Here is a 132,500-nt window from a genome sequence, read left to right as displayed (position 1 = left end):
TCTGTCTCTCTCTCTGTCTCTCTCTCTGTCTCTCTGTCTGTCTGTCTGTCTGTCTCTCTCTCTCTCTCTCTCCGCCTTGTCTTCAAGTGTGCAAGCGTCAGTATACAAAGAGGCCAAAATATGGAACAAACTCTATGACATCTTTCTTACTTCCAGCCCTCGAGAAAAAGGACAGAATTAAAATTATACAGAGGGAAATTCAAACCAGTTCATACCGCTAACATTGTGGTATCACATACATACATACATACATACATACATACATATATAGAGAAATAGACAGACAGACAGACAGACAGACTGTGATGTATGTATGTATGTATGTATGTATATAGAGAACAGTATCGTAAAGACAAATGATTCATATTGGAGAGACAGACAGACAGACAGACAGAAATGTATGTATGTATGTAGTGAACAGTATTGATAAATGATTCATATAAGAGAGACAGACAGACAGACAGTGACAGAGATGTATGTATGTATATATGTATGTATGTATGTATGTATGTATGCTTGTATGTATGCATGTAGAGAACAGTAAAGATAAATGACTCATATAGGAGAGAGGCAGACAGACAGACAGACAGAGACAGAGAGAGAGAAAGAAAGAGAAACTGACAGACAAACAGACATAAGGATGGACAGAGAAAGGGACACCGACAGACAGATATGAACAGGCGAGAGAGGGACAGATAAGGAAAGACATACAAGAAACAACAGAACAAGCGCATCAGGTAAAAAAAACAAACTGATCGCCGCTGTTTCTCCCCAACTACCTCTCGAGTCTGAAGGAAAAAAAAACTAATGAACACACACACACACACACACACACACACACACACACACACACACACACACACCACACACACACACACACACACACCACACACACACACACACACACACACACACAGAGTGAGAGAGAGAGGGAGAGAGAGACTCCCTATAGTCCTTATAGATTTACACACACACACACACACACACACACACACACACACACACAGAGAGAGAGAGAGAGAGAGAGAGAGAGAGAGAGAGAGAGAGAGAGAGAGAGAGAGGTGACCTTCCAATAACACTTCCAGTGAACAGACGTTAAACTGAAGATCTCTCTCAGAGAGAGAGAGAGAGAGAGTCCCGTTAGTCCTCATAGATTTGCGGCACTCCTTGTCGAACGTAACCAAAGGAATTTTCATACAGAAAAATACTATTTTCGGACACAAAAGGGTCATTTTGACGACAGCTAGAAAAGTCATCGTTTCTGGAACAGGAACAGGATCCCAAATCATGAGCGGAGACTGGACTTAACAAGTCGTACGACAGAGGAGAACGTAAACAGTTGAACAAGGTTGGAGAGAAAGGAAATGCTACCGACCTTTGAACGCTGTACATTCCGGAGAGCACAGAAGCCAGAATCTTCGTACTGCAATGTTGGTCTCCGTTACCAGTAGCTCCTTGCAAGTCCAACACAGTTGAAGAACTGCAGTATCCTGTCGGGCAATGTTGATCTGGATGGAAAATGGCAATGTACAATCTGAGATGATCGAAAATGGTACCATTCAATCGCGTACAGTTGATGGGAAATGGCACGATACAGTCACACAGAGTTGATCTTGTTATGAAACAGTTTCATGCGGTCATCCCGAGTCAACTTTGTTCCTGTTGTTGTTATGTTTTTAGATATATACGTTATGGAGTCATCTGCAGTTGTTCACACGAGAAAAATAGGATCCTTTGTTTAAAAAATAAAAAAAAAAAAAACAACAACTATGGAGTAATCCACAGTTGATCCTGGTGAAGAATAGGACCATTTTGTTAAATAAAAAAAAAAGGGGGGGGGGGAGTAAAAGTCATCTACCGTTTCGAGTGAAGAACATGAACTTTGTTTTGTTTTGTTTTTTGATGTCACGGAGTCATCTACAGTTGATCCTGATTTAAAAAAAAAAAAAAGAAAAAAAAAGGATCGTCTGTTTTAAAAGCATGTTACAGAGTCATATACAACTGATCTTAATGAAGAATGGGACCATTTGTTAATGTAAAAGGCCGTTGGGTTATCTACTGCTGATGCTTACAAAGGATGGGACCATTGATCCACAACCTTCGGGGGTTTCTTTACAAAGACAGGCACCAGTCTTCCAAGGGCTGCAGATGTGTCTTCACGAAGAGTGGTACCAGTCGTTCAGACCTCTCTGGCTCTGGCATTTCTTTACAAAGTTGACCAAATTCTTCATCTTCGTTGTTGTTGTGTTTCCTGTGAAGAAATTTGTCAGTTGCACCGGTTCCTCTGACGACTGAAAAATTTCGACATCTTTTGGGTTTTGTCCATCACTGAAACCACGTGCATAATCTTCCTGTCTATCAGCCGTGTGCTCACTAAGTTTTGCTCCGAGCGCGTTAGTCGAGAGTGGTCTATTCTATCCCAGGAATCAGTGACAAAACTGAGCTGGGACTGAAGAGGTTCCAGGGCGTCCTGCAGTTTCTGTAGTTCTGCTTGGAAGTCGGGGGGCGTGTTGTCCAGCAGTCTTTCGTGGAAGAAAATGGCTGTGTTGGCGGTGGCGGAGAAGGCCTGGAGAGTGCGCAGTGCAGCGTAGTGACGTCTGGTGCGCGCGTCTGAGTAGCCTCCGAACCGTGCAGCCAGGTAGCGTTCAACCTCTTCATCAGCCTCGTCGTCATCACTGTCTGGCATGGACTCGTCACAGAAGAGGTCAATTTCTCGGTGTCGGATTTCATCGACATGTTGTTGTTGTTGTTGTTCTGGTTGTTGTTGCTGTTCTGGTTGTCTTTGTCGCTGTTGTTGTTGTTGCTGCTGCTGCGGTTGTGGTCTTCCTTCTTCTTCTTTATCATTTCTTCTTTCTCTTCCTCCTTTTCCTCCTCTTCCTTCTCCTTCTCCATCATCACCACCCGTACTATCATCCTCATCAACATCACATTCATCTTCGCGATCCTCCCCCTCTGCTTGTCCAGAGTCTTGTTGCCTTGAAGTTCCTCCTTCGGTTTCTTCAGCCACAGTCTTCAAGTCTTCCTCCAAGTTCGCTTCTTGTGATAACTGTAGTGATGACGGTGCTGATGCTGCTGACTGTTCTTCCGAGGTTCTCCGTCTTTTGACGTCACGCTCCGGGTCCATGTTTGGGACAAGGACAGATAAGACTGGTCAGTGGTGGGCAGTGAATATGAATGAATGAATGCCAGTTATCCTGGTTCTCGCTGACGATTGGCAAGACCGGTCTACATCTTTCAGGTTTTCTTGATCATTGAAGGCACGTGCAGCATTTTTTTCCGGGCTGTCAGCTCACTCGTTTCTGTTGTGAGCGTGTTAATAAAGCGAGCCTGGCCTGGGTGTCTTGTCAGTGACATACACAACAGACACGTGTGCGGGGTGAACAAGAAGATTCCCAAAACAAACTGGGCGTGCGTGACCCCTGGGCAGCGGGCGAGGCCCCTCGTGTGGCCTGTGGTCACATCAGCACGAGCTCACCGGTCATTCGGCTTTCAAGTTTGACTTTTTCTTCTTCTTTTTTTTCGCTCAGCGGCTGTTTTTCAGTTGCCCCCTGTCCACACCGGCCCGGGTTTACCTTAATTGTATAGCCGGTAAAATATCTCTCTCTTGTACCAATGAGCGCATTTGTGTGTGTGTGTGTGTGTGTGTGTGTGTGTGTGTGTGTGTGTGTGTGTGTGTGTGTGTGTGTGTGTGTGTGTGTGTGTGTGTGTGTGTTCGTGTGTGTGTTTTTTTTTTTCTTTCTTTCTTTCTTTCTGTCTGTCTTTGTAAAGTCTTTTCTTAGAGCTTCCATTCGCATTTTTCGACGGTTTATAGAATTTTTTTGCGTCATGTCGGCGTGATTATTATGTTATGGAACAGTTCAGCTTGTAAACAAATGATTCCTTTGTATCATACCCCTGCTTTATGGGCCTTTCCTGATGAAAATATATCCACCAGGACTTGAATATGGAGTCGTGCATATCGGCAGAGCTCAGTTTGCTGTTGTGGATGGGAAATTATATCAAGCTCTTGAAACCACGAGTCAATGTGTGTGTGTGTGTGCGTGCGTGCGTGCGTGCGTGAGTGCGCGACTGAATGAAACAGGAAACGAATGCCGATGCAAGCCCAAAGGCAGCTCTCCATCGGCTCTACTTAGGTAGGCAGCCTGCTATGCAAATGACTCCGTGTTTGTAAAGCTCTTTGAGCTTAGTCTCTGAGCGAGGGTAGGCACTATATATAAGTGTCCATTTCATCACCATCATGTGTGTGTGTGAGTGAGAGAAAGGGATAGCGGGGTGGGGTGGGGGAGGGGTTTCTGGGTGGGGGGAGGGACAGAGAAAAACCAATGTGCGAGTAGTACAGACAAAAACAAAGAGACGGATATGAACAACGGCAGAGAAATAGAGACGGACCGTAAAGACACAAGAAGACAGACATGGCGCACTTGTTTACGACTAAGTATATATGTAAAGATATATATATATATTAATCGAGAGATGGCCATATATGGATATGTGTGTGTGTGTGTGTGTGTGTGTGTGTGTGTGTGTGTGTGTGTGTGTGTGTGTGTGTGTGTGTGCGCGCGCGCGCGCACATAGGCCAACAGTTTATAATTTGCCAATGTATAATTTCTGCCCGGACAATTTTAACGTATTGCAAAATCTACCTGGGACAGACCTGTCATGGTAGCACTTTTGCGGGTGCTTGATGAAACAAGGGAAATCATTCTGTGTCAATGCAAAAAGTGAAACTGACCACTTCAACCCCGGACGAAGCAAAACAAGCCAAACCCACGTCAGCAGATTTTGTCTTAAATTTTGGCCCAACAGACGTGTAAAACACTACAGTTTCCAGGCTGGAGGTAGCTTAATCCAGGCAGATGCCAAGACGAACACTTAGAAAGTAAGGTTTGCAATTGTGATATTTTATTTTGCCTCATTTCCTTGTCGCACTCAGAACTGATTCAATGCAGGTTGTTTTGAAAATAATCTCAAACTTCATGGGAGAACATTTTTTACGTGTGTCTTCGAACAAGAAAAACCTCATACCTGACAGTATGGAAATACGCACTACAATAGATTTTAATAGTTTTTTTCATTTTTATTATTATTTCTATAAAGATGTATGCACCCACTTTTAAAACATTCAATCTTTATCATGGATCGCTGATTTTTTCATCTTTTCATGTATGGGTTTCAAGCATGTTTAGTTCCATGTGAAGTAGACTGAGTAGTGTTGATTTCAGTAATTGCAAACAATAGCAATGGAGAACAAAACTGGAAGCTGAACTGTGAAACTTGTCACATCAGTTAGATCCACTCATTCAGGGAAGTGGGGTGTCGGGGGAGATTGATGGGTTGACAAGATTGATGAATTTTCACAGAATTGATTTTTGAAATAAAGTACTTTTAATTTCAACAAATTAAGTTTTATTTGGAAGTGATGCAGCTGTAAAGAAATAGTATTGCACAAGATAGCAGTTGTGATTTTTATCCAGTGATGTGATACGAACACAAAGCTCCTTGAAAATTTGACACGGTTCAGTGCAGATGACTATTTTGCAGTTAGTTTATGGCTATTAGGCTGGCATGACATGGTTAAACATTAGTGAATTCAGTAATACTAATGACAAACACATGGACAGTATGTGTGACAGAAGCAAGCGCTGGCGGCGATGTATATGCTACACAGTCATCCTTATCTATGGCATCATTCCTGCCATGGCTCTCATCTTCCCTGCTCTGGTCGCCTACGTCACCTTCTCTTACTCATGTAAGTTACAGAGATTGTGAAGTACTTTCATGATATTGTACTCCTGTTAGTTTCTTTGTACTTATTTGTGTTTTATACAAAAGCCCAACATATTGTTTGAAATCCTGACACTTCATCACAAGACAGCACCATCACCATCCACACTCTTCACTTTGGTTCTGTGTGTACAGGTCTGTTTTATTTCAAACTAATACATTTTTCTGGTTTTGTGTTGTAATGTTACTGTTGTTGTTGATCAGAAATAATATGAAATACAAATCAGGTTAACTGTAAATTTTCCTTGTGTCTCCTTGTTTATCTGCCAGGGGATTTGCAAAGACTCCAGAAACAAGGCTTAATCTAAATGAGAGATCATTTCCTGTAATCTGGAATTAGTGAAAATAGAGGAGAACATGAAAACATTTTCTGTCACACACACACACACACACACACACACACACACACACACACACACACTCACTCACTCACTCACTCACTCACTCACTCACTCACTCACTCACTCACTCACACACACACACACACACACACACACAAACACTATAACACAAATAACAGGCATGCTAATTAGTATTTGAAATATTGCTGTGGTGCTATCATCGAGATCCAGACAATAATTTTTAAAATTTGGTCATTTTTATTATGTGTTATTGCCCACTTGTGGGACTCACAAGACTGTCAGTCACATGAGGCCAGTACCAAAGTGTTTTCACTTGTGCAGAAAAAGTGTCAAAGAAACCGAAACAGTTAAACTAAAGTGGACAAAAAAGAAAATCAAACTGGAATGTTCACAGACAGAAGAGTCGATTTGTGGAAATACCAACATGCACATTTATGTGGTTGAAAACATCTATTGTATAACTGAAAATTGGGATACTACTGCTGGAGGTTATTTAGGGGTTTAGGCGGGTCTGCACAGCAGATAATCACCACTACCCTCTCCTCCCTTTTAGATCAGGCACCAGAGACATTTGCAGGGCTTCACATACAGGTCACATAAGTTAGCTGGCTTGTATGAGTGTCAGGGCTTCTTCAGTGTGTGTGTGTGTGTGTGTGTTGCATGTCATTGCCATGCCACATGTGTGACATAATCATTATGATAATGATGTATCCATGTGTGTGTCAGTGCCGTTCCACTTTGGCAACCTGAGGGACCCGTCCTCGGCAGGGTTGAGGGCAGCGAGACATGTGGACCTGACCACTCCTACAGGAGATACCCTGGGACTGTGGTGAGTTCCCCCTCACTTCAGGGCTGGGGTGGTAAGGGTGTGTGTGTGTGCGTGTGTGACTGACACAGAAAATGAATGATGAGCGACGGGCGCAATAGCTGAGTAGTTAAAGCGTTAGACTTTATCTGAGGGTCCGGGGTTCGAATCTCAGTGACGGCACCTGGTGGGTAAAGGGTGGAAATTTTTCCAATCTCCCAGGTCAACGTATGTGCAGACCTGCTAGGGCCTGAACCCCCTTCGTGTGTATACGTAAGCAGAAGATCAAATACGTATGTTAAGTATCTTGTAATCCATGTCAGCGTTCGGTGGGTTATGGAAACACAAGAACATACCCAGCACGCACACCCCCCGAAAGCAGAGTATGGTTGCCCACATGGCAGGGTGAAAACGGTTATACATGTAAAAGCCCACTCGTGTACATATGAGTGAACGTGGGAGTTGCAGCCCACGAACGCAGAAGAAGAAGAAGAATGATGGGCATAGACAGGTAGCTGTTACCCGGCTCTTATGCAAATGGTTCTGTTGTTTGTAAAGTGCTAGTGCTTGGTCTCTGACTGACGACGGGTGCTCTGTCAGTCAATCGATCATGGATGCAGCAGTGGAGATGCAGCGTCAGAGCTGCTCTCCTCAGGGCACTACTGGTGGAGCGGTGGCCTAGTGGTAATGCACCCTGATTAGGGAGTGTCCATGGGTTCGATTCCTATATATGGACAAGGAATTTTTACCCCCCCTCCATCCCCCTTCACTAGATCTTGAGTGGTAGTCTGGGTAAAAGTCTTTCAGATGAGACAATAAGCTACTACTACTGCAACTGCTACTACTAAGTTTATTTATATAGCACATAATCAGATGACTTGCTCTAAGTGCTTTACTATTGAAATTGTTATAATTTGATACACACACACACACACGCACGCACACAAAGACACACAAATACACAGACACACACACACACACATTGACACACACACAGACACAGACACACACACTCATACACACACACATACCTACATATATGTATATATATATATATATATATATATATCGAGAGAGACAGACAGACAGACATGCGGATGGATGTTGTGGGTAAGAATGCAGGGCTATGAAGTAAAGAACGGAAAAATTTAACACTGCAACTCACAGTAGAGCAATAGTAAACCCAGACAGAAACCACCACCTGTTACACTCAGGAATGCATGCAGCAACACTGAACCTAGACAATTTATACAGTCATAAAACATTCCTAGATCAGATGCCACAAGACACCCTGGGGCAATTGTTGCGCCAGAGAAAAGGAAAAAATGAACAAAAGCTATCAGTTTAATATGTATGTATGTATGTGTATGTATATGTATCATCCATCAAAACATGCGATTGCAATTGCGCCTTAATTTTAGCGCGATTAAAATTTAAAATTAAAAAACTTAGCTATATGGAGAGCACAGGAACAGGAGTCATGATGCCTGCCGTCAAAAGAGGGCACTAGCCAGGCGGACAAAGTGGAGGCTACCTACTTCCGGGAAGTTATCGGCCGTAGTACTTTCGTTTTCTCCGCATAGGGGGATAGTAGTTTGCACAGGACAGGAGTCTGCACTAGTTGGGTCACGGTATGTTATTTAAACGTAATTTTAGATAGGAAATTTCATGTTGGTCCAACTAAAGAAGCAAGCATGACGAATTATGACAAGACATTGCATCAAAACTGAGGTTTCTTTTCTTTTCTTTTCTTGTTGATCTGTGAAATCACAACGCATCTCAGTTTGAAGAGAACTAAATCCGACTGAAACTGAGATGTCTCGCCCTATGAGTTTTGTCTTAACAACACTGGCTGGTATTGGTGAGCAGCATGTTTTGACAATGTCATCCCAATTCACCTATCCCTTATGACTTCTACCAATTCACCTTCCACCTATTCCGTATCACTAGAATTTGGTGGTCCTGATATGCATATTCCCAGTTCACCTGTATACTCAAAAAGATTTCAGTTGCTCTTAGCTGAATGTTTCAAATAGTAAATTGTAATAACCCATGTATGTATATATATATATCTATATATCTATATATATATATATATATATATATATATATAAATCCATTTTGAAAGTGTCCACTGTTTCTGGTTTATACATACATGCTGGTTTCACATCCTCAGCATTTAATTTAGACAAGAAACATTGATTTTTTTTTTTTTTTTCATGTTTAGGATTGTGAGAGTCTGTTCTAGAATTACTGGGAAGAAAAAAAAACACCTAACCAACTAAACAGTTTCCGCGATTAGAATTTTTTTTTTTATAATCGGGTTGTATTATATCCTAGCTCGACCATATTATTTCATTGCAGTTTGATCTGCAGCCCTATGATTGACATTTTAGAATGCCTTCTTTCAACACAAACAGGCTTAAATTATCATTTTCCAATGTACCCACTGGTGTTTGCTAGTTAGATGATATTTCAATTTGTGACTGGTTTTAGACTGATTTACCTTTTTAAAAAAAATGTGTTTATTGTATTGTTTTCTTTTACATTGGTATGGAGGTATCAGTTGCCAATTGTCAGATTGATCCAGGTTTGAGACTACGGATGTGAGGGTAGGGGATGATGGATGGGGGGTGTGGAGAAGGGGAGATGCACATATTAAGAGTCATAAAAAAATTACTTGCTAACTTTTTTATACTACACATACTTTACCGTGACCCTCTAGTGCAGATCTCCGGCAGGGAGTCTTATTCCTGTCCTGTGCAAACAACTACCCCGCCTATGCGGAAAAAACGAAAGTAGCTACGTCTGATAACCTCCTGGAAATAGGTTACCTCCCCTCTTAACCTTTTTTAAAGCGAATTATCTCAATGTATTTGTGTGATTTCAATTAATCACATTGTTCACTGTACTCTTTGTGCTTGCAGCTCTAAGGTGTGATAATTAGGAGCTTTTGGACTTGACCATGTATGGATTGTGTGTGTGTGTGTGTGTGTGTGTGTGTGTGTGTGTGTGTGTGTGTGTGTGTGTGTGTGCTTGTTGTTGGTGTTTCTTCGAGAGAGAGAGGGGCTGACCAGTTGAAACAGGGAAAAGCAGGTAGGTGTAACAGGACAAAGAGTCAAACTCTCAAGAGATCATAGGTGCAGCAGGAATAGGTGAATCAGACCCGCTCCTCTTCGATAATTGCAGTGTTCCAGTGTTCAATATTCAAACACATTTTTTTTGCATCTTTATCTTCAATGTTTTGTCTCTACCACTGTGATCCCTGTCAGATGCTTCAGCTTCAAGCTTTTGACAAACACCATCAGTTTCTGCAAGCAGCTGAATGAATGAAACAAAGACTGCAGAAACATCTGACCCGTTGTTGCTAAAGAAATTGATGATATATACTCATCTCTCTAAAAAAAAAAAAGATACATTTCAAATTTTTTCTTATTCACCATTAAATAACCCCCGAAAACGGAGTATAGCTGCATACTTGGCAGGGTAAAAATGGTCATACATGTAAAAGCCCACTTGTGTACATACGAGTGGACGTGGGAGTTGCAGCCCACGAACGAAGAAGAAGAAGAAGAAGATCATTAAACTAAAATCACTTCTTTCAGGCACATTTTGCCAGAGTCTGCTGTTGAGGAGGAGGGTCCAGTGCCGGATACAGAGTTTGAAGTACGCTTGGCGTCAGGGACCCCAGTGTTCATCTACGCTCATGGCAGCGGGGGAACCAGGTGAGGAAGTTTTGTCTGCTGCTTGTGAATTGGAGTGTCTGGTTGTGAGAGACCGCAGCTGCCTGTCAGGTGTTGGGACTGTCTGTTTTTTTCTCTGCTAACACCCGTACCCCCTCCTTTCTTCATTAACAGTAGTGGCAGATGGTTTTCCTCTCCGGGTAAAATCTTTTTGAAGTTTTTCCGGTAAAATCTTTCCAAGGTCTGTCCATGTAAAATCTTTTCAAGATCTGTCCTGGTAAAATCTTTTCAAGGTCTGTCCTGGTAAAATCTTTGCAAAGTCTTGGTCTTGATAAAATCTTTACAGAATCTGTCCTGATAAAATCTTTACAAAGTCTGTACCAGTAAAAAATCTTTCGAAGTCTTTCCTGGTAAAATCTTTTCAAAGTCCATCTCGGTAAAAAAAAGATTTTAAAAAACTTTACAAAGTCTGCCCAGGTGAAATGTTTTCAAAGTCTATTTTGGATAAATCTTTGTCCTGGATTTTTTTTTGTTTTTGTTTCAAAGTCTTTCCTGGTAAAATCTTTTCAAAGTCTCTCATGCTAAAATGTTTTCAGCATATCCTGGTAAAATGTTTTCAGAGTTTGTTCTGTGATAACCTTTCAAAGTCTGTCCTTTTAAGATTAAAGCCTGTCCAGGTAAAACCATTTGAAAGCCTGCCCAGACAAAGTAAGCATAGGTTGTTTTTAAAAACAACACCAACAGTTTATTAATCACTATTTCATTTTTAAAGTTATGCGTGTGTGTCTGTCTGCAGAGCCCAGTTCACCAGAGTGCGCCTCTACACAGCATTGAGGGGACAGGGGTGGCATGTCATCACCTTTGACTACAGAGGTAAATAACTGTTGTTTGTTGTCACTGGGCGTAAAGAGACGTGTGATGCTGATGATGTTCAAATTTCTTATTTTTAAGATACGTATATCATAGCATTGTACACCTTTTTGGATAAATGCACTGGCTTCCTGTTTGGGAGAGAATTAAGTACAAAATCTGATGTTTCTGCAATCATCATTATGATGAAATGATAATAGTGCAAATAATAATAATCCAAATAATAATAATAATATCATTTATTTTCAGTCTAATATCATCATCTTAGATGAACAGACTATAAATATATAAACAAACGAACATAATTTTTCTGATTGCGTTAAATTTCTGTAATTGCACCTCAGTATATTTCTTACCTTTTGGGCAGATATGTCCCTTCAAGGTCTCTCCGCATTTTTGGGGGCAGGGGATACATGGTGGAAGACTTGTGGTCTTTTGGCTGTCAGGCTTGGAGTTGGCTGTTTTTGTTTTCGATCTGACACAGTCCTTCACACACAAAACAAATCAAAAAATATTCTTTTTCAGAGTCTATACATAATCAAGTCGCTCCATTCCATACGTATGTTCTATGGCTTCACATTTGTTTCTTTCACACATGTTTGTGAGTGTCTGTGTATGTGTTCTGGTGTGGTTTTTTTTGCCTGACTAAAATGTTATTTTAAAGTTTTTTTGAAAGGTTTGTAAGCATTGTATGAATGCGCTATTATTATGTTATTGTGATGTGTACTTCAAAGACGAACATGCATACACACCAATTTTATATAATTGTATTTATAGCTCTTCAGGGTTTATTGAAACTGTGAAAGCACTACTGCTGTTAATGTTATATCATCTGTGCTTGTACAGGGGTGAGAGCATGCAAATTTTAGGCAAGGCAAGGCAAGATGTATTCACTGGGGGTATTGAAGCATTACACATGTCTCTTTCACACACATCACACAAGCAAAAGGTTGATGTAAAAAAAAAAAAAAAAAACAGACAAAAAACGCTTAATCAAGCAAACAAGCAAATGCACAATAAGGAGTCATTTTCCCTGGTGTCCTATATTCTTTGTTATTTCATAGAAACCTTGAAAATGAATTATAACCATGCTTCCTAGATACATGTATACACCTTTTAACTTTTAGTTAGGTTTTTGTTATGTCTGATGGAATGCAAGGGGGTATATATTTGTTGGTCTTGCAGATGATTGTGCTTTTATAGAATCATTAAATGTGGGTTTTTTTATGAATTATATATTTTCTTTATACACTTCTGTTTCATTGTAAGATGTTTATTCAGTTATGAACTGGATTGGTAAAGCGCTTAGAGCTCGCTTCAGCTTGTGCCATAGTGCTGTATGAAAACAAATCATTATTGTTAGTAGTAGTGGTAGTAGTATCATTAGCATGATTGATGCAGGAAGTGATGGTCGTTGCAGGGTTTGCAGACTCCTCCGGGGAGATGAGTGAGGCCAGGATGGTGGAGGACACAGTCACCGTGTTCCGCTGGGTGAAGCAGCGCGCCGGGGCCTCCCCCGTCTTCCTGTGGGGACACTCCCTGGGCACAGGGTGGGTGTAAAGTGGCACTTTATGGGCACAGGGTGGGTGTGAAGGGGCACAGGGTGGGTGTGAATGGGCACAGGGTGGATGTGAAGGGGCACAGGGTGGGTGTGAAGGGGCACTCTATGGGCACAGGGTGGGTGAGAATTGGGCACTCTATGGGCACAGGGTGGGTGAGAATTGGGCACTCTATGGGCACAGTGTCGGTGAGAATTGGGCACTCTATGGGCACAGGGTGGGTGTAAAGTGGCACTCTATGGGCACAGGGTGGGTGTGAAGGGGCACAGGGTGGGTGTGAATGGGCACAGGGTGGATGTGAAGGGGCACAGGGTGGGTGCGAAGGGGCACTCTATGGGCACAGGGTGGGTGAGAATTGGGCACTCTATGGGCACAGGGTGGGTGTGAAGGGGCACTCAGTGGGCACAGGGTGGGTGTGAATGGGGCACTCTATGGGCACAGGGTGGGTGAGAATTGGGCACTCAGTGGGCACAGGGTGGGTGTGAATGGGGCACTCTATGGGCACAGGGTGGGTGTGAAGGGACAGGGTTGGTGTGAAGGGGCACTCTATGGGCACAGGGTGGGTGTGAAGGGGCACTCAGTGGGCACAGGGTGGGTGTGAATGGGGCACTCTATGGGCACAGGGTGGGTGTGAAGGGGGCACAGGGTGGGTGTGCCCGTGAAGGGGGCACAGGGTGGGTGTGGGTGAAGGGGCACAGGGTGGGTGTGAAGGGGCACTCTATGGGCACAGGGTGGGTGTGAAGGGGCACTCAGTGGGCACAGGGTGGGTGTAAATGGGGCACTCTATGGGCACAGGGTGGGTGTGAAGGGGGCACATGGTGGGTGTGCCCGTGAAGGGGGCACAGAGTGGGTGTGGGTGAAGGGGCACAGGGTGGGTGTGAAGGGGCACTATGGGCACAGGGTGGATGTGAATTGGGCACTCTATGGGCACAGGTTGGATGTGAATTGGGTACTGTGTGCACAGTGTGGGTGTGAATGGGGCACTGTGTGCACAGAGTTGGTGTGAGTGGGCACTCAGTGGGCACAGGGTGGGTGTGAAGGGGCACTCTTTGGGCACAGGGTGGGTGTGAAGGGGCACTCAGTGGGCACAGGGTGGGTGTGAAGGGGCACTCAGTGGGCACAGGGTGGGTGTGAAGGGGCACTCAGTGGGCACAGGGTGGGTGTGAAGGGGCACTCAGTGGGCACAGGGTGGGTGTGAAGGGGCACTCTAAGGGCACAGGGTGGGTGTGAAGGGGCACTCTATGGGCACAGGGTGGGTGTGAAGGGGCACTCTATGGGCACAGGGTGGGTGTCAATGGGCACAGCATGGGTGTGAAGGGGCACTTTATAGGCACAGGGTGGGTGTGAGTGGGCACTCTATGGACACAGTGTGGGTGTGAAGGGGCACAGGGTGGGTGTGAAGGGGCACTCTATGGGCACAAGGTGGGTGTGAATGGGCACTCTTTGAACACAAGGTGGGTGTGAAGGGGCACAGGGTGGGTGTGAAGGGGCACAGGGTGGGTTGAAATGGTGTGAAGGATTTCGTTGTGGTTATTGTCGTGAGGTTGGCTGTAGTGAGGATTGTTTTGGTGAAGTTTTTGGTGAGAATGGTTGCAGTGAAGAGTATTGTAGTGAGGATTGTTTTGGTGAGGTTTGTTACAATTGTTTTTGGTGAGGATTGTAGTGAGGATTGTTTTTGTGAGGATTGTGGTGAAGATTGTTGCGGTGTGTGTGTGTGCAGGGTGGCGACACATGTAGCCAGGGTCCTGTCTTCTAACAGTGAGTGGACATGGAGATTTGTGGGAAAGAAAATCAGTTGGCATTCTACGGACCTGATCTCAAAGTGGATCATGTTCGTGGGGGACAGTGAAGAAGAAAAACGATCTGTGTTAGGGAGGGTGTGCAGGCCCATTAATGTCAGATTTTCGTCAGGGTTCCCGGTCTTTTTTTATAGCGTGAACTGCGTAGGCATGCGCTAAAAGGCTAAAATTTCGCTGTTGAAATTGCTGTTGTGATGAAAGGATTTTGAACATTTTCGGTGACTCTTTTGCAAATTTACAAGATATATTTGTTTTTATAATTACACCCATTATTTGCTTTAGTCTTCTGTGTTTCCTTTGAGCGTGTTTCTTGTCATGTATCTGACATTACGTATTTGAACTGTTCCATTTATAAAATCTCTGCCGAAAAGTTGTCCAAGCAACAGCAGTGCACACCCAGAGATTGGTGTTGGGCTGCGCAGATCGTCATATGACCTGCTTCTCGCTCTTTGAGCGCCGAAAATTCCACGACAAAAGCGGGCTGCACGCCCTTCCTATTTTACGGATCTGACCCGATCTGAAAGTGGATCATGTTCATAAGGGACAGGGGAAAAGATGGGTCTCTGTACATTACAGGTGTGACCTGAAATCAGTTACCTGCAAGGGGACAGCGGGGGAAATGAGTGCAGCACATTTTACAAGTCTGATTTTGAATGTGCTGTGTTCAAGGGGACAGTCTGAAAGAATAGTGTTGTGTGTTGTGTTCTCCTTGAAGTTTCTCCTTTACTGATGCTGAAAAATTGTGCTGATCATCTTCCTTCGTGTGTTTATACACCGTGCATGTATGTGTGACAGTGTGTGTGTGAGTGTGCATTTGATTTGTTTTATATAGGGTGTGTGTGTGTTTGTGTGTGTGTGTGTGTGTTTGCATGTGTGTGTGTGCGTGTGTGTGTATGTGTGTGTGTGTGTGCATGTTTGTGTGTGTGTGTGTGTGTGTGTGTGTGTACACAGATGAAGCACCTGATGGCATTGTTTTAGAAGCTGCATTCAACAATATTCATGATCTGGTTGAAGCTGTTCCACTTTCGATGGTGAGTTTAATGGAACAGTGTGAGTGTGTGCATGTGTGTGTGTGTGTGTGTGTGTGTGTGAAAAGAACAGAATAAAACAAAATGCATTTTATTCGTCACAAAACCTTAAGGTATGACACAAGACATACATACAATGTGTGTGTGCGTTTGTGTGCAGTGTGTTTGTGTGTAGTGTGTTTGTGTGTGTGTGTGTGCATAGCGTGTGTGAATGTTGTGGTTGGAACAATATTAAATGATAAAAAAAAAAGTAATATGGAACATGATTGTACCAAACATATTCTTCAGAGTATACTACCACAGCATGTCTTCAGTGCAAACCAACAGAAAAAACAACAACAAACCAGCGATATTAAATTATAGATTCTCCCCCCTCACCTGTTGGTCATCTGTGCGTTGTACTGTGTGGGGAGGGTGTGTTTGTGTCTGAGTGCGTGTCTGTATGTGTGTATGTGTGTGTGTGCCTATGAGTATGAGACGGTGTGGGGGGTGTAATATGTGTATAAATGGTGGATGTATGTAGAAAAAATATGTGCGTGTGTGCGTGTGTGTGTGTGTGTGCATGCGCATGTGTTGAGTGTGTGTTTGTGAATCTGTTGAGTCATGTACTTATTGTCTGCATTATCATAGCTATTTATGGAGCACAGACAGCTGTAAACCATGTTGAAGGTTTAAAATGATTCATTACCATCTTTTAGCTGGCACTGTGCATGCCACATTTAAATTGAATTCATGTAACAGTAGTCTTGCTGTGTAAGGGAGGTCTTGGAGATTTGAAATTGTGAAAAAAGAGATGATAAAGGGGTTCTCTCATGAAATTTTCTGATCATGTTTTGCTGTTCTGTTTGTGTGTGTAGCGCTTTGGGGTTTTTTTGTTTGTTTTTTGTAATATGTATATAGAAATGAAATGTTCTTTTGAAATTGCAGCGTTACTATATTCTAACCTCTGTGGAAAAAGCTTGGGAGATCAGATGTAGTATTTATTGTTCCAGACTTTTCCACTGACCGTGCATCTGTTGATTTGATTGACTTATTCCAGATTTCTCTCCCTGTCTCCGTCTTTTTTTCTTTTCTTTTTTTTTTCAGCCATACCGTCCTTTTCCCTTCCTGATGCGCATTTTCCAAGACGCCTTGAAGCACGAGTCTGTCTTTTTCACATCTGACCAGCAGTAAGTGTGTGGACTGTATCATGGGTAGAAGGGTCTGTTTTTTTGTGTGTGTTTTTTTTTTAGCTAAACAATAGTAACTCTAATAATGTGTTTGACACATAAATGTCAATATTATAAGGGGTTTTTTGTTTTGTTTTGTTTTTATGAATCCGTCAGTGAGTACAGATGGAATCAAAACTGTAGTTCTTGCTATTTCGTTCCTCGTTAACATCAGAGTACCAGTTGTTGTCCCGTTCATCATTTATCAGATGGATTCCCCCATCTCCTCGACAAAGGTGGCAGTACGTTGCAGGTCCTTCAGTCCTCCGTAGAGCTTCCGGGCCGCTGGGATTGGGTCGGGCCAGGTTTTTTCTCGGAGCGCTTGGTGGAGCGGGCAGGACTGCAGCAGATGTTCTGTTGTCTGGCTGCCTGTTCTGCAGGGGCACTGCTCTGTGTCACCGATATGGAGTTTCGTGTATAGGTGGTGTTTCAGGCAGTTGTGGCCTGTCCTGAGCCTGAAAATGGCTACCTGCTCTCGACGAGTCAGCCGGTAGTATGGGTCTGCTCTGTTGTGGCATGGATGCTGCTGCTTCCACTTGTTCTGCAGCTTGGCCTTAATGATGGTCCTGGATTCAGAGTAGTAGAGTACCAGTGACTGAAGCAGTATGAATGATACAAGTGTTACTGCTTAGTTTTCATTCATCACAGTTGTTCTAGTTGACAACCAGCAAAGGTAAAACATTGATATTCTGATCAACACAAGGTGTGAAGGCAGTCAGATCTGCAAAAGATTTTGTTGCATTCATACACCTTGATTTGATGTTCAGCACTGTTGTTACAGCTTGATTCTGGTGTGTTACACCAGGTTGTTACAGTCTGCCATAGATCAGTGTTACAACTCATTTATGTATGGTACACATCATATACCACACCTTGATTCTGGTGTATTATGCCAGGCAGTTACAGTTTGTCAGATGTCAGTGTTATAACTCGTTTATGTATGGTACACATCATATACATTACTTTATTCACATTTTATTCATACTGATTATGATTTGAGGCTAGAGCTTGACTAATACATATTGTGGTTATGGCTCAGCTCATGTAGGTAACTATGACAAACTGGATCTTGAATGTAATGCATCATTGATACTTTGATCATGCAATGATGCACATCATTTATTTGCATTATAAGTCATGATATCTTGATTCATGGTTATAGACCATGGTTGTCACAGTGCAATTCATGTGCTTGTAAATACTGCTACAGTGTAATTCACATGCTTGTACATACTGTTACAGTGTGATTCATGTGCTGTACATACTGTTACAGTGTGATACATGTGCTGTACATACTGTTACATTGTGATACATGTGCTGTACATACTGTTACAGTGTGCTTCATATGCTGTACATACTGTTACAGTGTGATACATGTGCTGTACATACTGTTACAGTGTGATACATGTGCTGTACATACTGTTACAGTGTGATACATGTGCTGTACATACTGTTACAATGTCATTCATGTGCTGTACATACTGTTACAGTGTGGTTCATGTGCTGTACATACTGTTACAGTGTGGTTCATGTGCTGTACATACTGTTACAGTGTGGTTCATGTGCTTTATGTACTGGTACAGTGTGATTCATGGCTGTACATACTGTTACAATGTGATTCATGTGTTGTACATACTGTTACAGTGTGATTCATGTGCTGTACATACTGTTACAGTGTGATTCATGTGTTGTACATACTGTTACAGTGTGATTCATGTGCTCTAAATACCGTTACAGTGTGATTCATGTGCTGTGCATACTGTTACAGTGTGGTTCATGTGATGTACATACTGTTACAGTGTGGTTCATGTGCTGTACACACTGTTACAGTGTGGTTCATGTGCTGTACATACTGTTACAGTGTGGTTCATGTGATGTACCTACCGTTACAGTGTGGTTCATGTGCTGTACACACTGTTACAGTGTGGTTCATGTGCTGTACATACTGTTACAGTGTGATTCATGTGCTGTATATACTGTTACGGTGTGGTTCATGTGATGTACATACCGTTACAGTGTGATTCATGTGATGTACATACTGTTGCAGTGTCATTCATGTGCTATATGCACTGTTACAGTGTGGTTCATGTGATGTACCTACCGTTACAGTGTGATTCATGCGCTGTATATACTGTTACGGTGTGGTTCATGTGCTGTACATACTGTTACAGCCTGGTTCATGTGACGTGTCCCACATTACTGCTGCATGCAGAGGATGACAGAACTGTTCCCATAGACCTGAGCCGCAAGGTAGGTAGACACATCTAATTTGAAAGTGTTTATGCAGTTGTAATCTGGCTGACACATCCATTTTAGAGTGCGTGTGCAGTCATATTCCGGTTGACACATCCATTTCGGAGTGTGTGTGTAGTCATATTCTGGTTGACACATCAATTTCGGAGTGCGTGTGTAGTCATATTCTGGTTGACACATCCATTTCGGAGTGTGTGAGAGGTCATATTCCGGTTGACACATCCATTTTGGAGTGTGTGTGTAGTCATATTCCAGTTGACACATCAATTTAAGAGTGTGTGAGAAGTCATATTCTGGTTGACACATCCATTTTGAAGTGCGTGTGCAGTTGTATTCTGGTTGACACATCCATTTTGGAGTGTGTGGGCAGTTATATTCCGGTTGACACATCCTTTTCGAAGTGTCTGTGCAGTTCTAAATCGGTTGACAATCCATTTCGGAGTGTGTGTGCAGTCATATTATTTGCTCTTAGTGTACTCACTTTGGTGACAGTAGATCAACTTCCCTTGCTAGTATTGCTTCCGTTTCAGAACCTGAACATGTTTTTTGCATACAATTTGGTCAAATTTCTATGTAAAAAATGTTTTGAAAGTAACCCTGGTCTCGACTTTTCTGCAGATCAAAGCAGGGGTATAAATGCTTTGCCTGGAAAGAAACTCACCAGAGACCCTTTGAAATGTAAAGGACAATGAAACGCTGTGTTTGGGGTGAAAATATGACAATTTTGTATTTGAAGTGTGAAATGGATCGTTGTGTATGTCAGTGTGGTTTGGTATGTTGATGTGTGTGTGTACAGTGTGGTGTGGTGTGTTGGCGTATGTGTGTGGTGTGGTGTGGTGTGGTGGGTGTGTATGGTGTGATGTGATGTGTGTGCAGTGTGGTGTGATGTGTGTGTGGTGTGATTATTTGGGTGCATGTGTCTGTGGTTAGATGTGGCATTGTTGGTGTGTGTGTGTGTGATGTTTGTGTGTGTGGTGTGGTTTGATGTGTTTGTGGTTTGTTGTGTATGTAGTGTTGTGTGTGTGTGTGGGCGGGGGGGGGGGGGTAGTGTATGTGGGTGCATGCGTGTGTGGTGTATGTGTGATGTGTGTGTGGGGTGATGTGGCATGGGTTATGAGTGTATGTGTGGTGTGTATGTTGTGTGGGTGCATGTGTGTGGTATGTATATGTGATGTGTGTATGGTGATGTGGCATGGTGTTTATGTTTAGTGTGGTGTGCTGTGTGTGGGGGATGTTGAATGTGGGTGCATATATGTGATATATATGTGATGTGTGTATGGTGATGTGGCATGTGTGTGTATGTGTGGCGTGTGTTTAGTGTGATGTGAGGGGGTGTGATGAATGTGGGTGCATGTGGGTGGTATGTACATGTGATGTGTGTGTGTATGGTGATGTGGCATGATGTGTGTGTATGTGTGGCATGTTTGTTTAGTGTGGTGTGATGTGTGTGGAGGGTGGTGAATGTGGGTGCATGTGTGTAGTATGTATATGTGATGTGTGTGTATGGTGATGTGGCATGGTGTGTGTATGTGTGTTTAGTGTGGTGTGATGTGCATGGGGGTGATATATGTGGGTGCATGTGTGTGGTGTGTATTATACCACGTGTGTGTGTGTGTGTGGTGAGACATGGCATGGTTGGTGTGTGTGTGTGTATGTGCGTGCGATGCATGCTGACAAGACAGCTGACGGTGTGTATTGGGATGGTCAGCTGTTCCAGTCAGTGGTGTCGGCCCTTCGGAAGGACCAGCCCAGGGTGACGATGCATGTGTTCCCTGCAGACAAGGGCTACGGCCACAACAGCATCAGTCAGGCCCCTGACCTGGGTTCTGTTGTCAGGTAAGGGACACCTTCACATCACTGTGTGTGTGTGAGAGAGAGAGAGAGAGAGATGTGTGTGAGACAAAGGGGCTTTTCTGTGTGTGTGTGCATGTTCGAGAGAAAAAGGGAAACTTCTCTCTGTGTGTGTGTGAGAGAGAGAGAGAAAAAGGGGCACTTATGTGTGTGTGTGAGAGAGAGAGAGAGAGAAAAAGGGGCACTTATGTGTGTGTGTGAGAGAGAGAGAGAGAGAGAGAGAAAGGGGCACTTCTTTGTGTTTGTGTGTGTGTGTGAGAGAGAGAGAGAGAGAGAGAGAAATTTTAGCACTTATATTGTCTGCAAGACAGAGCAAACAGTTTCACTTTGTTCACAGGGGAGATTGAAGAACATTGTTGACTCACCTGTGTAAACAAAGTGAGTCTATGTTTTAACCCGGTGTTCGGTTGTCTGTGTGTGTGTGTGTGTGTGTCCTTGTGTCTGTGTGTCCGTGGTAAACTTTAACATTGACATTTTCTCTGCAAATACTTTGTCAGTTGACACCAAATTTGGCATAAAAATAGGAAAAATTCAGTTCTTTCCAGTCATCTTGTTTAAAACAATATTGCACCTCTGGGATGGGCACAAAAAAATTAAAAAAAAGAAGCCTAATTATATGCAAACTGCATTTACTGTTATATTTATATTTTTTGTATTCTCTAAACTTGGCACTTTGACCTCTTATTCTGACACAACAACAAGAGGAGTCATTATTATCATGTTTTGTTCAAACAGGAACTTCTTTTGCTAAGCATGGAATTTGTATTTATTTTGCAAACGTTTTGGTGCCGGTAGTAGAAAAGGGAAATTACTCTGTAATTAATGCTAGGGGACTTAATTTATCACAAGTGAGTCTTGAAGGCCTTGCCTCTCTTGTTCTGCACTGCTCTGGGATCTGTGCAATACTCTCTCCCTTTTGCTCGCTCTCTGGGTTTTGTTGTTTTTTTGTTTTTTTTGTCGTTGTTGTTGTTGTTTTGTTGTTGTTGTTTTTTGTCATTTTTAATGACTGTCAAAAACCTCTGTCATGCATTATGTTTGGCTTGTTTTCAGGCAGTTTGTGCAAGATTCATCCCAGAAAACGGAAGCAAGTTGATGGATCAGACCATGAAGAAGGCAGCATCATGTAGTAAACTGTGTGACAAGAGAGAAGAGAGAGAGATAGAGAGAGAGCATGGTGATGGGATGTGTGACACAATCAGCCGCCTGTTCCTTCATGTGTTTGTGTGAGTCACTGTCACTGGTCCTGTAACCTTGTCTGGTCGTGGAGGCACAGCACCGCTGAATGCATCACCAGCATTCTCAGTTTCTGGCGGTCGTGGGATAGGGCCCCCTGTGTTCTGGCAAAGCTCCTCTTTCTGTTCACTCAATGATGTTGTGATGTTGTCTGCCCACTTCTTTTGCCGTCTGCCTTGTTTCCTTTTCCCCTCGAGGGTCACGGAGTGCCTGTCACAGATCTTGTCATGTGGCCATGCCATCTCGTTTTCTTTCTCAGTGCAGGTACATTTTTAAGCGATTCCTTGTGTTAGCTTGTACGAGTGCATTTGATAGATGTGTGAATGTTTTGTGAGCATGTGCAGTTGAAGTTTCTTTGAATCGACAATTTGAAATTTGCTGCTATTCAGTCTGTTTAACATTCCAACTCTGAGTGAGTTTAAAAAAAGGAGGGGGGGGGGATGGGGGGGGGGGGCTCAGAACATGTACATTGACCATCATTCCTATTCATGTGTTATAGGCAGTCTTGTGTGTGTGTATGTGTGTGTGTGTGTGTAGTACATGAAATATGTGATGCGAGAGTACAGTGCTGTGAGCTGCTTGCACATTTTATAATGATGATTCATTATAATTAAGTTGATGATCATTATTGTGTGTATATGCAAACTGGAGGTGAGGAGATGTGAATGGCATGCATGTCTGGCCATATCATCTCTCATGGAGGCAGGGATTGATGAGTATCTCTGTCTGTATGTTGGAATAATAGTAGTATTGTATTTGTTATCCTTTGACCCTTTGGGAAGATTTTTTTCATGTTTTTAGCTATTGTATCGGCAGTGTGCAACATGCCACTGTGTTAGATGAATTTGTGTATGTGTGTGTGTTGCTATGTACAGCATGCACTTGGTGCTCTGAAAAAGAACCCATGACAACAGATGTGTTGCCCTCTTGCAAAATTCTGTAGAAGAAACCCACCCTGATAGGTAAACTAATGACGGGCGCAGTAGCCGAATGGTTAAAGCGTTGGACTTTCAGTCTGGTGGTCCCGGGTTCGAATCACGGTGACGGCGCCTGGTGGGTAAAGGGTGGAGATTTTTACGATCTCCCAGGTCAACATATGTGCAGACCTGCTAGTGCCTGAACCCCCTTCCTGTGTATACGCAAGCAGAAAATCAAATACGCACGTTAAAGATCCTGTAATCCATGTCAGCGTTCAGTGGGTTATGGAAACAAGAACATACCCAGCATGCACACCCCTGAAAGTGGAGTATGGCTGCCTACATGGCGGGGTAAAAGCGGTCATACACGTAAAAGGCCACTCTGCGTATATACGAGTGAACGTGGAAGTTGCAGCCCACGAACGCAGAAGAAGAAGAAGAAGAGGTAAACTAATACATATGCAAGCACTCAAGGACAGACTTAGCATGCTGGATTGTGCTGCCAGTCAGGCATCTGCCTAACAGATGTGGTGAAGTGTATATAGATTTGTTTGAATGTGAGGACGCCTTCTTGAGAAACCGAAACTGTACTTCCGTGTAAGAAAGAACAGTGTTGATGGTGTGCATCTGTTCTTGTCTGGTGCCTCCTGCCATGTCCACGACTTGTCATCATCACCGCCATCATCGCACAACGGCTGCTGTGACAACACAACAGTCAGAATCATTCTGAATGACTGTCTGTCACACGACAACTGGCAGCTTTCTGAATCACATGGTTCTCAGGTCTGCCCTGCCAGTTCCGCAGCACACACAGCCCTGAAGTGAAGACAGTGATGGCAGCCAGTGAATTGTGATTACATGATGATAAAACAAAATATCATTTAAGATGTTTCTTATTCTTTGAGAAGAATTTGTTGACTCACTTGAATGCTTGCAAATGTAACAGAAATACACTTTTTTGTGCAGTGTGGATTTGAAAAATATCTGTCTAATCTGTATATATATATATATGTGTGTGTGTGTGTGTGTGTGTGTGTGTTTATTTATACAGCAGGTGAACTTCACTGTTTACAAAAATCTAGAATTCTGAAAACTGTATCTCTTCAGATTATGAGCTACAAGCAAAGACATGACCAAAGACAACCTGTTTGAAAGTCTGTTGATTCTCAACTGTCTTTTAACTCTTCATTGATAGAAAATAATCTGTTATTTCAGTGTACTCAGGCATGTAAAAGCATTTAATTCTTTTGTCATGTCCAGGAATACCTGATTTTTTTTTGTTTTTTTTTTGTCTACCTGTCTTTGATAACATATTTTATACACACCAAGGTGGTTTTTAAGCAGGGTGTGATGACAGTGTCCTGTTTATTCTTTTATTTATTCATTGCACAGGATTTTACCTCCGCCATCCACTGTGCATGATTATTTTGTTTAATGTTCAGGTCTGTTTGAGCTTTGTCACTATCAGATATTTGCTGGGATCTCGCTCCTCTACAAGTCTATAATTAGCTCTGTGTGTGTAATGAGCAGGTGGATATGTGTGTGTGTGGGTGACCTTTTTTTTTTTTTTCTTTTTTTTTAATCTGAGGTGTGGGTAATGAAGTGGTTTTGTTTATGTGTATTGCCAGTGTTCCTTTAGTTTTTACCTCAACCTCATCATTTGTAATGTTTTTATGCAATGGTCTCCATGCTTGTACAGAAGCAAACGCACGTTCGTGTAGGATGTTGCAAGGTGCCACTGGAAAATACCCCAAACACAGATCAACACAATTCACGCATCACCAAACAATCAACCACTTGTGTCAGCAATTTCTTGTCAAATTCATAATTACATATATCAGAGTGGACATTGTATCTTCATGCCCATCCATGGGATCTCTGTTTTTGTAACAATAAACAGATTTATCAGTAAAATGCTGCTTTATTTTCTTTCATTTTTGAAATTTCTTTTGTTCCATTCTGGTTTGTGCATGTGATTGCACAAGTGTTGGAGTGAGTGTGTGTGTGTGTGTGTGTTCAGATGTATCACTGCATGCCGTTTGATTCTTGTTTCAAACTGTATTCATCCAAGGAGTCAAGGAGAATCACTATCATCATCAAGGATTTGAAGGGGCTGAGACAGTCTGTGGGTGTATACATAGCTGATCAGGCTGCTCAGTGCATGGAATGTGTGGCGACCACTAGGGCAGAGGAAGAATAGGGCACCCTCTTGAGGGGTGGTTTTTCAAACTACCTGACAGGTAACAACATAGATATTTGCAACACACTTTGCTGGACAACACGACACCCACCTCTGTTTAACATAACACCGGCATCGCTGCACAACATTAGACACTGACACACTGACCACTTCACAACACAGCATGGTTCTCTGCAACACACACACACACATGCTGAGATACAGAGATGAAAACCACACATTCACACAGATACACTCATTCACAGACACACGCGCACACATTCACACACACACACACATACTGTGAAACAACGCAACATACATCACCACTCAACAACAGAACAGTGTGCTAGAAGTCTCAAGCTGACTGTTGATGCCAGGTGAGGAGGAAGCGACGGCAGGTGGGGACCCAGGTGAGCAGCAGCTCCACGCTCTCCGTCCACTTGTTCTTCTCAGGTGAGGTCAGCGTTCGCAGGTTCTCACACTGCTGCAGCATCGCCTTCAGGAACCTGGGCACCCACAAGGAAAGACTGTATTGTATTGTGTGATTGTGTCGTGTCTTTTTTTTTTTTTTTTTTTTTTTTTTTTTTACATTATAGTTATTATTTATTTATTTATTTGTGTAAGCTTATCTATCATTGATTCACCTTTTCTTTTTTCTTTTTTTTTTCTTTTTTTTTTCTTTTTTTTTTTCCTCAAGGCCTGACTAAGCGCGTTGGGTTACGCTGCTGGTCAGGCATCTGCTTGGCAGATGTGGTGTAGCGTGTATGGATTTGTCCGAACGCGGTGACGCCTCCTTGAGCTACTGAAACTAAAACTGAAACTGACCATGACGATCAGAACAGCAGAGGACGGGCGCAATAGCCAAGCGGTTAAAGTGTTGGACTTTCAGTCTGAGGGTCCTGGGTTTGTATCTTGGTAACGGCACTCGATGGGTAAAGGGTGAGGATTTTTCCGATCTCCCAGGTCAACGTATGTGCAGACCTGATAGCGCCTGAACCCCCTTCGTGTGTATATGCAAGCAGAAGATCAAATACGCACATTAAAGATCCTGTAATCCATGTCAGCGTTCGGTGGGTTATGGAAACAAGAACATACCCAGCATGCATGCCCAAAAAAACGGAGTATGGCTGCCTACATGCCGGGGTAAAAATGGTCATACATGTAAAAGCCCACTCCCGTACAAGATGTGAACGTGGGAGTTGCAGCCCACAAACGAAGAAGAGAAGAAGAAAAGCAGAGGGTGCAACTGCTGTCCCGACTATAGTGGTGTGTGACTATGACCAGAACCGCAGAGGGTGCAACTGCTGTCCCGACTATAGTGGTGTGTGACTATGACCAGAACAGCAGAGGAGGCAACTGCTGTCCCGACTATAGTGGTGTGTGACTATGACCAGAACCGCAGAGGGTGCAACTGCTGTCCTGACTATAGTGGTGTGTGACTATGACCATCACAACAGCAGAGGAGGCAACTGCTGTCCTGACTATAGTGGTGTGTGACTATGACCATCAGAACAGCAGAGGAGGCAACTGCTGTCCCGACTATAGTGGTGTGTGACTATGACCATCAGAACAGCAGAGGAGGCAACTGCTGTCCCGACTATAGTGGTGTGTGACTATGACCACCACAACAGCAGAGGAGGCAACTGCTGTCCTGATTAAGTTATGTTTTACCATGACCATGAGAACAGCAGAGGAAAACAACAACAAAAAAACACAGCAGAGGAGGCAACTGCTGTCCCAACTATCTGGACTGGTGGGGGCATGGGGGGAGGGGGGGGGGAATTCTGGCGAGTGTGGGATTTGATCCTGCATGCTGAGATTCTCTCACTTCCATGGTGAAGGTGTTACCACTTGGCCACCACTCCACTCCACCCCACTGTGTGTGTGTGCTTGTGTGTGTGTGAGTGTGCTTGTGTATGTATGTGCTTGTGCTTGTGTGTGTGTGTGTGTGTGTGTGTGTGTGTGCATGTGTTGTTTGTTGTATGTGTGTGTGTGTGTGTGTATATTGTGTGTTTGTGCATGTGTGTGTTCATGTGGGTTCCTTTTTTGCATGCATGTGTTGTGTGTTCATTTATTTGACTTCACTGATTGCTTCAAAATGAAGCTCTCTTCAGCACAGCATCACTCACAAACTCACTTCTGCAGCAGCCTGCACTGGGGCGCTGTGAGAGAGGAGAAGTCAGGCAGACACTGCAGGCACCAGCTGATGGCGGCACACACAGCGCTCACCAGAATCCGTAGGCAGGGGGTGCTGAACAAAGCCACACACACCTCAGGTCAACACAGCCACACACACACCTCAGGTCAACACAGCCACACACACACCTCAGGTCAACACAACCACACACACACCTCAGGTCAACACAGCCACATGCAGGATCTTCAGTTTTTTTGTCTCATCTTAATGACTGGTATCCAGACCACCACATTCACACACAAACAACCTCAGGTCAACACAGCCACACACACACCTCAGGTCAACACAGCCACACACACACCTCAGGTCAACACAGCCAAACACCTCAGGTCAACACAGCCACACACACACTTCAGGTCAACACAGCCACACACACACCTCAGGTCAACACAGCCACACACCTCAGGTCAACACAGCCACACACACACCTCAGGTCAACACGGCCACACACCTCAGGTCAACACAGCCACACACACACCTCAGGTCAACACAGCCACACACCTCAGGTCAACACAGCCACACACACACACCTCAGGTCAACACAGCCACACACACACCTCAGGTCAACACAGCCACACACCTCAGGTCAACACAGCCACACACACACCTCAGGTCAACACAACACAGCAACACACCTCAGGTCAACACAGCCACACACACACACACCTCAGGTCAACACAGCCACACACACACCTCAGGTCAACACAGCCACACACCTCAGGTCAACACAGCCACACACACACCTCAGGTCAACACGGCCACACACCTCAGGTCAACACAGCCACACACCTCAGGTCAACACGGCCACACACCTCAGGTCAACACAGCCACACACACACCTCAGGTCAACACGGCCACACACACCTCAGGTCAACACGGCCACACACACCTCAGGTCAACACAGCCACACACCTCAGGTCAACACGGCCACACACCTCAGGTCAACACAGTCACACACCTCAGGTCAACACGGCCACACACACCTCAGGTCAACACGGCCACACACACCTCAGGTCAACACGGCCACACACACCTCAGGTCAACACAGCCACACACCTCAGGTCAACACGGCCACACACCTCAGGTCAACACAACACAGCCACACACCTCAGGTCAACACGGCCACACACACCTCAGGTCAACACGGCCACACACCTCAGGTCAACACAGCCACACACCTCGGGTCAACACAGCCACACACACACCTCAGGTCAACACAGCCACACACGTCGGATCAACACAGCCACACACACCTCAGGTCAACAAGCCACACACCTTAGGTCAACACAGCCACACACATACCTCAGGTCAACACAGTCACGCACATCTCACATCAACACAGCCACACACACACCTCAGGTCAACACAGCCACACACCTCAGGTCAACACAGCCACACACACACCTCAGGTCAACACAGCCACACACACACCTCAGGTCAACACAGCCACACATACACCTCAGGTCAACACAGCCACACACACACACCTGAGGTCAACACAGCCACACACCTCGGGTCAACACAGCCACACACACACCTCAGGTCAACACAGCCACACACCTCAGGTCAACACAGCCACACACACACCTCAGGTCAACACAGCTACACCTCAGGTCAACACAGCCACACACCTCAGGTCAACACAGCCACACACACACCTCAGGACAACACAGCCACACACCTCAGGTCAACACAGCCACACACACACACCTCAGGTCAACACAGCCACACACCTCAGGTCAACACAGCCACACACACACCTCGGGTCAACACAGCCACACACACACCTCGGGTCAACACAGCCACACACCTCAGGTCAACACAGCCACACACACACCTCAGGTCAACACAGCCACACACCTCAGGTCAACACAGCCACACACACACCTCAGGTCAACACAGCCACACACACACCTCAGGTCAACACAACCACATGTAGGATCTTCAGGTTTTTTTTGGTCTCATCTTAATTACTGGTATCCAGACCACCTCATTCACACACACAACAACTGTGTAGTGTGTAATGTTAAAACAATGACAGACACACACAGAGCAAATGTGGAAATGCATGCTCTCTCTCTCTCTCTGTCTCTCTCTCTCTCTTACACATGCACATACACACACATGCATCTACGTGCACACACACACACACACACACAACACACATGCACACAAACCACACACACACACACACACACACACACACACACACACACACAAACCCACACACACAATCAAAAACGACCTCAACAAAAGACACCCCACCACAGCAGGAGTTTCCTGAGGTTGTCCCTCTGTCGAGAGCGGAGTTGTTTGGCCGTCAGCTGCTGGTGCCTTAGCTGCACCGTGCTTTGCACCTGCCGCACCACGGTGCTGACCTCCTCCGTCACCCGCACGAGCAGCCCCACACACTCACTCTCCCTCATCACCCCCACCCTCTCTGTCCCCGCTTCATGCTGGGAGGAAGAAAAAAAAAAAGTGTACCATTTTCGTGAAAAAAAAAAAAAAAAAAAAAAAAATCGAACATATCAAACCTTGGTCTCATTCAATTCACACATGTGTGTGCCGCAAGATCCAAATGGCCCTTGTTAAAACAATCCTAAAAACAATGGAGAAAGTTAATTAAAAAAAAAATAATAATAAAAAAACCAAGAAAAAAAAACCAACCACTGTTGGTTTGTAAAATACGACTTACTTTTGATAAAAGGTGTCCAAACACTTATTTTACATCCAACCATTTCAATAAACCTTCTCCATTTTGTGGGCCCCTCCTATCAAAAGTAAGTCGTATTTTACAACCAATTTTTTTTTGTTTTTTGTTGTTGTTGTTTGTTTTTTTAACTTTCTCCATTTGTAACTTTACATCATCTTTCATTTTATCATCATAGCAATACTCCAACGATTTTTACATCATCTTTCATTTTATCATCATAGCAATACTCCAAGGATTTTTACACATCTTTCATTTCAACGATTTTTACACATCTTTCATTTTATCATCATAGCAATACTCCAAGGATTTTTACATCATCTTTCATTTTATCATCATAGCAATACTCCAAGGATTTTTACATCATCTTTCATTTTATCATCATAGCAATACTCCAAGGATTATTACACATCATTCATTTTATCATCATAGCAATACTCAAGGATTTTTACACATCTTTCATTTTATCATCAGTGCAATACTCCAAGGATTTTTACACATCTTTCATTTTATCATCATAGCAATACTCCAAGGATTTTTACATCATCTTTCATTTTATCATCGTAGCAATACTCCAAGGACTTTTACACATTTTTCATTTTATCATCGTAGCAATACTCCAAGGATTTTTATATCATCTTTCATTTTATCATCATAGCAATACTCCAACGATTTTTACACATTTTTCATTTTATCATCGTAGCAATACTCCAAGGATTTTTACATCATCTTTCATTTTATCATCATAGCAATACTCCAAGGATTTTTACATCATCTTTCATTTTATCATCATAGCAATACTCCAACGATTTTTACATCATCTTTCATTTTATCATCATAGCAATACTCCAACGATTTTTACACATCTTTCATTTTATCATCATAGCAATACTCCAACGATTTTTACATCATCTTTCATTTTATCATCATAGCAATACTCCAAGGATTTTTACATCATCTTTCATTTTATCATCATAGCAATACTCCAAGGATTATTACACATCATTCATTTTATCATCATAGCAATACTCAAGGATTTTTACACATCTTTCATTTTATCATCAGTGCAATACTCCAAGGATTTTTACACATCTTTCATTTTATCATCATAGCAATACTCCAAGGATTTTTACATCATCTTTCATTTTATCATCGTAGCAATACTCCAACGATTTTTACACATTTTTCATTTTATCATCGTAGCAATACTCCAAGGATTTTTATATCATCTTTCATTTTATCATCATAGCAATACTCCAACGATTTTTACACATTTTTCATTTTATCATCGTAGCAATACTCCAAGGATTTTTACATCATCTTTCATTTTATCATCATAGCAATACTCCAAGGATTTTTACATCATCTTTCATTTTATCATCATAGCAATACTCCAAGGATTTTTACATCATCTTTCATTTTATCATCATAGCAATACTCCAAGGATTTTTACATCATCTTTCATTTTATCATCATAGCAATACTCCAAGGATTTTTACATCATCTTTCATTTTATCATAATAGCAATACTCCAAGGATTTTTACACATCTTTCATTTTATCATCATAGCAATACTCCAAGGATTTTTACACATCTTTCATTTTATCATCATAGCAATACTCCAAGGATTTTTACATCATCTTTCATTTTATCATCATAGCAATACTCCAAGGATTTTTACATCATCTTTCATTTTATCATCATAGCAATACTCCAAGGATTTTTACATCATCTTTCATTTTATCATAATAGCAATACTCCAAGGATTTTTACACATCTTTCATTTTATCATCATAGCAATACTCCAAGGATTTTTACACATCTTTCATTTTATCATCATAGCAATACTCCAAGGATTTTTACATCATCTTTCATTTTATCACCATAGCAATACTCAAGGATTTTTACACATCTTTCATTTTATCATCATTGCAATACTCCAAGGATTTTTACACATCTTTCATTTTATCATCATAGCAATACTCCAAGGATTTTTACATCATCTTTCATTTTATCATCATAGCAATACCCCAAGGATTTTTTTTACACATTTTTCATTTTATCATCGTAGCAATACTCCAAGGATTTTTACACATTTTTCATTTTATCATCGTAGCAATACTCCAAGGATTTTTACACATCTTTCATTTTATCATCATAGCAATACTCCAAGGATTTTTACATCATCTTTCATTTTATCATCATAGCAATACTCCAAGGATTTTTACATCATCTTTCATTTTATCATCATAGCAATACTCCAAGGATTTTTACATCATCTTTCATTTTATCATCATAGCAATACTCCAAGGATTTTTACACATCTTTCATTTTATCATCATAGCAATACTCCAAGGATTTTTACATCATCTTTCATTTTATCATCATAGCAATACTCCAAGGATTTTTACATCACCTTTCATTTTATCATCATAGCAATACTCCAAGGAACTGTTGAAGGACTGAGACGGAGGGGACGTCTAAGACAGAAAAAAAAAATCGATAGACTGACAACATTGCAGAGTGGACAGGAAAACCATTTGCACAGACCCAGGCCCATGCAGACTTTGACACACAACCGACAGTATCAGTATCAGTATTAGTAGCTCAAGGAGGCGTCACTGCGTTCGGTTCAAATCCATATACGCTACACCACATCTGCCAAGCAGATGCCTGACCAGCAGGGTAACCCAACGCGCTTAGTCAGGCCTTGAGAAAAAAAATTTTTTTAATAATAAATAAATAAATAATTTTTTTTTTTAAATATAATAATAATAAATAATAACAACAATAATATTAAAATGAATAAATAAATAGAAATAAAAATAAAATAAAATACATAAAGTAAAAATAAAAAAAAACAAAAAATTGTTGGGAGGAGGGCGACGAGGTGAAAAACAGCAGGTGGACACACACACACAGAGACATAAACACACTCACACGCACACACACACACACACACACACACACACACACACACACACACACACACACACACACACACACACATACACACACAAACACACACACACACGCGCGCGCGCGCACTCACCTGCCACCTATACAGAGTGGGGATGTGCAGATGGCATGCCTTCCTCACTACGTCCATATGCAGTTCCAGACTGCAGCGTCCACCATGAGGGGCAGGGGAATGGGGGGTGGGTGGGTGGGGGAGGAGTGTACATAATGATATCAATAACAAAGTGTAACAATGACAAAGGTACATAATGATAACAATGACAATGTACACTGACAAAGGTACATAATGATAACAATGACAAAGGTACATAATGATAACAAAAGTACATAATGACAACAATGAGAAAGGTATATAATGATAACAAAGGTACATAATGATAACAATGACAAAGGTACATATTAATAACATAATCATAACAATAAGAAAAGAACATACTGATAACAAAGGTACACGATGATAACAAGAACATAGGTACTTTATGATAACAAAGACACATAACGATAGGAATAACAAAGAAATATAATAACAAAGGTACACGATAACAGCAATAACAAAGGTACATACTAATAACAATAACAAAGGTAAATGATAATAACAATAACAAAGGAAAATGATAATAACAATAAAAAGGTACATGATAATAACAATAACAAAGGTACATGATAATTACAATAACAAAGGCATTCACACAGCGATTAATAAAAAAACAAAGCAAAGGCAAAGCACTTTCGCACCCCAACTTTCGCACGCACGCATCGACTCTGAAACAAAGAGACCCGAAAGACAACGCTTATGAATGCAGTCGTGCAGACAAAGAACTACAGAAACTGTGTGCGGCAGAAAGATGGAAGGGTATGGAGGATCAAAGCTTTGTCTGACCAGGCGTCCTGATAATCTCACCTTTTCTGCAGCAAACAGAACGAGCGGTTCGGACGCTCAGTGCAGGAAGGCTGATGACACAGTGTATGAGTTTTCGCATACGCACCTCTCTCTCTCTCTCTCTCTCTCGTAAGTGTTATAATACCCCTTCCCATGCCCACCCCCAGTCCCCTGGTTTTGAATTGTGGTCCATGGCCAAAGTTCATTAAAACAATTTCGTTCGTTCGTTCGTTCTCTCTCTCTCTCGTGTGTGTGTTGTGTTGTGTTGTGTTGTGTGTGTGTGTGTGTGTGTGTGTGTGTACACATGTGTGAACAAGCATGTGTGTGAGCATGCCTGTGAGTCTGTTCATGAACCTGAGTGGGCTGTGTGAATCCCAGACTCACTTATGGACACACACACACACACACACACACACACACACAAATAAAACGGCACAGGCTGAAAGAAGCAGCACGGTTTAAGGCTTATGTACAGCATGAATAACTAGAAAAACCATCAAGAAACCATTTCCCATTCATATCATCATCAGACATCAAGACCGCTGGTAGCTGGGGCTGTAAACCCCCTCCATCACCCCTCCCCCCTACCCCCCACCCCACCCGCCGCCCCTTCCCCCCACCTCCACGCCCACTCCCCCCCCCCCACCCCAAAAAAAAACAACACCTCAAGCACGCATTAGTGGAAGTGACATTTGTTTTTGGTTTTTTTTTTATCCCACACTCATGCATACTGGTTCCATTAAAAAAAAAAAACAACAACACACACAACACACATACACACAAAACAACAACTACTAAATAAGCCAAGCGCTGTGTACCCGTGATGGTCAGGCTGGTTGTTGGGGTTCGGTTCTCCTTGCTGCCGCTGCAGTGAGTTCACCGTCTCCTGGGTTCTGGTCAGCAGAGCGTTGTCCTCGCTCTGCCTCCCTCCGTCCTGCCCCCTGCACACACACACACACACACACACGCGCACACACACGCACACATGCGCGCACACGCACACATGCGCGCACACATGCACACACACACAAACACACACACTCACTCACTCACACACACACACACACACACACACACACACACAAACACACGCACACACACACACACACACACACACACACACACACACACACACACGCACAAACACACACACGTTATCATTATTAACTCCTGGCAACACTAAAATAAGTAAAGGCAAGATAAGTGTTATCATCATTTCCTGCCAAACTCCGACAGTGGTTTTTACTCCCCCCCCCTCCACTAGACCTTGAGCGGTGGTTTTGGTGCTGGTCCATAATTAATCAAGATAAGAAGATAGACAGAGAGGTCCCATGGTACAGCATGCACAAGTGCAGTGTTGTTCTTGCCAGCAAACTTCTACAGGAAAATCCACTTTGATAGTAAAGCAAACACACTTGCTGAGAAAAAAACAACAACAAAAAAACAGGAAGAAGGGGGGAATGCCACTATTCTGTGGCAATGCTCTCTCCCTGGAAAGAGCAGCCCTAATTTCACACAATACTACAATACAATACAATACAAGGCAATACCAGGCAAGGCAAGACAATACAATACAGTACAATACAATCCAAGGCAAGGCAAGACAAGGCAATACAATACAGTACAATACAATACAAGGCAATACCAGGCAAGGCAAGGCAAGACAATACAAGGCAAGACAATACAATACAGTACAATACAATCCAAGGCAAGGCAAGACAAGGCAATACAATACAGTACAATACAATACAAGGCAATACCAGGCAAGGCAAGGCAATACAATACAGTACAATACAATACATGGCAAAACCAGGCAAGGCAAGACAATGCAATAGAGTATAATACAATACAATACAATACAAGGCAACACCAGGCAAGGCAAGACAATACAATACAGTACAGTACAATACAATACAAGGCTAGACAATACAATACAGTACAATACAATACAATACAAGGCTAGACAATACAATACAGTACAGTACAATACCATACAATACATGGCAATACCAGGCAAGGCAAGACAATACAATACAGTACAGTACAATACAATACAGTACAGTACAATACAATACAAGCTAGACAATACAATACAGTACAATACAAGGCAATACCAGGCAATACCAGGCAAGGCAAGACAATACAATACAGTACAATACAATCCAAGGCAAGGCAAGACAAGGCAATACAATACAGTACAATACAATACAAGGCAATACCAGGCAAGGCAAGACAATGCAATAGAGTATAATACAATACAATACAATACAAGGCAACACCAGGCAAGGCAAGACAATACAAGACAATTCAATACAAGGCAATACAAGGAAAAAGACGATATAAGACAATGCAAGACAATACAGTACAAGTACAAAGACAAAGGCAAAGAGCAGAGCACTCACTCCAGTGTCTGGTGCATCTGAGTCAATGGAAGTGCGGCCAGGTTTTCTAGGTGCTGCAGTAACTCTGCAAACTGCAAGGAAACCACAAGACCAGAGGACATCGTCAGGAAACACCAACAGACAAAGGAGACAGGCTGTCCGTCTCCGTACAGCATCTTCTTCTTCTTCTTCTTCTGCGTTCGTGGGCTGCAACTCCCACGTTCACTCGTATGCACACGAGTGGGCTTTTACGTGTATGACCGTTTTTACCCCCGCCATGTAGGCAGCCATACTCCGTTTTTGGGGGTGTGCATGCTGGGTATGTTCTTGTTTCCATAACCCACCGAACGCTAACATGGATTACAGGATCTTTAACGTGCGTATTTGATCTTCTGCTTGCATATACACACGAAGGGGGTTCAGGCACTAGCAGGTCTGCACATATGTTGACCTGGGAGATCGTAAAAATCTCCACCCTTCACCCACCAGACGCCGTCACCGTGATTCGAACCCGGGACCCTCAGATTGACAGTCCAACGCTTTAACCACTCGGCTATTGCGCCCGTCTCCGTACAGCATCAAATGTCAAGACAACACCATCCAAACACACTTGAAGTGCACACACATGCATGTTCAGTTCATAAACATTCAGTTCAGCGCCAGTGGAGACACACAGGCTCTTATGTAAAGATGGAGAACTGATGCCTTCAAAACAAAATGTGCCAGGAATATTGCATGCCAATGTGGACAGAAAATAACAAAATTAACATATTCTTCCTTGCAGTAAGATAAAAGAGCCCATTCCTATACTTTCCAACAACTCAGTGACAGTAATGTTCAACCAAATTTTTGGTTAGTTTATCTAAATGTCCAATAGCAGATTAGCTGTAAGTATTCTGACATTTGACTCTTTATCTGGTTTTATTAGTCAGTTGATTTTATGGTTAATTAATTCAATTCCTTAGTTTGTTTCCATCCGACGGGCGCAATAGCCGAGTGGTTAAAGCGTTGGACTTTCAATCGGAGACACCTGGTGGGTAATGGGTGGAGATTTTTTTCTGATCTCACATTTGTGCAGACCTGCTTGTGCCTGAACCCCCTTCATGTGTATACGCAAGCAGAAGAACAAATATGCACGTTAAAGATCCTGTAATCCATGTCAGCTTTCGGTGGGTCATGGAAACAAGAACATACCCAGCAAGCACCCTCCCAAAAATGGAGTATGGCTGCCTACATGGCGGGGGAAAAACGGTCATACATGTAAAAGCCCACTCGTGTACATTTGAGTGAACGTGGGAGTTGCAGCCCACGAACAAAGAAGTAGTTTCCATCCCCCAAATTTCCTTGATTACTATAAATTTCTAGTTCTTGTCACATTTGTAACTGTATACAGTTTGTTCATGTTCCCATACGCATACATACATACACTTTCTTTCTTTTTTTTTTTTTTTTTTTTTTTTTGTCTTTCTGTCTATAATCACTTCAGTGAACAGATGCCAAATCGATGACCAACCAATACATGCACATGTACACATGCACAATGAGATTTTCTCACAGAAATATGCATTCACAAAGTCATCTCAACACACACACACACACACACATATATATATATGTGTGTGTGTGTGTGTGTGTGTGTGTGTGTGTGTGTGTGCGTGTATCATATGTAACACCGAAAAAAGACACACCTGTGTGTCATGGTTTACTGTGTGTGTGCTAACAGTCAAATAAATACGCATACACTACAGACACAGATCTGTTTCTTTCAGTTCTATTCTAATTTATTCAAAGTTAACCCTCTCCACACGAACGGCGAAAGAGAAGACGTTAACAGCGTTTCACCCCAGTTACCACCATCAAAATATTGCAAGCGGAAGGCTCTCATACTGAAGACGTGAATGTTGACAAAGAATACCACAATTCTGACGACGGAAGCTAAAGGTTGGGTCATTCAGACACCCACTGGACATCCGAGGTGTCTGTGTAAGAGGAGAAGAGAGGACTGGCCGTACTGAGTGAGTTAAAGATTGAAGCATTCAAGGAGGGAGTAAGGAGTCTGGAAGAGGTGCTAACTGTGGTAAAAGGGTTGCCCAGACTGCCTAGTGGCAGGACGGTAGTGACTATTAAAAAAAATTTAAAAAAAAGAGTCTCATCCTTATGGGGTTAGTTTGCGTCTGGTGGCCTTGGTGGAATGGTGAGTTCTGGAACTATATAGGCATATGAAAAGATTACTTTTTTTTCATACTGGCATAATTCTTCTTATTATTATTACCTAGTCATTACAGAGTACACATCAAGTATTATTTGCTTGAAATATCATTGTCTCTCTCTCTCTCTCTCTCTCTCTCTCTCTCTCTCTCTCTCTCTCTCTCACTCACTCACTCACTCTCACACTCTCACACTCTCAGTGGTAAAGAAAATGTTGGAAACGTTGGGAAAGAATGAAGGTGGTCAAGAGAAAAGGTCAGGGGCACCTTATGCTGAAGGACGGCCACTGGATGAAACATTGATCTGTAGGACTGCACCCTGTGCTCCATCATCTGCAACACACACACACACACACACACACACACACACACAGAAAGATACACGCAGATACTTGTTTTTCATATGTCAATATCCATCTGATTTTATATTAATTATCATGTAATTATTTTCTACTGTCCCTCCTTCCGTCTCCATTACTTTCTTTTTTTCCATTCCTTTATTTATTTATTTATTCATTCATTTGTTCATCGATTATATTTATTAATTCATTGCTGTTGAGTGGATGTAGCATTTTGTGGTGTGCAACTATATACTGTATATATACTATACAGGTTCATATTCTGTGTACAACTGAAGGTGTTTCTGCTACTGAACGGAGTGTGTGTTTTGCTTTGGGAGTGCCCTAGCTTGCAGAGGGTGCAGAAGGGTATAGATACACAATACAATTATGTGTAGCCACAGTTTATGTACCTTCATGTCAGTCTGTGCAAGAATGTTCTTGATATGTTGCGCTCTGATTATTCTTGTTACTTTTTTTTTTTAATTGATTTTCTTTTTTGAGATGCTGTGGCAGAGTTGGGTTAGGTGTCGGACTTTTTTTTCTTTTTTTTTTTTGCTGCCCCATCATCTGCACCATTTCAGTGGCATTACTCCCACGCCGCTCATTTTGATTCCCCCATACACGGCCGCACCCGGGTTCGTCTGTCACAGTTCCTCCGTCGGCAGTCCGCAGGGAACCATCGATGTTAGGTCGCCAGGAGGCCACACACCAAAGGAGACCCTGCACTGCTGCTGAGTCACTTCGGTGGTGTTCAGTGGTGCCTGTTCTGACTCAACGTACTTAGAACACCACCTACTAAGCCCCCTACTAACGACAATAATAGCTTAGCCACAGAGCCAGACTGAGTGAGCGTCCCTCCAGGCGTCAGACTTTTGATCCAATGTTCACCAGTGATCAGATTTGGCAGCCCGGTTTCGGCATGGTGTTGTGACCTTGGGAAAGGCACTGCACTCCGATTTTCCTCACTCATATTCTTATTCTTGTTGCTTATAGTCCAGCCGAACGCACAGTGCCATATCTGAACAGTCAAACATTACAAATGCGCAACCACGTCAACACAAAAGTGTCACATCTATAAAAAAAAACTAAAAAAAAAACACTACGACAAACCCACAAAACACAGTTCATGACACAGTATCCCAACCATTTAGCTCCTTACGGCAAATAAGACCAGACCATGCTGAGGACGCTAGCCATTCCACTTAATTTATCATCCCCAGATCACAAAAAATCGTAAAAAATGAAAAAAAAGCAATACTTTAAAGCCAAACAAAAAATACATAAAAAAGGCCATATAGGCAAAAAACACTGCAGAATGGGCAGTTAGTGCCCATCCCAGTGTTTATATCTCACTTCCTAATCGCCAGAGCAAACCAGCACAGATAGTACATCACAGACTGCGGAAAAGAGAAAAAAAAACCGATCTTCTGCTTGCGTACACGCACGAAGGAGGTTCAGGCACTAGCAGGTCTGCACATATGTTGACCTGGGAGATCGGAAAAAATCTCCACCCTTTACCCACCAGGCGCCGTTACCGAGATTTGAACCTGGGACCCTCAGATTGAAAAAGTCCAATGCTTTTAACCACTCGGCTATTGTACCCGTCTGGAACCTTTAGCAAGTTTTCAACCTTGTGCTGTGACTCACCGTGCACTGGGTGCAGTCCAGCAGGGCAGAGAGAGGAGACAAACGACGAGCCAGAAAGACGGCGACGTGCAGGAAGGGCGTGACAACGCTGTCGTCCACAGCATGGAACTCCACCTCCCCGTGACTCAGGTGGTCTCGAACCCTGGGCCCCTCCGGGTAGAACAGCACGTCGTGAAGTAAGTCCTGAAAAATACTTGTTTGTTTGTTTGTTTTTTTGTTGATGTCGTTTTCTTCTGATTACTTTCCCCTGCTATTGTTAATGTTTGTCAATCGCTATCGTTAATCGGGTTTTTTTTTCTTGTTCTTTGTAATATTTGAATTATAAAAAAAAAGTGAAAAAGAAAAGAAAAGAATATGTTGGAACCAAAAACAAACAAAAAAACCATAAAACACTTGTCACCCCAGTCATGGAATTTCCTGATAGAAAGGATATAAAGGATTTTTTTTTTCTTCTTAAAGATGTATTGTGACGGATAACAAATCAGTTTAAATGACCTTGCCATCATCTGCTGATGAAATACATCTATTTCCCAAACTAAATAACATTTTTACGATACTTTTTTTTTTTTCTTCTTTTTTTGATACTTGGCTGACTGGTCAGTTCCCTTTCCCAAACTTACATGGTACACATGTACCACCAGTTCCCCTTCCCAAACTTACATGGTACACATGTACCACCAGTTCCCCTTCCCAAACTTACATGGTACACATGTACCACCAGTTCCCCTTCCCAAACTTACATGGTAAACATGCACCACCAGCTCCCTTTCCCAAACTTACATGGTACACATGCACCACCAGTTCCCTTTCCCGAACTTACATGGTACACATGCACCACCATTTCCCTTTCCCAAACTTACATGGTACACATGCACCACCAGTTCCCTTTCCCAAACTTACATGGTACACATGCACCACCAGTTCCCTTTCCCAAACTTACATGGTACACATGCACCACCAGTTCCCCTTCCCAAACTTACATGGTAAACATGCACCACCAGCTCCCTTTCCAAAACTTACATGGTACACATGCACCACCAGTTCCCCTTCCCAAACTTACATGGTACACATGCACCACCAGTTCCCTTTCCCAAACTTACATGGTACACATGCACCACCAGTTCCCTTTCCCAAACTTACATGGTACACATGCACCACCAGTTCCCTTTCCCAAACTTACATGGTACACATGCACCACCAGTTCCCCTTCCCAAACTTACATGGTACACATGCACCACCAGTTCCCTTTCCCAATCTTACAAAGTACACATGTACCACCAGTTCCCTTTCCCAAACTTACATGGTACACATGCACCACCAGTTCCCTTTCCCAAACTTACATGGTACACATGTACCACCAGTTCCCTTTCCCAAACTTACATGGTACACATGCACCACCAGTTCCCTTTCCCAAACTTACATGGTACACATGCACCACCAGTTCCCCTTCCCAAACTTACATGGTACACATGCACCACCAGTTCCCTTTCCCAAACTTACATGGTACACATGCACCACCAGTTCCCTTTCCCAAACTTACATGGTACACATGTACCACCAGTTCCCTTTCCCAAACTTACATGGTACACATGCACCACCAGTTCCCTTTCCCAAACTTACATGGTACACATGGACCACCAGTTCCCTTTCCCAAACTTACATGGTACACATGCACCACCAGTTCCCTTTCCCAAACTTACATGGTACACATGTACCACCAGTTCCTTTCCCAAACTTACATGGTACACATGTACCACCAGTTCCCTTTCCCAAACTTACATGGTAAACATGCACCCCCAGTTCCCCTTCCCAAATTACATGGTACACATGTACCACCAGTTCCTTTCCAAACTACATGGTTCAATGCACAACAGTTCCCTTTCAGCTTATGGACTGCCCACGTTCGGCTCCAAATGGAATGGTACACATCAATTTTGTCCAAACCTTCATGTCAGTCTGTGCAAAATGTTCCTTGATATTGCCTTGATTATCTTGTACTTTAATTTGTTTCTTTTTGAGATCTGTGGCATGGTTCAGTGTCACTTTTTCCTTCCCCTTTTTCTTGTACTCATGCCCCATCCCTCCCATATTCATGGTTACTCCCACCGTATACCTCCCAAACGCCCACGGTTCTCTGTCACAGTTCCTCTTCCCAAACGTTATGGTGCCAAGCACACACCAAGGACCCTTCCACTCATGAGTACTTCTTGTTCAGTTGCCTGTTCCTGATCAACTACTAGAACACCACCTACAGTTCCCCTCAACACAATAATAGCTACACAGACCAACTGAGTCTCCCTCCAGTCAGACTTATGACCAATGTCACCATACCAGTTTCACCTTTCCAATGTTGCCCTTGGTAACACTGACACCGATTTCCTCACTCATACTTACACTTGGTTAACCACTGAACCACAGTCCCTTCCCAAACATTACAAATGCGTCAACCACGTCAACCAGTTCCTATCCAAACAAATAAAACAACCAACAAACACAGCCCCCAAACACATTACATGTACACAGTACCAACCAGTTCTCCTTCCCAAATAACGGGACCATCTAGACCTAGCCATCCACTATTACAGTTCCCCGTCCAAAAATGTAAAAATGGTAAACAACTTAGCCAAACACTAAAAGCCATATTCATTTCCAAAACTGACAATGGTCATTATGCCCACCAGGTTCCCTTCTCCCAAAACTCACAGAGTTACTCACATGCACAAGAAAGTCTCTCTTGCTCCCAAGGAGGTTACATGGTACACAGTCGCACAAGTTGACCTGTCCAAAAATCTCCACTTACACATGCACCATTGACGGTCCCTCTTTACCCAATGCTTTACATGGCATTGTACCCGTTAACCTTGCAACAACTTGCTGTGACCCCCTCCCACGTCAGTCCAGCACCAGAAGAGTACATGACACCATGAAACAGTCACGTGCCAAACGTGACAATGTGTCACAGCATGACTCCAGTTCCCGTTGATTTACATGGTCCAATGGCCCCCCAGATTCCCGTTCGTGAATAATCTGACATATGGTTACATTGTGACCGTTTTCCTTCATTACTTTCCTGTATTGTTAATGTTGCAATCCATCGTTACGTGTTTCCAATTTTAATTAATGTAAAAGAACAAGTTATTTCCAAAACTAACAGACTAACACTTGTCACCACTCATGGTTCCTTTGCAAAACTTAAGGATTTTTTTTTTCTTCTAAAGATTATTTTACTCAAAATGTATGGTACAATAGTTAAATGTACCCTTCCAACTTCATGGATGAAATACATCTAGTTCCCTATCCAACAACTTTCTGGTTTCAACTTGCACTGCAGTTCCCTTTCCCAACTTACATGGTACACATGCACCACCAGTTCCCCTTCCCAAACTTACATGGTACACATGACCACCAGTTCCCTTTCCCAAATCTTCAATGTACACATGTACCACCAGTTCCCCTTCCCAAACTTACATGGTACACATGACCACCAGTTCCCTTCCCAAACTTACATGGTACACATGCACCACCAGTTCCCTTTCCCAAACTTACATGGTACACATGCACCACCAGTTCCCTTTCCCAACTTACATGGTACACATGCACCACCAGTTTCCCTTCCCAAACTTACATGGTACACATGCACCACCAGTTCCCTTTCCCAAACTTACATGGTACACATGCACCACCAGTTCCCTTTCCCAAACTTACGTGGTACACATGCACCACCAGTTCCCTTTCCCAAACTTACATGGTACACATGCACCACCAGTTCCCTTTCCCAAACTTACATGGTACACATGCACCACCAGTTCCCCTTCCCAAACTTACATGGTACACATGTACCACCAGTTCCCCTTCCCAAACTTACATGGTACACATGCACCACCAGTTCCCTTTCCCAAACTTACATGGTACATATGTACCACCAGTTCCCTTTCCCAAACTTACATGGTACACATGCACCACCAGTTCCCTTTCCCAATCTTACAAAGTACACATGTACCACCAGTTCCCTTTCCCAAACTTACATGGTACACATGCACCACCAGTTCCCTTTCCCAAACTTACATGGTACACATGTACCACCAGTTCCCTTTCCCAAACTTACATGGTACACATGTACCACCAGTTCCCCTTCCCAAACTTACATGGTACACATGCACCACCAGTTCCCCTTCCCAAACTTACATGGTACACATGCACCACCAGTTCCCTTTCCCAAACTTACATGGTACACATGCACCACCAGTTCCCCTTCCCAAACTTACATGGTACACATGCACCACCAGTTCCCCTTCCCAAACTTACATGGTACACATGCACCACCAGTTCCCTTTCCCAAACTTACATGGTACACATGCACCACCAGTTCCCTTTCCCAAACTTACATGGTACACATGCACCACCTGTTCCCTTTCCCAAACTTACATGGTACACATGCACCACCAGTTCCCTTTCCCAAACTTACATGGTACATATGTACCACCAGTTCCCCTTCCCAAACTTACATGGAACACATGCACCACCAGTTCCCTTTCCCAAACTTACATGGTACACATGTACCACCAGTTCCCCTTCCCAAACTTACATGGTACACATGTACCACCAGTTCCCTTTCCCAAACTTACATGGTACACATGCACCACCAGTTCCCTTTCCCAAACTTACATGGTACACATGCACCACCAGTTCCCTTTCCCAAACTTACATGGTACACATGCACCACCAGTTCCCTTTCCCAAACTTACATGGTACACATGCACCACCAGTTCCCTTTCCCAAACTTACATGGTACACATGCACCACCAGTTCCCCTTCCCAAACTTACATGGTACACATGCACCACCAGTTCCCCTTCCCAAACTTACATGGTACACATGCACCACCAGTTCCCTTTCCCAAACTTACATGGTACACATGCACCACCTGTGGGGGGTGGAACCAAAGCAGAAAGTTACCACAGATGTAAACTCCAGCCCTCACCAGTCAGATCAGTGAGAACAAACAAATCCTTACAGCTCAGTCTAATATTGTGCAACCATGTGCACCTTCACATTTCAGCAGATGGTATGTTCATGTAAATTTTATCTGTTGTCTGTCAACATTATTTACTACTACTACTACAACTACTACTACTACTGCTGCTACTATTACTGCTACTACTGCTGCTTCCGCTACAGCTAGTGCTGCTGCTGCTACTACTACTACTTCTACTACAACTACTAAATAACGATAACAGTAATATGTATAAGAATAATCATAAGAATGCCAGGAATAAGAAAACTGTGTATTCATGTGTTCTTCCTCCTGAACACAGAACACTTACAATCAACACCATCAACAAGGGAAAAACAGTCACAAACATCAGTAACAAAGGGAACCACAATCACAGCGACTTACACGCAAGGCAATATGGAATGCATCAATCACTCAGTTGTATCACCAAACATCCTTCATGCAGGCCATGTCCAGCAGTGACCATGGCGCTAAAAGCTGAAAACCATCAACAGTGGGAACGTGTCCGCTGAGGAAGCCAGAGAATCTGAGCGTACAGGATCAAATCCCATGCTCTCCAGTATTTTCACCCCCTCCACTTGCGTTTTCTAATGATGGAGTCTCCCGTCGGTCCGACGGATGAGTAGGCAGGCAGGCTTATCTGTCGGTGTGTGTCCTCATATGTGAGAAGAGGCCGATTCTGGATCCGCAGCATTTCCCACAGGTGTTGCAAAGGAAAACGTCTCCAGAAGTTGAACCCTGCTTCCTTCACTCACGCTTCTCCTTAATGGCCAGCGTTCTCTTGTTTTAAAACGTTTTTATGCCACTAAATCACAGCATCCTCCAGCGAGAGTGGTCAAGGGCATCAGTTTCCCAGGAAGCGATGTCTATGTCACAGGCTTTGAGGTTTGTCTTCAAGGTGTCCTTGAAGCGCTTGCAGGGTCTTCTCAGTTCACGGTGGCCTTCCTTCAGCTGGCCATACAAAAGCATCTTCAGGATCCTGCTGTCTGTCATGCGGACAATGTGTCCTGTCCAGCGTAGCTGGCACTGGATCAGCAGGCTTTCGATGCTGGGCAGGCCGCTCCTCTCTAGGACCTGGAGGTTGGAGACCCTGTCTTGCCACTTTATGCCAAGGATCTTACGTAGGCATCTCTGGTGAAACTGCTCAAGTTGTTGAATGTGACGGCAATACGTCGTCCATGTTTCACAGCAGTACAAAGTGGTCAGCCAGTATTTTCTCCCCCTCCACCTGCATTTTCTTTTCTTCCAGCATCGGGAGACTCCATCATCACTTGCGTTTTCAAAGTGTGCATACAGACAAGCAGATTTCCGAATAGTATGACTTTTGCTTTTGCAACTATTACTTTAAGAAAACTCAGCATCAACAAAAGGACATGCCCTGGCAAAATTCTGGTCGAAAATGCGACTCTGGTAGTGAAAACAAAACGACGCTGGCACAAAGAAAAAAAAAAATCAATTATGGGCGTTCCTTGCACTGTGAAGAGCGCCTGTGCATCAAACGACTCTGTTATGAGACAAACAAAGAATGCAGTGTCTGCTACTCAATGCGGACAAGAGATTATCATACGCGTTTCTAATAATGCACGGTGGGTGCAAATTATGAATTGGTATAGGTGACCTTGCATTTTTCATATTTCTTTCGGCTCGAGCACCCAGTTGTCGGGTGGATAAAGCGTATCACCCTGCTTGTTATGTTTTAGTTGTGTGTTTTGTGTTAGTGTGATTTGTTTGCGGGTTGTTGTGGATTTGTCTCTGTGTTGTGTTGGTTTATGTTGTTAGGTTTTCTGATGTGTCTTGTCCAACAGGACCGTACCTGGTATTATAAATGGTTTGTTGTCGTTCCCCTTTAGAATGAGTGATGTATGGATTGTTTTTGGATGGATTAATCATGCTTGGTATCTTGCTCTAGGCAATGTTAAGGAATATCACTGTAGTGTCATGGCAATTGTAAATATCTTTAAAAGAAATAACTTCTTTCATTCAAAAAAAAAAAAAACAAACATGACCTCATTAGAAGGGTAATTTCAACCAGAGACTGAAACAAAGGCCAACAACTGTGAAGCAATCCGACCATTTTGTCATTTTGTTAATATATGAGTTGTGGTTCTAACTGTATTTTTTAGTTCGAGTTTGGCTAGTATTTACTTAATTATTATCTCAGTGTTTAAAATATACTGACTGATTATTAGTATTTAGGATTTGTGTGTTTTTGTTTTTTGGGTTTGTGTGTTTTGTGGCGGTTTTTGTTGTTGTTTTTTCTGGTGCAAGGGGCGTGGTTACGCTGGGTATGATATAGGTTGGCAGTGTGGCATTAGATATATGGATTGATTTACTTATATTATTTATTTAATTTTAGTGTAAGTAAAGAGATAGTGAGAGTATGTGAAGAGAAGATCTTCAAAAAGATGAAGTAATTAAACCCAAAAAAACATAACAAAATTATATTAAATTGTATATAAGTATATTAACAGTAAACTTACAAACAATTGTTTTTATTATAATATTTATTAATATTATCTATTTCGTAATTTAATTCAATTATATATTATTACATAATTATTAAATTATATCACTATACTTTATTACTTTTTAGTTATTTATATATTTTATATTATTATTACACCCGACACACCATATGGGTTATGTTAATCTTTATTTACATATATTATTTCATACCATATACAACAAAAAAGAAGAGAGAGAGAGGGGGGAGAAAAAAAGAGGAGAACTTATTCAGATTCGTCAGCAGTGTGAGGACAGCGCAATATAACATGACAAACCCCCAAATATCTAATGTATAAGTGTACAAACAAGTACAATAATAAGCTTAACAAATTACAGTAATCACCACAGATGTGATACATATGATCAATAACACCACACTGTAAACAATGACATAACACCCTTTAGCTATCACAGGACATACATCCATAGCTGTAACATTAAACATCAATACCCACACTATACACAATAATTTATATTACAAATGTATATATCAAGATTTACACCCATACTTAACACAAGACAAAAATAAAAAAAGTGTAACAAAACAGTAGTAAACCACTCAGCTGTCACAGACAGGTATACCCTAGTGGCAACACGATACACATGAAACCCCTGGCTGTCACAAGCAGGTAAAAAACAAGCAGCTCTGTAACACAAGACAGGTAACACCCATAGCTGTAACACAAGACAGGTAACACCCATAGCTGTAACACAAGACAGGTAACACCCATAACTGTAACACAAGACAGGTAACACCCACAACTGTAATGCACAACAGGTAACACCCATAGCTGTAACACAAGACAGATAACACCAACAGCTGTAACACAAGACATGTAACACCCATTGCTGTAACACAGGACATGTAATACCCACAGCTGTAACACAAGACATGTAACACCCATTCAGTACAGCACAATACAATACAGCACAACACAACACAATACAAAACAATACAATAAAATTCAATACAATACAACACAGCACAATACAATACAATACAGCACAATTTAAGACAAAACAACACAATACAATACAGCACAATACAATGTAATATAGCACAATGCAATACAGTACAGTACAATACAATACAACACAATACAATACAGCACAACACAATAAAATACAACACAATACAATACAACACAATACAACACAATACAATGCAATACAACACAATACAATACAGCACAACACAATACAACACAATACAATACAACACAGTACAATACAACACAGCAAAATACAATACAGCACAATACAATGCAGCACAATACAATACAATACAGCACAATACAACACAACACAACACAATACAATATACTAAAGCACAATACAATACAATAAAATGCAGCACAATACAATACAGCATACAGCACAAAACCATACAATACAGCACAATACAACACAACACAATACAATATACAACACAGCACAATACAACACAACACAATACAGCACAATACAACACAGCACAACACAATACAACACAGCACAATACAACACAACACAATACAGCACAATACAACACAACACAACACAATACAACACAACACAATACAGTGCAGAGTGCTTCCTACCCACCTGCCCTGTGCATACAGGCAAAGCACCAGGTCCCACAATACAATACAATACAATACAATACAATACAATACAATACAGCACAATACGGCACAATACAACACAACACACAACACTACACAGTGCACAGCGCTTCCTACCCACCTGCCCTGTGCATACAGGCGCAGCGCCAGGTCCCACTGTTGCTGTGTGTGGGGCTGGGTGATCCCGCTCTCCCTCAGCAACCGCTTCACACACTGATGATCGTCGGTCCCCTCCTCACCACAGTCTGTCAAACCAAAGGGAGGAAGGTGGCGGGATGGTTCAGACACTCATCTCTGTATCTGTATCTGTAGAATGCGTTGCTATAGCCACTTATGACATAAACGCAATGGTGGGGGGGTGGGAGTGCGCAGCCTAGCATTACTGGCGTCCTGAGAGCCGTGCTTTGAAGCTCTCGACAGATGTTGCTGTCACCGTTGCCTCGTCCAGGTGGCTCCAGTCACGAACAGTGCCAATAAAGAAGGAGTTTCTGAACTGCGTTTCTCAAGGCCTGACTAAGCGCGTTGGGTTACGCTGCTGGTCAGGCATCTGCTTGGCAGATGTGATGTGGCGTATATGGATTTGTCCGAACGCAGTGACGCCTCCTTGAGCTACTGAAACTGAAACTCAGTCTGAGATCTGCCTACTACAAAGGATCTTGAATTGTTCCTGATGTGATTGGAGACGGCACTTGTTGCGTCGTATTCTTTAAAGTCGCGAGGTTTGATGCTACGTCCTTCTTTGTGTGGAGTCAGGAAACCAGTAGGCGGTATGGCCGGTACTAACCCCTCAACCACCTTGTACAGGAAAGTTAGGCGTAGATCACTTCTACGTTTCTGGAGTGTTGGCAGCTGCAGGGTAGATAACATACTGGTGATGGCACCGGGGGTTCTTGTGGTTCTCGGCAGTTCAGTGTCTACGAGGGTCTGGGTTCCACTCGCTTCCCTGTCTCGCCCTTTCTCCCAGGTTTGACTGGAAGATAAGTCTGAGTGTCCAGTCATTCATAAGAGACGATGAACTGTGTAGTCCCTTGTGCAGCACACGCTTAACTCACTCAGTACGGCCAGTCCTCTCTTCTCCTCTACACAGACCCCTCGGATGTCCAGTGGGTGTCTGAATGACCCAACCTTTAGCTTCCGTCGTCAGAATTGTGGTATTCTTTGTCAACATTCACCTCTTCAGTATAAGAGCCTTCCTCTTGCACTACTTTGATGATGGTAACTCGGGTGAAACGCTGTTAACGTCGTCTGTTTTGCCGTTCGTATGGAAAGAGTTAATGCACTGAAAATGAACCCATGGCAACATGAGTGTTGTCCTCTGGCAAAATTCTGTAGCTGAAAAGAACTTCACTCTGACAGGTACATGAATATATATATATCTACTCAAGGTCTGGTAAACATGTTGGTTTATGCTGCTGGTCAGGCATCAGCCCAGCAGAGGAGGTGTAGCCAATATGGATTTGTCTGAACGCAGTAACACCTTGAAAAAAACATGAAACTGAAACTGTCAAAACCAATCGCCAACTTTTGGGGGTCAGGGGTCATTTCAGTGCATTCTGGGATATGAAGTGGCTCTTCCACAATTTCTAGGCTCTTTGGAGTCATGTGATATGTGTGGGATTTATTGTTCTAATTACGGTTTTATCTTGTGAGCATTTTCGAAATGACACAGCAAGGCAGTTTTTTCCTTGCACTTTCCACCAATTCTCTCTTTGTTTCTCTCTCTCTCTCTGTCTAGCGTGTTGGGTTATTCTGCTGACGGGAGCAACAGCCGAATGGTTAAAGCGTTGGACTTTCAATCTGAGGGTCCCGGGTTTGAATCTCGGTGACAGCGCCTGGTGGGTAAAGTGTGGAGATTTTTCCGATCTCCCAGGTCAACATATGTGCAGACCTGCTAGTGCCTGAACCCCCTTCGTGTGTATACGCAAGCAAAAGATCAAATACGCACGTTAAAGATCCTGTAATCCATGTCAGTGTTCGGTGGGTTATGGAAACAAGTACATACCCAGCATGCACACCCCCGAAAGCGGAGTATGGCTGCCTACATGGCGGGGTAAGAACGGTCATACCCGTAAAAGCCCACTCGTGTATATACGAGTGAACGTGGGAGTTGCAGCACAAACAAACAAAGAAGAAGAAGAAGAAGGGTTATTCTGCTGGTCAGGCATCTGCTTGGCAGATGTGGTGTAGCATATATGGATTTGTCCAAACCGCAGTGATGCCTCCTTGAGCTACTGATACTGATACTGATACTGATACTCTCTGTCTAACATTCATTCAATCTCCTTCTCTCAGACATCTTTCAGTTTAAATTTGCTATTTCACAGCATGTCACTTTGCACTGTGTTGGTTTCAGTTGTTCTCTCACTGTCCTTGACAATATGTCAGGACTTTTTCACAGTTATGAGAAGTATATCATTATCATGGGCAAGGAATGGGTGTAAATACAACTCATCATTGTGTATCTAAAGTACCAGAGAAGTGTGACCTGTTTTGTCTTGTCCTTCATGACTTTTTTTTTATGGTGGGTGCAGGACGCTTTTTTGTCGTTGTTTGTTTTTGTTTTGTTGTGTTTTTTTTTTACTTTTTTTCAGGTGGATGGGTATGTGGGGATTCAGGGATGTATGAGCAAAGGGAGGTCACTGTCACAAAACTCCTATTTATTGAATGAATGAATGATATGGATACATATATAGTGCCTATCCTCGGTCGGAGACCAAACTCTAAGCGCTTCACAAACATGGGGTCATTTGCACAACAGTCTGCCTTCCAGGTGTGCCAAAACCAGGTATCAAAAACTAATAAGGAAACTCAGACGAGAATCCAGTTTTCTTATCATTCAGCCACTGAACCCGTCACCTGTGATGTCATGTTGATGTTTTTGACTTTTTGCATTCATTATCAGTTGTTTCGCTTGTCAGTTTAATGACTTCTCTTTTACGAAGTCCTTTAAGTAATTTCCTGTAACTGTATTTAGAGGTGGTTTTTTTGTTTGTTTGTTTTTTTGTTTGTTTTGTTTTTCTTCCAAATTTCACCCACATTTTTACCCTCATTTGCCCAGTTTCCCCCAACCCTCCATTCATCCACATCTCCCACCCCTTCTAACCGATAATACTCAGATGTATTCATAAATACTTTAACAAAATGTCTTCAATCACCGATATGTGTGACGGGACATTAAACAAAAAAAAAATTCCTTCCTTCCTTCCGTCACCTGTGAACTAAAGCTGCATCCCTTACTTCATTCAGTACCGACCTGTCATTTGCAATGCTGCCCTCAGTCTCCCCTTCACGGCAGGCGTCCACACGAAGAAGGGTCTCTGGGGGATATCACAGAGTCCTTTCCCCGTCAGGACGTCCCCGATGCTGGCTGCCAGAATCACCAGAAAACAGCAGTACCTGGCAGGATGAGGAAGAAGAGGAAGAAAACGATGCAGGTATCAAGAGGAGTGGTGGCCCACTGGTCATGCTTCCGCCTAGGAAGCGAGAGAATCTGAGCACATGGTTTCCAAGCCCACACTCACTGGTATTTTCTCCCCCTCCAAGGGACCTTGAGTGGTGTGGTCTGGGCGCTAGGCATTAGGATGAAGATGCTAAACCAAGGTCCCGTGTGCAGCAAACACTTAACACAGGAAAGAACCCGTGGCAACAAATACCGGGTATACTTGCAGGGAGAAAAAAAAAAAAAGGGTGGCACTGCACTGTAGCAACACACCCTACTTGGAAAGAGCAGTCAGCATTTCACAGAGAGAAATAAGTTGTGACAAAATGTAATATAATACAATGCAATACAATACAAAAGAAACTGTTTCCTATAATAAGTTCTGCAATAAACATTCAATCACGTTACTTTTCTTTCTAATTCTGTCAGGACTTCTACTGCTTGGGCAGTCCTGTTTGAATTCTTTATGTCCTTTTCTGCCTTGAAAAAAAAATGTTTGTGATCTGGAATGATTTGTTTACTTTGCTGTGTATCATCTGTAATCAGTGTTAGATGTTCCCACACAAACACGAACACTCACCTGTGTGTCAACTCTGTGCACACCAACATAAACACACACCTGTGTGTCAGAACTTCCCACACCAACATAAACACACACCTGTGTGTTAAATCTGTCCACACAAACATAAACACTCACCTGTGTGTCAACTCTGTGCACACCAACATAAACACACACCTGTGTGTCAGAACTTCCCACACAAACATAAACACTCACCTGTGTGTCAACTCTGTGCACACCAACATAAACACACACCTGTGTGTCAGAACTGCCCACACAAACATAAACACACACATGTGTGTTAAATCTGTCCACACAAACATAAACACTCACCTGTGTGTCAACTCTGTGCACACCAACATAAACACACGCCTGTATGTCAGAACTGCCCACACAAACATAAACACACACGTGTGTTAAATCTGTCCACGCAAACATGAACACACACCTGTGTGTCAACTCTGTGCACACCAACATAAACACACACCTGTATGTCAGAACTGCCCACACAAACATAAACACACACATGTGTGTTCAATCTGTCCACGCAAACATAAACACTCACCTGTGTGTCAACTCTGTGCACACCAACCTAAACACACGCCTGTATGTCAGAACTGCCCACACAAACATAAACACACACTGTGTGTTAATCTGTCCACGCAAACATAAACACTCACCTGTGTGTCAACTCTGTCCACACAAACATAAACACACACCTGTGTGTCAGAACTGCCCACACAAACATAAACACACACCTGTGTGTTAAATCTGTCCACACAAACATAAACACACACCTGTGTGTTAATCTGTGCCACCAAACATAAACACTCACCTGTGTGTCAACTTGTCACACCAACATAAACACACGTGTTGTCAAACTGCCCACACAAACATAACACACATGTGTGTAATATCTGTCCACGCAAACATAAACACTCACCTGTGTGTCAACTCTGTGCACACCAACATAAACACACACCTGTGTGTCAGAACTTCCCACACAAACATAAACACACACCTGTGTTAAATCTGTCCACGCAAACATAAACACTCACCTTATGTCAATCTGTGCACACCAACATAAACACACCCTGTGTGTCAGAACTGCCAACACAAACATAAACACACACCTGTGTGTTAAATCTGTCCACACAAACATAAACACTCACCTGTGTGTCAACTCTGTGCACACCAACATAAACACACACCTGTGTGTCAGAACTTTCCACACAAACATAAACACACACGTGTGTTAAATCTGTCCACGCAAACATGAACACTGGATGCATACCTGTGATTTTTCCACATGAACATAAACACACGCCTGTATGTCAGAACTGCCCACACAAACATAAACACACACCTGTGTGTTAGATCTGCCCACACAAATCTGTCAACACAGACACAAACACAAACCTTATGTTAGATCTGTCCACACAAACATGAACACCTGGGCACACACTGGACAAACACAAACACAAACCTTACTTTAGATCTGTCCACACAAACAGGAACACCTGGGCACACACACTGGACAAACATAAACACAAACCTTACGTTAGATCTGTCCACACAAACAGGAACACCTGGGCACACACACTGGACAAACATAAACACAAACCTTACGTTAGATCTGTCCACACAAACATGAACACCTGGGCAACACACCTGCGTGGTAGTTCCTTATCACCCAGAAACCCATGCCACGCCACATTTCTCAAGTTCAAGGATGTTGGAGGCCCAATGACTGCTCTCAGTATCTGGATCTGGCAAGTGAAAAGATGGTCTGTTAAATCGTGTGACTGCAAAATCAATTTTCAGTAAAAAAACAACAACAAAAAACACACACACAAAAATTAAGAAAAAAATAAATAATAACCCAAGCCTGTTTTCTAAAACCAGTTCATCAGGATAAGCCATGTACTTCCAACCATCCTAACTTGAAAAATATGTTAAAAAAAAAAAGTCTAAAAGCAAATCAAAGCATTTTGCCTGCTATCTATGTCTTTCTCTTGTGCATGGGGAAGGAGACACACTGAGCCCCACCCCAGACCCCATTCCCCCAGCCCCTACAGATTTATTTGGTTTTGCCCTCTCCTATCAGACCTCAGTATATTTCTAAGCCATTTTCTTTGAATGTCCCATTTCATCTTCATTCCTTTTTTTTTTTTTTTTTTTTTTTTTTTTTTTTTTTTTTTTATAAACAGAAGAAAAAAAACATCTTTTTTTTTGTCTTCATAGGTGACATATATCTTTTTTCCTCCCTTTTTTTCTTCATTTTTTTTCTCTTTCATATTTCACCGACGCTTTACGCAATGAACACTGCAGATCAGCACATGGTCATAGCGATACCCATGATTTTTAATACATAGTTTTAGCGATACCCATGAACATCAGTTTCAGTTATACCAAGTCTGAATCTAGTCAGGATAAATCGTAAATGCCGGTCAAAGTTTAAATATATATTTCTTCACTAAATGTGTTGAACTGTGAACTATGTACTTGTCAAATCTGTCACTTAATACGACTTTCCCTTTTTTCTTTTTTCTTTTTTTTTTCTCGTTTTTTCACCTTTACTTCTTGGTTTGCACTGGCTGAACAGACTGTGGGACGACAGCTGTCAGATAGAGTGGAGGTCCACTGGTTATGTGTCCGCCTAGGAAGCAAGAGAATCTGAGTGTGCGGGATCGGATCCCATGCTCGCCAGAAATTTGTCCCCCTCAGCTAGACCTTTGGTAGTGGTCTGGATGCTTGTCATTCAGATGGGCAAATAAACCTAGGTCCGGTGTCAAGCATGCACTTAGCGTACGTACATAAAAGAACCCACAGCTTTCTTTCTTTTCTTTCTTTCTTTTGTGTTCGACAGCTACGCAGTCAGGGTCAAAGTCCGAGGGATGCCACAAACTCGGACATCCGGTGAAGATCAGCTGCCGTCCCCCAGAGCTTGGTGTTGAGGTCAGCACCCCCAGGCCAGGACTGCTGCTGCATCTTCTCATACAGGGGACAGTCTTGGAGAATATGGGATGGGGTCTGGTCAGCCTGGCCGCAATCACATAGGGATGTGGCTGCCACTCCAATCCTCTTCAGGTGTGCTCGGAGGCCGCAGTGTCCTGTGCAAAGGCGGTAGATAGTAGTCTGGTGTCTCCTCTCCAGTGTCCTGATGGGATCCTGGTGTGCCTGGTAGCCTCCGTTCAGGGTGACCCAGCCTCTTCGGAATCTGCTGCGGAGGAGAGTTTTTTTGCTTCCTCATACGTGGCAGGAATGGTTGGCTGCGTGAGCTGGCTTCCTTCCTTAGCTTTTTTTCACCTTTACTTCTTGGTTTGCACTGGCTGAACAGACTGTGGGACGACAGCTGTCAGATGGAGTGGGAGTCCACTGGTAACATGTCCACCTAGGAAGCAAGAGAATCTGAGCGTGCGGGATCGGATCCCATGCTCGCCAGAAATTTGTCCCCCTCAGCTAGACCTTTGGTAGTGGTCTGGATGCTAGTCTTTCAATAAACCTATGTCCAGTGTCAAGCATGCACTTTGCGTACGTACATAAAAGAACCCACAGCAACAAGAGGTAAAATTCTGTGGAAAAGTCCACTCTGATTGTAAAACAAATACACATGCAGACATTAAAAAAAAATAAAGAAAGAAAGAAATATGTTGTGATGAATGCATGTATGTGTGTGTGTGTGTGTGTGTGTGTGTGTGTGTGTGTGTGTGTGTATGTGTGTGTGTGTGTGTGTGTGTGTGTGTGTGTGTGTGTGTGTGTGTACATGTATATTTATGTGTGTGTGTGTGTGTGTGTGACACAGAGAGAGAGAGAGAGAGAGTGTGTGTGTGTGTGTGAGAGAGAGAGAGAGAGAGCGAGAGCGAGAGGGAGAGAGAGAGTATCTATGCATGCAAGTGCAAACATGAGTTGCACTCAGAGCACATCTACATGAGACAGAAAAATAAGCGAATAGACACAGTGGTTTAACAATTACTGCGGAGATTCCCAGAGTGCTGGTCAGTTCTTCAGTGACCAGCAGGTCTTTCAGCATGGAGGGACACTGGCTGCCCGCCACCAGATACACCTGCACACACACAGGAGATATGCCTGCATACAAGGGAGAGAATCCAGCACTCTATCTGACCACCTCACCTGTCAGTCAAGATGAATGACTATTTAATACACTATATTAATACCCTGTTTAATACCCCATCTCGCCAGCTCCGTTCTTCCTCTGATACTCGACTTCTCAGGATACCTCACGTCAGAAGTAAGACCTATGGACACAAATCGTTTTCTTTTCAATCGCCAAAGACATGGAACAACCTCGGTCATTCTGATTCCCTCGCATCTTATAAATCTCGTCTCAAAACTCACCTTTTCCCTCAGCAGTAAGTTCAATTGTGGCAGGTCCACTTCCTTTGCGTTAGCTGTGCTTGACTATGTGTGTATACATATGTATGTGTTACATAACTACATGCATGTATATGAATGTGTATTGTGTGTGCATGTGCGTGTGTTTATGTTAATTTGTGCCTGCCTATGTGTGCGTATGTGTTAGGGTAGCTGTTAGATACACATGTATGTTAAAATGTATGTATGCAGCGTGTGTGTGTGTGTGTGTGAGTGTGAGTGTGTGTGTAGTCACATTTTGGTGTGTGTATGTAACATAGATATGATGTTTTATGTTAACAAAAGCGTTTTTGTAAAGCACCTAGAGCAGATTTCTGGATAGTGTGCTATATAAGTATCCATTATTATTATTATATTTCACAGAGTGTGACCACTTTCCCTATACTCCATGGAAAATGACAATTGTTTCACTTTATTTCATGGGGTGTGACTATTTTCGTTCTATTTCATGATGTATTCATGACCATTTTCACTTCATTTCACAGAGTATGACCACTTTCACTGTACTCCATGAGAGAATGACAATTTTCACTTTATTTCTTGGGGGTTTTTTTTTTTTTTTTTTTTTTTTTTGATTGATGTGGATACTTATATAGTGCCTATCCTCGGTTAGAGACCAAGCTCTAAGTGCTTTACATACACGGGGACATTTGCACCACAGGCTGCCTACCTGGGTAGAGCCGACTGATGGATGCCACTGGGCGCTCATCATTCGTTTCCTGTGTCATTCAATCAGATTTCAGACACACACACATACACACTCAGACAGACATGTAACATTTTACGTGTATGACCGGTTTTCTTTGTTTATTTACCCCGCCATGTAGGCAGCCATACTCCGTTTTCAGGGGTGTGCATGCTCGGTATATTCTTGTTTCCATAACCCACTGAACACTGACATGGATTACAGGATCTTTAACATGCGTATTTGATCTTCTGCGTGCGCATACACGCAAACGGGGTTCAGGCACTAGCAGGTCTGCACATATGTTGACCTGGGAGATCGGAAAAATCTCCACCCTTTACCCACCAAGTGCACCGAGATTCGAACCCAGGACCCTCAGATTGAAAGTCCAGCACTTTAACCATTCAGCTATTGCACCCATCACTATGTGTGTGACTATTTTCATTCTATTTCATGATGTATGACCATTTTCACTTCACTTCACTCATAGAGAACAACCATTTTCACACACACGCACACCTGCTCCAGCACTCCAACACAAGGTGGGAATGACAGGACAGGTTGTCACACACAGCACAATGATCATGACATGACAGGACATGTGGTCACACACAGCACAATGATCATGACATGACAGGACATGTGGTCACACACAACAAAATGATCATGACATGACAGGACATGTGGTCACACACAACACAGTGATCATGACATGACAGGACATGTGGTCACACACAGCACAGTGATCATGACATGACAGGACATGTGGTCACACACAACAGTGATCATGACATGACAGGACATGTGGTCACACACAACACAGTGATCATGACATGACAGGACATGTGGTCACACAGCACAGTGATCATGACATGACAGGACATGTGGTCACACACAACACAATGATCATGACATGACAGGGCATGTGGTCACACACGACAAAATGATCATGACATGACAGAACATGTGGTCACACACAGCAAAATGATCATGACAAGGCAGGACATGTGGTCACACACAACAAAATGATCATGACAGGACAGGACATGTGGTCACACACAACAGTGATCATGACATGACAGAACATGTGGTCACACACAACACAGTGATCATGACATGACAGGACATGTGGTCACACACAACAGTGATCATGACATGACAGGACATGTGGTCACACACAACACAGTGATCATGACATGACAGGACATGTGGTCACACACAACAAAATGATCATGACAGGACAGGACATGTGGTCACACACAACAGTGATCATGACATGACAGAACATGTGGTCACACACAACACAGTGATCATGACATGACAGGACATGTGGTCACACACAACAGTGATCATGACATGACAGAACATATGGTCACACACAGCACAGTGATCATGACATGACAAGACATGTGGTCACACACAACACAGTGATCATGACATGACAGGACATGTGGTCACACAGTACAGTGATCATGACATGACAGGACATGTGGTCACACAGTACAGTGATCATGACAGGACAGGACATGTGGTCACACACAACACAGTGATCATGACATGACAGGACATGTGGTCACACACAGCAAAATGATCATGACAAGGCAGGACATGTGGTCACACACAATACAGTGATCATGACAAGGCAGGACATGTGGTCACACAGTATAGTGATCATGACATGACAGGACATGTGGTCATACACAACACAGTGATCATGACATGACAGGACATGTTGTCACACACAGCACAGTGATCATGACATGACAGGACATGTTGTCACACACAGCACAGTGATCATGACATGACAGGACATGTGGTCACACACAACAGTGATCATGACATGACAGGACATGTGGTCACACACAACACAGTGATCATGACATGGCAGGACATGTGGTCACACACAACACAGTGATCATGACATGACAGGACATGTGGTCACACACAACACAGTGATCATGACATGACAGGACATGTGGTCACACACAACACAGTGATCATGACAAGGCAGGACATGTGGTCACACACAACAGTGATCATGACATGACAGGACATGTTGTCACACACAGCACAGTGATCATGACATGACAGGACATGTTGTCACACACAACAGTGATCATGACAAGGCAAGACATGTGGTCACACACAACACAGTAATCATGACATGACAGGACATGTGGTCACACACAACACAGTGATCATGAAAAGGCAGGACAGGATTTAAAAAAAATAATGATCATGACAGAACAGGACATGTGGTCACACACAACAGTGATCATGACATGACAGGACATATGTGGTTACACACAATAAAAATAATAACGACATGACAGGACATGTGGTCACACACAACACAGTGATCATGACAGGACAGGACATGTTGTCACACACAGCACAGTGATCATGACATGACAGGACATGTTGTCACACACAATTTTAAAAAAATAATGATCATGACAGAACAGGACATGTGGTCACACACAACAGTGATCATGACATGACAGGACATATGTGGTTACACACAATAAAAATAATAACGACATGACAGGACATGTGGTCACACACTACACAGTGATCATGACAAGGCAGGACATGTGGTCACACAACACAGTGATCATGACATGACAGGACATGCGGTCACACACAACACAGTGATCATGACATGACAGGACATGCGGTCACACACAACACAGTGATCATGACATGACAGGACATGTGGTCACACACAACACAGTGATCATGACAGGACAGGACATGTGGTCACACACAATTTTAAAAAAATAATGATCATGACAGAACAGGACAGGACATGTGGTCACACACAACACAGTGATCATGACATGAGAGGACATATGTGGTTACACACAATAAAAATAATAACGACATGACAGGACATGTGGTCACACACAATAAAAATAATGATCAGGACAGTCTCACATTTCCCAGAGCTCTCTCCAGCACTGCCGTGACAAGCAACAAAACCAGGATGTTTCTGGCGTTATCCTCCTGCTGTTCCCTGAGCAATGTCAGACAGTCATGGAATATCTGCAGACATTAAGAATTTAACACACACAGAGAGAACAGATCACGCATTATACACCATTTTCTTCGATAGGAAAAACAAACAAAACTGCACGCTGGAAAGAATACCAAAAAAAAAATGGGTGGCGCTGTCAGTGTAGCGACGCACTCTCCCTGGGGAGAGCAGCCCAGATTTCACACAGAGAAATCTGTTGTGATAAAAAGAAATACAAATACAAATACAAATACCATTCCTCTTAAGTCAAAATACAGCAGTCAATGAACATCACATCACGGAAATTCTGCAAGCATTCCTCCCCCCACCCCTGTTCCCCCACCCCCACCCTCCCAACCTCCACCCTTTTTTTCCATTTTTTAGAAGCAGATATAGTGTTGTTTATATGGAGAAATCCAGAAATTTTGATGCCTCCTTAAAATTGAAACAGTGTGTGATCATTCTGGTAAATGTGCACACGATAAACAAGAAACAAAACATTTTCATTTTGAAAACATTATGTTTATGACAAAAAAACAACAACAAAACAACAACAAAAATCAGTGGGATTCATCAGTGGGATTCATATTCAATTCAATTCAGTTTAAAATACTTTATTGTCTGCTTCAACCAAAACAGAAAATTCTCTTTCAGCTCACTTAAAATAAAATACCCGTCAGCAAAAATCAAAGAGGAAAAACAAACAACTGATCACCATGCACACATCAATTATTATGTAAAAAGAAAAACATGTGGGTAAGATACTATTACATTATGCATATGATTTAGAGTGAAACAACTGTGTGTGTGTTGTGTGTGTGTGTGTCCATGCATGTGCATGCATCGTTATGTGTGTGTGCACGTGTGCGCTCGTGTGTGTGCCTGCGTGTGTGAGAGTATTAGTTCCCACACTGCACAAACATGAAAAACATGCAGAAAAATATCGGTGAAGTGAGCACATTTATCAGTAATCAGTCCAGAACACACTCTAAAAACACAGCAGTGAGAGCGCTTGATAAAAAGTTGATTTGGACTTCATAACTTAGGTATAGGTATAGGTATAGAATAGGGACGAAGTAGGCCTCGCGGCCTTTTTGATGTCCCTTCTTTTTCGTCAACATTGAGTAGTGTCTGCATTGCATGCGGTAATTTTCCTACGAGTAATTTAATCATCATATTCATACTTTTTTATCTTTACATTTATATCAGCGTCCAGAAGATTCTTGAATTGGTTAAGAGTTGGTGCTGTTTTGGTTAGTTCTCTTAGTGGGTTCCACCATTTTATAACGCGGTTAGTAAAAGTGTATGTTTTGGCATTTAATCGAGTATGTTTTGGGTATATATCTTTGCTAGAGCTTCGTGTTTTTTCAACAGTGTTAAATTCAAAGAAATCTTCCACTCTTAGATCATCTAAATTGTATATGATTTTGTATACTTGGATCATATCTCCCCTATATCGTCTATATTTCAGTGATGGAAGGTCCAGTTGCCTCAGCCTTTCTCCATAATCCATGTCTTTTAGTTCACTTAATAATTTTGTAGCTCTTCTTTGCACCCTTTCTATTGCTGCTAGCAATCCTTTCAAAGTCAATTCTGATCAGGTTTAAAGAAAATGAGACAGTACGGCAGATGACTTCATATCCAACCTTCTGTGACTGTGTCCACTGTAGTCGTGGCATCAGTGTTGCCTCAATCTGTTCAAAGCTCAGCGCTCTGAGACAACTCTGACACTGAGCGAATACTGGTGCCAACACTTGGACAGCTTCCTGGAAGTACTCAGCAGTGTTGTCTGAATCTGGGCACAGAAACACATTGATGTTTGCATCAGTTCACATGTCAGTCAGACAGCACAATTATGAATCTTTATACAAATGAAAGTTCAGTGCAACATGATATATGATATTAGTGCATTCTGATACAGTCAACACAACGATGATCCCTTTGGCAGGTTCTATATTTTTTCATGTTTAGGACACATCATTCTCCCTGTCCCTTCCCTCCCAGCCTTTGGGTTCATACACATCTGTCAACAAATGTATGGTACAGTGGGATTTGATATTTCTGTTTCATAAAAATAATGGTCATGCAAAAGCCGGATTCCATCATTCTTATTAATGTACACTGCTTATTTGATTGGGAGCACGAGACAGTGACAGACAGTAATATAGGGGTATCACGCTTGCACACTTTCATATTTGTCCCATTTGAATCTCACCCACTGGGAATAACGAAGCAATACGATCCATATCTAATCCACCATGCGACAACACGAAAGGTCCATTCTGCCTGCTGTCGACAGTTTCGCTTTCTCTTTCTTCAGTCAGAACTACATTTCCATGTTCGTCGCTCTCACATCCCACGGAACAAATCAAATGTTTTACTGCTGGCGACAGAGCCGTGGCGGGCGATGGAAGGTTCATTGTGCACAAACTTTATTTCTAAACTTATTATTATCTAATATTATTCAAGTTAGTCGAAGAGCAGTTGAATATGAACAAGAAATGGTGCAAGCCTTGTTTTTGTTAGAAACGAGTAATTTCCCTTGAAAACTGACCGGCGCGATCACTCCAATGACCCATGCTCAGATTTGCCCCCGGGTAATTTTATTAATTTATTATTCATTTATTTTATTCGTCCTCGTGCGTGATGTTTTCTTGTTCATCTTTGATACACTCTCCAGATCGACTGGCCACGTTATGCCAGATATGTGATGTCAAAGTATTCCAAAAGTCCATTTACATAGAGCACTGAATACTGATTGACATCAGATCACGTGAAACTGCATCAACATATCTTGCAACTCTTCAGTGTGGATGTCTGTCCTCTCGATCATTGTTTTATCATATGCAAGTGGGAAAAGTCCCGAAATTATAACTCTGTATATAACTGGCCACTGATTTCAAAACTGTCTTGTTGAGATTCCGGGCCATTCAAAGTTTTGATACCAAATCAAACATGCATGTTTACACAGTATCCAGTGGAATTACTCTGATAAGAATCCTTGCCAGCGATCAGATTGAAGTAAAACACAGGTGGGAAGGAGATTTACTGATCTCATTGTCAAATGATTCAACAACAATCCATGATCGTATACAGACTGCCTATGAATTTCAGTGTCCCCATTCTCAGACACACCCTTCCACCCCTACAGAGAACGGATCATCGCCCCTTCCGCCCTTGTCTTCCATCTCCTGGCCCCACCCAATCCCAAACATTCCCACCCACATCCCCAAATCCACTCAGATATGTGTGTATGTGCGCACAAGCATGACTGCATGAAGCTTTACTGAATATACTGAAACAGGAAATGAATGATGAGCACCTACAGGAAGCTGTCAGTCAGTTCTACCCAAGTACACAACCTGTGTTGCAAATGACTCTGTAAAGCGTTTAAAACTTGATCTCTGATCAAAGATATAGGCGCCATAGAAGTATCCATATCATTCAACATGCAACATAGCCACACTTTACCTACCTGACAGGGAAAGGACTCTGTGCGTGTGCATTTTACTTATAAATACGATTTATTTGATGGATGATCTAATATGCTGGATGTTTTTATTTGTTTACATTGTTATGCATTACCTTAATTGTCTTAAGGTGTGTGCGTGCGTGTGCTTGCATGTGTGCGCGTTGTACACTACCTAGTCTTTACATGTGTGGGTGGGGGCGAGGGTGAGAGTTAATATTTATATTTTATTTGCTGGATGTTTTCTATCCGTATACATTGTTGTGCAATACTTTATTGTCTTAATGTGTGCGCATGTGTGGGGGTGGGGGGTTGTTTTAGTCAGCTACTGAGAGTTTATATCTGACTTGTTTTAGTGTATTGTATGGTACATATGTTCATTTTTATGTTGGTGTCCACAACAAGCCTGTGATTGCACACGTTAATTTCCATGTGGATTAATAAAGTGTTTTTGAATATGAATTGAATTGAATTGACCCCATCTGATGGCCAGTATCTGAACCGCCTATCCTATTTGCTTTCGTTGTTTGAAATGCGCTATCATCTTCAATATTGACCTCTTCAATGTGAGAACCTCCTGATGGTAATACGTTAATGAGTGTCAACAGCGGTCAATCACTGTCATCATCGCTGCTAAGCGGAAGGGACAGTGGAGTGATGGCCCAGTGGATAACACACTCACCAAGGAAGTGAGAAGACTTCATGTCCGCAGTTTTGAGCCTTTACATAATCCAGATTTTTGTACCCCCTCCAGTCGACCTTGAGTGATGGTCTGAATACAAGTCTTTTTGATGTGGTGTGCCGATGTCCCATTTGTAGCATGTGAAGCACTGGCCTGTTGGTAATGCATCTGACCAGAAAGTGAGTGGCTACAGGTTCGATTCCCCCACAGACCAGGATTTTTACTCCCCACTTTGCTAGCTTTCGAGTGAGATGATAAAACTACGCTCATGTGAGCAGCGTGCGCTTATCACAAATAAAAGTACCAAAAGCAACAAAGAAGTTGTCCCTTGCAAAATTCTGTTACAAAATCCACTCTAATATCACAAGTACACTTGCAGATTAAAAAAACAAACAAAAAAAAAAAAAAAAAACCACCCCAAAATGAGTGGCACTGCACTGTGGCAATACGCTCTCCCTGGTGAGAGCAGCGTGGAAATCACATAGATAAATCTGTTGTGACAAAAAGTGATAAAAATTCACAGTTTTGAACCATACACGAACATGTTTTCACACACACACACATAGAATAAAGCAAGCACTTTCATGTCTTTAATTCAACTCATTCTCAAACCGTACTGCATTGCACATACACGTCTTTCTCAAACTCCAGTGTAGTTCACATTGTGTGAGACAAATTCCCTCCAACACAGCATCATCATCATCACTCATCTTTTAAGTCAAGAAAAAAAATGTCAACAGCACACAGTCATACTGAATTTGAGCAATCCCTCATTTTTCAAACAGAAAACTAACAGCAGCGTTCATTAGCAGTAGTGGTGTGAGTAAAAATTACCACCTCCATATAGAAAAACCAAAAATGTATACCATGAACACAATTGCACAGTGTTCCATCCAGAACTGCATATTGATAGCATAACATGACAACCTTTATTTCATCAGCTTCATACAACATGACAACCTTTGTTTCATCTACTACACACAACATGCCAACATTATCACCAGTTACACACAACATACCACCATTTTAAATCACCAGATTCACACAACATACCACCTTTTTATATCATCAGCTACACACACAACATGCCAAAATTCTAGGTCATCAGCTACACACAACATCATGAACATACCAACAGACGGTGAAAACTGCAGCTGAACACAGTATCAAAAAAAGAAGGTAAAATGAAAAGAAAAAGAGAACACCACACACACAAACAATATAAACCAGTAAAATGAAAATATCAAACATGCTCCAAGATGTTACACAAAACTTTGCATCCAGACAGCTCCATAATAACTGAGAGAAAAAAAAAAATCATGCATCAACCACTCAGTAAAATGAAAACAAGCTCCAAGATGTTACATGGAGCTTTGCATCAAGACAGCTGATGAATATGTATAGTAACATTCGACTATTTGGGACAGAGCACACAAAACACCTCTGTTAGAGAGTGACTATTCAGTTCTCAAACACTAAAACTGGATTAGAACCTTTCAACTGTTTGTACTTGAAGCCTACATTTCACTGTTTGTTCATCTACTGATTTATGCATTTGCTTAAATCAGTTCATCCTCATGGCTTGGAAAATAAAGTGAAGTGTTAATAAAATAAAAGTATAGGGTGATACCGATGTAAAAAAAAATTGAAAAGAAAAAGAGGAGGAAGGTGGCAGAATGGTTGAGACGCTCATCTGCCAATACAGAGTCTGTGAGGGTGTGGGTTTGAATCCTGTTCTCACCCTTTCTCACAAGTTTTGATTTGAAAATCAAACGGAGCGTCTAGTCGTTCGGAAGAGACAATAAATCAAGGTCTTGCGTGCTGCACACACTTGGTGGACTGAAAAAGAACCCATGGCAAGAGAGAGTGTTGTCCTCTGGCAAAGTTCTGTGGAAGAAATCCACTCCGATAAGTACACAAACATACATGCATGCATTCAAGGCCTGACTAAGCGCATTGGGTTATGCTGCTTGTCAGGCATCTGTTTATCAGATGTGGTGTAGCGTATATGGTTTTGTTCGAGCACAGTGATGCCTCCTTGTGAAACTGAAACTGAAAAGAAACTGAAAAAGAAAAAAGAAAAGCCAGCAGTCAACAAGTATTTCCATTCTCCAGCCCCCGTTGTCACAACCCCCAGACCCAAGACCTAAACTCCACTCTGAGCAGCAGGACGATGACTGTCACGTATGACCACCACAACAAAAGTTCACGTCAGGGGGGAAAAAATGGAATCCCTCTGACCCTGAAGCACACCTGGAGTAGAGTGATGGCGTAGAGGTAACGTGTCCACCTAGGAAGCGAGAGAATCTGAGCACGCTAGTCATTCGGATGAGACGATAAACTGTGGTCCCGTGTGCAGCAAGCACTTAGCGCATGTAAAAGAACTCAGCAACAAAAGGGCTGTTCCTGGCAAGATTCTGTAGAAAAAAAATCCACTTCGATAGAAAAACAAATAAAACTGCACGCAGGAAAAAATACAAAAAAATGCGTGGCACTGTAGTGTAGCGATGCGCTCTCCCTGGGGAGAGCAGCCCGAATTTCACACAGAGAAATCTGTTGTGACAAAGAGAAAAACAATACAATACAATACAATACAATACCTGGGATACCATTCAGAGACTGGCCCAAAACAGCCACAGAGTGGTGGTTCTTCACTGAGGCTCTACACGCCAGAGGGCATAATGGGCAAAGTGATTACCAAGACCCTCTGCATGCTTTGACTGTTCTTCTGCTGCCTCTGTTCAGAATCATTATGATGCTTTTGAGGTGCACAAAACTGCAGCCTCTCACAGGCGTCTGAGGCGCAGGCTGAAGGAACATCTGCGAATGACAGGTGACACAGAATGCACAGCACAAGCCAAGCACTTATCAGTTTTTCAAAATTATTTTCTGCGCCCCCCAAACCCTCCCCCAACCTCCCTCTTAAAACATGACTGAACATGATTTTTCAAAACAACTACGCGATAACAAATCCTTCCATTGCACCACTGAGTATCATGTCGGAAGATTTTTCTTCTCTGGTTAAAGCCCAACTCACTACATATGTACAAGACTGCATCATCAAAAATATCTTTTTTATAAAGTGAACATACAATGTTGAACACCTGCACACTGGAGTACACTACCATCCTTCAATATTGGCACATAAAAAGGTCTGAACACTTGCATGTTTGAGTGAACTCCTACCAATCAATATATGCATACTCACAAAATGTTCAAAATGAAAATGTGACACTTACTCTTCTCACAGTCAAACCTTCCTCAATTTTTTGTTCTTCGTCGTTTTGATTGGTTACTGTACTTATCTTCATTACTAATATACAACTCTGCAGTATGTTTCAGTTTTGAATATCCAAACACAAAATACCTCATTTCTGGAAAAAAAACAAAAACACAAAACTGCACTGGCTACCATTCAATACAGTATAGTACATCAGTACAATATATATATATATGATAGTCAGTCGTGTCCGACTTTGACCATCAGGACAGCAGAGGAGGCAACTGCTGTTCTGACTATTTGGGCTAGAATTTGATTATAGTGGAAAGTGTCTTGTCCAAGTTACATCCCCACTCTCTTGGCCAAGAGGGTTTTAGGACAGTCGGCGCTGGGATGGTTCCCAAAGGCCAACTAGCCCACAAGGCTGCAGCACTGAGAGCTAGTACTATACAGCACAATGGTAGCTGTTCTTTGTCAGATTAATCCATGTCATTAAACTGGTGCTACCTGCCAAAGATAAAATCATTCCATTCGGAATAATTCCAGCATCAACAGAGGCCAGTACTATCCTTTTCAAATGTTAAAGTGGAACAGTTTCCAGCTTTATTAATACAAAAAATACCCACATAAAAAGATTCTATGTTAGCCAATAACTAAGTAAAAGAAAAAAAGAAAAAAAAACTCAAATAAGTGCCTGGTAGATGCACAGTTTGATAATAAAAAACTTCATCCACTAAATTTTAATTACCAAGGAACCCCGACATACTTCCGGCAATACACACACACACACACACACACACACACACCTGTGATGTCATACTTTAGTCCGTTCAAACCCAATACTGTCCTGGTCTAGACTTCCTGTATGCATGCACACATGAACATGTGCTATGCACACGCACACACACACAGACACATGAGTCATCAGCACAAGAGATTGTCAAATAGCTTTTAAATATTAACAAAGACAAAAAACCATGGACGACTTCATATATTCCGGACACTTTGCAAACTCATTTGCATAGATACCCAGAAAAAGTGAACATCAAAAGGTGGAAAAATACCCTGACAAACCACACATCATTATTATCATTGATTATGTAGCTCCTGCCTTCAGAGGCCAAACTCTGAACGCTTTACAAGCACACAGTCATTCGCACAACAGCCTGCCTACCTGGGCAGAGCCAATTGACTGCTGCATTTTGGCGCTCATCATTCATTTCCTGTGTTATTCAGTCAGGCTTCAATTGTGCCCACACGTCCAATACATTGTGCTCCGTAAAATAAGTCCCCCAGGAATAAAAAAAAAAACCAACTGATTTTATACTGGACTGCACAATATTGCAAGACTGGTGACACAAGGAGAAAATCCAGTCTGTGCTTAACATGTCTCTGTACAGCTTAGGGGGGGGTGGGAGGGTGCGGGGGGGCACGGGGGGGAGGGGGGGGGGGGGGGGGGGAGAGGGGGAGGGGTTCAAAGTTTCCGTCATGGAACTTAAGTCAGGCATGGAATCATACCCAATGACTGTGGAGAAGGAAGTTAGGAGGGGTGGGTGATACAAAGCAGGTGAACGGAATGTATCTTCAATGATGCACTTATTTACAATGCATCCAATATCTACCACGCCCATACCCTTTCCACACTTTTCACTTTTTAAACCACCATGTACCATTGAGCAAACCACCAACAGCACTGCTGTCTGAAACATCAGATTATCATCTTTCTCATTTTGTGCACTTTTTTCTCTTTTTTTTTGGCCTACAGCAATACTAAGTAAAAACAAAAGAGAAAAAAGAAACAAAATACCAATAGACAAATGAAAGAAAAAGAGATGGGGGTAGTGACTCACCAGAAAAAAAACAACACAAAAACAAACAAAAGCAAAGGAGAAAATGTACCAGAGCCAAAAGATGCCAAACAGACTGTGTCAACAATGCAGGGGATTTTTTGTTGTTGTTGTTGTTTGCTCTGGGATTCAAAATAAACTATTAGGTACAAAGAAAAAAAAACAACTTTTTTTGCAGCTATACAAAGGTGAAGGGAAAGTATATGTGTGTGTGCATGCGTATGTGTGTGTGTGTGTGGGTGGATGGGGGGGCGGTTTGTGGGTGTGCATGTAAGTGTCTGTGTGCATCCAAGTGTCTGTGTGCGTGCCCGTGCATACAAGTGTGCAGGCATAAGTGCGCGTGTGTAGCTGTATTCTTTCAGTAAATGGACAGCTATTGTTCATTTTTCTTTGACTGGTTTTTTTTAACGGTGTGCATGATCATTATCATGCTTGTGTTTGTTACGAGCCTGTGAGTGCACCAGCGAATATCCATGTGGATTAATAAATAAAGCGGTTTTGATTGGTTTGATTTGATTGAATGAGGAAGGTGAGCGGCGTGGACGTGGAGCAAAGCACACGTCAGGAGGAGGCTCCGTCCTGCTCGCTCTGGTCCGTGACCAGGTACTCCCGGTTCTCGTAGGTCCAGAAGTCGTTCAGGTCAATCAGAATGCACACCACAGTGTCCCCCTTGCCACTGCAACACGCCATCACCACCACTCATCAAGCTATGCGTGACAAACCACAAACCGCCATTCCTTCCCAGGCTTTATATTTCAGCATATAAAACAAACAAAAAAAGGTTTCTTACTTGTTTTCCAACAGACACCCCACCCCCTAAATAAAAACCAAAAAAAACATCCACACCCAAACATACCTATCTCCTTCATGAAAAAATTAGATTTTTTACAGAACATACGCTTCATTCTTTTCAATTATCAACAGAAAATGTGACCAAACATGACTGATTATCAGATGTTACTGTAGGGAAATATGACACAAGATATGATGTGTAGAGGTTTCAGGCAATGCCAAATGAACACCAAGGTACTGTGCTATGACAACCAGCAATATACCTATCGACAGAAGGTACAGACAGTGTTGCAAAGCAAGCTGCTCTGTGATGGAATCTCTCACCAGTACACACTAACACCAACATCCGACAACATGCACTAGACTCCAACAGCAGCTTCAGTTTCTCGAAGAGGCGTCACTGTGTTCAGACAAATCCATATAAACTACACCACATTTGCTTGGCAGATACCTGACCACCAGCACAATCCAAAGCACTCAGGCCTTGACAGTATGAACATTTGTGTACCTGTCAGAGTGGATTTCCTTCTGCAGAATTTGCCAGAGGACAACACTTGCCTTGTCATGGGTTCTTTTCCAGTGAAACCAAGTGTGTGCTGAACATGGGACCTCAATTCATAGCCTCATCCGAATGACTGCATGCTCACTGATTTTCCAGTCAAACTTGGGAGAAAGGGAGAGACTGGTATTCAAACCCTGACCTCACAGACACTCTACTGGCAGATATGCGCCTCAACCATTCATCCATCTTCCTTCGACATGACGGATGTGAGAGGACCATCTTACCACTTGATCAGATCCTGCAGGGTCAGCTTGAGAGGGTCAGCTGGCTTGACCATGTCAAAGATTTCGTCCTTCACGTCCTCAATGGGGATGGGGTCCTGGCCATGAAGCTTCATCTGTCCCTGTATCGCCTGCACACACAGCAGCCACACTGTCACTGACCACACTACCAACAACAGTCCAGCCACAATGTCACTGACCACAGCCACCAACAACAGTCCAGCCACACTGTCACTGACCACAGCCACCAACAACAGTCCAGCCACACTGTCACTGACCACAGCCACCAGCAACAGTCCAGCCACACTGTCACTGACCACAGCCACCAACACCAGTCCAGCCACACTGTCACTGACCACAGCCACCAACAACAGTCCAGCCACACTGTCACTGACCACAGCCACCAACAACAGTCCAGCCACACTGTCACTGACCACAGCCACCAGCAACAGTCCAGCCACACTGACCACAGCCACCAGCAACAGTCCAGCCACACGGTCACTGACCACAGCCACCAGCAACAGTCCAGCCACACTGTCACTGACCACAGCCACCAACAACAGTCCAGCCACACGGTCACTGACCACAGCCACCAACAACAGTCCAGCCACACTGTCACTGACCACAGCCACCAACAACAGTCCAGCCACACGGTCACTGACCACAGCCACCAACAACAGTCCAGCCACACTGTCACTGACCACAGCCACCAACAGCAGTTCAGCCACACACACTGTCAATGACCACAGCCACCAGTAACAGTCCAGCCACACTGTCACTGACCACAGCCACCAACACCAGTCCAGCCACACTGTCACTGACCACAGCCACCAACAACAGTCCAGCCACACTGTCAATGACCACAGCCACCAGCAACAGTCCAGCCACACTGTCACTGACCACAGCCACCAACAACAGTGCAGCCACACTGTCACACTGACCACAGCCACCAACAACAGTCCAGCCACACTGTCACTGACCACAGCCACCAGCAACAGTCCAGCCACACTGTCACTGACCACAGCCACCAACAACAGTCCAGCCACACTGTCACTGACCACAGCCACCAACAACAGTCCAGAGTCCAGAAATTTTCATTCCAAAAATTCCCAATGGGGGCACATGGGGAAAAAAAAAAGAAGCAAACAATACATGAGGACAATGCATGTGGCAATGTTACACAGTACATGACAGACTTGTAATCACGTGAATGAAATCAGTGATCCTGTAGTCTAAGGCTACAGGTATTACTGAACTGATTTTCATCCTAATATGTTAACTGTTGCTATAATTAAGTATAATTAAGTATCAACAAGATGGTTTTTTTAGTAATCAACATTTTTTTTCTTTTACATGTAGACAAATATGCAACAACAAAAACAACCACAATTTCACACCATATACCATTGTAATAAACTAAAGACATTAATAATAATAAGTAAAATGGGATAAAGTAGGTATGGCATAAGTCAATGGATGAGTTTTGTTAGAGTCAGCAACGACAGTTTACCCCTGAATCAATCACATCAATCATCAGATAATGATATTTATCAAAAAAACAAAAACAAAACACACACACACACACAAAAAACATTATCACATCAAAGATCCCATGGGAAGAAGTGGTTATAAAGAGGACATTTGACAATAATACAAGTATTAACTACTGGGGAAAAGAAAACATTGGCTTATAAAAGTTCCACTGCACATCCAATCTGGATACTTCATTTTTCACATACGCATTATGCCGTTCAATTTTATACCTTGCATAAAGCTGTTTTAGAAAGGCATGCAGACCTGGTGTGCATTTTTCAATTTTGCATTTGTAGACATATAGTTCTGGCAAACATTATAATGAAATCAAATATATTATCTGTTTTTAAATGCTGTGCAACGCCGAACAGTACTGAACTGCAACAGATCTTAATGTTATGGGCATTTATCAACAAGATGCTGATTGCAAAGTTCTAATCTTCCCCTTTTCTTCACACGCTTACACACACGCGCGTGCAAACACCCACCAACAAGCACACACGCATCGCAAACATGCACACACACACATACACACACACTACATGTCCAATATCACAAAAGTGAAAAGATGCTGAACTGAAGAAAACACACACACTCATACAGACGCTGGCACAGCCTTGTGCGCAGTCAGGGTTTCCTTACCCTGAAGAAATAGTTGAGAGCATAGACATTGAGGTATCCCCTGTGCTGAACGTCCAAGATACGGAACAAGTAACGCAGGGCCTGGGGTTCTTTCCGGTTTTCCATCGCCAGCACGAAGTCCAGGTAGGTTTTGTAGTCCTAAACATAATCATAAAAAAAAAAACTTAATGGAAAAAAAAAAAAATTGCACCTTGGCACAAGGCATTTCACGAGGTAAATTATAAATTACATTTTTTTTTAAAAATGTAAAATATGGTAATGAACTGTAGCATTTTATAAACATAAGACCACACACTGCCTGACAAATCCTGTCTGACAGAAATGAAACCGCGCCAAACATACACAGCATCTCAACAACATGTTGGTGAAAGTAATCAATATTCTGTTATCTTTCTCTCTCTCTTTTTCACACACACACACACACATATATATATATATATAGTGGAGTGATGGCCTAGAGGTAACGCGTCCGCCTAGGAAGCGAGAGAATCTGAGTGCGCTGGTTCGAATCACGGCTCGGCCGCCGATATTTTCTCCCCCTCCACTAGACCTTGAGTGGTGGTCTGGACGCTAGTCATTCGGATGAGACGATAAACCGAGGCCCCGTGTGCAGCATGCACTTAGCGCACGTAAAAGAACCCACGGCAACAAAAGGGTTGTTCCTGGCAAAATTCTGTAGACTGAAAAATCCACTTCGATAGGAAAAACAAATAAAATATGCACGCAGGAAAAAATACAAAAAAATGGGTGGCGCTGTAGTGTAGCGACGCGCTCTCCCTGGGGAGAGCAGCCCGAATTTCACACAGAGAAATCTGTTGTGATAAAAAGAAATACAAATACAAATACAAAATACAAATATATATATATACACACACACATACCTGCCAGCTCCAAACTAAACTTGAGAGAAGCATTTTCATTACCTGAGAACAGCAAAATTGCTGCTCCAAAATAATCAAGATTTAAGAACACATTGTTATGACTGGCAATCAAAACATAGTGGGGAAAAGTAAGAACTAAATCGATGCATAGATGCAAATGACCGTTAGGCCAAGTGGGAGTGGAAAGGGGGGGTGGGGGGAGGGATTGCTTATAAATTTCTATTTTTGCAAGAAAATCATGAGTACAGTACAGTACACCAGTCAACCCAAGTTATATGTAAAACTTTGTGTCACATACAAGTTTTTGACAAATCATAAGTAAATCAAACTGTGTGCAAGACTGTCAAACGTCTCCACCAAATGCGGCCGACATCAACCAGCAGGGAAGTGACAGGCCTTGTGGTAACTCATCTGCCTCGGAAGCGAGAGAATCTGGATCAAATCCCACAGTCGTTAGTATTTACTCCTCCTCCACTAGGCCTTGACCGGTGACAAACTCATCCACAGATCTATGTCTGGAGAATAACTGCTTAACTACGTGCTGAAAGTGTCTCACCATCTCTCCTTCGTATGTCAAACACTCTTGAAAGACTCGGTCCAGGAAGACGTCAGTGAGGGTCCCAGTGCCATACCTGCACACAGCCAACAGTACAGTTGTACATTCACACAGTCTACCTTTCTTACAGGTGCTAATAGTTAACTGACACTTACACACAGTACCCCCACCTGTCCTGTCCAAACCCACACACACCTGTCTAAACCCACTCAGAGCACCCTACCTATCTGCCCACAGACGACACCCACCTGTCTAAACCAACTGATCACTATCTAAACCCATCCAGAGCACACCTGTTTACACCCAACCAGAGCACCACACCTGTCTAAATGCCCACACAAGACCCCCACCTGTCCAAACCCACCCTCAGCACCCCCTACCTGTCAAAACACACCCAGAGCACCCCCATCTGTCTGTGTATACCCACCAAGAGCACCTCACTTATCTGTGTGCCTACATAAGACATGCCTACATGTCCAAAACCACACACACCTGTGGAAAGGAACCCACAGCACCCCCACCTGTCCACACACACACACACACAGCATCCCTACCTGTCCACACACACACACAGAGCATCCCTACCTGTCCACACACACACACAGAGCATCCCTACCTGTCCACACACACACACAGAGCATCCCTACCTGTCCACACACCCACACACACACAGCATCTTACCTGTCCACACACACACACACAGCATCCCTACCTGTCCACACACACACACACACAGCATCCCTACCTGTCCACACACACACACACAGCATCCCTGTCTACACCCTACACCTGCCCAACTCCCCCCTCGTCCACCCCGCCCCCCCTTAAACCCTCCCCAACCCAACACACACACACACACACACTGCCATCCCCCTACCTGGCCAGCTCCTGTTTGCTCAGCATGCCGTTCCGGTCCTTGTCCAGGTTGAGGTACTGGCCGTACACACGCAGGGCGGAGGGCGCCGAGAACCAGTTGGACTCCTGCAGCTCCTTGGACAGCTCCTCGTCTCGCAGCTTCACACCCACACAATAGTGAACAACAACCTTCAGACTTTAATCGTATCAATTACTTCTTCTTCTTCTTCTTCGTTCGTGGGCATGCAACTCCCACGTTCACTCGTATGTACACGAGTGGGCTTTTACATGTATGACCGTTTTTACCTCGCCATGTAGGCAGCCATACTCCGTTTTCGGGGGTGTGCATGCTGGGTATGTTCTTGTTTCCTTATCCCACCGAACGCTGACATGGATTACAGGATCTTAACGTGCGTATTTGATCTTCTGCTTGCATATACACACGAAGGGGGTTCAGGCACTAGCAGGTCTGCACATATGTTGACCTGGGAGATCGTAAAAATCTCCACCCTTCACCCACCAGGCGCTGTCACCGTGATTCGAACCCGAGACCCTCAGACTGACAGTCCAATGCTTTAACCACTCGGCTATTGCGCCCGTCATCATATCAATTCAATTCAGTTCACTTCAAAATACTTTTGAATCGTCTGCTTCAACCAAAACAGAAAATTCTCTTTCGGCTCACTTGAAATGCCTGTCAGCGAATATCAAAGAGAAAAACAATTAACTGACACACCCTTCACTGGAAAGGACAGCTTGAGTAACTGGCACAGGACCAGGATAGTTGGAAAGGACAGCTTGAGTAACTGGTACAGGACCAGGATAGCTGGAAAGGACAGCTTGAGTCACTGGCACAGGACCAGGATAGCTGGAAAGGACAGCTTGAGTAACTGGCACAGGACCAGGATAGCTGGAAAGGACAGCTTGAGTAACTGGCACAGGACCAGGATAGCTGGAAAGGACAGCTTGAGTCACTGGCACAGGACCCTTGAGAAAACTGAGTACAGCTGGTGGGTTTAAAACGATCAAACATATCCTCAAAGAACAAGGTCAGGAACGTTTCCTTCTCACCTCACCTCTGTCTGTTAACCTGCCTGGGACATTGGCTGCCAACAAGCACTCCCCCCTGCTATCCTGGTCCTGCGCCAGTCACTCAAGCTGTCCTTTCCAGCTATCCTGGTCCTGTGCCAGTCACTCAAGCTGTCCTTTCCAGCTATCCTGGTCCTGTGCCAGTCACTCAAGCTGCCCTTTCCAGCTATCCTGGTCCTGCGCCAGTCACTCAAGCTGTCCTTTCCAGCTATCCCGGTCGTGTGCCAGTTACTCAAACTGTCCTTTCCACCTATCCTGGTCCTGTGCCAGTTACTCAAGCTGTTCTTTCCAGCTATCCCGGTCGTGTACCAGTTACTCTAGCTGTCCTTTCCAGCTATCCCGGTCCAGTGCCAGTCACTCAAGCTGTCCTTTCCAGCTATCCCGGTCCAGTGCCAGTCACTCAAGCTGTCCTTTCCAGCTATCCTGGTCCTGCGCCAGTTACTCAAGCTGTCCTTTCCAGCTATCCTGGTCCTGCGCCAGTTACTCAAGCTGTCCTTTCCAGCTATCCTGGTCCTGTGCCAGTCACTCAAGCTGTCCTTTCTAGCTATCCTGGTCCTGCGCCAGTCACTCAAGCTGTCCTTTCCAGCTATCCCGGTCCTGCGCCAGTTACTCAAGCTGTCCTTTCCAGCTATCCCGGTCCAGTGCCAGTCACTCAAGCTGTCCTTTCCAGCTATCCCGGTCCAGTGCCAGTCACTCAAGCTGTCCTTTCCAGCTATCCTGGTCCTGCGCCAGTCACTCAAGCTGTCCTCAGCTATCTCGGTCCAGTGCCAGTCACTCAAGCTGTCCTTTCCAGCTATCCCGGTCCAGTGCCAGTCACTCAAGCTGTCCTTTCCAGCTATCCTGGTCCTGTGCCAGTCACTCAAGCTGTCCTTTCCAGCTATCCCGGTCCCGTGTCAGTCACTCAAGCTGTTCTTTCCAGCTATCCCGGTCGTGTACCAGTTACTCAAGCTGTCCTTTCCAGCTATCCCGGTCCTGTGCCAGTCACTCAAGCTGTCCTTTCCAGCTATCCCGGTCCTGTGCCAGTCACTCAAGCTGTCCTTTCCAGCTATCCTGGTCATGTGCCAGTCACTCAAGCTGTCCTTTCTAGCTATCCTGGTCCTGTGCCAGTCACTCAAGCTGTCCTTTCCAGCTATCCTGGTCCTGTGCCAGTCACTCAAGCTGCCCCCAGGTGGGGCCTGGCCTGGGGTATTTGCATCTCTCCACCCCCACCCCCCCAAACCCCCCCCACCTCCCCATTCTTGTGTACAATGCTATCACACCGAGTTACTGTCTGAATAGAACACTAACTGCTTTAAATTCTCTGAAGTTTTGAAAAAGGAAACACGCTCCCCCCAAAAAAGCGAACAAAAAAACACACCCTGACAATTACACCGAACAATACATGCACACATAAACCTGTTGTCTTGCCACATACCTTCACCTGTCTATTAACCAAACACAGCTTTACTATCCTACCATCACCTGCCATATAACTAAACACACCTGTACTATTCTACAATCACCTGCCTTTTGATCAAACACACCTTTACTGTCCAACTATCACCTGCCTTTTAACCAAACATGCCTTTATCATCCTTTGTTCACCTGTTTTCATGTGTGTACACATGAAGAGCAAACACGAACATCAAGTGTCAGGTGAGTTATGGAAACAATATACCCAGCATGCATACCCCTGAAAACTGAATATAGCTGCCTAAATGGCAGGGTAAAAACGATCACACTCAAAAAAAGCCGACTCACAGATACAAAGTGAATGAAGGAGTTGCATCCTACAGATGGGGGGGTAAGGGAGGGGGGAAACAACAACAAAAACACACATTCACACATACTACAGCTCACAACACCACAGTGCACAGTCACTCTGTGTAGGCTATATGGGGCACACAGACTGCAGACCCCAGAATGCTGCACTACACTGCACTGTGTGCAAGCTGTAAGGAACACAGACTTCAGTGTTGCACTACACTGCACTGTGTGCAAGCTGTAAGGAACACAGACTTCAGTGTTGCACTACGCTGCACTGTGTGCAAGCTGTAAGGAACACAGACTTCAGTGTGTTGCACTACACTGCACTGTGTGCAAGCTGTAAGGAACACAGACTTCAGACCCAAGTGTGCTGCACTACACTGCACTGTGTGCAAGCTGTAAGGAACACAGACTTCAGTGCTGCACTACACTGCACTGTGTGCAAGCTGTAAGGAACATAGACTTCAGTGTTGCACTACACTGCACTGTGTGCAAGCTGTAAGGAACACAGACTTCAGTGTTGCACTACGCTGCACTGTGTGCAAGCTGTAAGGAACACAGACTTCAGACCCAAGTGTTGCACTACACTGCACTGTGTGCAAGCTGTAAGGAACACAGACTTCAGACCCAAGTGTGTTGCACTACACTGCACTGTGTGCAAGCTGTAAGGAACACAGACTTCAGTGTTGCACTACACTGCACTGTGTGCAAGCTGTAAGGAACACAGACTTCAGTGTTGCACTACGCTGCACTGTGTGCAAGCTGTAAGGAACACAGACTTCAGACCCAAGTGTGTTGCACTACACTGCACTGTGTGCAAGCTGTAAGGAACACAGACTTCAGTGTGTTGCACTACACTGCACTGTGTGCAAGCTGTAAGGAACACAGACTTCAGTGTGCTGCACTACACTGCACTGTGTGCAAGCTGTAAGGAACACAGACTTCAGACCCAAGTGTGCTGCACTACACTGCACTGTGTGCAAGCTGTAAGGAACACAGACTTCAGACTCCAGTGTGTTGCACTACACTGCACTGTGTGCAAGCTGTAAGGAACACAGACTTCAGACCCAAGTGTGTTGCACTACGCTGCACTGTGTGCAAGCTGTAAGGAACACAGACTTCAGACCCAAGTGTGTTGCACTACACTGCACTGTGTGCAAGCTGTAAGGAACACAGACTTCAGACCCAAGTGTGTTGCACTACACTGCACTGTGTGCAAGCTGTAAAGAACACAGACTTCAGACCCAAGTGTGCTGCACTACACAGCACTGTGTGCAATCTGTTAGGAACACAGACTTCAGACCCAGGTGTGTTGCACTACACTGCACTGTGTGCAAGCTGTAAGGAACACAGACTTCAGACCCAAGTGTTCTGCACTACACTGCACTGTATGCAAGCTGTAAGGAACACAGACTTCAGACTCCAGTGTGTTGCACTACACTGCACTGTGTGCAAGCTGTAAGGAACACAGACTTCAGACTCCAGTGTGTTGCCCTACACTGCACTATGTGCAAGCTGTAAGGAACACAGACTTCAGACCCAAGTGTGTTGCACTACGCTGCACTGTGTGCAAGCTGTAAGGAACACAGACTTCAGACTCCAGTGTGTTGCACTACACTGCACTGTGTGCAAGCTGTAAGGAACACAGACTTCAGACCCAAGTGTGTTGCACTACACTGCACTGTGTGCAAGCTGTAAGGAACACAGACTTCAGACCCAAGTGTACTGCAGTGACTGCATGCTGTGCAGGATGCATTGTAATTTGTATTGTTTCGTATTGCATTGTACTGTATTACTCTTCTGTCGCAACATATTTCTCTGTGTGAAATCTGGGCTGCTCTCCTCAGGGAGAGCGCGCCACTTCAGTGCACTGAAATTCTGGCTGTGCGTGTATTTGTTTTCCTAACAAAGTGGATTTTTCTACAGAATTTTTTTTTTTTTTTGGTCAGGTACAACTCTTTTGCTGCCGTGGGTTTTTTTAAGTGTGCTAAATTCAAGCTACAATCAGGACCTCAGTTTATCATCTCATCCAAATGACTAGCACCCAGACCACAGCTGAAGGTCCAATTCTGGCAAGTGTGGGATTCGATCCCGTGCACTCCGCCTCTTCCGCTTCCTCGGCGGACGACGTATCACCAGGCCACCACCACTCCACTGTGCAGGGTGAATGGAGCACGCAGACTCCAGACCCCAGTACGCTGCAGTGACTGCAGGGGGACCCACCTCCAGCAGGTCGTCCAGGAAGCTGCAGGCCAGGATGTCCAGGATCTTGATGCGCCCCGTGCGCAGGGGGTCCAGGAAGAAGAAGAACTTGCGCACAGCCGTGCAAACGTAGAAGGAGTAGAAGGTGTTCTCCAGGCCGACCAGCTGGGGCAGGGTGGGGATCAGCTCCAGGATGTAGTTCTCCAGGTCCTGCAACACCCGCAACGTAATCGCACACCTCAAGACATGAACGCAGTGAGGGGAAGTGAATATATACAGTCTTTCTCTTTGATGGGTGTGGTGGCCGAATGGTTTAGAACAACTGATTCTCACTCGAGTTCCTCTTTATGTTTGATCCCAAGTTTTGGCTCACTTCGTGGGTTAAGTAAGGGTGGAGATTTTTTCCGATCTTCCAGGTCAACATAATTATGCGCAGGCCTGCTAGTCCCTGAACCCCCTTATGCGTTTGTTTATACAAAAACAGAAGATCAAATATGCATTTTAAAGATCCTGTAATCCATGTCATTAGTATTTGGCTGGATGAAGCAAAAGAATCAGTCCCCTGTTCAACACCATGCACAAGATTCCCCCTCATAACGGAAACAAAGGACACAGCTCGTTTTGTAAGGCTCTGTAAGATTCCCCCTCATAACGGAAACAAAGGACACAACTCATTTCGCAAGGCTCTGGAAGATTCCCCCTTATAACGGAAACAAAGGACACAACTCATTTTGCAAGGCTCTGTAAGATTCCCCCTCATAACGGAAACAAAGGACACAACTCATTTTGCAAGGCTCTGTAAGATTCCCCCTTACAATGGAAACAAAGGACACGGCTCATTTCACAATGCTAAGATTCCCCCTCATAACGGAAACAAAGAACACATCTCATTTCTCTAGGCTCTGGAAGATTCCCCCTCATAACGGAAACAAAGAACACATCTCATTTCGCTAGGCTCTGTAAGATTCCCCCTCATAACGGAAACAAAGGCCACAGCTAATTTCGCAAGGCTCTGTAAGATTCCCCCTCATAACGGAAACAAAGGACACAGCTCATTTCGCAAGGTCCTGTAAGATTCCCCCTCATAACGGAAACAAAGAACACACCCCATTTTGCAAGGCTCTGGAAGATTCCCCCTCATAACGGAAACAAAGAACACATCTCATTTCGCTAGGCTCTGTAAGATTCCCCCTTATAATGGAAACAAAGGACACAGCTCATTTCTCTAGGCTCTGGAAGATTCCCCCTTATAACGGAAACAAAGGACACACCTCATTTTACAAGGCTCTGTAAGATTCCCCATCATAACGGAAACAAAGGACACAGCTCATTTCACAAGGCTCTGTAAAATTCCCCCTCATAACGGAAACAAAGGACGCAGCTCATTTCGCAAGGCTCTGTAAAATTCCCCCTCATAACGGAAACAAAGGACACGGCTCATTTTGCAAGGCTCTCTCCTGCTGTAAGATTCCCCATCATAACGGAAACAAAGGACACATCTCATTTCACAAGGCTCTGTAAGATTCCCCCTCATAACGGAAACAAAGGACGCAGCTCATTTCGCAAGGCTCTCTCCTGTCGCAGCCTGACTCACCGATTCCTTCAGGAAGCCCTGGCCAGCCACATCGTACAGGGACAGTCCAATCCGGGTCTGGTGCAGCCACACCTTGCGCATCACATAGTTGAAGAACTGCATGATGGCCACACGCCCAAACGGGTCATTCTGCACCAGCTTGCTGAACACTGTCGCCTGGAAGAAGGGCCTGACGACAGAAAAGAAACATACACATAAATATGTCATTTACTGTCATAATTAAGCTATAAGTTTTCAACCGTGAATACAGGCAAAAGGTATATTCAAAACTGTACACTTGAACTGCAATGGTATAACAGTATGTCAAGCAAAACACAAACTTATGGATGGGACCTTTAATTTCAGTTCAGTTACTAAGAGTTTTACGTGTGCATATGCATACACATAAATGCACACGCACACACACACACACACACTCACACACACATACCACACAAAACACACATTAAGCACATACAAAGAACCTACAACAAGAAACCCTGATGAAATTTTGAGAGGTAAAAAATAAAGTGAAAGTAAAACAAAAACACTTGCTGACAGGAAAAGAAAAGGTCATGCTATTCTGTGCCCACAGGCTCTCCCTGAGTGAAACAGATCAAATTTCACACAGAGAAACCTGGTGTGATGAAGAAATAATGCAAAAACAAGACAATGCAATGCAATACAGTACTGCAAACAGGGACAGGTCTTTTCACAGAAAGTGGGGGAACACCCCAGACATGCTGTCTGTCCAAAAGGCAACCACTCTTCACTGGCTCCACAGGAATGATATTCAGCATCAACATATACCGCATTTAAAATGAGAATCACTTGTAGTAATTCATGTGCTTTTGTAAGAACTAGACTACACAAACCTGTTTTTACCTACTTGACTTTCAAATACTGACCCTTTTTCATTACATTTACATTTGTAAACTTATTGTTTAAAAATCGACAAATGTTTGTAACTGTTCAGTGTTTAGTTAAGAGCCGAGCTGGTTGCTTTCTTAGATTTCCTTTCTGGTGCTGTCTTAGGCAATTTCTTCTATTTTATTCAAAGCACTATTTTTTTGAAGAAAGCACACACACACACACACACATACTGATAAACAACAATAATAATGGACATTTATAAAGCGCGTTTCTCCAGAAATACTGCTCAAAGCTCTTTACATTTGATTTCGTTCCCCACTACCCCATCAATACTCCACCCCCACCCGCACACACACGGAAGCATGTGCCAGAAAACACTCATGCAACTGAACATTGGAAACCACCTACCCACCCATGACGCCCTCCAGAAATCACATCCCTGCAACACGCACTCAGGCATGCACACAGGCACGCACACACACACACACACTAACGCACGGACACTCGCCAGCACTCCGCCACACACACACGGCACACAGCCACCCCACAACAAAAACATGCACCCAAAACCAGATCACACCAAGACAAAATATAAAATAAAATAAATAAATTTAGAAAAAAGACAAACAAAAACACATACACACACACACACTCTTCCCTCAACTCTGTGAAGAGTCACTTGGGGTGCCACACAGAACTGTTTATCAGATTCCTCCAGGTCTGTTGGCTGTATGTCAAAGCCTGGGTTTCTGCAATTTTTTTCTTCCCCATGATGCAGCGTGTCTTGGGCAAGTCAAATCTGGCAGAGCCCATCCCTCTCCAGGTAAGATTTTCTTGTTGGGTTTACTGCCCAGGTTGCACTGGGTTACATGGTTACCAGGAGCAGAGGATAACCTCTGACCTCACACACGTGCACACACACACAAACACACATAAACACACACACACAACATGCATTATTTATACAGAAACTTCACAGTCCTCTTCTAATTCTAAACGGAATGTGTTGAGTTGAGAACACGTCCAGCATCAGTACGATAATAATATCTTTTGAAAGTAAAAGTGATTTTAACATCTTGCTTTCAAACATCTCAAAGTGCTTACAACAACAAGTCAGTAAGATATAAACCACAAAAGAACACGCACACAAACACACACATATCGAAGAAATACATGTTGATCCACAGAGTACAGAACAAGGAACAGAACGCAGTCCATGTGGATGCGTGAATACATGGATGCATGAATGCCGAGAAAAGTGTGGATGTCTGGAGAGTTAGAGTGTGTGAGTGAGGAAATGAATAAGAGAGTGGGGGTGAAAAGAACAGAACAGAGCAGAACCGAACAGTATCAAACATGCCTCTGATTATTACAAAGTGTACAGGGGTGACAATGAATATTGGGGGAGGTAGTATGTAGAAGGTACAAACTAAAATTGGAAATCATATATATATATATATATATATATATATATATATATATATATAAAACACAAATACAGTATGATTTTAGACACATAAGCATAATTATACATTTATGTATATAAGTGCTTGTTCATTCACTCACACACATGCACAGACACACGCACACACACACACACACACACACACATGCACACACACACACACACACACACGCACGTACACACACACACATACACACACACAGAAAACTCACGTGTACTTTTCCCCTGCCTCCTCGGCAACCAGCAGGAAGTCCTTGTAGCTGATCATCTGTTCGTCCCCGTGCAGTGGTGGGGTGTGGTGCTTGTCCAGCAAGAACCACAGATTCTGCCATGTTCCAACACCTTTAGGTTATCACACTTGATTTTCCTTCAGTCTCAGCTTCACATGGCAAAAGGAGACATGATGGCACATGGAACCATCAACTACCACACACACACATCTGTGTGCCCTTGACAGACCACACACCCATATCACACAAACACATTGGATCATGAAGATGAACCTATCACAGAATAACTAATTCCACAAATTTACCCAAAACTTGAAAAAGCAGAAAGATACAGAAAAAGAAGGCAGGAGTATGGCTTATCATGCGTTTCAAAAAGTTCAGTTTTAGCATTTTGGTTCTGAACAGTAATGCCCTTTGTGATAAAAATAAATATGAAAGTTCTGCAAAATAAGATTTAATGTGACAGAAATAACAGTCCTGCTCTGAGTGCTGCCCTGCTTCTGGCACTCCTCTGGCGCCATGACCAGGATCAAAGTAAACAACTGTGGTTCAGGTGCATGCCCTCGATGAAGATGAGCTGGTATCAAAATGAATCATTTTGACTCAAGTACACATGTAGTGCTCAACCCTCTGTGGTGCCTGGCACCCAGTCAGTTCACCGGCAGTCACATGGAGAAAGGACTACTCAGACTGCTGATCATGGCCACGCCCTCTTGTGACATGCAGCAGAGAACAGCGACCACTGAGTGAGGTTCACACAGTCAACAATGAAGAAAACCACGTACAAGTGATGTTTGCTCATGTTAAACATGCTTTGAACACAGCTTGTTGGTTCTGGATCCACAGCAAGATGTTTTATCGCTTATCTGATCCAGTCCAGGAGGCCTGCTGGCAACTGCATGGCTGACAAACTAGACACAGTGCAAGTTCTTATCATGAACAGAAGTCCTAAATTTGATTCAAACTCTATAGTAAAAGTATCTGAAACTTGCAGTTATCCATACAGATAATAAAAATGCATCATTTACCTGTAATTCATCATTGTCAAGAAGTTCACGGCTTCGTCTCTGAAGAAACACAGCCCTGCACAAACAGAGTTAACAAAAAATAATATGTTTACCTACACAACACACTTATCAAAAGAAACAATGAACAATGGTTTTCAAATGAAATATCCTGCGCCTCAAATGTTCCTTTCTACTGGTTTTAGTTATCACCATCATCAGACTTTACAGATGAACTGAATAAGTTGGACCTTTTTCATCACCAAAAGTGAACATTATTTTTGAATACAAAGACTTCACATCACATCAGGAAGATCATACAACTTGGAGAACAAAACTGGGACTTTGTTGAAGATTATTCAATCTGATAGATACAGTAAAGAAACCAAATAAAGTATACCTGGACTCTTCCCTCAACTTCAGAAGCAAAGGATCGTTCTCTGTTGGCAGCTGAAAAACAAATGTCCATTTTATCAAAATTATCTACTCATAATCATATATATATATATATATATGGAAGTCAACAGTGTTTGTAAATGGATCAAAATCCATCATAAACTTCAGACATATAATCACATTAAATGCCAGCCTCATGTGATCATGACAGCTATAATAAAATCACTTGTAAAGAAACTCACACACTATATTTTTTTTTTTTAATACAAAAACAGATGTTAATATAAAAATAATCATATAAAGATCTGTACACAGCAGACACAAGAACACACTGAGGGTCACACTGACACACTCATATGACACATAATGCAAGAATGAGCATGTTTACACACATCATCATGCATGATACAGTACAGTTAAGTTACTGTTACTATTCCAGCTTCTCAGAGTCTTGGTGTGTTGTCCCTTGATCCAAACACAACCATCACCATACTGTATAGCCTTGTGCTACACTTGCCTCTGATGATGCAAACATGGTCACAACATCTGTTAACACTCCCTTGAAATGAATCTGGTGCCACTGTAATTTGTGACCTGAGCTTACAACACGCATGGGATTAGGGGGTAGCTGAAACCTGGTTCATTTGATAAGGATCAAAATAAAAAGTATAATGATAATCATAATAATAATAATACATTAACAGATACTTCTAAAGAAAACTGCTTAAGGGCTTTACAAAACACATATCAATGTTACAAATACACTCAAAAATGTACCTAGCAAATTATACACACATGTAAGGACAATATATTAATATAGCATATATTCATAAACATACATTCAAACAAAAATATCTTCTTCTACGTTCGTGGGCTGCAACTCCCACGTTCACTCGTATGCACACGAGTGGGCTTTTACGTGTATGACCGTTTTTACCCCGCCATGTAAGCAGCCATACTCCGTTTTCGGGGATGTGAATGCTGGGTATGTTCTTGTTTCCATAACCCACCGAACGCTGACATGGATTACAGGATCTTCAACGTGCGTATTTGATCTCCTGCTTGCATATACACACGAAGGGGGTTCAGGCACTAGCAGGTCTGCACATATGTTGACCTGGGAGATCGGAAAAATCTCCACCCTTCACCCACCAGGCACCGTCACCGTGATTCGAACCTGGGACCCTCAGATTGACAGTCCAACGCTTTAACCACTCAGCTATTGCACCCGTCAAACAAAAAATATCAAAATATACATGTTATCATGAAGAAGGGGCATGAAGACAGAAGAGCTACAGAATCCTGAAATTACTGTCATAGATACTGATACCTTTTTGAAGAGAGTGGGAATGTACAAGCGGTTGTTTGTCACCCCTTTCCACTGTGTGTAGAGCTGGCTAAACTCCTCTGTCTCCTCTTCCCCCGGATCCTCCTCACAGCTTCCATTCTGCTTGGCCTCTGTCAATCACAATCACGTTTCATCATTGTCAAAATGAAGGAGAAAAAAAAAAAGGCAAACAAGCCTATGTTTTCTTTATGATCATATCATGTCAAAGCTATAGCGTATCAACTATTATGACTACCATTTGCTGAATCAATGGCAAAACAAACCAAAACAACAAAAAAAAGAAAAGGAAAAAAAAAGGACAATCATGAACAGTGTGATGTGCAATGATGTCCTGGGAAGTTCCTGTGTGTCCAAGAGAGGGATAGTTTGGTAGTTTTCTCCCTTTCTTACAGTATGACTGATGTCTCTCATTTGACCTTTTACTTACTACCAAATTTCATTATATGTAAACAAAGAACACCCTGCCACTCTCTGAATCACCCAGCCTGCAACCTGAAAAATCTAACGCCAGCTTCCTCACAGAATCAATGTTCTTTCCAGCTTCTGACTTCAGTTCAGGCCTTTCGGTTTTCTCATGGGAATGTCCCTGCCTGCAGAAAATGACCAGTGATACACAAAACCTGACTGCACCTGAACCATGGAAGAGAGGACCATGACAAAAGGTCACATGAAAAACAGTTTTAAAATGCTACAAGACAAAGCATGATTTAGCAGTTATGACCATGTTTCGATCTGAGAGTACCTCTTTGGTTATTGACTGTTTCAGTTGGGGTTTTTTTTTTCAATAATTAGTTATGTTTTAATCAGCATGTGTGTGTGTGTGTGTGTGTGTGTGTGTGTGTGTGTGTGTGTGTGTCTGTGTGAAGTGTTACAAAAATGTATCATATATATTTTGATTGTTGAGTGTAATATGATAAATTTTATATCTATAAGCATAAATGCACAATTACATACATGTGCATTCCTCTTTCTTGGAACAGAGACAGAGAAATTCAAATGGACTCTCAAACTATTCTCAGTCAAAATTTCTGTGGCCTAACCTGAAGCAGTAGGCAAATTAATGTTAGAGTCTTCCCTGACAGTGCTGCAGTTGATTGTACCTGGAGTCATGTATACTTCACACATATTAAATAATGACACATCAGCCACTTCATTTAGCCATGCATAATTATACAGTCCAGTAGCTACACACTGCTCATCTATCTAACACAACTCACTGGGTGCCAACCGCCGATAATCATTACCCATGGACAGGTAATGTGAGAACGTGGTGTTTGGCATCGCCATTCTGAAGGTAATCACAAACCTAAATTATGTAAAGTTCTCTTAAAGTGGGTATTTTGGATGTCATGGATGCCATGAACAGTGCCTTGGCAAAAACCTTTGTGTTGAATGTATTAAAAAAAAAAAAAAAAGAAGAATTTTTTGTAGTCTGGAAGTAAAACAAGTGGAGCTAATACTATCACTCCGCAAAAGACAGAACTGTGTGTGTGTGTGCACGCATGCAAGCGTGTGTGTGTATGAATGTATGTATGTGTGTGCGTGTGTGTGTGTGTGTGTGTGTGTGCGCGTGCACGCGTGCGTTTGTGCATGTGTGTGTGTGCACGCAGTTTGTGTGTGTGTGTGTGTGTGTGTGTGTGTGTGCATGTGTTCTGTATGGGTGCCAGATCACATTAATCACATTAGTCACTTTTCACATACATGTATACATGTCCTGCTCTCAAAAAAAGAAAAAAAGAACAGAAAAAGATGGGTCAGTCATAACCTCCTAGTCCTACATACCCTTGCAGTTCTACACACACACACACACACACACCAGAGAATGTGTGTATTGTATACATGTGTGTGTGTGTGTGTGTGTGTGTGTGTGTGTGTGTGTGTGTGTGTGTGTGTGTGTGTGTGTGTGTGTGTGTGTGTGTGATGGTCATCCTGGCATAATTCTGATGTCGGTGGTCATGGAGCAGTCGGGTGTCCAGTCATGGCCCTCGTGATTTTGCTTCACAAAGGCCGGTCCGGTCAGGTGTTTCCCAAATTCCGATATGAAGGCATCCGGAGACACGATCTATTCTGCCTCTGATGACATTTTGGATAAATTGCTGTATGCCCTGAATATCAGCAAATCTATTGAATGCATGTAATTTTAAACCCTTCCAGGTCTGAAACTGAATTAGTACTTCAGTCACTTCTGGGGCTGTTAAACTTAAGTGTCAGTGTCTGAGTTGAGTTTCAGTTTCAGTTGCTCAAGGAGGCGTCACTGCGTTCGGACAAACCATATACGCTACACCACATCTGCCAAGCAGATGCCTGACCAGCAGCGTAACCCAACGCGCTTAGTCAGGCCTTGAGAAAAAAAACAAAAAACAAACAAAAAAACAACAACAACAGGGGAATAAATAATAGATAAGCTTACATAAATAAATAAATAAATAAATAATAATTATAATATAAAAAAGGTAGTAGTAATAATAATAGTAATACTAATAAAATGATTTTAAAAAATAAATAAATAAATAAATAAATAAAATAATTTAAAAAAATAAAAAAATAAAAAATAAAAAATAAAATAAATAAATAAATAAATAAATAAATAAATAAGACAACAATGGTGATAAATAAGCGAATAAATGTAAAACGTCTGAGTTGAACGATCCTGCATTAAGTAGTCTGTAAAGATGGCCACTCCGTTACAGTTTTACTGGCGAATAAAAATAATAAACCAAGAGATATTAGTTTACCGATCCTGTCCAGAAATTGTGTTTGAATGATCCAGCACCCGACCTCTACATTCTCACTCATGAAGTAGTCGACAATGAGCGATTCGTCTGTAACAAGAGTTTAGCAAGTCAACAAATCGGCGCACAACTCATGTCAAGTCGTCCATTCATACCACTTACTTTCTTTTCGGCCGATATATTTGCGCAGTGTGCTCTTCCATCCGGGATTCTGCATTCTGTCTTCCACAAGCTAGTTTTCCACCCACCCTAACAAAAGTAAACGAACAAGAACCTTCCTTTCAAGTTCGGCTCCAAAGTTTCAGTTTGCATGCCATGTTTTCACTTTAAGATTTTGAGTGTTTTCATTGGTGGATTTCAGTCAATGGAGTCCTTCTTCCTAATGGGGGACAACTTGAGTTGAACTCTGACCCTGGCAATCACTTGACGGGTCGGTGCGCGCACATGACTTTTTTTTTTTCTTTTTTTCTTTTTAAATTCAGTTCAGTTCACATGTAAAACGTGTCAGGTAATGCACGTGACTCTTCTTGTGATGCCACATTGGTCGGAGGCAACTGGGGAAAAAAAAGAAGAACAGAAAAAGAAAAAAAATTGATAGGCTAGATTAGTTGTCAGAAGAATTCTTGCGAAATCGAGACTAAATTTGGCAAGACCAACCTGCGAGGAATAAAAAGTGTGTGTGTGTTTGTGTGTGTGTGTGTGTGTGTGTGAACTCGTTTATTATCACCAAATAGAAACTCACGTGGTGCTGTTGCTCATCAGTGCTCAGAATTCAAACGTTAATAAATTATTTTGCATGTGAAAATGAACTTGTACCATTGGTGCATTATGACATAGGACTTCAGAAGGCAGATAACATATTACACGTTCATAGACATTTACTCTCTATGCTTTGCTAGATGATTCATATAAATAGCAAACAAGTGTTAAGTGTAAGGAAGGGTAAAGGTGGGAAACATATGCTATTTTAACAAGCCATCAGTTGTAGCCATTCACATTCTGAAGTGATAGTGTCTATCTCATAGGCTTCCGTTGCTCAGTGTTGACCATGGATATACAAAATCATGTCTGCCCTACTGGTACGGTGCTGCATGTGGCTGAACAGGTTGATGCTGGAGTGACAGCCTCTGTCCATGGCCTCACGAGGGCTACCCTCTGTCACACAACTCACACTGCTAGATCGAATTTGAGCTGTTTAAACTGCAGCTTTCTTTTCAGCGGGTCAGCTTTTCTGCTGCAGCATAAATCAGTCTTCTTCTTATTTCAGTTACTTGGTCAGTGTATATTCAACTGGAGTGTGTGTGTGTGTGTGTGTGTGTGTGATCCAATGTATATCTACATCATGATTATATAATCGCGAATTGTGCTTTGGTAATGTTGACTATCAGTCCATACATCTTGTATGCACAATATACAATCATTGCGCAGTGTCATCATTGGAGGTGCTGACTTAATTGAATGTCAGATGTTTTTGTCTCATTATGTGTTGAATATGGGTTGAAAAGAAAAAGCACCTTTGCAAGGGGAAACAATTCTGGAATATTGGCTGTCAGGGAATTTATGTATAGTTGCATGGTTTTCATAAAGTTTGATTTTGATAAAGTTTCATATCTCATTAACAGACAACATATTTGATAGGCATGGCAGTGTATAAACTTGTGTCATATTCACGGACATTAGTTGATGTACATGTGGGCTGAAATGGGTTTTATTTTTCATTTGTCATCAGTGGTGGGTTGGATACACTTTTAATGCTACTTTTTAAACATACAATTGGAAGAGCATCCTTTTTACAAACATAAATTTGCTGTCATATCATACATAGTGAGATTAAGAAAGATTATTTTTATCATAATAGCCAAAATTTATCTACTTCACAAAAAGTGTGATTACATGTTGTTATGAAAGTGTATGGGCCTTCTTTTTTTTCTTCAAAACTGACTGTGTGAAACCCTACAGCTTGTCAACATCTGTATGTCCTTTGTTTTAATTAACAATAACATGTACATAGGTTAGTTTGGTACTATCAAAGCTGCACCAAGGCAATTCTTCAGTCACGTTTTCTGCATTCATTCAGTGAACCAAAGTCATTTTGTAACATTAACTTTCATTCTGCCCACTCTTCTCTAAAATCTACTTCTACTGGTGCACCCCAAGGTACAGTGCTGTCCCCTGTTCTTTTTACACTGTACACAAATGACTGCAGAGGCATGGAGGAAACTCCTGTCATAAAATATTCTGATGATTCAGCAAGTGAAGATCTGTCCAACTCTGATGCTATTTATTTCAGTGAAATTAAAAAGTTCTGTTCTTGGTGTGAGAAAAACTATCTGGATCTCAACATATTAAAAACAAAAGAAATGTTAATAGATTTTCAGAAAAAACCCTTGCCTGTAGCTGACCTTGTTATTGATGGTCAAACAGTGGAGAGGGTCAATGAATGTAGATATTTAGGGACCATCTTAGACAATAAGCAGACTTTTGACAGAAATATTGATTCCATTCATAAGAAATGTCAATCTAGAATTTTTTGTTTACAGAAGCTTAGAAATGTTGGTATAAATTCAAATATTCTTCAAAGTTATTATCAATGTTGTATCGAGTCCGTGCTCACAGTTTCATTTATGTGCTGGTATGGAAGTTCGGGAGTGAGGAGTAAGCGTGTTTTGAACGATGTCATGAGTGTATGCAGTAAAATTGTGGGAGTGAAACAAGCTAGTATGCAAGAGCTGTATGAAAGTCGAGTGGTTAAAAAAAGCAGGCAGATAGCAACTGACGATACCCATATTTTAGCAAAGTATTATGAGCTATTGCCATCAGGACGATGCTACAGAACTTTTAAGTTGAAGTCCAGAGCTCTGAAGACTTTTATTCCATGTTCAATCCACCTTTTAAATTCTTGAGAACTGTGTGTGTGTGTGTGTCTGTGAGTGCGCGCGTGCACTCTCATGTGAGACATGTGAAAGTCTGTGCATGATAGGTTGTACCTTGTTCTAGTTGTGGTGTGTGTGTGTGTGTGTGTGTGTGTGTGTGTTTGCTGAGCTTAAAAGCGTGACAATTGGTTATAATGAATGTGCAATATGTAGGAGGAGTAATGTGCAATATGTAAGATGAATGTACAATGGAATTTGTCTAATGCTAACGTCCATATTCTAAATATATTTCTGTTAATAATTACGATGTAATAATTAATTGCAATGTTTTTAAAAGCGAATAATGCTTTTATTTGAGAACATATGTTTATTACTCTTGTTTAATCAAGTAATCTGTGTGTGTGGGGTGGGTGCGGGTGGGTGCTGATTATCTGGTTGCGGTTTTCCACAATTTATCTTTATTCTTATCTATTATAATCAATGTGCAGTATAGTAGGCTATATTTATAATTATATTCAAATAATGTTTCTTAATTCTTTCTGTTTTTACATTAAGCATACTAGTTATTACCTGTAGTGTGTGGATGTGTGTATGAAACGGTATATGTGATATTTTTTACATTTGTATCTTCGTAATATTCATAAAAGCTGTTGTTGACTTTTACAGTTATGGTTCCCATGTTGTTTACTTGTCTATGTTGTGATAATGCACCTGACCAAATTTCTCCACTTGGAGATAATAAAGTTATTCTTATCTTATCTTAATTTACTGTCTGCTCTGCAACAAAAGGAGTTAGATACATCATCCTGTGGTTGAAAGAGATCATGTCCAACTTTGAGTCCGGACTTGTGCATGCAGCCGTCTTCAGTTACTTTGCCAAAACACACTGGCTGTCTGGAAACACAGCAACTGGGCTTTCAGTTTTGTTGTTATTTCTTAACAGATGTGGTGAATTGTACTTGGATCATTCTGCTCACTTTGGCACCACCATTAAACTGAAACTTAGACATGCATGAACTATCTAAGAGTCTCTAAAGAAACAGTGGAAAGAACTATTATCTGCTATTTTTGTTACTTTTCATTTGACACTTTTCAAGGTTCCTTATTCATCAAAAGTGTTGAAGATGCAGAAGTGTTACTATGCATGCTGCTGTTCATACTGTGGGGGTCCATGAGGAATTTTGCAGCAGGAACATCATTGGAGGGATTTGTGCTGAGGGATGCAAGATGCACTTGGTCAAAGATCTCTTTTTATCTCTCACACATACATACATATTCCACACAGAGATAAGGAGTGAAACAAACAGCAGAGGACAGACATGAAGATGAGGATTGGGGAGTAAAGCACAGAGAGAGACAGAGACAGAGATACAGACAGAAAGAGAACAGACTTATCCAAAGGCATTTGTTTCCCTGAATGCAAAATAAACAAACCCAGAGTAGAACACTGGAATGCACATTTTAATCATGAGAACATCCATAACCATAGGTACACACTGTAGAGAGAAATAAAAGGAAACAGCCAATATAACCTGATAAGCATTAATCAAACAAAATGAAAATGGCATATCAGATATGACACACTGACATCCTACTCTGGAGAGTCAGAAAGTGAATGAGGGGGCAGGGCATGGGGTGGTGGATGGGGGGAGAAGGAAGAGATGGAACTGATGGCACAGAAATCTTTCTTTGTTAATCATTACTATCTTTTAACTTATGAAACTGGAAGATAATGCAACATACACATAACTGCTGATTGTCCTTTGTGATGAAGCTGAAATCTTTTGACTATTGCCACATTAACTTTGTATTATTGTCAAGACTTTAATTCATGGTCTGGATACTTGATTGCTCTTATACTAAAGGTTGATAGTATGATACATGTATTTTCTTTGAATAGTTAAACCCCTTTTATGGAGAGAATATTTTTCATGAAATACAAGTGAAGGGCAAGAAAAAAGTACACCCAGAAAGAAAACCAAAACAAAATCCAATGCTGCTCAATTCTTGGGAAAAAGCACAATCTTCAAACTGAAAAACATCTGACCATGCACACACATGATGTAGATGCATACAAATTCATGAACACACATACAAAGCAATCACAGATTATCAAAACAAAAGTGACTGACTTAGAATACACCTTTCTTCCTCCATAAATTAAATGATGAAATACATAAAAAATAAAATAAAATAAAAACTTCTCACTTACACATTCATTGATTCAACACCCACTCACACAAAGAAATATGTACAAAGTTTATGATAATAAATACATATGTTCTTAAAGTTACAGAAACTTACAGAAAGCCTATTCTGAGAAAAGAATACTTCCTCCCGGACACACTGATGAAAAACGCACCGAATCAACATGCTGTTAGACACTGGTATGAGGCAATTTTGGGTCTCTCTGACACAATTTACAATCCAAACAACTTGATAAGGCAGACAACAATTCAACACCCACAGGAAAATTCACTGCTTGTTGTGCGAAGAGTTTATAATAATCAAAATTTGCTCTTACCAATAAAATTAATATCACAATTAATTACTTAAAAACATACTTGACAAATGACCTTTCCTACAAATACAATGAATATTGCTGTATTCGCCATGTGCTCAAGGGTGGGGTAACAGACCTGGCAGAATGTGGAGAAAAAAAGATGACTAAAAGGTAGGTTAAAAAATTTGTCCAAAATATTGACAACAATTGAACAAAATCTGGTATTACAGCTCTACCTACAGTGATAATTCAACAACTGTGACTACAAATGAAGGCTGTTCTTGCACCGCTCTGTGTTAATAAACCATAAAAATATCAGGCCATCCAGGGGAACACAGAAGAATTATCACAAAGGCACAGTTCTCAAATATTAGTAAAAGTCATATTTCACCCCTTAAGTACTATCACATATTTTAATGTGCATATGCACATCACATTGTTTGAATCAAGATTAAAGCCCGACTGACAACAACAAAAAAATGAGCATGGTAAGTCTTCAGTCCTGCAAGGACTGTTAGTGTTACCCCAGCTGTGTCACATGGATAAATTTGTTGATTTAACCTTCGCTGGCTGTCGCTTTTGACTACACATGGAAGCTCATGTGGGTCGTCCACGACCCATACCGCTGTCGCTTTTGACTACACACGGAAGCTCATGTGGGTCGTCCACAACCCATACCTTTTAAAGAGACAAAAACCTGTATATTCCTCCAAAGCTTGTGTGGGTCGTGCACAACCCATACTTTGTAAAGAGACAAAAACCTGTATATTCCTCCAAAGCTAATAACAAAATATAGAAAAGGAAAACTTATCGTAACAACTGATTACACACACATGCGCTCGCACACACACACACAGACTCACAAAACACATACACTCAGAAGAAACACATGCTCATGCATTCACACACACGCACATACACACACTCACACACACGCACACACAACTGATCACATACACAAACGCATAACACCACATGCACATTCATACAAACCCTACTTATGCACACAGAGATAGACAGAGAGAGAGACTGAGACAGAGAGAGAGAGAGAGAGAGACAGACAGCAAGATAAAGAGAGAGAGAGAGAGAGATATGACTCATAGTATCCTATACACGCACAATCAAAGATATTCAGTCACACAGGTACATGCTGTTAGAGTAAAGGATGGAAGGGGGTTATAGCTGAAGACAGGCGAAATGGACGGGGCGGGGAGGGTGTGTTGGGGGGGGGGGGGGGGGGGGGGGGGGGGGGGGTAGTGGGAGAGTAGTGGGGTAGTGAGGCTATTGAAAGTAAAACTTCTTTATTTTTTATTTTCCTTCACTAATTGCAAATTAAACCTTCTGAAATCACTATTAAAAAGGTATGGGTCATGCATGACCTACACGAGCTTTCGAGGGGTGACCACGTTTTTTCCTCTTTAAAAAGCATGGGTCATACACGACCCACACAAGTGTCCATGTGTAGTTAAAATGCCACCTTTAATTACTCATTAACTAATTAATGATTTTTTTTCACTTCTTGGCAAAAGTTGGCCTTTTAGGTGTAGGAAGCATTTCTGAACTTTCGTAGAAAAATATTAAGAACTGGCTGAGATATTTGCGTTTTTGTACCCTTCTGGGTCATGTATGACCCACGATGGCCAGCGAAGGTTAACCTGTCAATTAAAAATTAACACAGCCTGAGTCAACAGGCTCATCGCTTCTCAAACCAACTCATGGCAATGTGGGAATCTTCCGCAATCACCTGCAACAGACCGAAGAAATCAATGTCAAAATTTGTTCATCATGATTGTCAACTACATTAATTCTTTCATTCTTAGTCTCATTGCTACAACTCTGTATGAATTCTTGTTACATGCCTGCATGACTGCTCCTAAAGAGCATACTGTGTGAAATGTAATCAGTAATGTCAAAAAATTTTTCTGCATTAAAAAACAAAAGAAAAAAAAAGGGAATTCCCCCCCCCCCCCCAAAATCATTAATTATTTCCCTCTCTTTGGAGAGTGACTAACGATGGTATGTGATATAAAAAGCATACAGACCAGCATTGTCATGTAGTCTCAAACCAAACATTGACCTTCATAGCAGCATCTTCATCATTTTTATCATAATTCATTTTTCTTTTTCTTTTTTTAATGGGCCCTTATTCTCATGATCAAAGAGAAAGACAATGATAACTATTTTACTAGATTTGTAGTTCCATAAGGCACACATGATGAAACAAAAAAAGTTCATAATTGTAATATACACTAATACAGTTAGATCTGGCCTTTCAATTATCATTTGACTAACTAAAACAATTTTATTCTTTTTTTCTCTCTCCTATTTAGCGCAATTGATTAGGATGCAAAAAAAAGAAGAAAAAAAGAAACCAGTCACAGAAAATATAAGTACTTTGACACAGGACAAGTACAACTATGCATAACGATAATCATTCACATAACATCCACTAAAAAAGTAAAATGTAAAAGCAGCCAGGCAAAGATTATAGATATGATAATACTTAAACAAAATGGATTGCTTAAAAAATTTGTTGCACACATGGAATGACTAATTTTGTCCATCTCTAAGGATGGGAATGAGAGAAATTTACTTGACTTCGGACACAGAGAGGTGAGGAAGCCAAACAAAGATGCGATAACACTGATCTCATTTTCTCCTCTGGTTGAAGTGACAGGGATTTCAATCCAATTGACAGTGACAAAAATTAAAAACATTAAATTGAAAAAAAAAAAAACACCAAAAAAAAAAAAGCAAACAAAAAACAAACAAAAAACAAAAAACCCAACAGTTTATCAACCAGTTTCCACAATTTTTCTCATTTACAGCAATCTAGCTGTCAGACACCCTTAATAAAACTATGATTTCAGTCTCATACAGTCATAGCAGGTTTAGCAAGCCTCGGTTATAAGTCTTTTATTTATTTAAAATTTTTTTTTTTATAGTCAAGACTCAGTTTTGAAATATTTTACAGTTAGTCACAGACAAATGTTGATCAGTTACACCCCCCTTCCTACAACATTTTAATTCCATTTCCCAAGCACGATCAAGGTATTATGCATTGATCAATGTCTGAATTTAAAAAAAAAAAATCCAAATTAAAGGAAAAAAAAAAAAAAAAAAAAATATATATATGAGATCTGTCTTTTTTGTGAAAGTAAAGGTTCTACAAATACTGAAAATGCAACACATTTTAAATGACAACATTATAATCATGAATATAAATTATAAATGACTATGCATGCCACATTTCATTTCACAAAATTCAACAGTGGTGTTCGAATTATTCTTCAATTTAGTTCAAACCATTTGAGAATGAAATCTCTAAATCATGCAATGTGAACAATAATTCCACAATTTAAGCTCAAACACATGTTTGGGTGACTTGTTTGTGAACTGCATTGTACAGAACTTGACATTAACTTTTGTCAGAGATATCACACTCAGAACTGATGCAATTACTGGGTAAGACTTTTTTTTTTTTTTTTTTTTTTAAATCTCGTGACACCCCACACTATATTAGAACTGATGCAGTAATCTTCCACAGAGGACAGAATCAAAGTGATGAGAGCAGTGATATCTGTAAAGCCCTGTTCATTGAACCAGCTCCTCATTCTGTCACTGTTCGTTATCCCTCTGACACCAATAAAACACATGTGGACTGTAAAATTTATGTAAATGACAGTGTTGACCCACTCACTGACTAAGCACACTTTTCCTTTCTTCCAACCATCTCAACATGTAGCTGAGTAGTTCATTTTCCACTGCAGCATAGGGCCCTTAGTCACTCACTATCACACTGACTAAGTCAATAGAACATGTTACCACATTCACACCCACACCCACACACCAAATGGCAGCCACAATCTTGCTGATCAATATCATGAATATGCAGTTTGTAAACAAACTGAAAACACTTCAAACAAAATGATCTACCTATCTGATAGCAGTGATTAGCAGAAAAATTATCAGTAAGTAAACACAAAAACAGTAGGGTTGGGGTAGTGGTAACCTGGAAGGTTGACTGTGCATAAACTACTTGAACATAAAAGTTACAGTATTGAAACAAAGGGATTCTCATTACGTGCAACATTGTAAATCCAACATGTCAGCTGTTAAACGTGTACAGTTTAAACAACAAAAAAGTGTCTCTGAATATATATCATATGTATATGTGACACTGACTAAAAAAATGTTTGTCTGTCTGTGCAGCATCAGCATATCCGTATGTTTGTACATGCTGCAAAAAAGTGTCTCTGTGAATATATACGTATATGTGACACTGACTAAAAAAATGTTTGTCTGTCTGTCTGTGCAGCATCAGCATATCCGTATGTTTGTACATGCTGCCATATATGCGCACATAATTATGTTGAAATACCTTAAGTGTTTAACTTCAAGAGACATATTAATGATATTTCCATGAGTTATTTCCATTTTAAGTTCAATTCAAAACAAAGAACCAAAACTGAGCATGAAAAAAGACTCAACTTTATATATATTTACTGGAAAAAGAACAAAGAACAACAGCAAACTTTGACACCAATCAATATTAATCATATCAATTCAGAAAGGAAACAATGGAACTGTGTTAATTCAACAAGAAGAATTTTTAACTTGAACTAGCTGAAGCTCACTCTTCAGAGAACGAGTTCATTGCAATAGAAATTATGATCATTTACAAAATATGCAATACATTCGCACAGTCTAAGTCATTACTATTTCAGCTTTCCTGTTATTTCAAAATGACCTTCCAGAGCTCATTTATGAGCTGAATCAACTCATATGAATGTTTTGATATTTCGCTGCATTGTGATTACATGTGGCACAAACTTCAACTGACACAGAATCTTCCAGTACATGGAGGCAGACTCCTCCAAGTTGTCCAGCACTGTCTGTACCACTGTCAGTTCCATCTACGTTCAATACACTGTGTGGAGAAGCTTCTCTTGGGACTCCAACTGTCTTCTTTGTAGATGGTCCCTCTGCTGTGTGACTGCCAGCTACATTAAGCTGTTTGTCTGAAGGCGATGGACCCACAGTGAGACTCACAAAGGCACTGGAATTCTGCAAAATGTTTCGCAACTGTGGGCGCCCACTCTGCCCTTTCCCTGGCATCATGAGTTTTATCTTGTCAGTACGAGGCCTTTTGGGGGAACCTGTGGCGCCAGGGCAGCTGTCGTCCCATTCTGATAACTTGCCAGAATGCTTGCGTTTTTCACTGGTGTCATTTCTGATCCCATTCTGACAGTTCTCATCTGGTTCTCCTGCTGTGACTTGTGTAAGTGGAATGGAGTACTTCAGCTTCAGTCCATTCATTTTCAATGTCTCAATATTTGTCAGGAGCGATGATAATGCAGATTTGTTTGCAACCACATGTCTTAAATTTCTGATTTCTTCCTGGAGCTGTTCTATTTGAAGATTTTTCTCTCTGTCCTGTTTTTTCAACTGCTCATTCTCTTCAGACAGCTTTTTCACAGAGTCCTGTAGGCCAGACAAGTACTGTTTGTTCTTCAGTCGACGTTTACGAGAAGCTATTGCCTCTTTTGAATTGCTGTCACCACGTCGGCTGCTGGTTGTTGGCAGTTCCTTTACAATTACAGGGCAGGATTTTGTTTCTGTATAAACATTTCTGCTGACAGCTGAACAGTTCATATCTTCAGTTTCTTCACCTTGCCTGGTTAAGTCTATGAACTGTGATGTGACAAATTCACTTTGGGTTTGTGAAGATAATGATTGTTCTTTGTGTGATGACTTTTTCTCTGTAATATTCGTAACATGTACTTTGCGTGATGACTTTTTCTCTCTAATATTCGTAACATAACTCATGGGACTGTCATCGTCATCCGCTGATGAAGTTTGACACAAGTCAACACAGTCGATCATAGAATCCTCTTCAACTTCTGATTCTACATGCGATTGTGCACCAGACTGGGTGAAGTCCAAAATCTTAACTTGTGGCTCAGATGGCAACTCAACCGATCTTGTTTTGTTTGAGGTACCTGCAGACTTACTCGCCGTGTTTACGAACATTTCTCCTGAAAGATAACTGACTAATGTGTCATCGTCGGCTGCTGATATGAAACTTAAATCCCCGCAGTCCTCCAAACGGTGTTCTGACTCTGTTGGGCGTGGACTGACACCACCGTTCAGATTTGTGACCAAGAAATCGCCGAGAAAACGATCTTTTGTCCAATCTGCCATTGTATAATGCCTGAACTATCTAGGATAATGCAGATTTCAGATTGTTCAAATACCTTTTGCACTATGTTCTGCGGAACAGATCCGGAAAACCATCAAATGTTGCGTTCTCAGTCGAGAAAAGAACACACGTTTTTTTCTGTCGCCATCGACAGGAAGTGAGGAAAGTAAACTAGACCTACCTCCCTTGCGTGGACATCTCCTGTGTCACGTCACAGACTGACACCCTACACAGAAGTACTCCTGGAACGTTTTTTTTTTTTTTTTTTTTTTTTTTAATGAAAAAAAAATCTTCTTTAGAGTCACTGGGGCGCCGGACAGAAGAACTGCTCACAACACACATAAACGCCGGCACACGCGCGCTCACTGACACACACTTACCACAATAGTCTCCACTTAATGTTTGTAACTCAGTGATCTTCACTGAGAAAATCTCATGGAAAGCTTGTTCAACAATCCAAGTTAATAAATAAATAAAAAGTGTTGACACGAATTCTAAGTATATCCTGATTTTCAACAAAATGAAAAATGTAAATCGCCAGTGAATGAAGTGTAAGCGTTTTAATATTGTTCAGATAATAATTGATAAGATGGAATAAAAATGAAATGATATAAATTGATATAAGATGAAATGATATGATATGATGTCATATGATGCGATACGAAACGATACGACACGATAAGATACGATATAATATGGCATAATATAATGAATGACTGATGATATGATATATATGATACGGTATATGATATGATACAATATGATACAATATATTGTATTAATACAACAAACGGTTACGGCATGAATAATAAAATAAAAAATAAAAACTCGGGAAACCGTTAGACAGGTCCCACAAATTTTTAATGCGATTTTGGGCGATGCCGTTGATCAGAACGGAACTGGTAACCATGTCAACAAAACAAGGGAAGTAACAACTATCTGAACAAAACAAGGGAAGTCAATCACTCATAAGAGTGAGACGCTACAATATCATCTCATATATCATACCATACAATATCATATCGTCATATCATATAACAAAAACAAAATATACTTTCTGGACTTGAAGCCTGCTTATTGCCGTTGCCACTGCTGTCGTTGCATCATCATCAGTCAGTGATTGTGCACATGATTATGATTATTATTATACCGTTGTTGAGGAGGGGGTGGTGTTGGATGCTAAAGTAATTATACCTACTTCTTTGCCACAATAGAAAGGTTGAAAAGAAAGGTTCTCATCTATATCTATCTATCTATCTATATATATATCGCGCGCGTGTGTGTATGTGTGCCGTGTGTGTGTGTCACGTGTGTGTGTGTATGCGTGCGCGCGCGTGTGTGAGAGATTTCTGTTTCTCTTTAAAACAAATTTAAACTGGACTAAAGGAAAGTTTGCCGACCTCATTTCTACTGCAATTGGTAAGAAACTAGATGAATGCTGGACTGCCGGAATATGTAGAGAATAATATCATAGGTTTGGATAAAAATTCCCTTCTCCGTGTGCAGGCCTACATAAGGTATGGTTACACATAGATATACAGGTTTCAGTTTTCATTATTTTCTGTGTTCGTTAGTCAGCTGCTTTTACAAATCTATAATGTATAGCACAGTCAGAAAATATGTTAATTTTCAGTGTTTATCTCACATTAGTTGTAGTTCACTTATTGCTAACCAGTCTGTGTGGTCAGTCGAGGAAGTCTGTGTGAGGCTCGGAGAATTCTTCAGTGGGAGATTCGGGGAAGTCGATGTCAGTGTGATTTGATGAATTTCTTGTGCCGGTGATTTTCAGTGGGAATTCGTTGTCAGTGTGGTTCGGAAAGTTTGTAGACCGGAGAATCGAGGAATTTCTTACTCATTTCTCGAGTTACAAAACAGATTTTGGCTAGAGTTGCACCGCAACAGAAACTGACATAATTATGTCAAATGCAGCCTTTGTACTGGTATGAATTTGAGACAATTCAGTAATGGTCAATAGCCTGGACTATTCGTTAGACATTCTCTATTTTACATCCAAAAATGCTTGATCTTGCGGAATTAGCGCGAGTTTTATTTACTTATTTTCCAAGTTTATTTATTCATTTATCTAATTACCAAATTATTAATTTATTCATTTTTTGTGCGTTTAGTATAGTGCAGTATCGTATTTCAGCTTAAACTTAGGCCGCAAGGCCTTTTGCTGATCTTTTGATCAGAGCTAAGTTACCTAACTGTGGAGCTAATTCTAAACGATCTTTTGATCGTATCTAAGCTTCAGCCGAGTCTGTAACTGAGTGGTGGGTGGCAGCGGGCACGACTTGGGTTCGGGGCGGATGGCGAAGGTCTCTGCAGAACATGTGGTCTTTGAAGACAAGGTCTATCATATTTTTGAAGCTGTTGAGTGTTTTTGTGTTTACCACATTGTCGTCCAATTTGTTCCAGGTGTCCACTGCTCTTATCGTGAAAAGGTTTTGTCGGAGATCGTGCTGCAGAACTGTTTCTTGAGTTTGTAACTGTGACCCCTGGTGGGTCCATTCGGATTTAGTACGAAAGGAGAGGCACACTTGTACAGTCCATGGGTATACTTGTATATCTCAGTTAAATCGCCTCTTATTCTTCAGTATAGCTCATGCAGGGGACACCAGTGATTTTCAGCCTCTTCTCATAGTCCACGTTGTGTTGTCCAGGAATACACTTTGTAGCCCTACGTAGTTCATTTTCAATTTGGTTCTTGTACTTTTTCATAATATGGCCCCGGCCAAGCACAGTTCGCGAACTGAAGGTGCGGTCTTACTAATGCGATGAATAAGGATCACATTGAGTCCTTGTCCAAATAAACATATGATCTGCGTATGAGGCCAAGTATTCTGTTGGCTTTGTTGACTTGCGTTTCCGTGTGTTTCGTGAATTGTAGTTGGGTGTCGATTTGGACTCCAAGGTCTCTCTCTACTTCAGATGAGGTTAATTTTACACGTTCTTTCTTTCCATGTAGTCTCATGCTGTATTCATGCCTTTATATATCGGTTCACATCTGAACTTTCGTCTGTCACAGTGCATTCTCCATTCTGTCTTTTCTCACCTGACTTCCCTTTCACGCCTACAAACGATGACACAATCCACGCACGCACACATAAACGCGCGCACAGTAATCTGAATGCCGATTTAAAATTTTTATTCTAAAAGACGTAACATGTACATACGTGTAAAATTCTATACACTCTGCCCCCCTCGTCCTCGCACCGACACACACACACACACACACACACACACACACACACTCACACACACACACACACACACACACACACACACACACGGCACCTACGAATACCCCCAAAACATTTGTTTATCAAATCCATGAAGAATGTTAGTAGAAAATAAGGATACCAAACAGACATCGAGTTCAAAATTTGCACACACAAAAAAGTGTTATGTCGTTGTTACTGGGCTGACGCACATTATTATCTCTCTGCGAATTAGTCACATCAATCATTTGGAAACACAGCTGTCATCTCACTTGAGTCACATCTCACCGACCAACATACCAAGATTGCGTTCATCTAATTTGATTATTACAATGGACTACGGACACTCGTATGATACATGCTAATTTCAAGCGTCAGAAGAAATCCCAGTGCTGTACATTCGTCATAAAGAACACACGCCGATTTCATCATGTACTGTAACACGTGGTATGATAATCATATTAATGGTTTCGGTTCATTTATCACAGACAACTGACCAAACGAAACCACCGATTCCCCCCCCCCCTTCCCCCCCAAAGACTTATTTACATGAATCAGTAAAATATGAATACAGGTAATTCGTATAACGCTTTCAAGCCACATGTCTGAAGCAGGACTTCCGTGTGTCACCCTCATGATATGTGTCTAAGATTTTGACATACAAAAAGTACCCCTAACTCAATGCTTGGTGTAAATTTATTAAAACTTGGCCTTCTGAACGACTTTCAGTTGTGTGGATGAATAGAATATCGTTTAATCGAAAGAACTCTTAGTTTGAATCCATTTTTGGTAAAAATTACCTCGTGCGTATCTTTTTGTTTGTTTGTTTATTTTTGTTTTGTTTTGTGTTTTTGCCTAACAAGACTACAAACGTAAATACGTAACAGGACCCCAGCAACCGTACAAACACTGGGAAAACAAATTTTTTCAGGTAAATTTCGGGACAGAAACTGCTTCCTTCCCTTTCTGCACGTTCTGTCCCCCCTCCTGTATACTCCCTTGAAAGATTACAAAACAGGATGCAGTGTTTTAAGAAGAAAGTAACTAAAAGAGTGTGCATGCTCATGCCTACTTGCGTGCGTTTGCACATAATGTCAGTGAGTATGCATTGTTGTATATGGCAAAACGTTCTGGTTCATCCTGCTGAACTTCGTTTGTGACACGTAATTATGTTTTAGGCATCAAACGACACACCCCGGTGGGAGGGAAGGTGTGAAGGCGATGAGGTATGGAAATTCAAATTAATTAAGGGAGAATTGTTTGAAGGGGTCATTCAAAAAGGAGGTTATGCTTCCCTGGTCTCTTAGGCCACACCAGGATCACGTTTACCCCTGACAGGCAGGGAGTCCTCACCGCGGTGAGAGGCGGAGGATGGGGAAGCGAAGAAAAGGGTGGGGGGTACGGACGGAGATGTTAGTTAGTTCCTGGCACAGACAGATCTACACGCCGCATTTGGTACACACCGCGTCTCTGATCTCGTTTGTTAAAAGGTGAGCACGCCCTTGGTCGTGGCATTCCCCCTTTACCTGGGAACATCGTCATCTCTTGTGGAGCATCCGTGGCACCAGCGGCACCCACCTGAGTTCTGTCACGGTGTCTCTGGGTAGAAGTGTTGAGTGAGTGGGTGGGGTGACGGGCGGGTGTTTTAGAGGAACCGAAGCAGGCCGTTCATGGAGGGGTGGGCAGCCCCAAAGGACATTCGTGGGTCGGGGGATAGGGAGCGGCGTGGGCAAAGTGAAGGGGGTGGGGGAAAGACAAGGGGAAGTGTTGAAGGGAGAGAGCGGCAGGCAAGGAGTACGGTGGCACAGGCAGAGAATGGGGAGGGAGGGAGGAGGGCATACTAGAAAAGGGGGAGAGGGAGAGGCGAGGGGGAGGCTGCAGACAGTGGGGCAGGGCGGCGGGCGAGGCGGCAGTGCCTGACGGAGTCTCGCCCGAGTCCCGCCCTTCATATCGCCCCCCATCCTCCCTTACACAGCCCTTCTCAGGCGTTGTGGGTGGGAGGTGGAAGAAAGGCCAGCCGGCTGGGAACGCCGCGGCGGCTTGGGGCCCAACAGACGGGGGAGGCCCCCCCAGGATGGGTGAGGTGACAGCAGTCTTGTGGAGGTCCCGGGCTGTCGCCGAGGGCTGGGTGGTCACAACAGAGGGAGGAAGCCCCCCAGCCACAGGGGCGGGGGAAGGGGAAGCGACGGCGGCCGCGTGGAGGTCCCGGAGAGCCGCAGCCTGCAGCCACTGCCCCTGCTGCACCATGGCCTGCGCCAGGCCCAGGACAACCTGCAGCATGCTGCACTGGAGGGTGCCGTGCACGGCGTCCAGCTGTCGGCACGCCTCCCCCTCCTGCCCGCTGCTCACCTCGCGCTCCTTCAAGACCGCCACGGCGCGCCGCTTTAGGCCGTGGGCGTACTCCTCCTGGTACCGCAGGGCCTGCTGCAGCCTGAGGCCCATCACGTGCGTCTCCTGGCCCAGGTCGGAGGTCAGGGACCAGAAGTGCATGTAGCTGGCGCCCACCAGGCTGCGGAACTCGTCCAGCACGTCCTGGGTGGCGGTGCTGTGACCTGCGCCCGGCGTCTTCTTCAGGTCCTGCTGGGAACGACTTGAGGTCATCTTGCTCCCGTCGTGCAGGTTCAGCGCGTCTCCCATGGTATGACGCTGAACAGAACCATCAGGGTGTCGATCAGTCACCGTTTGGAACGCTAATAAGGTCGTGTAATTGTGCACCCACACTCACCCCCTGTCTTGTCTTATCGACCACCATGCAACGAACGTACAAAAAAAGAAAAAAAAATATCTATAAAACTTGAGAATAATTTCCATGTCGGACACAGAAAATCGTGGTCATAAGAATCAACTCCACATGAAAACCAACCTTACCAAGCAAAGAAACATGTCAGTCAGGCCTGATTTCGTGATAACTGTGGTGCAGATACACATCTTTCCTCAGTGTCGTCTTTGGCTTCGTGACTGAGAGGGTGTGACGTACTATGTTCATGTCTCTCTCTCCTTCAGTCATCGAGGAAACAAACGAGACGATAAGAGGGGAGATGGGGGTGGGGGGAGGGGGGGGACAGATGTCAATACCTCTTTTCTGGGCCCCCATCACTCCCCTCTCCACTCCTTTCAGTCACGGGTTTCAGCTCCTGCAGTCACCGCCTTCCGATGGTGGTGTCGGGCGTGGGGCCACTGTCTAAATATAGATGGATAGCTCATTGGCCAGTAAAGCTGAAGCCAACTGGACGCCATATTGTTACTCGTATCCTGCAGTCAGTCCGTTGAAAAGTCGTCTGCTGACTGGTGGTAGTTTCTGAACTATAACCGGGTATCTTCGATGAATTCGTGTTATGCTTACCCCCACGACATGCAAAACGTATCTTGATTGATATCTGCTAATGGTTCATTTACCAAAGAAATAACAGGAAAACAGTGCAGTGACACACAGTGCAAACTTGCTGCAGAGGCACACACAGTAATGTCAGCTTAACTAACGCCGCGAGCAAGTGAAAACGTGTCGTGAAGCAGCTCATCGTAGCCAGCTGAGCGCTCAGCTACATATATGAAGTAACCGCTTCGCGCTGTACTAACACGAGTAGCAAAATGGCTGATTGAACACTTCCGCTAGCTTCAGTTAGCAAAGGGGCTCAAAGAAGGCATGCGCCATCCACCTAATTTTGGAACAATGGTCCCGTCAGTATCTCATGCTCCGTTTTTCGAGGATGACGGGTGCATGCTTGGTATGTTCCTGTTTCCATGACCTATACCACCAACTGACATAGAACACGGGGTCTTTGGCGGACGTATTTCATCACTTGCGTGTGTACACACACAAAGGGGATGAAGGCACTTGCAGGTCCACATAATTATATCCCTGGCTGAATGGAGAAATGCCGAAATCCCCAACCCTCTCCTCACTCCGCTGCAGAGATCGCAGCCTCAGACCTCACAATGCTTTGGGACTGGAGTGGACTTAAACTGCTGGCTGTCCCGTCCACCCCTGTCTCTCTCTGACCGCTAACCTCTCAGGACAGCTTTTCCACCATCCTCTTCTCTACAGAGATAATGGTCAATTTACTGTTACAGTACATGGCCAGACAAATGTAATGCTCTTTCACAAAATTTCCTGAGGAACATAGACATCGACACAATTTCATACAGACATCGGCAGATTTCACATTGACGCCAAATGTACTTACTGCGTGTCGGAAAGGAGGGAGGGAGAGAGAGAGAGAGAGAGAGAGAGAGAGAGAGAGAGAGAGAGAGAGAGAGAGATGGGTTGGGGGAAGAGGGTGAGGGTTGGAGGTTCTCATTCCTCTCCATAGCTCTCGTCGCCAAAGCTGGAGGTAAAATAAAACACACTAACTGAAAACAACAGGCCCATTGGAAAAAAAAAAAGAAAAAAAGAAGGGTAGGACTTCTTTTCATACCCTTTTTCTCAGTGACTACACTTTCAAAATTACACATGACATTAAACAGTCGTTTTCGTTTCGGTGAATCTTTTAGCAATTACATGGAATTCCAAGAACACAGAAGATTTTTCTGTCTCCTGAAGCAGCATCATACTGTCGACCTGTGAACCAGGAGGCTGTGGAAGAGTCGGCCCCATCAATTAATGGTCACCCTCAGGTTCTGGAATCAATGAAGAGATCCTGGCAATGTCCACATTGCTTCCCCTGTGTTCTTTTCTTTGAGTTTCGTTTCACAGACGGAAAAATCGTACATTTGTTCAAATAACATTGTAATATATATTATACATTTCTTCCCCTGTCAAGAGACGCAGATAAGGCCAGTCAGAGTGGAGGGGAAGAAATGAGTATATATTACAATCTTATTAATCAGTTTACAAGTTTTTTCTGTCTTATAAACGGAAAAGTACAGGGGAAGTGGATACTGCCCAGATCCTTTTGTCATCTAGATAAAGGCGTTTTTGTTAGATTTAAAGCGTTGGGCTTCCAATCTGAGGTTCGTGTTCGAATCTCGGTAACGGCGCCTGGTGGTTAAAGGGTGTAGATTTTTCCGATTTCCCAGGTCAACATCTGTGCAGACCTGCTTGTGCCTGAACCCCATTCGTGTGTATACGCATGCAGAAGATCAAATACGCACGTTAAAGATCCTGTAATCCATGTCAGTGTTCGGTAGGTTATGGAAAACAAGAACATACCCAGCATGCACACCCCCGAAAACGGAGTATGGCTGCTTACATGGTGGGGTAAAATCGGTCATATACGTAAAAGCCCTCTCGTGTACATACGAGTGAACGTGGGAGAAACAGCTCGCGATCGAAGAAGAAGTAATTAGATTTACAAAACGAATTAGTAACAGTAACACCACATTTTCAGTCTGAAAAAAAAAAAAAAAAAAAATCAGCATGTTGATTGTGGCTACTCAATTTGAATAAGGAGAAGAAGAATAAGAAGAAAAGAGAAGAAGAACTACAATTTCAAAAAGTATGCAGAAGTGAATTAAGAACCGGAAGCCCTATAATGCCATTACCAAACGGTAAATGCCCTGAGAGCCGATTTGATCCAAACTTATACTGTTACAGCCTATTTGATATTGTTCCGGGTAAATTATTTTCCATTCATTTGTCACAGCCATCTTCCAGACTCTCTTCATCAAGCACACTAATACTAACAACCCACAAGCAGTGTTTTACCAACTGAGTGTCACAGCACTGGAATGTACTTTTAAACTGAATCATAATAATAATCATAAAACTAGTATCTTACCGCAACATGTTAAAGAGACCTCAGTCTCGATAATGGACCCCAATTTTCCAGATCAGACGATCAAATGAACGTTATCAATTTCTCATCAATACCACAACAATACTGGGATGTTTTGGGTCCTTACTGGAATAGTTACGTATATATCATAATGTTTTAAACATCAGATAGAATGTCATAGATGTCATACTTTACTTACATGCAACACCCGGAAACGGCAGGAGACGGACAAACACCTCACCAGATGATCCCACAACAACAGTGTCACAGAGTGTCACACAGAGTTGTCGGTCGTGTATCGTTCAGTGGATCGGAACATGCAGTTTCTGTGCATTGGTCGTGTTCTACTGACTCGGCAACAAGTTACTGAACTGCATGTGTGTGAACACAATGTTCACGTCGTCCAGTCGCAACATTAACGTCTTTGCAGGTGTTTTTGTCTGATGCGTGAAGTTGCGTGCGTACTACGTGTCTCCGTCCGGCTCGCTCGCTCGCGCGCTCACACACACACACACACACACACACACACAGGCACGCACACACACTCTGTCTCATATATGTATCTCTCTCTCTGTCTGTCTGTCTGTCTCTCTCTCAGAGACATTTCTGAGTTCTGCCCGAGTTCTCTCTCTCTCTCTCTGTCTGTCTGTCTGTCTGTCTCTCTATACATACATACATATATACGTGTGTGTGTATGTGTGTATAAAATCGAGGCACACACAAGTTTCAAGTTTTAATTATCCTTTCACTCCTATTGGAGTATGGAGGATTACTGCAAAATAATCTTTTCATGCCCAGAACAAACATTTCCAAATGCACAACAATGTCACATAAAAGTTGAGAAAACACAAATGTCTTTCAACTCCAAAAGTGTAGCTTGGCAACATTTGCAAATAGAATCATCTTACAGCCAAAATGACTTTTTTGCCTCCTTTGAAGGCACACACACACACACACACACACACACACACACACACACACACACACACACACACACACACACACACACACACACAGAACCACCACCACCACTACCATCCGTGTCCCAGCATTCACGCACAGGCTGACGACCGAAGGGAAAGCAGCGGGACTAACTTGTGCAATGATTAGCAATTGCCTGGTTTGTTCCCTTTAAATGTATTTTGAAGACAGTAAACTGGGCCTGTCGTGCCAACGCTCAGCTTTTTTCACCGACTGACATAATGCTTATAGCTGAGCCTGCTGAAGTGAGAACTGTATGATCAATGGCTTCTCCATTGCAATACGAAGTCATTTACAGCTAACCTTGTGCAAGATTGCACTGGCTGTCAGTGCTGCGGCCTTGGGGACAAGTTGGCCTTTGGGGACCATCCCAGCGCCAACTGCTCTAAAACCTTCATGACCGAGAGAGAATAGAATAGAATATAATAGAATAGATTATATCTTTATTACCAAGTGTACCGGGCTCAAAAGGAATATTGGGAGCGGGGAGGGGGTGGGGGGTGGGGGGTTAGTGCATAACAAGATCCGAACATAAATCGAAAATCATACACAAACACAGATACAGCAGAAATAAGATACATACAAGTACATATCAATACTAAAAACTTGTGCATACTCACGCATGCACGCACTGCACACACACACACACACACACACGTTTCAACAGAAGCTGCATATTACATGTGGATGGAGCTGATGACTAGATATTCAGGTAGATGGTTGTTGGCCGGTTGCACAATTCTATATTTCACACTGGATTTGTTCGAGAGACATGGCATTGACTGCTTTGGGTAAAAGCTACTGGCGAAGCGACCGGTTTTCGTCCTTATACTTCTGTACCGTCGACCAGAGGGGAGCATCTCGAAAATCCCAAAAGCTGAATGTGAGTCGTCCTGGCTGATTGATTTTGCTTTTCTGAGTAGCCGCTTGTAATATATGTCTTCTAGAGAAGGTAGATCAGCCCCGGTGGGGTGTAACTTGGGCAAGACACCCTCCACTGTAATCAAATTAGAGCCCAGATAGTCGGGACAGCATCTGCCTTCTCTGCTGTTCTGATGGTCATAGTCGGACACGACTGACTATCATACAAACTCAGCACAATTCATAACAACTGGAACCTGGACAACGGAAGCGATAGTTATGCTGCTGGTGATCATAATGACGATGATGTCTGTGACCGGTAACAATGAATAAATGTGACCAGTCATAAGATATGCAGATCCAAAGCCGGCGATTACATTTCATTTCATTTCCAAAACTCCGCGAGTGTGTGACAACATTTAAAACGGCAAAGATAAACACATACTGAAAAGGCTTTCGTGATCCATTTTAAAGCACAAGATATAAAGCATTTCAGTATGTCCTCTCTGAGTGAAATAACGTCACGCAATCTCTATTCTGCTGTTGTAATCTTTTCGGAACATTTATTTCATGGGTTGAATTTTATGTTATCCCGATGATGACAAAAGACCATACAAAAACGAAAAAAAAAAAGAGAAAAAAACCCAACAAAAAACACAACAAACAACCTAATAAACAAACAAAAAAGAAGAAGAAAAAACACACACCCAAAATCAACAGAAAACAAAGAAAAAAGTATTAAAAAACAACAAACAAACAAACAAACAAACAAAATAACAACGACAAACAAACAAACAAAAAACCAACAAAAAAAAAACACATCACAACAACAACAACAATAACAACAATAACAACAAACAAACCTGACCACCACTCCGGGTCTTTGCATGGGTCCCTCTTCCCCCAACCCCCGTACCCTCCACCCCCCCCCTTCCCCAACCCGCCTCTCCTCCCCCGTGTTAGAATGTGCACCAATTTCCCAACGCCTCCATTTCTTTCTTCTTTTTTTTCTTCAGAGCTGTTTATTTTCCGAAGCAGATGTGCTGTTGAGTTAGATGGATCAGACCATACACTTTGATGCCTCTTTGAAACTGAGACCTCCAGTGTTTTCATAACACCGTAAGAAAGTTGTTGCTATTTTTTGTTTTTATTCATTTATCTATTTATTTTGCTTAAACTCTGCTGCTCGACTCGTCCTGAGAAAGAAAAGATCCGAGCACACCATTTCTCTTTTGCGACATCTACGCTGGCTCCCTGTCTCACACAGAATAAAGTACAGATCAAAACACTATATTATGAATGTATTCACACATCTGCCCCTTTCTATCTCTGTGGCTGCCTTCACCTCTACACTTCATCTCGCTCTCTACGATCGGCTTCAGATCCACTCTGTTTACGCATACCCAGATTCAAACACTCGACTGTTGGCCGCCGTTCTTTCTCTGTCTCTGGACCTTGCAAATGGAATGAACCTCCTCTTTCGCTTCGTCAGGTCTCCGCACTCAGCTCTTTCAAGTCTGGCCTTAAGACCCACCTCTTCCCAAAATAGCCTCCCTTCCCTGCCTCTTCCTTGTCATCAGTTTTTCCAGTTTTAGAGTTACGCATGCGTGTGAATGACTGGTGCGAAAGCGCTTTGATTTGTCTCTGCACAAGATTCAGCGCTATATAAATATAATAATAATAATTGTTATTATTATTATTATTATAACTGATTACAAAACTGCAGGAAAACAGTTGTTTTTTTTCCCCTCAAACATTTGACTACTTTGATGAGCTTTTTTTATTTTTATTTTTTTTTATACCCTTGAATATTTTCATTATCCCGCCTTGGGATTAAAAACAAAACAAAACAAAACAAAACAAAACAAGACAACAACCTTGACATCAACACGACACAGCTCAACGTTTCTAACTGTTTTCTGTTGCACTTGAAAATCCCGAACACAGGAGAGCTCATCAGGACGGTCTCGACGACGGGCCGGTGACCACTGTCCAGCTTGAGTGCAGTACAGTGTGGCCTGTTCGTTTGCCATCGTTATGGTCAGAAACCCCAGACAGCAGCTACAGGTCAGTTGTTTCGCTTGTCAGTTTAACGACTTCTCTTTTACGAAGTCCTTTAAGTAATTTCCTGTAACTGTATTTAGAGGGGTTTTTTTTTGTTTGTTTTGTTTTTCTTCCAAATTTCACCCACATTTTAAACCCTCATTTGCCCAGTTTCCCCAAAACCCTCCATTCATCCACATCTCCCACCCCTTCTAACCGATAATACTCAGATGTATTCATAAATACTTTAACAAAATGTCTTCAATCACCGATATGTGTGACGGGACATTAAACAAAAATTCCTCCTACAGGTCAGGGTGTAGCCGTTGTCGGTCTGTTGAGGATCTGTTCACATCATTCACTGCCCAGCAGAGAGCACACTGCGTGCACATAATTAACAGACTCAAATCCGAAGGGGCCGTTGTGGAATACATGTCCAGTACTATCTAATGACACAGAGGATCACACCTGACTTCAGTTCATCAATACCATTAACGTTTATTTATCTGATTTGCAAAGAAGGAAAAACAAAAGGTGCAAATGCCCTACACTCAGAGTCGAAGAAATAAACACAGTCGCATCTAAGAAACTGACATTTATTGACAGAAAACATATAGATGAATGAACAGATCAAAGTAACATGAAAAGTGTAGCTTTCTGTGACATGAGTATATATGCACGCACGCACACACACACACACACACACACACACACACACACACACACACACACACACACACACACACAAACTCAAAGCTGTGTTTGTGGCCTGACGGCATGTTTGTTTCTGTGATGAAAAATCGATGTAGAGCTGTCATTTTTCCCATCAGAACCCAAAAGGGAAAAGCTGAACATACACCTCTTATTACATAACTTTACCGACCCTCCAAACCAATCATAGCATGGTCATCAGGAACCCCCCAACCCAAACAGGCACACAACTAACACACTTACAGCCTATTTAATAGCAAGGTGAGCAACTTCCACCACTTGTTGAACGCTCATTTAACAGACCTTGCACATACATAACGAACAAATGTTTGTTAATTGATGTGATAATTGAAAATCGGGGATCTGATCTTCCAGCTTTAAGCAGGCCCACCGACTTGTGCTGTCAAAGAAAATCAAATCAAATGGACTCGCCGTCGTCATACCTAGTGTAATTCACAAAGACTGTGATTTCTCAAAGTCTGTGGCCTTTCATGCCCTGCTCTCATGGTGACCTCAGTTTCCATGCCCCTCCACTTCCGTGCTTGAGGTGAGTCCTGTCAATGTCGTCAGTGTCGGCAGATTCATGGGGGGCTGTTGTTTGAGGGACGTGGTGGCGGTCTCCACTCTGGGAGGGACGCTCACTCAGTCTGGCTCCGCGACTAAGCCATTATTGTCGTTAGTAGGGGGCTTAGTAGGTGGTGTCCTAAGTACGTTAAAACAGAACAGGCACCACTGAACACCACCGAAGTGACTCAGCAGCAGTGCAGGGTCTCCTCTGGTGTGTGGCCTCCAGGCGACCTAACATCGATGGTTCCCTGTGGACTGCCGACGCTGGAACTGCGACGGACGAACCCGGGTGTGGCTGTGTATGGGGGAATCTAAATGAGCGGCGTGGGAGTAATGCCGCTGAAACGGTGCAGATGATGGGGCAGAAAAAAAAAGACTGTGATTTGCTCCCTATATGAAATCTGGAGCACTTGGAATTGACTGCCCTGTGCAGCCAGGGCCCCTGATGTCACTTCAAACACCGAGATCTGCTTACTGTCATACTAGTACCCCGGCCAGCTTAACGAGAGACTTCCCACGGAGTCGGATACTGTCGAACCGCTATGGAAACAAACCGGCGGAAGGACTGGAGGAAGGAGGGGAGGAAGGGGGGTGGGGGTGGGGGGGTGGGGGGGGGGGATGGGAGGGGCACGACAAACCAAACTCCACCCCGCCCCCAACAGTCGCCGTTTGATGACGATGACACAATGAAGAAGGAAAACAAAATATCAGCGGGCTAATGGGTAGTTGACTTTCCCTTCATGGCAAGGAGTTTGAAGAGTGGACAACCTTAATTAACTGGCCAGCCTGTATCCGATTGAGAACCTGCAGTGCCGGGCAGGGCATGCCAGGTCCTCCTCCCCCTCCCCCCTCCCCAATCCCCCGCCACCTCCGCCACCCTCTCCCTCTTGCACGTTTATCCCCACGCTCCGTTGACAAGGACAACCAACTGACCACAGGCAGAGAACGACGACTCGACTCGGTAACTAAGAGAGACGACTGTCGCAGCAAGCACGGCATTGAGAAGAGAGTGGAGGGCCTTGGCTTTGCCGGCCACACAAGTTCGCCCTAGACTATATGGCAAAGGGAGGGGAAAGCGAGCTTGATCAAGTGCCAAAGAGTTTTCCTTTTCAATGGAGGCGGGGGCTCCACTTTCTCGTCCGCATTCAGCGGGTAATGTGATGGTTGTTTAGGGATCTATTACTAGCACAAGGGAAGCGCGTTATGTCAGCGACTTCAGGGTAGGGAACTGCTGCGTGGAAGTGTTAGGGTTGGTTAATGTCCTTGCAAAAACATGGTGCCTGATTTTTTGGATCGACAGCCACTCTGGGTAATTACTTGAGCAAACTCTCTTTAATTGTGTTTACTTTACGCAGGAGTTCACCTTTTGCCACCACCCTTCTCTCAGTGTCCGTCTGTCTGTCTCTCTGTCTCTGTCTGTCTGTCTCTCGCTCTCGCTCTCTTTGTCTCTGTCTGTCTGTCTGTCTCTCCTTGAATAAAACGTTTTGAATTCGGAGTTCTGTCTGTCTATCTCTGTCTGTCTGTCTGTCTCTGTTTCTCTGTCTCTCTGTGTATGACTAACTGAGTGTGTGTGTGTGTGTGTGTGTGTGTGTGTGTGTGTGTGTGTGTCTTTCTGTCTGTCTATCTCTGTCTGTCTGTCTGTCTGTCTGACTGACTCTCTCTCTCTCTCTCTCTCTCTCTCTCTCTCTCTCTGTGCGTCTCCCTGTGTATGTGCGTGTCTCTCTCCGTGAGTCTCTCTGTGTGGCTCTCTGTCTGTCTGTCTGTCTCTCTTTCCCTCTCTCTCCACCAACAAGGGATGAAAGAACCTTCTTGGAACCTATAACCCCTGGTTTGCATTCAGTAGTGTAGGTACGGCCGTAGAGGTGATGAATCAGCGCTGAAGAAACTAGCCGTGAACCTTACCTGTCTGGCTTAGGTACGCATGAGTGTGAGTGTATTGAGGACAAGGTAGAACCAGTGTGCGGAAGGAGTACCGACACTTTGTACAATGCTTACACTTCGCTGTCAGACAGTTTTCCCTCAGTTTGCCCTGCAGTTAGTGACTATTTGAGAGAACAAGAGAGAGAGAGAGAGAGAGAGAGAGGCAGGCAGGCACGGGCTAGCCAGAGACAGAGCGAACGAGGAAGAGAGAGAGAGAGAGTGAGAGTGTGCTGCGTGTGTGTGTGTGTGTGTGTGTGTGTGTGTGTGTGTGTGTGCGCGCGCCTTCGCGCAACGTGACTGTGTATGCATGCACTGACGCCTGCGCGAGTGTGTGTATGTGCGAGTGTGTTTTAAGATGTGTGTGTGTGTATGTGTGTGTGTGATTGTGCATGTGTGAGGGAAATAGAAGAGAAACAGAAAACCGACAGACAGACCGACAGACAGCGACCAGAGACTTGAAAATACAAAATAATAAGTGTTGATTGCGGTATCGAACACTGATAACCTTGCCAGAGCGAGAGCGAGAGAGAGAGAGAGAGAGAGAGAGAGATGAGTAACGGAGATATTTGCCGATGTATTGTCGGTCGGGTGTTTCAAGCGTACTGTCGTCTGAAACTTCAACTTGAGTCGGGGAACAGACCTATTGGTTTGCAATGACAGGAAATGTTTCGGTTATCGTGGGCAACTGTATCGTTCTATGTGTTTCATATCATGTGTTGCCAGTGTTGTTTTTACTTTTTTCCACACACATCTTTAACAAGAGCAGTAACAAAAATTTTTCTTTCTTTCTTTCTTTTTTCTTTGTTCTTGTTGTTTTTTTTTTTTTTTTTTTTTTTCTAATCTTGGTGTGATCTGGTTTTGGGTGCATGTTTTGTTGTGGAGAGGCTGTTTGCCGTGTGTGGGATGTGCGTGTTGGTAGGTGTCCGTGCGTTCGTGTACCTGGGTGCGTGTTACAGGGATGTGTTTTTTCTGGAGGGCGTCACAGGTGGGTGGGTAGTTTCCAACTACGTTCAGTTGCGTGAGTTTTTCATGTGCTTCCGTGTGTGTGAGTGGGTGGGGGTGGGGGATGGGGGGGAATGTTGATGGGGAGGCGGGGAGTGGGGAATGAAATGTACAGCGCTTTGAGCAGTGTTTCTGGAAAAAAATGCGCAATATAAATGTCCATTATTATTATTGTTATTACTTTTTGTCCCAACATATTCCTCTGTGTGAATTCAGGCTGTTCTCCCCGGGGAGAGAGCGTCGCCACATTGCAGCGCCACCTTTTCTTTGCTTTTTTTTTTCTTTTCTTTTCTGTTTGTTTCTGCGAGCAAGTGCTGTAGTTGTTTATTTTATACCTTTTTTTTTTATACTGACTAAAAAACACAGTGTTGACAACGCGCTCTCCCCGGTGAGAGCGGCTCTGACTTACGTAAACGCAGAGAAATATCTCGTGACAACCATAATTATTGGCTACAACACAATACAATGCAATACTTCTCCGATACAGAAAAAAAAAACACCTCGAGTCCGACCACATAATACACTGTTCGTTCCGGTTTGACATTCAGTCACAATAGATGGTGCTGACAAGCTCGTTTGTTGTTGGTGAAAGCTGGGACAGAAGTGTTATCTTTCAAGGAGGCGATCGAGTGGTTCACACTGACCTGACCTATCCGTGCGGATTTAAAAAAAAAAAAAAAAAAATGGTGGAGTAGGCGAATGGTGAAGGGCAGTCGCTCGACCTATTCATGGACTCGGGACAGTGGTCAGGCCTTAAGCGAAACGCCTACCGAAAAATGTTACAGATGAACGCGATGATTAAAATCAGAAGAAGAAAGAAATGATTATAATATTTTTAAAAAAGGTTTTCACTTCTTTTGATCCGAGCACTTGGCGCACTGAAAAAGAACCCATGGCAACGAGAGTGTTGTCCTCTGGCGAAATTACGTAAAATGAAATCCCCTTTCATAGATACACAAATATGTAAGCATGCACTCAAGGCCTGACTAAGCGCGTTGGGTTATGCTGCTGGTCAGGCATCTGCTCAACAGATGTGGTGTAGCGTGTATGGATTTGTCCGAACGCAGTGACGCCTCCTTGAGAAAGTGAAACTGAAACTGAAACTGATTCGAGCCTGTGCAAAACAGAAATACTGGACTGTAAAATTTAAATGACAATAGACCACATACACGCACACACACACACACACACACACACACACACACACACACACACACACACACACACACGTTTGCGCATTGCGGTATGTGCAATGGTTGTTCATTTTGTCTTTCAGTTTCAGTGCTCCTGTTTTCTACAACACTGAAAAATAGTTAAAATATTTAATAATCGTCAGTTGCTATGAAATCGTCAGTTGGTTTAAATAATCTTTAATTATTCAACAATACACATGATTACAATGCAGTGAATGACAAAAGAGCATCAACAAGCTTAAAGCTTGTACTGTGCTCACAACTTTGCACTTCAATTTTATCATGGCGGCTGATGAACCATATTACCAGTTGTATCAAATAACATTCATAAACAGTAAGTAATGAAATAATGAAATAAAACAAATGAACACACAGTACATACTATAGTAAGATAATGCAAATATAAATATTAAAATCGTCAGTTGCAAGGATAATTTCCATTCTAAGCAGTCGTTGTTTTGTTGTTGTTTGTTTGGGGTTTGTTTTTTTGTTTGTTTGTTGTTGTTGTTTTTTTTTTTAGAAAAAAAGCACTCAAACTTTGGATTGTAATAATGCCAGCAAAAAAACAAAACAAAACAAACAAACAAACAAAAAAACAAAAACAGGAACACTACAATACTACTACTACTACCAATGTAAACACTGTCAGTCATCATGTGTCTACCTGCTGAATTTACCAGTTGCCCACGAAGGTCAGTGAGACATAAACCAGACGTGCCTAGTGGTAATGGCATCGTATAGCTTGTCGATAATCAGTTGTATTGAAGAGAATCCGTGTCATACGTATTTTTCTTCAACGTTTGAGTGAGCGCAAGTGCATCATGCCTTCTTCTTCTTCTTCTGCGTTCACTCGTATGCACACGAGTGGGCTTTTACGTGTATGACCGTTTTTACCCCGCCATGTAGGCAGCCATACTCCGTTTTCGGGGGTGTGCATGCTGGGTATGTTCTTGTTTCCATAACCCACCGAACGCTGACATGGATTACAGGATCTTTCACGTGCCTATTTGATCTTCTGCTTGCGTATACACACGAAGGGGGTTCAGGCACTAAGCAGGTCTGCACATATGTTGACCTGGGAGATCGTAAAAATCTCCACCCTTTACCCACCAGGCGCCGTCACCGTGATTCGAACCCGGGACCCTCAGATTGACAGTCCAACGCTTTAACCACTCGGCTAATGCGCCCGTGTATCATGCCAATTTTTGCCTCTTCCTATGCTTCCTGATCAGTGGTGGATTAAGAAGGGTTGACTTTGTCAGTACACAAATCTGGCGACGTGGTGGTGGTGGTGGTGGTGGTGTATTAAAAAAAAAAAAAAATAAAAAAAGGGGGGGGGGGGGGGGGGGGGGGGGGGCGAAGGGAAACGAAAAAAAAAAAAAAAAATCCCGACGCTCAGCCAATCAGAACGGGCAGCCTGCACGTGGTAGTGCGTGGTGCGCGCGCGCAGTGTGACATTGGCCGTGACCTAAAGAAGGACGCAGCGAGAGCACTGTTTGACACAGACCCACTCCGGCTTCTACTTCGTTAACTCTTGGACAGTGAATGGGGGTAGGGGAGCCCAAGAGGTGCCGGGGAGGAGGCTGTGGGGGTGGGGAGGGAGGGAGGGAGAGGATGGGGGCAAGGAAGGTGGGTGGGGGGAGGGGGCAAGGCAGGAGATGCCGGCGAACGTTCTGTGTCCACAGAGCAGCATTCTTGTTTGGGGAAGCTGTACAAATGTCAGCGCCAAATCTCAGCCAGGAAGCGCCATGTTTTGGTCCTGGTGAGAACAGACAGAGGATGAAATGATTTCTTTGAAAGGCGGGACAACACTTGGCGTGATTGGGAGGAGGGGGGGGGGTGGAAGGAAGAGAGGGAGGAGAAGCAGAGAGAGAGAGAGAGAGAGAGAGAGAGGGGGGGGATGGGGGGAGGAGGTGTAGGGAGAAAGAGAGGAGAGGGGTATAAAGAGAGAGGCAGGAGTGTAGAATGAATTTTAGATCCCTAAAATGGAAATGTACGTCTGTACAAAGTAAGCCGGGAATATCTTTCAGTGTATTTGTGTTAGTAAGTTAGTGCGTGTGTGCGCGCGCGTGTGTGTGCGCACATATGTGTCTGCTTGTGTGTGTGTGTGTGTGTGTGTGTGAGTCACAAAGAAAGTGACTAAGAAAGAACATGCGCACGCACGTGTGTGTATGCGAGCGCTCACTTAAGTTCCTTTCGTGTGTAGAGGAGACAGAATTTTGTGGCCAGGGACAACTATTTTGCTCTCGTGTTTTCAGCCGCGTCCATCGGTTGTATTAACTGCTTGCTGCACTCGGCCGGGCTCATCCGTTGTCTTGACAGAAAGACCAGCACCCAGTACAGTACACCCTCAAAAGAAACTGCTGATAAAGCAGCTAAAAGAGGAGCACAAGTTTCAGAAAAATCGACAAAAATACATGACGGGGGCAATAGCCGAGTGGTTAAAGCGTTGGACTTTCAATCTGAGGGTCCCGGGTTCGAATCACGGTGACGGCGCCTGGTGGGTAAAGGGTAGAGATTTTTCCGATCTCCCAGGTCAACATATGTGCAGACCTGCTAGTGCCTGAACCCCCTTCGTGTGTAAACGCATGCAGAAGATCAAATACGCACGTTAAAGATCCTGTAATCCATGTCAGCGTTCGGTGGGTTATGGAAACAAGAACATACCCAGCATGCACACCCCCGAAAGCGGAGTATGGCTGCCTACATGGGGTAAAAACGGTCATACACGTAAAAACCCACTCGTGTACATGCGAGTGAACGTGGGAGTTGCAGCCCACGAACGCAGAAGAAGAAGAAGAAGACAAAAATACATGTCCGACTTTCCGTGAAAGAAGCATACACTATGTCAGAAAAAAACAGCATGGGGTCGTTTTCATAAACGATGGAAGGCAAAGTTTTCAAAACAGGAAAGGGGCATTACTCCCCGAACATGTTATTAAAGAAAAAATACCGAATTCATCAGCTTGCTATACAAGATTAAAAACCTCTACTTTCTTCCGCGCTGAAGACAAAATATATGAAAAATGTTATATGCATTAGTGGTAAGCAGTTCGGCTTGCATCATAGTTTGTTTCACTGTCAGCAGTTACGTATCTTCTTGCCCAGGTATTTCATAGAGAGTAACTATTCTGCAGATGATTTTTGGGAAGTTATATCTAACGAGGTTCTTTTAGCAGAACTTTCAAAGGCATTGGTTCATAGCCCTATTTCTACATTCCTTTAATGTACTTCATAATTGTGTTAATGGTTTTAGTTATTTTTTTAGTTATTATTATCATTATTGAATTGTTACTGTTAAAGCTAATTTCATTTAGTTATGCATTTCTTAGTAGTTTTCTACATTTTCTGTATTATCGTGACTTCTCATCCCCCTCTACCCACCGCCTTCTCCCCGCCCCTCCCCACTTAAAAAGAAAATTATCGTCTAATATCACCAATAGTGAAAAGACGCTAAACTAAAGAACGAACCCTCAAAGCTCCAAAGAAACAGACATGCGGATGTGTGGGGATGGAGGGAGGACACCGTCTGTGCTAGAATTGAACCCGGGACCTCAGTCTAACTTCCCGGGCGGTCAGTCGCTCTTCAGTGTTTGGACACCAGGTCACCATTCCATTTCACAGCGAACAATTAGCAACAACAATAGCAGCAGTAACAACTACAACTAGTATACAACAACGAAGACTGACCACAAAGAAGAAAACGACGATGATGACAGCAACGACAGATTTAGACCATGTGTAGTATTGTCCTGACCCCAAACAACTCTCACAGGTGAGAAGTGAGCAAAGACCGTAAATGAGGATGATGATGACGATGATGCTGTTGCTACTGCCACTACTACTACTACTACTGCTAATGATAATGTATGATAGTCAGTCGTGTCCGACTTTGACATTCAGAACAGCAGAGGAGGCAACTGCTGTCGCAACTATCTGGGCTATATTTTTAATTATTGAGGAGGTTGTCTTGCCCAGGTTACACTCAGCCACTTTCTCGGCCAGGAGGGTTTTTAGGACAGTCGGCGTTGGGGTGGTCCCCAAAGGCCAACTAGCCCCCAAGGCTGCGGCACTAAAATCTAGTGCAATCTTGCCTGCCGGCGCCTCCTAGTTTGAGAGTCATAGTCCTTCACAAAAGACTAAGCTGTAAATGACTTCCCATTGTAATAGAGAAACCATTGGTCATATACATAAAGAGTAGTAACTCTCTCCATTAATAAGGTACATAACTTCAAGTCAGTGCTGCTTACGCTACCGATTCAGCTAGCACACAGGTAAATAAAAGGTACATTGGAACAAACCCAGACACTTCCTCAAAAAAGGAAGAGCCGTGAACATGTCAAATGATCGGTATAAGGACAGGCCCGGCCGGCTCTTCCTTTCTGAGGAAGTGTCTGGGTTTGTTCCAATGTACCTTTTATTTACCTGTGTGCTAGCTGAATCGGTAGCTTAAATAAACAGCACTGACTTGAAGTTGTGTACCTTATGAATGGAGAGAGTTAACACTCTTTACTATTTGTTAATCATTTCATCTCCTGGCCTCATTATTTGTTAATTTTCATTGGTCATACAGCCCTCACTTTGCCGCGGCTGTTGGCCCAAATGTCAGCTTATGCCAATCAGTAATAATTTTTTTTATAGCAGTAAATAAATAAATAGTTGAATAATAACGAATAGATAACATTACTGTTGTTGATGGTGTTGTTTACAGCTCCTCATCTTTTCCATCATGACTACAAAGTGCCGCTGGTATTCAGCTGGAGCTTCAGATATTAGATTTTGGAACATCTTGAGTCACCTTCTGTGGAAACATGACTATAATAATAATAATCACCATCATCATCATCATAATGATAATAATAATAGGATGAGGATGATGATAATAATAACAGTAATTATGATAAAAATAATGGATATTCATAAAGTGAGGTTTTTTTTTTGTTTGTTTGTGTTTTTGTTTTTGTTGTTGTTTTTTCTCACGGCTCCAGAAATACTGCTCAAAGCGCTTAACATTTCCGTCCCCCCCCCCCCAGCACCCCTCCTCCTCCCATCTCATCTCATCCATCCTTCCATATCCATCGCCCTCACCCCCCCACCTCTTCCCCCCAGGGCCCCCGCCCCCCCCCCCCTGCCCCCCTCCCCCCCCCCTCACACACATAGCCTAGAAACACGCACCATAATACACACTCGCGCACCATGAAAGAAGAGGCTGTCGTCAGCATGGCCTGACGATGTTGCTGCAAGCCTGCTTCCTGCGCTGTGTATGCTGGGGGAGAGGAGGGGAGGGGGGATGGGGGTGGGGATGCCGTGGAGGGAGGGAGGGAGGGTGGGTGTGTGTGGACAGCCGCAGGGGCAGGCAGCAGACAATCGGATCGGACCTGTGGGAGACAAATTTGTCTAACAGGTTTACCAGGCACTCGGCAGGCTTCCGTCTGTGGTGCTCGAAAGGCGGTGCAAGTCAGAGCCTGCCCGCTGTTCTGTTCTGTTTCTGTTCTGTCTGTGGTCACACTACTGTCTGTCCGTCCAGTCCGTCTGTCTGTCAGCAAACGTCCTTCCCTTCTCCCCCCCCCCCCCAAATCCCCCGACCTCCCCCCCCCCCTTCCTCCTCATCGCCCTTACCTCCACCCCACCTCACCCCCCCCACGTTCCCCATCTCCTTTCCCAGACATAACCCGTGTCTGCCGCGGCGGGGTTCCTACGATCTTTCTTTTTTTTATTCCCACGATGGGCGGCGGACTCAGCCCTCAAGACCGAATCCTTCACCATGGCCAGGGAACACAGAAGAACATTAATTATTAGTAGAAGATACAGGGTCCGCGTTTTTTTTTTTTTTTTTTTTTTTTGCAAATACACACAATGGGGGTTAAGTGAGGATGACGTTCAAGAATAGTCAACTAAGTGATGATGGATACTTATATATAAGTATAAGACCATGCACTAGGCGCTTTATAAACGCAGACGGGGTCATTTTGCACAACGGGCTGCTTACCTGGGCAGAGCCGACTGACTCGGACAGGCTGCCATTGGGCGCACGTCACTCATTTCCTGTGTCATTCAATCAGATTTAAGGCGCGCTCATATACACACTCAGACGGACATGTAACATTTTACGTGTGTGACTGTTTTCTTAACTACCCCGCCATGCAGGCAGCCATACTCTGTATTTTGGGGTGTGTATGTTGGCTATGTTCTTGTTTCCATAACCCACCGAACGCTTACATGGATTACAGGATTTTTAACGTGCGTATTTCATCTCCTGCGTGCGTAGTATGTAGCCTACACGAAGGGGGTTTTGGCACAAGCAAGTCTGGACATTTTACGTTGACCTAGGCGTTCGGAAAAATCTCCATCCTTTACCCACCAGGTGCCATCACCGAGAGTCGAACCCAGAAGAATTTAAATCACACACACACACACACACACACACGCACACACACACACACACACACACAAAGTGAACAAAGCTCATAAAAAAATCCCCTGCACCCAGAGCATGCAACATGAATAGTACAGCGTGAAGTGTTGCTATGGGGAAGAGGAAGAGAGGCTGGTGAGTAAAGTAGTCAGAGACAAGGCAAGAGAGAGGTCAAGAAAAATTGGCTGATATTACAGCAATAAAAAGTAACAAGGGAGGCAAGGCCTTTAAGACTCACGTGAGATACACTTTAAAAAAATGAAATTGTTAAAATTTGTTCTGTATTTGTTATCATAAAGCTTCAGGTTAAACACACACACACACACACACACACACACACACACACGAAAAAAGAAAGAAGGAAAAAAAAAGGCCCGAGCGCCATGAACCCAGCATGTTCGGGTGAGAAGAAATAGTCTTACTCACTGCACTATTGCGGATCCATGTATGACGTTTAAGAATTAACACTAAAGTATGCTTTTTTTTTATTATTATTTTTTTTTAACTCACTCAGTACGGCCAGTCCTCTCTTCTCCTCTACACAGACCCCTCGGATGTCCAGTGGGTGTCTGAATGACCCAACCTTTAGCTTTCGTCGTCAGAATTGTGGTATTCTTTGTCAACATTCACGTCTTCAGTATAAGAGCCTTCCGCTTGCAATATTTTGATGATGGTAATTGGGGTGAAACGCTGTTAACGTCGTCTCTTTCGCCGTTCGTATGGAAAGAGTTAAGGGTGATAAATCGAATGCAATATTCGAAGTGATAACGCTGTTTAAATCGTATTATTTCGGTATATCTTGGTCATTAAAATTTTTTTTGAAGGGCAATTAAGAATTCTTAAAAGTCCGCGGTAAAGGAGACGTAGCTATTGCCGCAATCACACGGCAACATTCAGCCGTTTTTCTCTAGATCTAGATAGATGTACACGTTTAGTTACACCCGCCGGGAAAGTACGACACGGTCGATTCAATTTCTCTTTTATGTTCATTCTAGTCAATTAAGTATCCACTTTAAAAGATTCGTATGCAGTAAACACGTCGATGATGTAGTCTGTGCCACTGTATGTATTCTGTCCAGAATTTGTATTTCTTTCCATTTAATTGCGAACGAGAAAATCGAGGTCACGCTGTCTACTCACAAAGCATCGCCAACGCTACTGCAATTGGGATGCGGTAATATGGTGTTTTCGGAATCCCGGAAATGGCCTCAACGAAATAAACAGTTAATGATACGGGAAACACGGCTTAATTCGGGAGACTTACAAACTCTCATTGGTATGACTATGAAGATTTTTTTCCCTGCTATTCTTAAGCCATATTTGGTATTGACGGACAAAGTATTTCCAGAGAAAATGGCAATGTTAAAGTTTACCACGGACACACAAACATGCAGACAGACAGACAGACAGACAGACACACACACACACACACACAGACAACCGAACACCGGGGTTTACACAAGTGAGTCACAAAGCAATCAGAACACGAAGGGGAATCTCTCTCTCTCTCTCTCTCTCTCTCTCTCTCTCTCACACACACACACACGCACACTCACACATAACACAACACCATCGTCTGATGTCACACGTGTGACAATGGAAAACAAAAAAAAAACAACAACAAAAAAACAAAAACAAAAAAAAACTCTTGAATTTCTTTACCTGGGTATACACAATAATAAACCCGTCTTTGGGTCCATAGTAAGCAAACCATCTTTATTTCAACCACCAACGAATCCTATCTATCACACGGGACTGATCATGAGGATCCCCCAGTCTCCACGGCAAGTGAAGCCGTACAGCACAGTGGTGAAGTTAATTGTCTTCAGATAAGAACGTTAACGTCCCATGTCCAATCCAAAGGCTGACTGGGCGAAATTTGAAAGGCTAAAAGCAAACGACGGTCACAAGATAAACATCACAAGTACATCAGACGACCTCCTTTTTCCCGCCCCCTCCCTCCCCCTTAATACTCTGCCCCCCCCCCCCGCACACATACTTCCTCCCCTTCACCCCCTCCCCGTCCCAGCCCCCGCCCCCTCCCTCCCCCCCACCCCCGCCCCCCGCCCTCCAAACGCTGATTTACAGTACTGTCATAGATACCACTCTTTGTTTCTTCGACCCACGCTGGCACCGGCCACCTTGTTACATCACTAACGAGGTGTGGACGAAGAAAGGAAGAGCTATGGTAGATCCAGTATGGATCCTTCGCTCGGACGTGATAGCGATCGTAATGGCCAGTTCTGGCCAGCCCAGGGAGTGAGTTCTACAGGAGGGACAGTCAAGGTTGTATTGGATAGGTTTGGATAAGCCACGATGCTCAGAGCTTGGGGGAATCATTACAGGAAGGGAGAGAGTTGTATTGACTGCTGGCTGCTGTGGACGTGGTGGAATGTGTTGATTTTGGGGGGTTTGAATGGAATCATTTCCCCTGTCCTTTCTGTGAAAGCGAGGTTTTGTGGTGTGTGTGTGTGAGTGGGGGGACGTGGAAGGGAGGGGGGGAGGGTGCCGGGGGGTGGGGGTGGGAGAGGGAAGGAGGCCCTCAGAGGGTAGGTTGACGATACCGGTTTGTTTCCTGCCCTGGTGGGCGTGTTCACGGAGAAACTAGGGTTATGACTGAAACGGAAACGGAACCACTGGAAACAAGTGTGTTTTTTTTGGTTTTTTTTTCTCTCTCTCTTCTATTCTGCTCTTATATCGTTATTTATTTATTTCCATGGATAGGCTCTCAGGACTTGATTAGCGCTTTTGGGTTTATGCGAAAGCCAGGCATCTGCTGATCCCCCCACCCCCTCCCAGGCCCCCGCCCCCACCACCACCACCCTCCACGCCCGTTTTATTATTTTTTTTACTTTTTATTTTTTGAATTAAAATGTTTGTTTTTTTGGTGTTTTTTTTTTTTTACGGCAGATACTGTGTAGCGTATTATGAGGGATTGGTCCTTATGCTCTGATACCTCCTTGAAACTAAAACTGAGCTGAAACTCTCATAGTTGTACTGTATTGTATGATGCGATGTGGAATGGTATCGTATGGTAAGCTATGTTTTGGTATGGTACGGTATGGTGTGGTGTGGTGTGGTGTGGTGAAGTGTGGTGTGGAATGGTGTGGTATGGTGTGGTGTGGTGTGGTGTGGAACGGTGTGGTGTGGTGTGGTGTGGTGGAGTGTGGTGTGGAATGGTGTGGTGTGGTGTGGGGTGGTGTGGTATGATATGGTATGGTATCGTATGGTAGGCTATGTTGTGGTGTGGTATGGTATGGTGTGGTGTGGTGTGGTGTGGTGTGGTATGTTATGGTGTGGTGTAGTGTGGTATGGTGTGGTGTGGTGTGGTGTGGTGTGGTGTGGTATGGTGTGGTGTGGTGTTGTGTGGTGTGGTGTGGTGTGGTGTGGTATGGTGTGGTGTGGTATGGTGTGGTGTGGTGTGGTATGTTATGGTGTGGTGTAGTGTGGTATGGTGTGGTTTGGTGTGGTGTGGTGTGGTGTGGTGTGGTGTGGTGTGGTGTGGTGTGGTGTGGTATGTTATGATGTAGTATGGTGAGGTGTGGTATGGTGTGGTGTGGTGTGGTGTAGTAGGACTATCTTCTTCTTCTGCGAACGCAGGTTTTTAAACTATTACGAGCACCCCCCAAATTAAGCACATACATTGACATTCAACCTACCTAACAATGGGGGCGGATTATAGCGTGTATAGCCCTTTGTTTTTGATACTGCCATTAAGACAGACTTACTCTGTCTTCGAAGAGCAGTTTGATATATGATACATGGTGTGGTTTAGGCAGGTACACACACTCACGCACGCACGCACGCACACACACACACACACACACACATATATATATATATATATATATATATATATATATATATGTATATGTGTGTGTTTGTGTGTGTGTGTGTAGAGAGAGAGAGAGAGAGAGAGAGAGAGAGAGAGAGAGAGAGAGAGAGATGTATGCACATTCACACAGGCACACACACCTACGCATACTCTCTCGCGACACACACACACACGTTGCACTGGCGCACGCACGCATACATGTTCACACGCTGACGTATACACTGGCGCACATACATGAACACACACGAACATGTGCCTGGCTTAGGCGCACGCACGCATCCTCGTGTGCCAGACCAGATATAAGCAAACATTTCCTCTCTTAACCCATGACCCCTCCCCCCCCACCCCCCCCCCCCCGCCCAACGCACCGCTTTCGTTACACAGACAGAGTTTTGATATTGAAAAAAAGAAGAAGAAAAATAAGAAGTAGAAAATATGCAGAGAGGAGT

General features: G+C 42.9%; 3 protein-coding genes across 4 annotated transcripts; 1 reads left to right on the top strand and 2 right to left on the bottom strand.

Annotated features, from left to right (window-relative positions):
- The first annotated feature begins 4,722 nt into the window (after window positions 1-4,722).
- On the top strand, window positions 4,723-22,863 carry LOC143296057 (lysophosphatidylserine lipase ABHD12-like). Of its 2 annotated transcripts, none has more exons than XM_076607807.1 (12): window positions 4,723-4,879; window positions 5,634-5,749; window positions 6,873-6,975; window positions 10,557-10,676; window positions 11,431-11,507; window positions 12,925-13,054; window positions 14,784-14,821; window positions 15,814-15,893; window positions 16,977-17,059; window positions 19,270-19,348; window positions 21,060-21,187; window positions 22,253-22,863. In XM_076607807.1, exons 1-12 carry the CDS (start codon window positions 4,857-4,859, stop codon window positions 22,293-22,295), a joined length of 1,020 nt encoding a protein of 339 aa, XP_076463922.1. In that variant the 5' UTR covers window positions 4,723-4,856; the 3' UTR covers window positions 22,296-22,863. The 2 variants fall into 2 exon arrangements, with proteins under 2 accessions (XP_076463922.1, XP_076463921.1); XM_076607806.1 differs by having other exon boundaries at window positions 5,622-5,749.
- A 2,045-nt stretch (window positions 22,864-24,908) lies between these two features.
- LOC143296614 (endoplasmic reticulum membrane-associated RNA degradation protein-like) lies at window positions 24,909-64,607 on the bottom strand. The gene is made up of 18 exons (XM_076608643.1): window positions 64,308-64,607; window positions 63,739-63,887; window positions 62,014-62,121; window positions 57,973-58,062; window positions 55,668-55,765; window positions 53,252-53,394; window positions 50,120-50,243; window positions 48,977-49,040; window positions 45,782-45,799; window positions 43,592-43,654; window positions 40,877-41,059; window positions 39,156-39,221; window positions 36,703-36,773; window positions 35,119-35,241; window positions 33,494-33,563; window positions 29,997-30,187; window positions 27,672-27,785; window positions 24,909-26,040 (listed from the first exon to the last, which is right to left on the bottom strand). Exons 1-18 carry the CDS (start codon window positions 64,510-64,512, stop codon window positions 25,890-25,892), a joined length of 2,031 nt encoding a protein of 676 aa, XP_076464758.1. The 5' UTR covers window positions 64,513-64,607; the 3' UTR covers window positions 24,909-25,889.
- Window positions 64,608-70,944: 6,337 nt separating this feature from the next.
- Window positions 70,945-92,369, bottom strand: LOC143296206 (serine/threonine-protein phosphatase 2A regulatory subunit B'' subunit gamma-like). The gene is made up of 12 exons (XM_076608025.1): window positions 92,173-92,369; window positions 89,261-89,388; window positions 87,935-87,984; window positions 87,559-87,613; window positions 86,513-86,625; window positions 83,984-84,152; window positions 82,411-82,599; window positions 77,375-77,511; window positions 76,498-76,573; window positions 75,061-75,198; window positions 72,889-73,016; window positions 70,945-71,986 (listed from the first exon to the last, which is right to left on the bottom strand). The coding sequence occupies exons 1-12, from the start codon at window positions 92,225-92,227 to the stop codon at window positions 71,872-71,874; spliced, it is 1,353 nt and encodes a 450-aa protein (XP_076464140.1). The 5' UTR covers window positions 92,228-92,369; the 3' UTR covers window positions 70,945-71,871.
- Window positions 92,370-132,500: the final 40,131 nt, after the last annotated feature.

The sequence above is a fragment of the Babylonia areolata genome, chromosome 21 (genome assembly GCF_041734735.1).
Source record: "Babylonia areolata isolate BAREFJ2019XMU chromosome 21, ASM4173473v1, whole genome shotgun sequence".
Lineage (NCBI taxonomy): Eukaryota > Metazoa > Mollusca > Gastropoda > Neogastropoda > Buccinidae > Babylonia > Babylonia areolata.
The sequence above is the reverse complement of the archived record's forward strand: the minus strand, read 5'-3'. Positions and strand labels throughout refer to the sequence as shown.

Excerpts from the sequence above, each read along its gene's own strand:
- LOC143296057 (XM_076607806.1), top strand. The coding sequence starts at position 4,857 with ATGCCAAGACGAACACTTAGAAA. Across the intron at positions 10,677-11,430 it reads CATGGCAGCGGGGGAACCAG|AGCCCAGTTCACCAGAGTGC; the intron begins GTGAGGAAGTTT and ends GTCTGTCTGCAG. Across the intron at positions 19,349-21,059 it reads CCATAGACCTGAGCCGCAAG|CTGTTCCAGTCAGTGGTGTC; the intron begins GTAGGTAGACAC and ends TGGGATGGTCAG.
- LOC143296614 (XM_076608643.1), bottom strand. The coding sequence starts at position 64,512 with ATGAACCTTCCATCGCCCGCCACGGCTCTGTCGCCAGCAGTAAAACAT. Across the intron at positions 50,244-53,251 it reads GGCAGCATTGCAAATGACAG|ACTGTGGTGAGGAGGGGACC; the intron begins GTCGGTACTGAA and ends TTGGTTTGACAG. Across the intron at positions 33,564-35,118 it reads AACCAGCCTGACCATCACGG|TCTGGAACTGCATATGGACG; the intron begins GTACACAGCGCT and ends TGGACGCTGCAG.
- LOC143296206 (XM_076608025.1), bottom strand. The coding sequence starts at position 92,227 with ATGCAGAATCCCGGATGGAAGAGCACACTGCGCAAATATATCGGCCGA. Across the intron at positions 87,985-89,260 it reads TTCCCACTCTCTTCAAAAAG|CTGCCAACAGAGAACGATCC; the intron begins GTATCAGTATCT and ends TTTGTTTTTCAG. Across the intron at positions 71,987-72,888 it reads CTGCAGGATCTGATCAAGTG|TGGCAAGGGGGACACTGTGG; the intron begins GTAAGATGGTCC and ends GGCGTGTTGCAG.